This window comes from Pinus tabuliformis, chromosome J, assembly GCF_031772625.1.
Source record: "Pinus tabuliformis cultivar Carrire ecotype Pingquan chromosome J, CPIR1, whole genome shotgun sequence".
Classification (NCBI taxonomy): Eukaryota; Viridiplantae; Streptophyta; class Pinopsida; order Pinales; family Pinaceae; genus Pinus; species Pinus tabuliformis.
Window position 1 is genome coordinate 868,688,984 of NC_142295.1, and position 144,179 is coordinate 868,833,162.

A 144,179-nucleotide genomic window follows, 5' to 3' on the forward strand; every position below is an offset into this window, starting at 1 on the left:
TGGGAGGTGCTAATGTTGTACTAGGAGTCCAATGGCTACAATCCTTGGGTACAATAGCTTTTAATTTTCAAGAACTTTTCATCAAATTTTCTACGGAAGGAAAGGAAGTTGAATTAAGGGGTATTGCAGGGAAATTAGGAAAGATAATCAGCTCTAATGGTATGACAAAGCTTCTAAAAAAGGAGCAAAGAGGTGTAATTGCACAATTATGTTCGCTAGATGTTTCCACATCAGAATCATCTATTTCTCCAGATCTCCAAAAAGTCCTGGACAATCATTCCAAGGTATTTGAGACTCCCAAAGGTCTCCCACCTATGCGTAATCATGATCATGCTATTCATCTGATTCCAGGAAGTGTTCCTCCAAACATCAGGTCGTACAGATATCCCTATGTCCAAAAGAGTGAAATTGAACGTATGGTTGCAGAAATGCTAGAGGCTAGTATAATTCAACCGAGTCAAAGTTCTTTCTCTGCTCCAGTAGTATTGGTGCACAAGAAGGATGGATCATGGCGCATGTGTCCGGATTATAGGGAGCTCAACAAGCCCACTATTAAAGATAAGTTCCCCATTCCTGTCATTGATGAATTACTGGATGAATTGCACGGATCAATTTACTTCACCAAGTTGGATCTTCGTTCAGGATATCATCAAATCAGAATGAAGACTGAAGACATTCTGAAAACAACATTTAGGACTCATGAGGGTCATTATGAATTTTTGGTCATGCCTTTTGGCCTTACCAATGCACCTTCAACATTTCAAGGTTTGATGAATTCAATTTTCAAACCATTCCTTAGAAAATTTGTGTTAGTATTTTTTGATGATATACTAATCTACAGCAAGTCTTGGAAGAATCATGTTGAACATGTTGACAGGGTGCTACAACTATTGGAGGAGAAACAATTATATGCAAAAAGATCCAAATGTTTCTTTGGAGTCCAGGAGGTGGAATATCTGGGTCATATTGTATCTCATGAAGGAGTTAAGGTAGACCCTAGCAAAATTAAAGCCATTAAGGAATGGAAAATCCCCACATCCATAAAGCATCTGCGAGGATTTCTCGGGTTGACAGGGTATTATCACAAGTTTGTTAAGAATTATGGGAGAATAGCAGCACCTCTAACAACATTATTGAAGAAAGATGCATTTTCATGGACTCCGGAAGCAACAAAGGCCTTTGAACATCTTAAAGAGGCAATGTTCCAAGCACCGGTCTTAGCTACACCGGACTTCACAAAAACCTTTATTGTGGAATGTGATGCTTCAGGAAATGGAATTGGTGCTGTTCTAATGCAAGATGAAAGACCCATTGCTTTTGAAAGTCGACCAATCAAGGGAAAGTTTTTAAGCAAAGCTATTTATGAGAAGGAAATGTTGGCAATACTCCATGCACTTAAGAAATGGCAACCCTACCTAATGGGAAGACACTTCAAGGTAAAAACGGATCATGACAGCCTTAAATACTTTTTAGAACAAAGAATATCCTCTAAAGAGCAACAAAAGTGGGTCACAAAGATGTTGGGTTATGACTTTGAAATCATCTACAAAAAAGGGAAGCAAAATGTGGTGGCAGATGCACTCTCAAGAAAGGATGATGATGTGGAAGCATTGTTGAGTGCCATTTCTATTATCCAACCAGATTGGATAAACGAAGCAAGGGAGGAATGGAAGAATGACGAAGAAGTGTGGGCACTTATTCGAAAGTTACAACAAGATTCCAGTACGTCTGATACATTTAGCTGGCAAAATGATTCGTTATGGTACAAAGATCGCTTATACCTCTATAAGAATTCCCAACTAAAACAAAATATTCTTATGGAATTGCACACTTCTCCCTTAGGAGGGCACTCAGGATTTTTAAAAACTTACCACAGGGTTAAGAAGGAATTTTTTTGGGATGGCCTTAAATCAGATATTCAAAAGTTTGTGGCGGAATGTTTGGTTTGCCAACAAAATAAAGTTGAAACAATTAAGACACCAGGTCTATTACAACCTTTATCCATTCCAAGCCAACGTTGGGAGGAGGTTTCAATGGATTTTATCACAGGTTTACCCAAGTCTGAGGGAAAGAGTGTCATCATGGTGGTAGTTGACAGACTTACCAAGTATGCACACTTTTGTGCATTATCACATCCATTTAAAGCCAGTACGGTTTTTACTGCATTTATGGAAACAATTCAAAAGCTACATGGAAACCCAAAGATTATTGTAAGTGACAGAGATCCCATTTTCACTGGAAATTTTTGGACATAATTATTTTCTTGTCTTGGTACTCAGTTAGCTCATATCTCATCTTATCGTCCTCAATCTGATGGGCAAAATGAGATAGTAAACAAATGTTTGGAAGGATATCTTCGTTGCTTTGTATCTGAGAAACAGACACAATGGGTTAAATGGTTGCCTCTGGCTGAATGGTGGTATAACACTTCCTTCCATACAGCAACAAAAATGACCCCATTTATGGAACTTTATGGGTATCAACCACCATCCATCACATCATATTTAAGAGAAAATTCTAAGGTTCAGGCAGTGGAACATCACATCAAACATCAACAACAAGTCCTCCAACTCTTAAAGGATAACCTCGTGTTGGCACAGAATAGAATGAAACAACAGGCAGATCAACATCGCAGCGAAAGAAGTTTTGATGTAGGTGATTGGGTATTCCTACGGCTACAACCATATAAGCAAATGTCCCTCAAGCAAGCTAAGAAGGATAATAAATTATCACCAAAGTATTATGGTCCGTATAGGTGTTTCAAAATATTGGTACTATGGCATACAAATTGGAGCTTCCTGCAGCTTCTCGATTGCACCCAATTTTCCATGTTTCATGTTTAAAGAAGGTTATATGCGACAAGTTCCTAGTTCAAACAATATTGCCAAAACTTGACGAGGAAGGAAAAATTATATTGGAACCGGAAGCAGTCACAGAAACAAGAACTCGACAGCTACGAAATCAATCAATTTCAGAGTATCTTATCAAGTGGAAGAACTTATCCGCTGAAGATTCCACATGGGAGGATGAGAATTTTATGCAGAGGTATCCAGAACTACTCAAGCGTTGAGGACAACACTTATTTGAAGGAGAGGGGCATGTTGGGTCCCTATAATACTAGTGATTACCCCATTACTATTATAGTTATACCCCTTATTAATATTGTTGTGCCCCTATTGCCCCCATATTGTTATTATTGTGCCCCATAGAATCCCTCTATTGTTATTTTTGTGGCTTTATATTATCATTGTTAGGTCAGCTGGATTATATTGTGACTCCTTAGACTCCTATATATAGAAAGGAGGTTTTGTCATTTGAATCATCCAAGAATTGTTCATTTATGTAATGTGAAGGAGGTTGCCCCCTCGAAGAGGCTGAATTCTAAGGCGTTGATCTATATTTTCTATCTTTTCTTGCGCTGGTTTCATAACAGTGGAAATACATCAAGATTACACAAAGCTTTAGCTTTCACAGCTAACCAGCTCTCAGTACAATCCTCCTAGTTGCTCACAGGCTAACAAGGCTTCTCACAAACCTTCTCCTTTGCCCTCCAAGCCTCCTATTTCCTTGCTCAGTTTCTCCTGGGTGATCCTACTGTTACCAAGTGTAACACTGATCTCACACCCTGTAAAACTGCGCAATCCTCAAGGAACCTTGTTCCTTCTACATGGATGAGTTTCCTTTATAGGAAAATTCCTCCAACTGATAGTACACTGTCCCTGCCTTTAATCTCAACTTGGTCTTTCTCTGAATATACATGCATGAGTTATTCATGAGATAATCTTCAGTTATCTGGAGTACACTAGTTTGATGCATGCATGCATTAACTAACTGAACTCACAATTAGTTCCTCAAACTGTTTGGAACTAATTTAATTGGACTTAACTCAGTTAACTGAGCTAACTAATTACAACTCAAATACAACTCATCCTTATCTCCTTAATTAAGGGATAATATCCTTAATTTAAGGGATAACTGTTGCATGGCTTCACAAAGACTTCTAGCTTGAATTTCTCCAACTAATTAATCCAAGATGAATTAATTAATTATTTTTCAAGCAGTTGGTGAGGCTAAATTCGAATTTTAATTCACAATTCTAATTCAAGGACAAACTAAAATTGGAATATACTAAATGCTATTTTAGTATTTCTATTTTTAGCATTTTTTGTTGTTATTTTCAACAATCTTAATACGAACCACCAGTCCCTATCCAACACATATAGGTAAAAAAACACCTCATTGCAGTTTTTTGGGAAAACATAAGGCTCCCTGGCTTCATGTCACATCTTTCTCATCTTTTCTAGAGTTGATAGATATTAGCCTACTATTGTGATGTTCCTTTACATTATTCCGATCAAAGTTGTCCCACCACTTGCACCTAAAAACAACACATTAGAACGAAGAGAAGCCCACTTGAATGATCTCTTGTATCTTTCCAATGTAACCTAACATCCCCCGCAATAAGTTTTGATCATAGTAGCCGGCACGACTAGATTGGTCAAACTCGACTTCCACTCCACAGTCTTGTGTCATGCATCCATCATCGACATCCTTCGTGTGAAAATGATGTCCATATGCCCACTTAGATGGGAACAGAAGCACCTATAAAAAGTGAAAAAATAACTTTGTCATATGTCTAATAAGTTGAACATAGTTATACATGTGTGTGTGTGTTACAATTAAAAGGTGCAATATGAAGTTAAAAATGTACAGAAATATATTATAATTACCGAGTTGTTGCACCCAATCCCTATGTTTAGCGCACAGGTAATGACCAAATGCACCGTATTTCTCTATGGCGTGATCAACAACCCAACTGTTATGGCATTTCATTGGCATATTTTCTTTTAAATGATTAGGATAAGGCACACTTCTACCATTCAACCCTTAGAATTATTTCCCGCCACTATTCTAGTTCCTCCTCTTTTGTTCATACAACGCGATCCACGATTGTGTCGCTTCCATATTGTAAAAAATGAATTTGTTAATGGATTCAATTTATGAGTTCGTTGATGAAATCAAACCAACATATATAGTACTTATGAGATCAAAACATGCATTAATATGATGTTCAATGTGAATAGTTACTGTATAGAAAACTGATAAATGGCAAGCTACTTACTCTTTATCATGTGCCTCTTTCCATTCGTTTCGAGAAGCCCCCCTTCTCTTTTGCCTTCACCCTTTCGTCATCCCAAATCATCGCACCTGGTGTGTTATCGATCTGCTTGATGTATTGATTGGCATAATAGAAAGACTCATATGATATATACCTCTCTGCCATAGACCCCTCAAGTTTTACCCTTTGTCGAACAAAACCTTTCAATTTCTTCATGTACCTTTCTTAGAAGAACATCCAACGACAAGAAACCACCCCAACTAATTCGACCTCATCTACTAGGTAAATTAGAAGATGAACCTGCAAGTCCATGAAATTTGTTGGCAATTCCTTCTCAACCATACAAACAATATCAACTATCTCTTGATGCCACCGTATGAATCTCCTTTGATGTGATCCAACGTACAAATGCAGATAATTTAGTTATGGCAGGTCGCGAGTCTTGGGGGAAGCCATGGTTCACACACCCACGCATGAGCAAACGATAATGACAATGCACAGTAAGTAGTACATTATACAGAAAATAATTATAAAATATCCCATTACATAAAAATAACAAAATGATATTCAAGTCATGTTTTTAAAATACATACTCTTAAAAGGTTCAAATGGTCTTCCACAGTGAAGCAACATCGTAGTGAAGACCCATATAAAGAAGGCACCCTCACACTCATTATATCTTCATTTTCTAAACAAAGACCATCTTTCTTTAAAATCCATGGGACGTCACCTTCTTTGAAAGACCAAGAGGGACCAGGCTGTCCTCTAGTTTCTTGTCTTGGCCAATGTCTCTTTTTGGTTTTTGAAGAAACAATATCTCTCATAACAACCAATGTGTCACTTTTTTTGATGATATGTTCCTCCATAAAGAAGATGAAACATTTTTAAATATATGCATGGGATCTAGTAAGTGGGCAACCTTAAGATGCTCCCAATATGGGTGCTCATAAAAGACAAATTTATTTTTCATCCCAATGGGAAATTTCTCAACATAGGTGTCGAAGAATTTAGGATCATCGAACATAGGCTCCCAATTTAAATGTAACATTTATGCAAACTCCTCCTTTTCTCTCTCATATGCTCTAAGCCATTATGTGGGTGTCATTATCGCAGGCCTTTGGGTTCTCTTTGGTCTACCATTGAAAACGAATGTTGCTCTTCTGTAAGGGAATTCTTCTAGGAGGAATACCCTGGTGCAGTAATACACTAGCTTTCGTAGGTGCTCAGACCACCTAGCCTTTAGAGAAGGTCCACAACATTTACATCCATGATACCCTTTTGTTACAAGACCTACAAAATTGTTGTATATATCAGAACAAATTGCACCAATGCATTTAAATAATAACAACACCAGGGCATTGAAAATAATCCCCTTATCGGTTTCCAGCATCTCAAAAAATATAAAATTTGTTATAATATCGGTGCTCTTGTACAAAAATGCATCGATGCATTCAAATTAAAACAACACTGCTACACACCTATTTCCGGGATTTAGATAATAAAAACAAATTCTACCATGTCGGTGTTTTTATAATAATTACAACAATGATGCATTTAAATACAAACCACATTGTTGTGTTAAAATATTAATCGCACCATTTCGCGATTAAAAAAATGTATCATGTCAGTGCATTGAAAAAATTTGGCGCCTCAACAATGTTGGTGCACTTTTCTTGTAAACACACCGATGTTCTTTACTATTGAACACTCCAAAAAAAAAAACATGATTTTTTTATTTTTCTTGAAAAAAAAAAGGGAGCGAGAATTGATTTTTCGAAATCCAATTTCATAAAATCTTTTAAATAGTAAAAAATTATTCACTATTTCATTATTTTTTCCAAAATTTCAAGGGAGTGGTTTGCAAGAGAGAGATACCAGGAGCATTGTGTAGCAGCAACATACTTTGGAGCAACATAACTATTCAAAAGATAACAAACTGAAAGGTGTGGTGATTCACTCAAAACCTTGCATAATAAAAAAAATTAAATTTTATTGTTTATTTTACTAATATTTTTTTTTACAATTTCTATTAGAATTTAATGAAAATAGAGATCTTTTGCTAGAGAGATATACTTAGAGCACTATGGAGCAACAAAATATTTTGGAACTGCAAAAAATACTAGATTATGAAAAGTATGGTGATTCACTCAAAAACCCTGCATGACAAAAAATTTAAAATTTAATGTTGATTTTACCATTAATTTTTTTTACAATTTCTATTAGATTTATGCACAATTCAGAAATAATAATAATATAATAAATTTAAAAACCTTGTATAATAAAAAAATTACTATTGATTTTACTAGTAAAATTTTTTATGATCTCTGTTTCTATTTAAATTTAATTAAAAATTAAAAAAAAATCAATACTTATCTTAAACCCTTGCTTCTTCTTGCTTATGTGACTGCAAAATTTCACCTTAGAGTTTAACTCCCTCTACCACTTCACAATTAGGGTTTTTCATTTTAGACATTTTAGATTTAATGAGCTTGTGGACTTAATATATATAGGGCATTTGACATGTAAAGTAGGGGGATCACTTATTGAATTAGATCCAAACCCTGTCGCGCTTGTCTATTTAAAAAAACAGATATATATTTCACGGTGCGCTAATGTAATATAACGCACGAGTGCACCGTGTGTAATACAACGTACCAATATATTATAACGTTGCTGGTTTTGTCCAGTTTGTTCATCGGTGCTCCCGATGTAATATAATGCACCAGTGCACCTCTTCCAAGTAGCATCGTTAAGTCATGGCAATGCATTTATTGTTACAAATCACACAATTATAAATTAAAATTATTTAAAAAAATATATTTGTTGCTCACGGTACCGAACAATTAAATGCCCAGTGCGTTTAGTAATGAAATAAACGCATCGGTTACTATAACTCTTTTTGGCTTAAAATTATTTGATTTATGTATAAAATATATTTAATGGGTTCTGTATTGAATTATACATTTTGTATATTGATAAAAAAAATGTTTGAGAATGTGTCAAGTGACAAAAATATTGAACGACACAATGATAGCACATTGAAAAAAGCATAGAAGACAAGTTCTTTATAAATTCTTTACAAAATTAATATGTTTGAACTATACGTAAGTTTAACTAATATGTATTGGTTAGTGTGTCATGTAGAGCCACAAAATGAAGAACGTTGATAAGATTATTTATAATCTAAGTGCATGATCTGATATTGATCCAAGACAATTAATAAGGTATTACAGACTCATGTGCATGGATGTACCTATGTTATTTTATGCAACGGATCGATAAGATTGCGAAATACACAGGCAATGAAACAGTTAAAGAAAACATAATAGGCAAACATATAAACACAACAAGTTTAATAAGGAGTTCACCCAATACTCCTGGGCTATGTCTCTCGGTCCAGCGTTCATTGGTGGCCTCTATATTATGGTTTCAAAGCAGAGTTTTTACAATAGTGAGTTTAATTTGAGTCTCACTCAACAAATACAAATCAGTAAGACTGTACTTGGATTCCCCAAGTCTTTGGAGTACACAGACTCTCCTCACTAAACTCTTGACCTTTATTGGTCATAGTAGTATGAGCCCAATCTGAGACATGACAGGCATTACAGAGGAGTGCGCTTGAACCTCTCAAGCATTCTCTAGAGTACACAGACTCTCTGACTCTCTCTGTCTCTGTCTTAAATCTGGCTCGATGCTGCCTTTGCTTCTGTAGGTCATCTCAGCTTCTTCTCTCTGCTTTCAGCTCACTACCTAATTCTCTCTTACTTGCTTCTCTCTCTGTCTATTTGTGGCTTTTAAGCCAATCTGCTTCCTGACTGTTCGTTTCCGCTTCCCGGCTTTCTGGTTCCCCTACCTCTATCTGTTTGAATCCCTCTGTCCTGCGTAATCAGTCATTTATAATGCCTCACAAGGAGGTGGCCACCTATTTCATAACGCCTGAGTGTAAATTCTATTGGACACATTTGAAACGATTTTTTTATTTTTTTTTTTTTTTTTTTTTTTTTTCGTTAACTCCAAGAATGCCCGCAAAACACGACTTTCTTCCAATGCATCGTCCATCTTGGACTTCAAATCCTATGTGGCCTCGCTTCATAACCTTGTCAAATCTAATCATCCATCGAAACACATCTCCGCCATTGATCTTGGAGCCCCAGATATGACGGTCATTGTTCATATCGGGCGGCTAAATAACATGATGTTTACCTATCCGATGTAAGCGGTTCTCTCTCTCTTCCCCTGGACGCATGGCACTCGCTGTATGGCATCGGGTAGAACTCGGTTGAAACTGCTTACTACTCAAAGCCCCTCCGATATTCTGTCGGTTTTGTGGAATCCCGCTCCGACGGAACCGAAACAATATTTTCCACATTTTATAATTATTTCGGGTCCGGGTGCTCAGGGTTTCTCTTCACTGAGAGGTTTGCCCTCCGTTGCTTGAATTTGTCCTTGCATTTGCTGGTTGGTGTCAGCGCGTGTTACCATGGTTTATCATTTTGCGTGCTAGATCGACGGCCCTCGTTGATCCGCGCTAATCCCCATTGCAACTGTTTGAGGATATGAAAACTTAGAGAGTGTTCTAGGATCCATTTTGGATCATGCCTTCCCACTGAAAAAGCTTTTGGACCACCAAAAGTTGATTTTTAAGCATCAATCAAGTGAGGATATAGATTCCTCACTTGCCTAATTTCTTTCCATCTTGCACTGCTTGGTTTTGAACCTTTGAGTCCAATCCTGAGGTACTCAACATCCCCTCTGCGCGTAGTTCTCACCTTCTTGTCTAGAATTGTGTCTTCCTACAATTCATTGAGATATTCAGGCAACAAATCATCAATAGAAGGCAATTGACTCTGCTCTTCGGGATCTTCAATCAATGAAGGTTCAAACAGTCTCAGGCTTTCTGCATTAACTACTGAATAGATGTGCATGTAAGCTGGCAAATCAAGGCGAAAAGCATTCTCACTAATTTTCTCAAGTATCTTGAAAGGTCCATACCTTATCGGCTTCATCTTGTGTCTTTGCTAATATAAAACCAGACTTGATCACCAACTTGGAAACTATGCTCAATCTGATGCTTATCATGCCTTGCCTTGTACTTGGGATGGATCTTTTCCAGCTGTTCCTGTACTCCCTCGTGAATCACTTGGATTTGTTCAATGAACTTGGTTGCCTTGTCCCCATCACTGTGTCCAAGAACCGCTATGTCTTTACCAAAGACAAAATCCAAGGGAGACCTTGGTGTGAAACCAAAACAGGTCTCAAAAGGAGATCTCTGTGTAGAAGAATGTTTAGCTCGGTTGTAAGCATGTTGCACATAACACAAATGTTCATCCCAAAGCTTGGGGTGCTTGCTGCAATAACCTCTGAGCAATTGGATCACTATCCTGTTGACCACCTCTCTTTGGCCATCTGTTTGTGGATGAAAGGTTGTGCTCTTCTTCAATCTGGTGTCTATCAATTCCCACATACTAGACCAAAATTTCCCAACAAATCAGGAATCTCATTCAGATACAATGGAAGTGGGTAATCCAAAATGAACCCAGACATGTTGAAAGAACAACTTTGTTGTTTGTTCGGCTGTAATCTGTTTCTTACAAGGTATTAAAGTACACATTTTACTGAACCTATCCACAATAACATATAAATAGTCATGATCTTTTCTAGATTTAGGCAATCCCCCAACAAAGTCCATGGAAATACTTTCCCAAGGATGAGAAGGAATTGGTAGTGGAGTGTACAAGCCTAGTTTTCTATTGCTAGGCTTGCTTTTAGCACACATGGTACACCCTCTTATATATCTAGAAACTATCTCATTCATTTTTGGCCAATAACAAAATCTTTGCAGCTGTGCAACTGTTTTACTTACACCAAAATGACCTGATATTAGAGAAGTGTGTGCTTCTCGAATTATCTTTACTCTTTCGGTTTGAGGAATGCATAACTTTCCCAAATGATACAAGAGTTGGTCCTTAACATGATAATCCAATTCTTCTACTTGTTTGCCATGACTTAAAGTTGCATATACATCTTTGAAATCTATATCTTGAGCATATTGTTCAATGTAGCTTTCATGCAATACTGAATTATGCTTAAGTATAGTAGACGCATTTACGATTGGTCTGGACAACATATCTGCAACTTTATTGTGTATGCCCTTTTTATATCTGATGACAAGATGAAACTGTTATAGAAAACCCATCCACCTATAGTGTCTTGATTGCTGCAACTTAATTTGTGAGTGTAAATATTGAAGTGGTTGACGATCAGTATGTATAACTATCTCTTTGCCCATTAGATAATTTTTCCACTTTTTCACACTTTGTACTATTGCATACAATTCTTTATCATATGTGGGATAATTAACTACTGCAGAATTAAATGTCTCAGAATGATAACATATGGGTTTACCATGCTGCATCAACACTGCTCCCATGGCATAATCACTGACATCCGTTCTAATCTCAAAGGGTCTTTGAAGATCGGGCAGTGCTAGTACTGGTGCTATACTAATCTTTTCTTTCAAGGTGTCGAAGGCTTTTTGTTATTTGCCTCCCCACTGAAACACCTTGTTCAAACCTATTAAAGCATGTAAGGGAGCTACAATCAAGGAAAAGTTAGAAATAAACTTTCTCCAATACTATGTTGCTCCTAGGAAGCTTCTAACTTCTGTAGCAGATTTGGGTTTAGGTAAGTTTACAATGGCTGCAACCTTAGAGGGATCTATCTTCAATTCACCACCCCCTAAAATATGACCCAAATAATTCAAAGATGTTTTGCCAAATTCACATTTTGATAGCTTAACATAAAGATTTTATCTTTTCAAAACATCTAAAGTCTGCTTTACATGCTTCAAATGTTCTTCCCATGTTTTACTAAATACAAGAATGTCATCTAGATATACAATGACAAAATCATCAATAAAAGGCCTGAGTACATCATTCCTTACTCTCATGAAAGTAGCAAGAGCATTAGTTAAGCCAAAAGGCATAACCAACCACTCATACAATCCCTGCTTTGTTTTGAAAGCAGTCTTCCATGCATCTTGTTCTGCAACTCTGACCTGATGGTAGCCACTATGCAAGTCCAACTTGGAAAAGTAAACAACTTCTTTCAACTGATCTAATAGATCATCTATGCGAGGAAGGGGATAATGATTTTTTATCGTTATCTTATTCAGTGCTCGGTAATCAATGCACATTCTCCATGAGCCATCTTTCTTTCTCACCAAGACAATTGGAGACCCACATGGTGATGTGCTAGGTCTTATGAACCCTTTCTCGAGCAGCTCCTATACCTACTTCTTGATTTCTGCATTCTCTAAAGCAGACAACCTGTACATTCCGATGTTAGGCAATGGAGCATCTTGCCGCAAATTAATATCATGTACTATTTCATTTTTGGGTGGAAGACCTTTAGGTTCTTGAAATAGCATATCATATTCTGAACAACTTTTTCTAAATCGGCTTACTATTTAGCATTATAGTCTTCAAATACATTGGTTTTATCAGGTTTCTTTTCCTTTACAACCATCAGTAAAAATTGTTTGCATGAATTTACAATTCTTTTCATCTACCCTGAGTTTATGGGAGTATAATTATTCTTGATTTTATGAGCTCTTGCAATATATTCGATTCCATCTTTAACGAGTTGATACTTGTTTTCAGCTCTATAGAAAATGGCTTTTCTATCATACAAATAAGGACTTCCTAAAACAATTCCACGTATATCAAAGGGAACAATATCTAACTCAACCTCATCTATAAATGCTGACCCAAAAGAAAACCTAAGTTTACATTGTCTAGTCACTTGTAGATTTGCTTTGTCACATAACCAACCCAATGGATATGTCTTCTTGTGAGGTGTGGTTAGTAATCCCAGTTTCTTTACAATTGCCTCAGAAATTAAGTTTACTTGTGAGCCACTATCAAACAAAGTTTCAATCTTTTGATGCTTGGAAATAACTCTAATATGAAAAAGCTCATGTCTTTTCCTCTCATTTTCTTCATTATTAGTAGATTGTGCAGAATTACTAGTAGATGCTTCATAATCTTTACCTTTTATACTTGTGGCTGTGATTGTTGTTTCATCCCCTGAGTCTAACGCCAAATCCTTTTGAATAGCTGCAGCAGTCTTCTTCTTTTTGCCATCGAACTTCTTGGGTTTCAGCTCCGGATGCAAAATCCGGTAGTGTTCATCATCATGCCCATCCTTCTTGCAGTGAGTGCACGAAGCTTTGGTCTTTTGTACAACATTTGTCTTCCTTTCTTTCCATTTCTGCTTTCTCTTTTCCTTGTTCTTGCTTGCAATGGCTTTTGATGATCCCCCAACTTCTGGGTTCACATTCTTGCCTCTAGCCTCTAGATGTGTAGCCTGAACAGACACCTCATTTATGCTAGTAGGATTAAACATGAGAATGGTGTGCTTTAAATAGCTGTGTAGATCACTTATATACTTCAGCAGAGTTTCAAGTGACTCTAAAGAAATGCCCAGAATCAAAGCTCTTTTTCTAAATTCTTGGGTGTAGCTTTGTACACTTTGCCCTTTTAATTGGCGAAGAGTTTTCCAACTCATCATAGCTTGCTGCATATAAGCTAGTGGATAGAATTGTTTTTTAATGGCAGAAACAAATTCATTCCAGGTAGAAAGAATTTTACCATGCTTCTTCAAATCAGCTTGTGTCCTACCTTCCCACCATACTAGGGCAGTGCCTCCAAGGCATAGGCTAGCCAGCTGAATCTTTCTCCTTTCTGAATTGATGTTCTGCACTCTGCAATATACATCAATCTGTCTAATCCAGTTATCTAGCTTTTCTGCATTCAATTCTCCGTCATAAACTGGCAAATCAAACTTCACATCTAATTTAATCAAAGAAGGTTTCTTCTTTTTCTTTTCAGGGCTTTCTTTATGTGAAGAAGATGATGATGGAGGAGATGGTGGAGAGGGCTTCTCTTCTTTTCCTTTGCCTTCTGGGTGGGCAACTAGAAGAGGTTCTTCTACTCCTTTATCTTGTTTGGAGGTTGATGACTCTTCACCTCTACCTCTCTTAAATTCTCTATACATTTCTTCTACCATGGCTCTCATGGTCATGAAACTGTCCATGAACTGGGAGTCTGATTCCAAAGGACTTTCTTCTGCCATTTTCCTCCTAGGATAAACTCTTCAAATTTCTGGGTTAGCTTCAACCAACTCTCCTTCTCCTAATTTAAGCTTTGTCCTAGTTAGCATTCAACAAAAAAAAGAATCCAGCACACGCTTGTCTAACCTTAACAACCTAGAGCTTTGATACCACTTGATCTGATATTGATCCAAGACAATTAATAAGGTATTACAGACTCATGTGCATGGATGTGCCTATGTTATTTTATGCAACGGATCGATAAGATTGCGAAATACACAGGCAATGAAGCAGTTAAAGAAAACATAACAGGCAAACATATAAATACAACAAGTTTAATAAGGAGTTCACCCAATACTCCTGGGCTACGTCTCTCGGTCCAGCCTTAAGTGGTGGCCTCTCTATTATGGTTTCAAAGCAGAGTTTTTACAACAGTGAGCTCAATTTGAGTATCACTCAACATATACAAATCAATAAGATTGTACGTGGATTCCCCAAGTCTCTGAGTACACAGACTCTCCTCACTGAACTCTTGACCTCTATTGGTCACAGTAGTATGAGCCCAATATGAGACTTATACATGACAGGCATTACAGAGGAGTGTGCTTGAACCTCTCAATCCTTCTCTAGAGTACAAAGACTCTCTAACTCTCCCTGTCTCTGTCTTAACTCTGGCTCGATGCTGCCTTTGCTTCTGTAGGTCAGCGACTTCTTCTCTCTGCTTTCGGCTTATTGCCTACTGCTCTCTTACTTGCTTCTCTCTCTGTCAGTTTGTGGCTTTTAAGCCAATCTACTTCCTAACTATTTGTTTCTGTTTCCCGACTTTCTGGTTCCCCTACCTCTGTCTGTTTGAATCCCTCTGTCTTGCGTAATTAGTCACTGTATAACGCCTCATAGGGAGGTGGCCACCTATTTCATAATGGATGAGTGTTAGTTCTCTTGGACATATTTGAAACGATCATTTTTTCCATTAACTCCAAGAATGTCCGCGAAACATGACCTTTTGCCAATGCATCGTCCATCTCGTGTAGATATTTTGAATAATATGACACTTATTCACAGAGATTATCCCGATTATACACTATTGCGGAATACATGCACAATACATAATCTCCTCTACGTTGATCATCAATTTAGCAGCATTAAAAACAATGAAACATCAATCGCATGCGCACATTAACACAGTATGTAACCCGGGGAAAGCATACAGCTGAAAACCCCACACTATCTATATATTATAATGATAGAGAACATGTAACAATACATAGTACAATACTCCTCACAAGTACTCAGTACTATCTCCACCTGTTACACACAAACTAGCTCAGATCTGATGCCTCAAATCTCCTCCACTGTTTTCCTGCCTCCACTGCGCAATCCTGCAAGGGAATCAATCACTCTGTGAAATTGAATTCCTTTGGTTATACTACGCAAGCCTCATACGCAATCTCCATCCATGCATGTGCAAATCTCATGCACAACTATAGTCACAACTGATAGCAATCTCAACCTCTAACACCTGTCTCCACTGAACTATACATGCACTGAGTTAACTGATGTATTCTTCAGTTGCTTTATGAGTTAATAATTAGTGAATTAATTAATATTTAATTCACACAACTCATCAATAGTGTATTCTTTAGTTAGACTAAAATACAACTAGTTCAACCAAGTCAAACTGAACACAACTCCATCAACTCCACAATCAACTCCACCGAAACTCAACCACATGAGTTCTAACTAAAGTCCTGCATGCAATAGCTCAACTGACCCACAAAGAAAGCGTATTTCCTTTTGACAATTGCATGTGCCACATCTGTAGCTCAAACTGAAGTGCTCCAAGAGGATAAGATAATGTTTATAGTCCAATTATTATTATGAGACAATAATATTCGACTGTTCTATTTTTAGCCTGGCAGTCTAAAAATAGAAACCGCCCATATGTCTAAAAATAGAAGTCCATCTATTTTTACCAACATGACCAATCATCCACAAATAGCATCCTGCAACTCATAGACCCTGATCCATATGTCTAAAAATAGACATAGTCTAAAAATAGACTTTGCACCAAAAATAGCATGCGGGCCCACTTAGTGAAGGCGACTTCTTTCCACTAAGCTCCATCATCTTGTTGCATTCTCAACATCTCGGACTTCAAATCCTATGTGATCTCGCTTGATAACCTTGTCAAATCCAGTCATCTATCGGAACGCGTCTCCGGCGTTGATATGGGGGCCCCAGATCTGATGATCATCGTTCATATCGGGTGGCTAAATAACATGATGTTTACCCATCTGATGTGAGCGGTTCTCTCTCTTCCTTGGGACGCGTGGCACTCATTGTATGGCATCGGGCGGAACTCGTTTGAAACCGCTTACCGCTTGAAGCCCCTCCAATATTCTGCCGGTTTTGTGGAATCCCACTCTGACGGAACCGAAACAATATTTTCTGCATTTTACAATTATTTCGGGTCCGGTGCTCAGGGCTTCTTGTCTCTAATTGCATATCGGAAACTACCTGTTGCTTGAATTTGTCCCTACATTTGCTGGTTGGTGTCAGCATGTGTTACCATGGTTCGTCGTTTTGTGCACTAGGTCGACGACCCTCGTTGATCCGCGTTGTTCCCCATTGCAACTGTCTGAGGATTCCCTCCGATAGCTTGATCCTTATAAGACTTTGAATCTTTGGCATGATTTTTAAAGAGTTCATGAAAACTTAGAGAGTGTTCTAGGATCCATTTTGGATCAATGCATAAGAGCTTAAAAGTCTAATAGAAAAAATGTAGAAAGATTAATGAGGTGAGTAAAAAAATACTATTCAAGATGAGGTTTTTTTGTTTTGTTTTGTTTTTTTTTTAATAATATACTTAAGAATATCATATAACACGTTTCAAACAATTTATTAATTCATATATGTTTAATGTTCTACAGAAAGCAACAACAAATGAAAAGATCAATGTTGTTCTAAGAAATGAAAAATTATAAACATGTAGATGACAATGAATTGGTCCTTAGCTCATTCAGAGTGTTGCCAAAGGTTAGTGAAAAGGGGAATTTTTTTTACAAAACTATGAGAAATCTAGTGGAACAAACGCATAGACATAATTTCTACTTACAATACAAAAGTCAATCCAATGATTCCAAGAACCAAATTATATTTAAACTAAAAGAAGCGTTTCCAAATCAATCGTCAATGAGACATGTTAGACTTGCAATAGCAAAAACATACAACAACAAAAAATAATCATTCAAAAGGTGATATTGCAATTAAAATTATTTTCTAGAATTATATGTATATATTACTACAAATCATTCATTTATTAATATCATTTTTATTTGTGTAGAGTTTTCTTCCAGGATTATCGCATCCATAATAGTTTGAATGCGATAATCCCATAAGAAAACTCTGCACATAATACAAATCGTAGAAGCCACAAAACAATAACATCAATTTTATTATATTTAATTTTCATATATCAATATAAAAATAATTTATTATTTTGTGAGGAAGATTATGAAAATCCCAAATGATCAACGAGTTGATATGTGAAACATGTGAGTAGGAATGTCCAAAAAGTGTACAAGGAGATGGTCAAAGAAATGAACATAATTGCATCGCACGAGGAGTCATCTCAACAGCAACGTGCTTCAAATGTATGTAATCATGATTGACTTTGTACATATAAAAAATAATAATTTAGCATTAAAGATTAATTTTCAATTATTTTATTGCAGAAAGCAAAACAAATGGAACTCATTCAAAACATAAAACAGGACGACAAGGAAGAAAAGAGTTGATATCAAAGTTTGTGAGTAATTATTAATAGTTGTTTATAACAACTCAAGGTTTCAATTTTGTATATTTTAAGTTGTTTTACAACAACCATCCTTGAATGTCTTCGAATAGGTGCTAACATAAAAAGAAGAATTATCAAAAGAATTGATTGACATGTCATTAAATATGGATTGTGAGTATATGTTGGCATATCAAAAATTAATTGTAGAATTTGTAAGCATCCATGTTGTTTTACTTCTTTGAGTTTATAAATAATAGAACCAAAAAATTCCTTTACATTTTTTAAAACACGCAAGAAACAAAATATGGAACTATGCCAGCGGAAGACTTGTTGCAACAAGACATGAGACTTGGTTTTGAAACCCTGTGTACAATTTATGAGTCACTTCTTGCCATGGGACATTGATATTCGATTTACATTGATGTATATTATTTATTTCAATTTTCATTATTCTCACCAATGTAGATACACTCGTTACACTTTATTTTTACGTTTGCAGTGGGAGCAAGATCAAGAAGACGAAAACAATCGATACAATCAACAAAAGATTCATCTAAATAACCCATCTCATGGAAGTAGCTCGAGCAGTGACAACAGTTCAAGTGAAGAATGATGATCTATTTGGATATCAACACAACTTGTTGTATTCTTTGAAATAATTGTCTGCGAGAATCAAACATTTTGTTTAATGTAATGGACATAGTGTCCCAATTGAAAGACAAGGGGTTACCAATAACAATTTCATTTTGTATAACAAAAACCTCTTATTGATATATAATAAAATACATTTTAAGTTATACTATTATGTTATCCAATGTCGCTATGAAATGTTACACCATTGATTAAATATATGGATGATTAAATATTATAATGAGGAGATGTGGAATGTGATAATATAACTAATTAATCCAAACATCATATACAAATGTACTAATCAAATTTTAATTTATATGAATATTGTTATAAGATATATGTTGTTTTTTTATGAATAACAGATTTAAAAAATTACAATAATCACAGTCACAGGTCGATGTTTAAAAAATAAAATAAAATCTCATACAAAAAACGGTGCGGCCATAACATAAAAAAACATCAGCGCATTATGTTATATAAAAGCGCAGTGACATCACCTTTTTTGCATGACAGGTGCCTTTTTCAGAAAATGACATCACCGAGGCGTTTAGTTCTTCAAGCACCGGTATTGTTTGCAATTAACGCCCCTGTGCTTTGTAATTCTTAACGCACCAGTGCTTTCATAGAACTAATGTCCCGATCCTACAAAATATTATTTCTAGCCCCAGTGCATTATTAAAACTAATAACACTGGTCCTTTTATATCCTTAGCGCACTAGTGCATTTATACAAAAAATACACATCGACGATATGAGTTTAAATAAAAGCACCGAGACTGCAATATTTTTTTGCATGCCCTGATGTTGTTCCTTAAGAGAACGCCCTGGGGCATTTTTTGATATATAAGCACCATGGCAATATACATTTTAGGCACTGATGTTCTTTACATTCAACGCCTCTGTGCTTTTAGTTATGTATGTAGTTCCAATGCTTTTATATATGTAGCGAACCAGTGTTACTTGTTCCATGAAGCACACTGCCAAAAAAACATACACTATAACCTCCGACTGCCCAAAATTTTTCAGTTGTGATGAAGTTCCGTTGTAATCTTTGCTAAAACATCCACTATCACAAACATATGTTTTAGTAGATGATTTTTTGACAATTTTTGTCAATTTTATAACACTAAAAACCCCTATTATGACATCTGCTAAAAGGTATTTTCCTTGTAGTGTCCTCAACTCCCCTCCAAAGGAAATTTCTTTATATTTCTCTTAATTTTTGGAGGACCCCTTAGGGGGATAGTAAAATAGATAGCATATACATAGGGATGGCCTGCAACACTGCTTTTGTCAACACTAATCTAATTGTAAAATTCAGGGCTTTAAAAGTCCACTTGTAAACCTTGTGTTGCAACTTTTATATTAGGGTTTCCCAAGTTGATTTTTTACAAGGTTTATTTGTCAAAGGTATTCCCAGATAAATTGATGGCAATGATTTCCTTTGGAATCATAAAATATTTGTGAGATTCCTCTGCACAACGATGTGAGTGTTAAAAAAGAAAATCATTGACTTTGAGTGGTTAACCTCCATACCTAAAGCTATGGCGAAGTCATCTAAGATCTATTTGTATGCCTTAGCTTCTTTGACAATAGGAACACCATTGAGCATGGTATCATCGATTAACAGTTGGTGGGTGGTTGGCTTACATTATGGGTGAGGTTGTAACCCCTTGATCCCACCAACAATGATCTATGCTTTAATGGTTCTGCTGAGTCCCTCCATTGCCATAACAAAGAGAAAAGGAGATAGCAGGTCTCCCTGCCTCACGCGTCTTGTGGGGGAGAAGGGTTTAACTCGGGTCCCATTAAACATAATCGAGAAGCTGGGAGTAGTGACCAATGACATGATCCATCAGATCCAATGTTGATTAAAACCAAAAGCTTGCAGCATGTGCTCCAAATATTGCCAACTCATTTTTTCGTAGGTTTTAGCTATGCCCAATTGCATTACTATTCCTGCTTTTTTTTGAGGGGATTTGAGGGAGAGGATGATTTCGAGAGCTTGGATTACATTATTCGGGATTTTCTCCCCTCCACAAACCCCCCGCCTATTCTTCCGCAACCTGAATAAACAACAAAGGCTTCAACCAATTTTCTATAACTTTAGAGATGATCTTATATATTACATTATAGAGAGCAATGTGACAATATCGGTCTAGGGAGTTTGCTTCTTTCTCTTTTGGGATCAGAGTAATGAGGGTGGAATTCAAGGCCTTAAGAACAATTGTTGATCTATGAGAGTCTTCCGCTACTTCATATATATCTCGGCTAACAATATCCCAACAAACTTTAAAGAAATCCACAGTAAAACCATTTAGACCATGCGCCTTACCATTTGGCATATCCTGCTCCACCTCCTCTAGAGATATGGGTCTCACAAGATTGGAATTTTGCTCCTCAGTGATCATCCTTGGGACATTCTTCAAGATTTTATAAATATCGATTGATCTGTCTCCTTGGGGTTTGGTTGCTATTTCCTGAAAATGTTGAACCAGGATCGTCTCGATCTCCTGATGATTATGGCAAATGTTCCCTCCCTTATCCTTTAATTTTAGGATTCTGTTATGGTTCCTATTAGATAATGTGGTTTTGTGGAAGAATTTAGTATTCCTTTTTCCTTCACGAAGCCACTAAACCCTAGATTTTTGTTTCCATAAATTTTCCTCCTGTCTGCATCTCTCTTCCCATTCTCGCTAGAGGGAGTGCTTCAGTTCTTTCTTTTCATTGTTATATCCCTCCTCAACTACAAATATTTGAAGCTCCTCAATTCTATTTTCTAATTCCTTTTTGGATTGGAAGTTATTTCCAAACTCATGCTATTCCACAATTTGATCTCACCTTTGACTTGTTTTAGTTTGTGTTGTAGTTTAAACATTTTAGAGCCTCTAACTTCTCCCACCTCTTGCCACCAATGTTTCATCTTGTCCCCAAAGTTAGGATGATCCAACCAAAATCCCTCGAACCTGAAGGGTCTATTTTTTATGTTCCCATAATTTGGGCATCCAACAGGACATGCCAGTGATAAGATCCACCATAGTGCAGGATATTGGCTTCTAGAGTGATTCCTTGGAGGATTATTTCCTCTGAAACTAAAAATCTATCCAGGTGAGAGGCCACTAGATATCCCCCCCCCCTGCCCTCCTTTGTTGTTATAGGTATACATCCCATTTGTTGCTTCTATGTCTACCAACTTCGTGTTATCGATCAAATTCTGGAAACTCTCTCGGTTGCGATATAGTTTCCTTGTTCCTACTTTTTTCCTCCAGGTTGAGGATCATGTTAAAATCCCTTGCCAATATCCTTTTGCGAGCGAGTTCCTTTTTCGGAGATCCTCCAAAGATTGGATGAAGTTGAGCTTCTCATCAATCCTTTGGGGGCCATACACATTTGTACATAGTATTGGATCTGGAGAAACAATAAATTGCATAACTATAGAAAGGGAGTGCCTAGTGGATTAAGAGGAGATAAGTTGTACCTTCTTAGGGTTCCACAGGGTTAAGATACCCCTACAACATTTCGAGCTTCAATATCTACATAGTCATATCTATCCCAAAATTTCCAACCACTTATTTTTAGACTTTCGACTAGACACTTAGTCTCTTGAATGAAAATGATATCTGAGTTTTCTTTTTTCATCTTATCTTTAAGGATTCTTTGTTTTCTTGGGCTATTCAAGCCTCTTATATTCCATGTTAAAACTTTCATTGTAGCGAGGGGGGGGATGAGTTAGGGTTCCAAGATTTTATCTTACTTGAGTTTATCAATAAGGCGCCGAGCTCCTGGAGAGCAACACTATTAGATTTCCTTCCTCTTTTCCTGCAAACTTGCTTGGGGGTCTGGATGTTTTGGGTGCTCAGTACTTTGACACACAAACCTTTTGTTTCTCCATGCGATCTCTTGGTTCCCCTCAGTCTAGTTTCTTCCCGAGTGAGGAATAGATATTATACCCGATCTATTTGTTCTCTGGGGATCGTTTCCATTCCTTGCTCCTTCTAATGTTCTAACATATGTGGCATATCTAATTCTTCTCATTCCACAATCTCCTTTAGATCTGGATCTTTTGTCCCTTCCTCGCTTGGATTCATATCCAAGTCCTCGTCCGACTGTTGAGACTGAGTTAGGTTATCTAGATCACCATCCTTCACTTGGGGCTGATATGGTTTCCTCGGGATTTCTGCATTGGTTGGAGGATCTTGCATCACTATTTCATAGTCCTTTGGTTCCTGAGATTTTCCAATCTCTATTTCCTCCTGTAGTGTTTCATTAGACAGAACATCACAATGGTTCTTAGATTCCTTGTTTTCCCCAGAAGGCTTCCGTTGTTGTTTCCTTCCTGTTTTATCCTTTGCACCCACTTTTGTGAAACCCTCAGAGTCCTTGTCTAAACGAGCTCTTGGTTGCTCTATCTTGACATTGAGAGGCATTCTTTGAAGAGACGTCCGTGTTCATGGCATAGTCTACATTAGAAAGTAATTTGCTCATAGCCAATACTCTGCAACTATACTTCATCATGGAATTCCAGAGTTACCGCCTATGTGAGAGCACCCGATACATCCATTTCAACACAGATCCAGGCATACATAGTGTATTTACCCTGTTGGGTCGCCTCCATTAGCTTCAGAAATCATTCTAGCTAGTTCCCGATAACTTATAGAGTTGTCGGCAGTTAGTGACCTAGAGGCAAAGAATATAACCTTATCCACACTGGAACAAAGGTAAAGGTTTCTTGCTCTGGTGTAAAGTTTTCCTTCCAGGGTAGCATGTATAGCCTCGTTGAGGAGAGGAAGTATGGTTCTCCCTTAAAGACTCTATCTCCGTCTTCCAGGATAGCAAATACAACCGTAAAGAATCCTTTGGAACCTAGATGGAGGTCAACTTCCCCTTTGGGTTTCCAGACGTACTGGATCCAGGGTCGTAACACTTTCTCATTGAGCCAAATCCCCATAAATTTGTAGATCAACGCATATGTTTTCATATGGTCTTTAAGGTCTTGGGTCTTATGGATCTATGATCACCACCCTAGGATTTTTTATTTTTTTATTTTTTTGTCTTAGGCTTACAGGTTCCATTTCAGCTTGACATTGCAAGACCTGGTCCTTTCTCTGAAGAGCCTTCTTCGTCAATTGCTTTGGAATTTGCACTAGTTGACTCGACATCCTTCGCTGACCCCGCCCTATTATTTCCTTGTACAATATCCCCTGTCCTGTCAGAATGGACCCGAAACCCACATGAAATTCCCTTTCCTGTGTCAACAAAGACATTGTGATAGGGAGGAGCAAAGCTTCCTCCCCCCTATTGGTGCCATGTAGACTCAAAACTTTGCAAACTTTGGATTTCCCGCCTTCTTCCGCTTCAATCACCGAAACCCAAACACACCACTTTATTTTAATTAATTAAAAAAACAATAAATTATAAAAGAAAATCAAATAATAACAAATATCCCACTATTGCACATATAGCTACATGTATAGTCTCGATTAAATCCCGCTCAACTTTCTCGCTTATTCCACGGAATTTTAAAATGCAACTATAAAGTGTAGTAGCCAGTACGAAGATTACACTGATTGTAATCGTTTTAATGAGGTAACTGAAACGCCATCGAAAGAACTCTCGAAGCGTTCCCTCCCGCCAATTGATTCAAATGACATTAAAAGAACCTCGGCTTGAACATATTCGATTTTACCCAAATAAAATTATCTACAGCAGCAACAGACATTGGAGCACAACCACATTAGCAGCAAGCCACTGAAAAGCTAGGCATTGCAATGCAGGACCCATCGTCCATATTCTGCAACCAGCTTCGCAGCTTCTGCGATCATGTTCAGTCAATGTGCAACGATCTCAAGGCTTCCATGCAGCGTCCCCCAATTCCATTCGGTAGCGTAATTATTCTCATTCATCATTTATCAGCTCGATTGAATTCATTCATTCATTCTCACCTACTCGTTCTTATACTGTTTCAGGTTCATCATTAAATTCATCCCTGGAGGGATTGAACCGTCGTTTACAATCAACAAATCAGCAAGTAGAAGCCCTGGAGTCGATGACCATCGATACGATCTCCTTTCAGGAGCTTCTTGGCCACTGCAACCAGATCTACAAACAGAACGAGGCTGCCGTTGCCGTTCTTGAAGATCGGCTCAAAGAATATGGCTACGAACCTGGTAAGGTCACTGCTATAGGGTTTATGATAATCTCATGCATTTTCTTGTCAAAACCCATGGAAATGTGTAAACAAAAACCAGTAGTCTATTATTGTTTTATGTCCTTGGGCTTTACACTGTTCTCTACATTTTACAGAAATACTGTGAAATATATAATCGTGTGTGCAAGTTATTAATTGGGCAGGATAAAGCCCATATCTTTCAGTTTTCTTAATTTTTTTAATTTCCTCGAGGGATTGCACTGCTAAGATCGAACTTTCTTCAGTTTATGCTCAGATCAGAAAGGTATCTATTTCGCCAAATTGCTTGGAATTTGCACCTGGTTTCATTGCCCAATGCATTTAAAACTTATGCCACGTCAATGTGGCACACTGCAACAAGAATTGAATCCTAACGATCCATTGGCAAAATTGCATATGCAATCAATAATTTACTCTTTGGGTATTGCTGAAACTCAATAATCTTTTTAGCCTCATTTTTTTTGGAAGTGCTTTAAGGAACATGCGCCGAGGGACTGCACCTGAAATGGCAGGCTTCCTTTGTCTTAGGTGCAAGGTCCGAGGAGAATCTATTCCATCAAAAAATGCCTAGGACTTGCACCTAGCCTCATTTGTTTGAAACTTTTGCCATGCGGGTGGTGCAGGCCACAGTGAGAACAGAACCTTGGTGGACGACTTGTGAACCAATGTCTATTGTGAATTCTTAGAATTTTATGATTATGGGTTTAGAACATTGTCTACATCCCGTAGAATACCATAAATGTTTATACAACTAGATTGGCTAAAACCCACAGTTTCATAGGATTTTATGGTTCTGGGCGCTTGCTGCTGTATGCATTTGGTGTTGCATTTTGAAGTTCAGTTCTACTTACATGAATGGGTAAGTTCAAACCTGAATTTTATTAGGATTTTATGTTTGCGAATTTACAATAATCTATGCATTTACATCTCATTTTGAAATCCATCACTGTATATGTAATTGGGAATCTCTTGCCATCAGGGGAAAATGACAGTGGTGATGAGCCTTCACCTTCCGACTTAAGCAGTCCAAGAGCAGATAAAGTTTCAGAGCTAGATTCGTTTTTGAATAATTCCCTTTCTATTCAGACCACCTCTCAAGCATTCAATTACAGTACAGGAGCAGGAACTGCATCTTTTTTCTGTTCTACACCAGTATCTGTGAGGGATTGCAGCAGAAATGTTCTTCAAGATGATTTCATGTATCCTTTATTATTAGATCTACATTATTTAGATTTAATGCTCCGTGTAATGGATTTAAACTTCTAGGTTTCTTACTAGTTTTTGGTTTTAGTTCTAATAGCATTGGCTGAGGATATAGTTGTCTAAATCAATCATGTTGTATTTTTTTTTGTAAGTCTAAATGTTTCTATTAATTCAGGAAAAGACTACATCGTTGGGTACATCTTTGCAAAATTCTTCTTGCTTCACTCCCACCGTGTTTTTTTGGCTAGGAGAAAGAAATCATAACACATGTCAAAATCCCAATACAACCGAAACATGAAAGGAGCAAGAGGCCAATATGACCAGTAAACCGATAACACCAAGAAACAACTGATTATCATCTAGGATTGGAGAAGTGAATGGGAGCAGGATCCTTAGGTACATTACCAAGTGAGGAAGGGTGGGTTGAATGAACAACAAACATGAGTTTCCATGTGTGCCAGACAAGCTTCCACTCGTTCTTGTTTTTCCATAAGTCATTTTTGCCTCCAAACCAATGTTTTAAAACCCCGACTCGGGTTCGAAACCGACCGAAGTTCAACTTTGACTCCGACTCGGTCGGTTTGATTTGAATGACTCGATTGTTGTAAAAAATACATTAAATTTTTATTTTTTTATGAAAAACATAATTTTAAAGATTTTTATTAATGTTTCCAAACACAAAGCATTAGAATGTAGAGAGAAGACAACATATGATCAAAGTAGGCTCATGAATATATCCATTATATCAAAATGGCACCTAGTGCAATGTCCAATACATACATGATATAGAGATCAAAACAAAAACACATAACCAAGGAGGCTCTAAATGGCCTCTACAACAAAAGTAAACTGTAAAACATCACTAGTCACCAGTACTATTGGCTACTGCTAGAGAAGCCAACATCATCTGGCTTAGATTCAGAGTCAGATAGGGAAACCCATCGCTCCTCCTCATCACCATCTCCAATTGCAACTGTAGAAGTAGTAGCACTAGTAGGCACAGTAGCTGCACGCTGATATAGACGAGATATGGGCTTTCGTTGTGCCTGGGTAGAGGAAGTGCCTGCAATTGGAGGACTTGGGGTTGGGGTTGGGCCTGGTACAAGTGGATCTGCATTCAACTGAACATTATGTTTAGCAACAACTTCAACAAATGCCTCTATCTGCAAATCCAAATCAATACCAATATCCTTGTTAGAATCAAACTCTAGTGGACGACTCTCCACTATCCAATCTGATGCTGGATCAATATCTTCCAACATAATGGGATCTGTATCTGGTCTTTTTTTCAACAATTGGTTGTGTCTTAGTCGGAGGTTGTATTGGACATAGACTAGATCATTTAACCGTTTTCGTTCCAAACAGTTTCTCTTCTTCGCGTGAATCCTCTCAAAGACAGACTAATTGTGCTCTCACCCAGTAGCACTGCAAGTTTGACTCAAAATATGGATTGCAAACTTTTGCAATTGAGGGCAATGGTTACCAAATGCCTCCCACCATTGTGCTACAAAAAACATAGTTGTGTAATGAGTTAGCTCAAAAAATTATATCCAACTTTCAAAGTATAAACAATTTAACAAAACAAGAATTTGAAAATTGAAATTGTTTGTTTACCTGGCTCATCTGCTTTCCTTGTAATCCTTGCTAGGTTCTTGCCAAAGATACCTGTGGCTCTGCTTAAACAAGTGATTTGTATCTCCAGCTGATCACTCTCCTTAGGGACCATGCGGTCAATGCAGTCAATCAATCCATCTCTAACATCCCTAGTCAAAGCTTTTGCCTACAGAGCTTTATAATGATACCTTGGGTTCAGAAAAAACCTAGCTGCATGTATATGCCGATGGAGTTGATTGTTCCATCTTTCATCAATGATCGCCCAAATGGGCCCATACTTAGCCACTCTATCCTTGTATATTGCCTTTATTTGCTCCTTTGCTTGATCCATAGTTTCATAAATGAACCCCATCCACCAACTGCAACACCTTAACTAGTGGCTCAACAACCTTCACAATCTCTGCTGCCTTTTTCCAAAATATTTCTTCATTAACTTTCTTTTCAAATCTTTGCCATCCTATTTGGGAGACCATTGGCATTCATTCCATTCATCACGGGAAAACACTCTTTGCAAGTTTCTATGTTGGGAAAGCATAGATTGCAATGTCAAAAAATGAGTTGCACATCTAGTGATGGCAGGCCTAATAATATCCCCACCTCCCGTGTGTTTCCTCATCAGGCTCAAAATCCATGAGTGATTGTAGATATATTTTGTTATGCTTTTGGCATACTCTACAGTGTTCTTGACCCAATCTATTTTGCCAATATCCTCAAGCATGAGGTCTATTCAATGTGCAACACATGGGGTCTAAAAGATGGTTTGGTGTTTTTCCTCTAACATTTTACTAGCAAGAACATAGTTAGAGGCATTATCTGTGATGATTTGAACAACATTAGCCACCCCCACCTCTTCAACAACCTCATCCAAAAGCTGAAACAACAAGTGTGCATATTTCACCCTATCAGATGCATCAACTGATTTTAGAAACATGGTTCCCTGTGGGCAAAAGATAAGAAAGTTTATGATGGTACGGTTCCTTTGATCAGTCCATCCATCTGACATGATGGTACATCCTGTTTTTGCCCATGAGCTTTTGAAATCTTTCAAATATTCATCAATGGAGGAAACTTCTTTTTGCAAAAGAGATCCCCTTAACTCATGCATAGTAGGGCCTTTGAAGCCCTTTCCAACAACAAATATGGCATCAAACATAGGTTCATAATATGGTGAACGAGAAGCATTGAAGGGGATATCAGAATCATACCACCATCTAGCTATGTAATCACATGCAGTCTCTCTCAATTCTTTCTTCCAATGGTCATCTAAAGTGGGCTACATATGACTTCTACTAGCTTGAGGACCATGTGCATCTGATGGAGAGGAGGGTGTGAAATAACTTTTGATATCACCCCTCTTTTTCATTTTACCCTTACCCTTTTCTTGAATAGACTCCAAAGAGGGAGGAACATAGTGAAAGGGGTTGGATGCATCAATGCAAGGGATAGATGAAGAGCCCTCATAATCAAAATTGGGGTTGGCAGCGATCATTTGTTGTATACTCCTCTTCCTCCCAATTTCAGCCTCTATTTCTTTTTGCGTAGCTTTTTCTTGCTCAAACTTCTCAAAGTTATCTAGCAACTCCTTCCTAATCTCCCCAATTTGTGCTGATGGTGCTTCACATGGACTAATTTGGTCTCTAATAGTAGCCAAGTGTTGTTTCAGCCTATGAATGCCCCCTCCACCCTCAATTTTTCTATGACAAAATTTGTAATGCATTTGATTATCAATCATTTTAGCATATGCCCAAGTAGCATCTTTCACCCTAGGAGCCATTTTCTGATATTTGGACTTGGAAATGAAAGGAAAAAATCTGAAAAAAAAAATCATTGCTCCAATGTTCATTTCTTTTACAAAAAAGACACTTTTCGATTTCCAAATTTGAACAAAAAAAAAGCAAAAACAGATTTTAGAAGTGAAAAAAAATACCTCTAGGCACAAACCGCCTCCTCAATGCTGCTCCAATGGCAACCCAAGAAGCTCCTCACTGTTGCTCCAATGATTGCCCAAGACTCCTCACTACTGCTCCAAAAACAAACCCCACAAAAACTCTTCACAAATTCTCACACAAATGCAATGAGATAGCTTTGAAGAAATGTGAGGGGGTTGGGTAGCTTTTATAGCCTTGGGAGAGGTAAACAGACTTCAAAATAACCCAAAACCCAATTAGAATCAAGTTAGGGGTCTGTTTTCCCCCCAAAAAAGGTTGGCTAGGTGTGTTTGGGCGTGGCTGGTTGAATTGACCATTTAACTCAGGCTCGGCTGAGCTGGCTGATTTGTTACCGAATCAGGTGAGTCGGTGACCGGCTCGGCCGGTTCGGTAACAAATTGGCCACCGGGCCGTTTTTTCTGCCGAGTCGGACCGGCTGGGGGTTTGGCTCGGTCGATTTGGAGCCGGCTCTATTTTAAAAACGTTGCTCCAAACTAGGGTATCCACACTATCCATCATTCTCCATTGATGAGTATGCAACACATTCTTGAATTTTATGACAATGTTCATATTCTCATGTCAATCATCACTAAGCCGCTCCAGGAGGGTAATTACTTGCGCTATCTGCTCCTTGAAATGGTCCAAAGGAGGCAACAACTCAACAGAACCCGAAAATGCCTCGTGGTTGGGGTCCACGTCTTCCCCAAGGCCACATTCCCTGCCAGCGTTGTTGTCTAGCTAGCCCCGCCGACTCACTCCTCTCCTCATGCAACCTCTCTAGCAGAGCATGGCTTGCTTCCCAAGAGAGAAGCTTGGCCAAAGCTCTGTCCCCCAGAACCATGACACACAACACCTCCAAACACCACAACAGATAAATGAAACCAATCAATTGGTCCAACACTCCCAAGAAAACCCCTTCCCACTCTGTCCCAGAAGAGGCTAAAGGGGCTCAACAACATATTCTAATGAATGATTCAGGGTGGGTTGAGAGCTTCGCGCGGTGGAATTACCCCACACCACCTCCTCTAGCCTCCACACCATAGTCCTCACACCACCACCACCCACCCAACTACTACCTGCCAGAACTTCGGTCGAGGACCAGTCTGCTAAGACAATGCCACCACCACTACCTAGATTTGAATTGAAGAAAAACAATAATAAGGAATGTGTTGAAGAATGTAACTAGTGTCAGTCTTCATAATTGTACATGAGTCATAATGAAATGTATTTATCAAAAGAAAGAAAAAGAATTTTTATTATTAAATAAATTGACTTATTAAAGCATGGGTTTCATGCTTGGGTCAATTGCTTTTAGGTCAAAGCTTCCATTGAAGGCTTCTAGGGTTTATGTCAAGTGTCCTTGTCCATGTCATATTGTAAAGAACCCTTCTTGGGATTTATTTGTCAAAGAAGAATTTTATTTTATTGTAAAATAGGTCAATTAGGCCTCCTCCACCAAGACGGCCTCAAGAAAGGACAAGTCAACCTCAACAAGGGAATTTGACCTCACAAACTCATTATATATTGCATTAACTCGACTCATTTGGTAGCACATCTCTCACAAGTTCGAATTGCAGTAGCTGGGAGTAGAAAAAGTGCAGAGTTCAAGAAGGAAGCTGGAATCGAATTTTTTGGGTTTCTCTCTTTCTCTCATGTGCAATGAAATTTTGCAACTACATTGAAGCTGCGTCAAAGATGTGAAGTTACATCAAGGTCGAGGTTGTGAAGCTACTAGGTTGAAGCTACTGAGGTTGCTAGATCGAAACTGTAGTCCTAAAGCTAGGTCGAAGTTTTGAAGCTGGGGTTTAGAATTCTGGGTTGAGGCTGCATTTGAGAAGTTGGCACTTGGTAACTTTGGAGGAGATCATCTATTAGAAGGAAGAGTTGACTTGGTGGAGGAGGGAGGTCTTTTGGCTTAAGGTCTTGGTCTATCTCATTTGAATTACTGAAGGAAGATTTCTTGATTGGGTTTTCCCCTATATAGGGGTTTTGCCCTGGTTTTGCGCCTACATATGGTCTCCTTGATCTTCATGTTTTGGTTTCGGTAATTGCTTGATGAACTAAGATAAAAGAACATAAGAAAGATAATAATAACTCAAAGAAATCACAAGTAATTATCAACAAGAGAAAATCTTTCTGCCTTTTCGATTTTCCAACATGGTATCAAAGCTAAGGTGAAGAAGAAGGAAAAAGGCAACCTGAAGATCTATTGAAGAAAAGAAGATTGAAGGAAGGTCATCAAGGAAAAGGACTATATAAGAAGAATCTACTATCTACAAGAACTATGTCTAACTCAATGAAGGGAGAAAACAAACTAGAAGGAGCCTCCAACTACAGGGCTTGGAAAAAGAGGATAGATCTCATCCTTGAAAAGAACAAAGTTTTGGATCTTGTTCTAGGAAGAATCAAGAAGCCTACAGATGAAGTAGAGAAATTGAGATCTTGGCAATGAACCTAATAGTGGATGGAGTAAAGGGCAACCTCATTCCATACATATCCAACATAGATTCCGCCCAAGAAATGTATGAAGCTCTATCCAAATTATTCACAATCAAGAAAATTGGTCAAATAGCAAGCCTCAAGAATGAATTAAGAACTATCAAGATGACGAAAGATGATATTGTGGCAAGCAATAGATGAAATTGTACCAGAAAAGGAGCTTGTAGTTGCTGCTCTTTTAGGTCTATTGAAATCTTGGAGTGCATTTGCGTCAGGAATTAATAGTTGGAAGGATACTCCAACATTAGAACAAATGTGGAATGCATGTAGTCAAGAAGAAGCCAGAATATCGTTAGTAAACAACAAGGAGGATGAAGAAGAGAACATCTCAAATGCTTATTCTGCTCATCACAAGAAGAAGGAAACCTTCAAGAAGTTCAAAAGACCAAAGAAGAAAGTAGACCTATCAAAGATTGAATGCTACAATTGTCATAAGATGGGTCATTATAAAAATCTATGTCCGGAGAATCCAAGGAATAAAAGGAGAGATAGGGATCAAGCAAATATTGCCGATGAAGCACCACCTAAGAAGAGCAAGACTGAAGAATCAGAAGACAAGGACTTATACTACTAAGTCCTCTCTCTCTTATCCCTCTTAGTCTTTTGTTTAAGTTTTGAATTGTTTTCCTTTATGTTTTGATTTCTAGAACTTGTAGGTCTAACATGTCTTGTTAGAACACCTTTTATCTTGATAAGTTGTAGGTTTCCCTCAAGTTTGGATTAAGAGGGAGCCTCCACCATTTTACCAAAATATAAGTATTTTGTTCTTTGTTGTTCATAGTTTCATGTTTGGTTTCTTTCTCACATCAAGATTTGTTTGCATTATATTATAACAACTTTCTATGTTTTCTGTGGTAGGAAAGATTGCAAAATACACAATGGTTATGAAGGAGACTTCAAAGGACAAATTTGAAGCATGGAAGAAGTTCTGTTGCAAAGGAAGTTCCTCAAGAATTGATGTCCTACAAGGTTTGTTAAGGAACAACTCGAGGTATGTCTCAGACTATAAGCTTTGCTATAAAGTTCTCTTCATACAAAAGGTACAACTATTCGTCTTTTTAAATTTGCTTTACATTACTGACATCATTATGTCTAGGTTTTGAATCATAAAGATTATTGTTAGTGTGATTAACCATTAGATTGAATCTACCCTCATTATATTATCGTTCTTGTGGAACCCTAAAAACGTTCATTGTAAAACCCTAATCTAAGGGTATGTCGATGCTAATATTGAGACCCTAGTCTACTTAGGGTTGTTGATGAAATCTATAATTCCTATTCTTTTGATGTTTTGGTATTGTTATAGAAACCCTAACCCTTTAGGGTTTGTTGTTAATGTCTATGTTATGTATTGAAACCCTAAATCTTTAGGGTTTATAAGCAAAATCCTTGTACTAGCTAAAATGAGGTCCTAGGAATGAATCTCTAGGTGTATGATTGAAACCCTAGCCTAGAGAAAATTTGTTGTATTTCTAACTTTGATGCTTGTGTCTTGGGTTTACCTAGTAGACATTGATGATAAATGTTAGTACATGAATATGAGTATGCTAACCTAATTATTGATGCTCATGTTTGTGAACTCTAGGGTTTGTAACAAAGCCCTAGTAGAGATTGATATTCTAGGATATGATGATATTGTTTTCCGATATGATTTAGTTTTGATATTAAAACCTATGGTTTGCAACAAACCCTAGTAGAGTCTAACATTGTTGAAACCTTAGATACATGGTAGGATTGTTATTAACTACTAATATCTAAGGCTTTGTGTCTTGAAGATGGAATCTAGGTAGAGTCTGTCATCTATCTTCGAAAATAATATTGAGGCCCTAGATATAATGAGACTGATATCTTGATTGAATTGCTTTAAGTTTTGATGATGTAGTCTAGAAGTTGAGTATGTAACTTTTGTTGATTATAAACTTAACTAAGTTTAGGTAATTGATGTCTAAAGTATTTGATTATTTGATGCTTTCATTATATTGATATAACTTTGATATAGTTAACTTCATGCCTCTGTATATGTATTTGGTTGCACTTGCTATTGAAGATTTCCAGGTACATAATCTTCAAGATATTCTTAAGTTGAAGATGATAATGATGAGCATGAATATGATCAAGATAACCTTGATGTTGTAAAAAGGAATGAAGCCATCATAGATTCTTCGATGTTGATCTCCCTAGGTTAAGAGGAAGCATGGTTAGTAAAAAAGAGTACATCTCCCCAATTAAGAGGGATGGCATATTACGATAGTCATGATAAATTGAAGAAGAAATTGAAGAATGAATGGAAGTACTACAATGTATTGAGGATGTCTTGTTGGTGCTGAAGAAATGAAAGAAGAAAAGCTTCCAAGTAGTCATTAGGTCGATTGAGGACATCAAAGGTTTGTGTTTACTTATATATTTATATTTGAAAGTTTACTGTTGATTGGGTTTGTGTTTGAACAGGTAAATCTCTCCATACGGAAGGATGAACACTCGGGAAGCATGCTTGGACAAATGGATATATCTAGTTTATTAGGGAGAGATGAAGCATTTAATAGTGGATGCTTGGGAGGACATCGGACCGGCCTATGTGTTGATGTCTAGATCCCGAAGAGGGAGGGTGGCCTTGGTCTTGGAGCTCCGACCTTGGATATGCACCTAGATACTTGGGTTGATGGTTAGTTAGTAAGCCTAATGGTACCTAGAGTGGCTGAAAGCTTTAGTCCATCTTAGTCCCACCCGGATAGATTATCTTGGTTAGGAATCTAGTCTGCAGCATTGAGTGTGCTAGAACTCTTCGTGGTTCATTTTGGAGATCTTCCATGTACCTCTAGAGTCTATAGATATAAGTAATTATGAATACCTCCCTAGTTAAGAGAGTGTTGAAGAATGTAACTAGTGTGGGTCTTCATAATTGTACATGAGTCATAATGAAATGTATTTATCAAAAGAAAGAAAAATAAATTTTATTATTAAATAAATTGACTTATTAAAGCATGGGTTTCATGCCTGGATCAATTGTTTTCAGGTCAAAGCCTCCATTGAAGGCTTCTAGGGTTTTTGTCAACTGTCCTTGTCCATGTCATATTGTAAACAACCCTTCTTGGGATTTATTTGTCAAAGAATAAATTTATTTTATTGTAAAATAGGTCAATTAGGCCTCCTCCACCAAGTCGACCTCAAGAAAGGACAAGTCGGCCTCAACAAGGGAATTCGACCTTACAAACTCACTATATATTGGAGAAACTCGACTCATTTGGTAGCACATCTCTCACAAATTTGAATTGCAGTTGCTAGGAGCAGAAAAAGTGCGAAGTTCAAGAAGGAAGTTGGAATCGAAGTTTTTGGGTCTCTCTCTCTCTCATGTGCAACGAAATTCTGAAGCTACATTGAAGCTGTGAAGCTGCATCAAGGTCAAAGCTGTGAAGCTGCTAGCCTAAAGCTACTGAAGTTGCTAGATCAAAACTATAGTCCTAAAGCTACTGAAGTTGCTAGATCAAAACTGTAGTCCTAAAGCTGGGTCGAAGTTCTAAAGCTGGGGGTTGAAATTCTGGGTTGAAGTTGCATTTGAGAACCTGGCACTTGGTAACTTCGGAAGAGATCATCTATCATAAGGAAGAGCTGGCTTGGTGGAGGAGGAAGGTCTTTTGGTTTAGGTTCTTAGTCTGTCTCATTTGAATTACTGAAGGAAGAGTTCTTGACTGGGTTTTCCCCTATATAGAGGTTTTGCCCTGGCTGTGTGCCTACATCTGGTTTCCTTGATCTTTGTGTTTTGGTTTTGGTAATTGCTTGATGAACTAAGATAAAAGAAGAACATAAGAAAGATAATAATAACTCAAAGAAATCACAAGTAATTATCAACAAGAGAAAATCTTTCTGCTTTTTCAATTTTCCAATAGAATGTTCTTGTAGAGTTACCTCGATGCTAGCGAGAAAGTCCCAACACCCAAAGTGTGCACGCACCACCGAGTTGCCAAGGTTGTCACATGATCACTGACTAGTGAAGCGTGCTGAAGAAACTCACTTGTGGGTTGCTATCTCGGGATCCCAAATGTTGACCATCTGTGCTAGCATCTCTCCCCCTCCGCCACTCTAGAGCATGTCACCAGTTGCCCCCACAAAGACATACCAGCTATTGCTTCTCAAACTTGCCACCACGAATACTACGTCAATACATCGAGTTCTGGCTCTAAGCCATCTTGTACCAGACTGCAGAGCCTTCCACTAGCTAACAAAATCACCATAGCACAAGGATGCTAGGCTCTCCATCAAAACTAAAGCCAACATTAAATAGACCGACGTATTCACACTCTGCGCATATGCCTTCACACACTTCTACATGCGAGGTAGGTGCCTTGACACCAACTCGTTAAATGCCATCGAGCCCATATGGGTGGCTGGCGTCCAACGCCTCCCCCGTACTTCTAGGTTTGCTCACACCCCCATTGGGGTATCATGTTGTAAAAATTCAAATATTCTTTTTGATTTGTTTTAAAGCTATTAATTTACATTTCCTCGCATCCATTGAATTCCTTCCTATAAACTGTTCAGAACTTCAGGCTTGTTTCTTTATGTGCATTCCTCTCTGTATTGTATCTTGTTAGTTGCAAGATCTCTTCTTAAAGTAGCCTGTGGTAATCAATTATCGAACAACTTAGGAGTCCAGAACTTCTTTGAATTATACCCTTCTTATTGGGAGTAAAATCTTAGCCAACACCTTCTTTCCAAGGGCAAAATATCCACAACCTCTTCATGATCAAATGCTCTTGAAATTATACGAATTTGGCATCTTGTTGGAACTGCGTTATGACGGACTACTGTTCTTTTGGTATTGAAAATAAGTTCCCTTGAACCTCAAGCACTGATACTTTACTATACACTGTATACAGTATTTAGCATAGTAGCAACATTGAATACTAATTCAATTACAATTTGATATGGAAAAGATATGTAACGAAGAAATCCAGTGTGGCTCTAATGTGGAAGTATACATCTCATAGATATGGATATATGCATTTTATTTCAAATTTTAGAAGAATTTCAGCTTCAAGAACACAAGTCAGAAAAAATATTGTTTGAAAATTGTTGCCATTACTTTATATTTATAGGTGTTTTAAAGAAAATTGTTAATTTTCTTAGGTTTTTGGGTTGTTTGTTTTTTGGGTTTATGAGTCAAAAGGTATTCACTCAAAAATATTAGGACTATTATCAAAGACAATCAGAAGTAAGGTGACTGTACATTATCTGTACAGAATGGATAATTCACTGAATTTTGTATTATCGCCAAATATCCATACAGCAAAGACTAATACGGTCGAATCTTGCTACAATGGCATTTAGTTCTAACTTCTTATACCAACAAAATTGATATTTTAGTGAAAGTTATGTCAGGCATGCCCACATACATCTATATCTATATATTTTTTGAGTGTTTAAAATAAGTTTTCATTTAATTACTGCTTTTGTCAACCTTTAAAGTTTACTATGTTCACTATACCTCTTTCAGTTCTGAAATGATACGTTTCAACTTTCACGTGTTTGCAAAACTAACATTTTTGATTGAAGACTTGAAAGGATTTCTGACGGAAGAAAATGTAATCCAGCATAGCCGCAAACAGTTATATAGTAAATTTAGACATTATTTGAATCCTTAACATCCTTAGGTTTGAGGATTCTGTAAGCTTACAGGACCTTGGTCTTTCCGATGCATGCCTGGCCACTTTGGCTGGTGAAGGTTTGTGATTGATTTCTCATTTTCCCTCTCTTTTACCTGCTGGAGATTTCATTTTCTCAATTTTGAGCACTTATCTCATTCATTTATGTGCTCTACAGCCAACAAAGGAAATTATAGTTCTGAGTTTCCTCCTCCTCCGTCAATGCTGTCAAGGTATACAGACTTGTGTAATGTTCAATCGAATACATAGGAATGTTGTATTGGCATTCTTTGTACTCATAATAGACAAAATAAAGCATTGCATTATTTTTGAATCCCATTTTTCTATGCATACAGTCACAAGAGCAAATATCAAGATAAGGAGCTGCCTTCTGATCACCTGAATTTCCCGGATTTCCTGTCCAAATCACATTCTTCAAGTAATACCTGCCAGAACTCTCAAGTTATTAGAATTCTGGGTATCCTTTTAGGTGTTTGCTGAAATTATTTTGACAGAAGCTCACTTTGAACCTAATATTCAATTACTCCATAGCAACTGGGCTGCCATTTGGCATGACAATTGGCTGAGACCATGATACGGATTTTGGTAGCAGAGGATTTACAAGAAGTGGAGACAACTAGAGAAGGAACTGCTGGAGATTCTATATTACCAGTTAGCAAAGCTGAATATGACAAAATGCCATCATGGTTAAGGGATCTGGCATCGTGGGAGGTAAGAATTATTTACTATTTATTCCTGTTACTTCATTCAAGGTCAAGATTGCCCTTCTGTAATTCTCTTCACATGCACTCCTTTCTTCTTCTCTAGTACCAGAAAAATGAACCGCTAAAACCCATGCTCAATTGTTTTTGTTTGTTGCTTCTGTTTTAATTTTTAAGTTCTCTCTAAATATTTCCTTTTGTAAGTTTATAAGGAAAATAGTGATCGTCATGGTATGTGTCTGCAAATTTTCTCCACACTTTTTTGTAAGAACCAAGTAGGTTACATCACTGAAAACTAGTTAACTAGCCTAGTTGCTTCTAGTATTTCAGTCCTGGTTTTGGGAATTATGACCAATATACATCATCCACAAAGCATCCTTACAACTGTAACATAAGTCATTTAACGGTTTAACCTACATACAATAAATCTTGTGGCAAAGGTGGCCAGCAAGCTTTCCATTAAAACTTGCAAGCTACCTTTTTCTGTGCTAATGGAAATTTCCCCATTAACCATTCCTTCTCTAATCACCATAACAAAAGCACATCACTATCTAGATAAGACCTGTTTATATGATGGTTTGACATTATCATGGTTCATTCCCGAATACTTATATATTTTTTAGTTTGTAAGAGTACATTATCTCATAGATAAAACTATTTGTTTCATATTGTAACATAACTATTTAATATCTTTTACATGCCTGAGTATTTTCTGGAAGCTAGTTGTCCAATCTTCAAAGTAACTCATCAGACAGGTGATTCAAGATTGAGGATTGAGTGACTAATTAGGAAACAAAATGTTACATTGAAACCCAAGGTAACCTAATATTTTTTTTTTGACAAGTATGATTAAGTATTTCATTAATTCTGCACCCAGAATGCAGCAAGAAGCCCGGGAAGTGTTTATATTCTGTACAAAGATGCCAGATCTTCAGTAGAGGTTTTGAAGGTAGTTTCAAAAATTACTTCTGCTTTACTACCCTGATTATACTGATACATGATGCAGAAATTACAACAGCTATAAACTCTACAAAATTGGCCAAAAACTAGTACACGTTTGCAAAGAGTAAACATAGAATAACCTGGAGGGTCAATGGACATCTTATCAGAGGGTCCATCTGGTGCGCTACTTGCTGTGCTGCAATCCACATCCACGTTTCTCTGGGCTTGCATGCCAGTAAATTTGCGATGAAACCAGTCCATTTCCTCTTCGAGCAGGTTTACCTTGGATTGAAGCTTTTGAATTTTTTCATTGAGGAATAGGATGTGTGCAGACTGTTGATATATCTGCTGCTTGAGATTATTGATCTCATCTTTGCCACCAATAGGAGGATGAGAGCAGAGATGACTTTGATTCGGACACCTAGAGCTTGAGGAAGATGCACCCTTATTCTCCATGGCAGACAGAGATTCTGATTGGATAGAGAGAATCCACGCTGAGGCAGGCCCAACTCTGAAGTCAATTGAGAGATAGACTGCAGGGAATTTATTTGCAGAGGTGACCGGGTGAGCATGCTTCAGAGAGGCAAATTTGCAAAGGCTGAAATGAGGAGAGGCTCTGCAAAAGAGACAAGAAACAACGTGGCTGAGGACCCAAAGGGATGGGGACCTCCGGAGAAAATACAGTTGCACGGGAGTGGAAATTAATAAAGAGGCCCTGCAGAAGACCACTTTTAACAAAGTGAGAGATTTTGATAGATCCTCCGGGATACTGCTCTAAAATATAACCAGCTGCTCCTGCTATGAAAACTGCCAAATTGTCATCCTAATCAAAACTCTGACCTTGCAGCGCCTTTGAGGGAGGTCAATTTATGCCCTCAGCATCAATTCTTCCAGACAGAGAGGGTCCTTGCATAAACTCTGACCTTGCGTCCTTCTTGTGATCAGGAGACTACCAGACCAAGAGGAGCACTTGGTTTCACCGGTGAAACTGGAGCAATTTCACCCCAAACCAACAAATTTATCCCTGGTGAGAATGTTCTCGAATTCTTGAACCGTCTGTAGCCAATAGGACATATACTTTCCTTCCATGAATGCTGCACAAGGTCCTGGATCTTCCCACGCTTAAGGAAACCTGTCTATCCACATCAGCTTGAATTGCTCTGTCCGAACTCCATCAAAATGAAGGCAGAGACGTGGGGAGAAATCCAGATCGGCCTTGGATCAGTCCTTTCCACATGGATTTCATATGGGGGTGCCTGTTTGATCTTTCATCCATCTGCCACCTTACCTTGCATGACGTGATCTCTACGCCAGCAGAGAGCCTCATAGTCATTGAAGAGAGAGACGCGAAATGATGGAAGATCTAAGAGGAGCTTATATTGCATTGCACCATTTAGTCATTAAACATTATTTCATCCAACCCATTAAGAAGGGAGGGCCTTGTATACATGTGAAGGATTATCATGGGATAACTTTCCATCTTAATGAGCCATTCACTTCCCACTGCCCTGCTTCAAGCTGACAAGCCCTGTTAGCTAAGTGTCGGCATCCTTGTTTTGACCTCTGAGGATATGAAAATAAAATATATTTGAGAAGGACTCCAACATGGTTCTGACTCTGCAAAGGAGGAGGGAGAGTTGGTTATTTGCCGGAATATATCCTTTGAGAAGGTGCTGGATGGTGATAAGAGAGTCCCCAATGATTACAATTGAGGAAACATCCCGATTCTTGGCTAACTGGAGGCCACAGTATAGTCCATACATTTCCATAAGGTTTTTCGATTTGAGACCAAGCCCCCAAACGTACTTTTTTTCCTGTATTCCTTCGGGATTTAGAAGAATCCCGCCCCCTCCTGCCACCCCTAGGTAGCCTAAAAATTAAAGCAGGGATGGAATTAAATTTATTTATCTGATTTATGAAATTAGATCGATCTCTCATGAGCTCCATAGTGAAATAGTGTGTTGTACAATTCTTAAAATGCTGTGGGATGAAAGAATTTGTCATCTTTCTAATACTAAGAAGGTGGATGATAAAAAGCACTCAGAATGTCCTGTGTATGCCTACATTAGATCTAAATGTCAAAATGTTTGTTACAATACTGACCCTCCTAAATTTTTAGATCATCAACACTATGGAGATTTGGGAAAGCTTCTCATCAAGCTTTTCGAACATTGAAACAAAATTCTAAAGCAAACCAAGTAATTCTTTACATTATTTTATTTATTTATTTATTTTTCTTCAGGTCTGATAGGCTAAAGTTTGTCTCATTTGACATCGGCAATCATCATCATCATCAAATGATTTTTTTTTATAGAGAGTAGTTGAAAGCAAAGGATGACTCAAAATTCAAGTGTCATGAGTAATGTGGCTGAGTGATGGCTGCATAAAGGCCAAATTACTTGCATAAGTAAAATCTTGATGATATTGATAGGTTGCAATGGTATTTCGTTTCTAAATATACCTACGTAGTTGTATAGAACTTATCCAATGATTTTGACTATTAGTCATGTGAAAGGTGTGTAAAAGTATAAATATTTGCTCAAGCTTATTGGATTTTTTTTGTTTTTTGTTTTTTTGGTGTTGTTTGTTGCAAAGTAGGGACTATCAAAACATATTCTTTTGGCAGTGTAGAGTTGCTTGGATTTGGAAGTATTGAGAATTATAGCTTTGATAAGAATTTCTGCAAAGGTTCAGTGTAAATGTGCAAGAAATAGTTTGAGATATTGTTGAAAAGTAATTCACCTTAGCAAAAGAAGTGAAAGCCTTATATTTAGCAATCGAGTCTAAAATTGTATCTCATGCATGACTTAGATGAAGAGTAATCTTAAAAACTGATTCTCCACTAACAGTGTCAAGACAGGGCAAGGTAGAGGCTTTCCAGACATGACTAGTTGAGCAGATTGAGTGATAGAGAGAGGGAGAAAGCACAGGCAGCCAAGAAAGAGGCAATTTCAGGCAACACACAATCTCATATAGTGTATGGAACAGTTCTGTACAGCTGCATGGAAGTCCTTATTGTTGTATATAGTAATATACATCATCGTACATATCTATATAGTTGTACGGAATTCGTACAATAGCTTTGTGAAGTTTGTATAATAGAGAATTGCTGTTTCTATTTTTTTAGCAGTTGTACTTCTCAAACAGCTTGTAAAAGCTCAAGTTTGGGATGATCTTGGTAGCCATGTAGTATTGTTTTTAGGGTAGCACGTGGAGGTTTCCTTGTAAGTTTTTTGAATGAATGAAAAACTGATTTAAAGGAATTATTACCTGTGTGTGTGTGAGAAATCAATTTTTATGCTTCCACTATATAATTTCTAGCTATTATGTGACTCCTGATTAGTCTTCTTAGTTGGCTGGCCGGTAAGGAGCGGCAGAGGGCACGTCCTCTGGGGGAGGCCGCTTCGCAAGGCACTGATTTGTTTTCCGGGGAGGCAAGTTCCCACTGATTCATATTCCGGGGGAGCAGTTTGAAATTTAATTTTAGCATTAATTAAATTCAACAATGTACTTGTTTGATTGAGATCACAAGGAAATCAGCGATGTAAGGTTTGAAATTTTAACATGGTATGAGAGCTTGATCTTTGATTGAGATTCTCAGGGATTTGCAACAATAAATCTATAGCAGGGAAGGAGGACCAACAATACGAGAATTTTGAAGTTTTATTTTCTGATTTGGGAGTTTGTGCAGTAGATCTCAGAGATGGGATCATCTAGCCGCAGGTTTGAGCATAGATTGGATACTCCCTCAATTTTTTTAGCATGGAAGGTGAGGGTGAAACTCTTACTAAAAGAGAATGATCTCTAGGATATTGTTCAGCATGTCATGACTCTGCCTACAGATTGACATTAGTCAGCAGCTTGCAATATAAAGGAAGCGAAGGCCAGGTAGATGATCTTTGATGTCATTAAGGACCATTTATCCTTCATGTATTCGAGAAGAATATGACAAAGGAGATGTTCAATGCCTTGGTTAGTCTTTTCCAATGTCAAAACATAAAAGGAAGATGGGATTGCAGAACAAATTTAGATCCATAGTGATGACCAAATTAGACACATACACTAGTTACCTCGTGAAGATCACACAGAATGATCAGCTTGCAATTGTTGGGAAGAAGGTTGCAGATGCAGAGTTATGAATGTGGCATTGAATGGTTTCTCAACTTCATGGGAACCATTTGTCAAAGGTATTGCGATCAGTAAATCCTTTTCGATTTTGAAAGCCGTCAAGATGACTATATCTAGGAGGAGACTAAGATGGAGTCAAAGGTCAACAAGGAGGATGGTGATGACAAACTAGCTCTATTTGGTTAGTCAAATAAGGGTAAAAAGAAAGGACTAGTAAGGGTAAAGGAAACAGTGAGGAGTCAACCTCATAGTCAGAAAAGGAAGATTGTAGTAAAATCAATTGCTTTGTTTGTATTTAGCGTGGTCATTATGCATCATAGTGTCTAAAGAAGGAGGATAAAGGGAATCAACAATAAAAGGAGGTAGCAATTTGTGTAGGAATTCGATGAACGAGTTTGTTTCCAAGTTTGAGGAGGATATCTTGATGTTATTTTGTCTTTCTACCTATGAAACCAGATTTGTTGATTTTTTGCCAAGTGTCAGAATCCTACGAATCGGATTCGATTTGCCCTAATTTGAATCCGATTTTTGTGCCACGACGTGTCCTAATGGGACACGATCGAATCTGAATCGTGTCCCGTTAGGACACATCGTATCATGAAAACCGGATTCAAATCCGGCAAAAAGGAACCCGCGAGCCAATAAAAGGGCGCATTTCTAATTTTCTTTACCATTTTGTTTCATTCCTTTTGCAAATAGTGAGATGTGGGTTTGCTGTTAGAAGTTTGAAGCAAGGAACCAAGGTTTTGGAGCGCTTTCAATGAGATTCAAGCACCAGGTAAGTGCATTTCCTCTCTATTTTGTTTCATTTGTATTACAGCAGTTTGTATATGCATTTCTTTTACAAATTTGTGCATGTTTTGTTTATTTTTTTTTACAGTATTCATAGCTCAATCAAGGGCAGCAGGTAGGGGGCAAAGGAAGGGGAAGAATGTCCTCATTGGAGATGCCCCTCCTCCCTCAATATCATTAGAGTCTGCTGCAAGTAATGTTGAGAGAAGACTTCCTCCTAAAAGTAACATTGAGAAATATCCCTTATGGAAATATGTCACAAGAGAGGATGGGCCAAGCAGCGAGGGGAAGGGAGGAGGCAATGTGCATTGGAGATGCATCTTTTGCCATAGTACTTTCACAAGCACATATTTTCGTGTGAAAGGCCATTTGTTGGCTTTACCAGGTTGTGCAGTTGGAGCTTGTGCACAATTTCCTTTACAAAAGAAGAAAGAAATGGAAAAAGAGTTCATCGTTGGTATGGCAAATGTGGCTGCAAAATCAAGAAAAACCAAGAATGATGACCCCCTTCCATTTATGAGGAAAGGCACCACAAAATTTCCATTTGGGAGTTTTATTGGGGGACAAGCAACGAAAAGAAAGGCAATTTCACTTGGTCCAATGGACAAGATTTTTCAAAAAGTGAAACGGGAAGAGCTTGATCTCACCATTGTCTTTTTTTTTTTTCTATCAAAACTTCATATCCTTTAATGTTGCACTCTCACCTCTATTTATTGAGATGTGCCGAGCTCTAACTCACGGGTCTCCATGGTATGTGCCTCTTGGTTCAAAGAAGCTTAGAATCACATTGTTGATGAAGGCAAAAAATGAGGTGCAAAAAATGCTTGAGCCTATTAAAGCATCATGGCCAACATCTGGGGTTAGCATTGTTTCTGATGGATGGACAGATCCAGCACGAAACCCACTCATCAACTTCATGGTGTCTTCCTTGAATGGTCCAATTTTCTTGAAAGCAGTGGATACACTTGGAGGATACAAGGATGCACAATTTATGGGTGAGTTGTTTATTAAAGTTATTGAAGATGTAGGTGTTGATTCTTGTGTGCAAATCATTATAGATAATGCACCTATTTGCAAGGCTGCTGGCATGATTGTGGAAGCTAAATATCCACAAATGTTTTGGACACCTTGCATTGTCCATTCGTTGAACTTAGCATTGGAATCCATTGCTTCTGATGTGATTCGGATTGGTAACATTATTGAGGATGCACAACATATCTGTAACTTTGTGCAAAATCATACAAATGCCCTCACTATCTACAAGGAGTACAACAATCTATCATTGTTGAGGATTGTTGATACACGGTTTGCCTCTTCATTCATCATGTTGAAGAGGTTGAGGGAGGTCAAGACCGCTCTTGGGGCCATGGTTATTTATGAGTTTTGGTCTTTTTGGAGAAGGAGAGATCAACTAGCCTCTAAAAGAGTGAAGGACAATGCTAGATGATGCTTGGTGGGAGAGGGTAGATTTAATTATTCAGATCATGGGCCTTATCATTTCTTTGCTTCGATTCGCAGATACAGACAAACCCATCCTAGGAGAGGTTTATGAGGGATGGGATTCCATGATTGAGTCTGTGAGGAGCATTATTCTACAGAGTGAGTGCCTTGAATATGAGACATCACCAGAGGCCTTCTGTGGTACTATACAGGATATTCTTGTCAGCAGATGGGACAAGAATTGCTCACTCATTGAACCCAAAATACTACAGCCATGAGTGGCTGAATGGTGGACCTTCCCGCAGATTCCCTCCTCACATGGATGGTGAAATCTCACAGGGGAGGAAAGATGCATTCAGGCAGGTTTTCCAGGATAGAGCATTGCTTGATGAGGTGGAGGATGCCTTTGCAAAATTTTCCACTGGCACTGGTCAATTTGCAGGATATGATGTGATTAGAGACAGGGGGGCTAAGAAGCCCTATTCTTGGTGGGCAAATCATGGGGCAACAAGCCCTCCTCTTCAACAGTTAGCCATGAGGCTCCTCTCTCAGGTGATTTCATCCTCTTGTTGCGAGAGGAATTGGAGCACATATGGGAATTTGTATAGTGTTAAGAAGAGCAGGCTTGAGTAGTCCAGGGTAGAGACAATGGTGTATGTGCACACCAACCTTCGTCTTATTTACAGGCAGAGGGAAGAGTGGTTGAAGGGAAAGACAAAGATGTGGGATGTCTTTCTTGATGATATGGGTCTGGACAACAGTGTTGAGTTGGCATCCGCCAACATGGATCTCAATGATCCAGTGCTAGAGCCTGTTAGATTTAATGACGATGATATTGTAGAGGGGTCATCCTCCCCACCAGCAGATGTAGGGGCGGCTATGGATACAGGGGAGGAGGAGGATGCAGAGGAGAGCAGTGGTGACCATGATGATGAGGACAATGATGCTGATTCTGATGATGACTATGAGGATTGATGACTCATGATTCATGGGCTACCTACTGCCTTGAGGCTTGTATACCTGTAGTTGTTTTGTATTTTCTATTTCTATTTGCCATTGGCGTTGCACTACCTATGTAACACATTTTGATTTGATGGTTTAATGAGAAAACTATCACTGTCAGTGTCTTTATCTTACTATCTTGTCTTTCTCCTATTGGATCATTGATGAATTGAATATGTATTATGATTTATCATTTATGAATTTAGAATTTATGATTCATTGATTTATCATTTATGTGACATGTATTTGAATTTTGTATGTACTATGCATACTATAATGTTACTAACTTACTTTGTAAACAATAAAACTTACATCTAGATGAAGATCTTTGCTTGAAATCAATGAATTTGTATCATTAATGAGAATTTGTGTAAGAAATATCTATTTTTTAATATATATATATATATATTTTATAAAATAATATATAACGAATCCTACATGTCCTGTTTCGGGGGGTCAACGTGTCCGAATCCGACACTCAAATCCCAGTATCCTATGAAACTCGAATCCTCGTGTGAGGGATGTGTGGTATGTGGATAGTGGGGCATCTCAACATATGACATTAGCCCGACTTAGGAGTACAACTTGAGCTTGGTGATGATGCCAAGTGCGCATAGCAGGATCTGGTACTATTCCCTTCTATCTTGAGTCAAGTAATACTTTAGATTTTGATAATGTCCTATTTGTTATAAGTCTCAAGAAGAGTTTGCTTTTAGTTTTAGTTATGGAGGATAAGGGCTTTGCAATGGAGTTCAAGAACCAACAACTCATTAAGCCAAAGGATTATTGCCTCGATACCTTAGGTAATAGGGGTTAGAGAACGTAATTTGTAGAGGTTGTGAGGTGAACCTATTTGAGCCTTGGTGCATACTAGGGGCAATTTTGTAAGTTGTGGCACAAGAGGATTGGGCACCTACATCACAAGATATTGCCTAATCATAGGGAGTCATAGGTCTTCCAGAGTTCAGTATTGGGCAACATGGTGTATGTAGAGAGTGCATGCTCGACAATGCCAAAGTTGCTTTCCCAAGCAACAAGGATAGGTCCAAGGGGATTCTAGACCTAGTGATAGAGGATGAGGAGCAGGAAGCTCCAAAGGTTGAGCTAGGGTCACTAGTGATTTCCGGGGTAGTAAAACAACCTTTAGGTGAAGAGGGGGAGACAAGAAGCCCTTCTACTTCTCTCAGGAGGCTTAAATGGTTCACTTAAAAATTGAGGGGCATACTGGAGTATGCTCTTGAGATATCTTGGAGATTGTAAAGTGGTAGGTAGTGTAATAGGATAGAAAGAGCACCTTAAGGTGCTACTTTAACATACGGTTTGTTGTCGCACAAAATGTCTAGGCTCTGCGATAACGGGTCAAATCGGCGCTGTCACCTTGATTCCCAATCTCTCCATAAAAGTTGTCTCCTAACAACAAACTAAGGGGGGTAGACCCTATGGAAATGGATGGAAGAAGGACTAGCTGGGAACCAACCAATCCAGGAGACACAATTAAGTGACCAAATACTCGTTTTAGATTAAGCAAGATTTTTAAAGAATTAGATTAGACTTAGACGATTGATACCCATGCCTTATGGAGTCAATTGCCCATTGAGTAAATTTAGGACAAGTATTGGATGGGTAACTGTTGCTTGGATGAAAAACTAACTCATATGACATGCAGTTCCTAAAACTAACGTGAAATGCAGGATCTTGGTTAATTTTAATTATATGCCTATTTAAGTATGTCCTTTGATCTTTGTTTGTATTGAGCCTAAACTTTACAGCGAATGACAAAGAGAAGTCAAGGTGAAGCACATGAGTGTGTGATTAACAATCCCTCTCCTTGAAATCTAACGTATCCGGTGCCTCCGGTGCTGCAGAGGCTGTGGCTCTGACGACTGTGGTTGAGACTTTCAACCAAGCTTATTAAATGCAAGATTAACTTAGAATGCCAAATGCAAGGAGGATTTAGAAGATGTTTTAGAAAGCAAGATGTTAAAGATTCAAAGCACTTAGATTACGATTTATTCTGAGTTAAATGCTAAGTACTTAAGCGAAAATTTAATGAAAAATCCCAATTATGCAGATGCTCAAAATACTCAATTTCAAGAACCAAAAGATATACAATTTTCCACAAGTCCACGATAGAGTATTCAATAAAAATGTTGATCACAATTACTTGAAAATTCTCAAAACTAATTATTCAAGAAATATCCAATAACTCAAGTAAATAGGCCAAACTTAGAGTTAATTTCCTTCTTAGACAGTGAGCGATCTCAATAATTATCAAGCATTAAAACCAATGATCACAAAACTTAGCTGAAGCATGCAAATAATGAAAGCCTAAGCACTTAAATTTCAATGATTTAATATTCAAGATAACAATGAAATTTAGATGCTAATTAATGCCAAAACACCTCTTCAAATAATTCTGGAACTTATTAATTTTTCTAATGTCTCAAATCCAGAAAAATATATTTTCTCCTATAGTCAAACTCAGAAATTTTAGAAATAATATTGCCTTGACTATATAAGAATTTTGAAATTTTCCCACAAAATTTTAAATATTAAAGGCCCCAAAAACCTTATCACAAAAAAAATAAAAAAAAACACTTCTTAAAATTTTTGTTACACTTTTATTAATTTTTTTAAAGTTTAATGTGATAATGATTATAAAGAAAATTAATTTTTTTGAAGGGCCAATGATAAACAATTTTTAATGTGGCAAGTGTTTATGAAAACATTAAATTTGTTTATTTAAAAGGCCAAAGGTCACTTAAAAAAATTAAATCAAAATGTGATATGTTGGGAGGTCGACTTTATACCTACGCGAGGAAGAGGAGCTCAGATTTCGAAGAGATAAAGGGAGTTGCGAACTGGGAGGATAGGGATGCGAGGGGCTCACGTAGAGAGGAGATGGAAGTTGGGGAGCCGCGAGAGAGGATTAGGGAGGAGCTAACAACGAGGGGAAGAGTGAGGAACGAAGAGGAGATAGACACACAGGGCTGAGGGAACGCGACGGAGGGATGACTGCATGCATAGGGAGAAGATTAGGGCCGCAGAGGGGGCTGTGAGAAAGGGAGAAGATAAGGGTTGCAGAGGGAGCTGTGAGTAGGGGAGAAGATTAGGGCTGTGGGGTAGAGGAGCGAGGAGGTAGCAGCGATGAGAAGAGGGTTTTGAAGTGCAATGAAGCAGAGAGCTGAGCTGCGGCAGGCAAACGAAGAAGAGGGAGATTGCTTAGAAAGAAGCTGAGAAAGCTAAGGGTTGTTAAAAAAAATATTTTTTTTTTTGGCCCAAAATCAATTTCCGAAATTGATTTTATTTTGCTTTAAATTGCTCTCGGAATTCACTATGAAAAACTTCAGATCTGGATCTTCAAATGAATGATTTCGTCGTATTTTATCCTTGCAAACAAAAAATTGAAGCTAGATCTTGCTTTCTAGGGCTTAGATGTGCCTCAAAATCCCAAAATTTCCTTGACAATCTTCAGATCTGAACATGCGCAAAACAAAAATAAAACCCCAGATCCCACATATATACAAAAATTAAATTGAAAACCCAAATCCCAAGCTAGAAAATAAAATTTAAAATTTCTAAAGATTTATACAATTAAATTTATAGATCTATCAGATCTGAGGAGTATGAGTCCAACTCCGCTCTCAGATCTGAAGATTTATGCTCTTTTTAGCTAGATCTAACTATTTAGCACAAACTATTGAAGATAAATGATATATATATTTTTAAATTTAGGTACTAGCCTAGAAAATCTCTGTAGGAAGAAATTTGTTCGATAATCTTAGGATTCTAATTAGGAAGGCTCTTCAGATTTTATGTCTTGGGAGTCAGTTGGTCCAACCGAGGATTTCCTCAAACGCCTAATTTCTGAATACGAATGCTTTTTGCACACTTGGAATTGTTAAATCAACAAAGATACAAAATAGCGATTAAATTTTCAAAGATTAGAGATACCTGCTAATCAAATTAAATTATAATGCTACTTTGAACCCAATAACCTAAGCAATATACCTATGCAATAGATTATTCTATGAAAGCTATTAACCATCAACTTATCAAATAAGATTAACAGAATATTAAGAACGATATTACCATAAACTTCGGAGAGGAGCATTGCCATCAAATAAAACCCCAAAGACTTTGCGTTGTATTATTCTAGAAAAGAAAAAGATTACAAGAGAGCTTCAAAAGCTAGTACATGATTCAATGATTAGATCTGTTGATGTGACAAATGACGTCCAATTTATAGATTAATTTCCCAACGGCTAGTTGGCTTGATCCCCATTAAAGTAATCTCGATTGTTGAAAATGATTTAATTATATTTTAATCTCCTCTGTCGAAATTATTTTATTTTTGAGGAAATTCGAAATTCGCGAATCCGACGAATAAGACACGATTCGTGTCCGAAAATCGGGACACGTCATGTTCGATCAAGACACGATCGAATATAGATTGTGTTCGAATTTTCAGACATGAATCAGAAAAACAGTGACCCGCGTGGCATTAAAAAGCGACTTCCTCCTTTTATTTTTTCACATTCACTTGTTTACTTTGTCGTGGGTTTGTTGTGGGTGTATGGGAGCAAGGAGCAAAGGGTGTGGGAGCATTTTCAAGGAGATTCAAGCAACATGTAAGTGCATCTTCTCTCTATTTTTTGCATTTTTATTACAACAGTTTGCATATGCATTTATTTTGCAAATTTGTGCATTTTTTGTTTATTTTTTTTACAACATTCATGGCTCAATCAAGGGCAGTAGGAAGGGGCAAAGGAAGGGGAAGACTGCCCCCATTGGAGATGCCCCTCCTCTCCCAATTTCATCAGAGTTTGCTTCAAGTATTCCCTTTATTGCAAGTAATGTTGAGGGAAGAATTCCTTCTCAATGTAACATTGACAAGTATCCCTTGTGGAAATATGTCACAAGAGAGCAAGGGCCACCCAACAAAGTGGAGGGAGGAGGCAATGTGAGTTGGAAATGCGACTATTGCCACAATAATTTCAGGAGCACATATTTCTGTGTGAAAGGTCATTTGTTGGCTTTACCACATTGTGGAATTGGAGCTTGTGCAAATGTGCCTTTACCAAAGAGGAAAGAAATGTTAAGAGAGTCCAATGTTGGTATGGCAAATGTGGCTCTAAAATAAAAAAAACCAAGAATGATGACCCCCTTCCATTCTTGAGGAAAAGCAACAACAAATTCCCATTTGAGAGTTTTGGTGGGGGACAAACAAAGGCAATTTCACTTGGTCCAATGGACAAGATTTTTTAGAAGGAGAAACAAGAAGAGCTTGATCTCACCATTGCCTTTTTTTTAAATCAAAACTTCATATCCTTTAATGTTGCACGCTCACCTCTATTTATTGGGATGTGCCGAGCTCTAACTCAAGGGGCTCCATCAGGGTATGTGCCTCCTGGGTCAGAGAAGCTTAGAACTACATTGTTGACGAAAGCAAAAAAAGAGGCAGAAAAAATGCTTGAGCCTATTAAAGCATCATGGCCAACATCTGGGGTTAGCATTGTTTTTGATGGATGGACAAATCCAACACGACACCCACTCATTCACTTCATGGTGTCATCCTTGAATGGTCCAGTTTTCTTGAAAGCAATGGATGCACTTGGGCAATACAAGGATGCACAATATATGGTGAGTTGTTTATTAAAGTTATTGAAAATGTAGGTGTTGGTTCTTGTGTGCAAATCATTACAGATAATGCACCTGTTTGCAAGGCTGTTGGCATGATTGTTGAAGCTAAATATCCACAAGTGTTTTGGACATCTTGCATTGTCCATTCCATTCATTGAACTTAGAACTGAAATCCATTGCTTCTGATGTGCTTTGGATTGGTAACATTATCGAGGATGCACGACATATCTGTAACTTTGTACAAAATTATATAAATGCCCTCACTATCTACAAGGAGTACACCAATCTATCATTGTTGAAGATTGCGAATACATGGTTTGCTTCTTCATTCATCATGTTGAGGAGGTTGAGGGAGGTCAAGACCGCTCTTGGGGCCATGGTTATTTCAAAGTTTTGGTCTTTTTGGAGAAAGATAGATCACGTAGCCTCTAAAAGAGTGAAGGACACAGTGTTAGATGATGCTTGGTGGGAGAGGGTAGATCTACTTATTCAGATCATGGACCCTATCATCTTTGCTTGAATTTGCAGATATAGACCAACCTATCCTAGGAGAGGTTTATGAGGGATGTGATTCCATGATTGAGTGCCTCGAGTATGAGACATCATCGGAGGCCTTCTTCACCTCTATACAGGATATTCTTGTCAGCGGATGGGACAAGAATTGCACACCTTTACATTGTTTGGCTCACTCATTGAACCCAAAATATTACAACCATGAGTGGATGAATGGTGGACCTTTTCGCAGATTCCCTCCTCACATGGATGGTGAAATCTCACAGGGGAGGAAAGATGCATTCAGACGGGTTTTTCGGAATAGAGCATCCCTTGATGAGGTGGAGGATGCCTTTGCAGAGTTTTCCACTAGCACTGGTCGATTTGTAGGATATGATCTGATTAGAGGCATGGGGGCCTAAGAAGCCCTATTTTTGGTGTGCAAATCATGGGGCAACAAGCCCTCCTCTACAACAGTTAGCCATGAGGCTCCTCTCTCAGGTGACTTCATCTTCTTGTTGCAAGAGCAATTGGAGCACATATGGGAGTTTTTATAGTGTCAAGAAGAGCAGGCTTGAGTAGTCTAGCGCAGAGACAATGGTGTATGTGCACACCAACCTTCGTCTTATTTACAGGCAAAGGGATGAGTGGTTGAAGGAAAAGACAAATATGTGGGATGTCTTTCTTGATGATATGGGTCTGGACAACAGTGTTGAGTTGGCATTGGCCAACTTGGATCTCAATGATCCAGTGCTAGAGCCTGTCGTATTTGATGATGGTGATACTGTAGAGGGGTCATCCTCCACACTAGCAGATGCAGAGATGACTTTGGATACAGAGGAGGAGAATGCAGCAGAGGAGAGCAGTGGTGACCATGATAATCAGGACAACGATGCTATGACGATTGATGAGTCATGAGTCATGAGTCATGAGCTACCTATTGCCTTGAAGCTTGTATACTTGTAGTTGTTTTGTATTTGCTATTTCTATTTGCCATTGGCATTGCACTACCTATGTAACACTTTTTGATTTTGATAACTTAATGAAAAAACTACAATAGCTTTCCCTTTTTATCTTGTCTTTCTCCTATTGGATCATTGTTGAATTGAATATCTATTATGATTTATCATTTATGTCACAATTGTATTTGTATGCATAATGTTAATTTGTAAATCTTATATCTAGATGGAGATCTAATTTTTTATATATATACATACATACATACATAGATATATATATATATGTGTGTGTGTGTGTGTGTGTGTGTGTGTCTAGATATATATACATTAAATAAAATAATATATAACAGATCCTAATGTGTCTTGTTCCGGGGGGTCAACGTGTCTGTATCTAACACTCGAATCACTGTATTCGTCGAATCCTGAATCCTCGTGTCAGGTGACTTGGACCAAAACATTGAAAGATCAAACATGTGAATGGCATATGTTGAAACTTCATTCATCACTTGGTTGACTCCTATAGTGGGATGCTCATCATGTAGAAGAAAGTCGAAGAAGTGCCAAGATTTGTTTGTATTGCTTCAAGCTTCTTCAATCCACATATCGATAAGATTAATATATTGACATTTTTGATTGTCTGCATAGGACTATTTATCATTGTTGTTTGGTAATTCAATAAGCAAGGAGGGCTTAGGTGGTAGCTATAACTGGATCTTGCATAAGGATCACTGCCGTCTTTCGCTGCCCTTGGTCTTAAATACACACAAATGATGAAAAGTTGACAATTAAAAAATATATTGGAAACGATTTGTTGTTGCCTAAAGTGTACACCTGAGGTGCAATGCTCAAAGTAGGGGTTGTCACTCTGATCCCTACTCATTCCGTTTAGACTCTTTCCTAGCTAAGTCAAGCGGGGTAGTCGATCGCTGGAGGAAAACTTGTTGAAGCAACAAGTCTAGGAGATCTAAGGGCAAGGCAATTATTATTAGTGTAACTCAATTATGATTAAAGCAAGTGTGAATGTTTATGAGCAATGTGTTTTAAGATGGATTCAATTAGGATAAATGAGGCAAATATAAGATAAATGTGATAAACAAGTGCCTTAAATGATCAAATGGAATTAAGAAATACTTGCACAACAATGATGAATATATCAAGTTACCATTTAAATAGATGCTGCAAAGATGGATGTTAGTGTAAGAGACCAAGATAACTGGAAATATGAGCATCCGAAAAATTAAAAATAATTGCAAGAAAGAAACTTATGTTTCCAAGTAATTGTGATATTCAAAGTACAACAAGCTTGCAATTACAAAGCTAAGCTTACAATTCCAATTATCAAATGATCAAATGCAAGTTGATATGAAAGATATAATCTAATGTGAGATGCAAGATCTTGGTTAATTTTAGTTACATGCCTAAATCTATGTGAGATTCTTCTCCTCAATTGCTTTGAAGCAAGTCTAACCCAAGGTTGTAGAAAGAAGTCCAGTGGAAGGATGCTAAGGCGTCATTAACGATACCTACCTTGGAGTTCTAACGACCCATGTTCTTCGTTCTTACAAGGGATTGCCTGCTAGAGAATTGCAAGGTCACTTGTTTTAACTACTGAGCAAGTGTCTAGCATCACAAATTGGATGAAGAAGGGGTTCCTAGCTTTCTATTAACAAAGCTTATGCTTGGAGGTAAATTTTAGGAAATGCAAGGCTAATTGTAGGATGCAAATGGAATTGCTTCAAGAGAAACAATGATATAAATATGATTCAAGAAATAATTTGCCAATATGCTTATAAACAAGATATGAAATAAATGTTTAAGTGCAAGATTATTAACTTATGACAATTGTTGATGAAGCAACAAGAGTTTCTCAATGAAACAATGACAGTTAGAGAAGATCTCAAAATAACTATAGTGTTCTTAAAGGTATCCTTCACTTAGACAATTGAGATAAGTAAAAGATTATTTAGCTAAACAACACTAATTAAATGAGATTGCTAATGAGAAAAGAGAATCACTACTTAAATCACTCAATTACATCCAAGTAAAACAAGACCAAGTAGCGATTCTAAAAAATGCAAGTTAGGACATTGGATTAGGTTGCTTCAATTAAACACTGATAGCTAAATGCTTTAATGTGAGCAATGTTAAATGATTTGCACTTGCAACACAAGATAGATCACTGAAGCATTACGAGATCATATATCTTTAGTTATGTTACTTGTTTAGAATGCTTTCACTTTATGAAATAACATTTAGGAACTAGTGAATTCGAAGAGTATTTTAAGCGTAATAACTCGAGATAACAAAGATTATGTAAGAAGCAAACTTTGATAGTTACATCTTTCTAACCATGCAAGTGAATTTCTAAACTAATGAAACATCAAAAAAGAGTTAGTATCTCTGAAAAGACTTTCCAGAACGACAAACAATCAATCACCAATGGTTGCTCTTGAAACTATCAAAAAGGCATAATCTAAAGCGCAAGAAATAAACAGTGAATGCACTAGATCTCTAAAAACACTCTCGGCCTAGACAAATCAGTGAAGGAAATAAGGCTATAAGAGTTGTATGAACAAGTGTAATATATGTGTGATGAGTTTAATCATTTCAAACTATTTGTGTTCAGTTTTAAATTTTGAAACCCTTATTTAAGTATGCGCTTTTGATGAAGAGGGTTTAGAACTCTTACGGGTTCACGGCTAGGGAGGATTAGGCCTCATAAGCTCGCGACTTTCCCTTGAGAAACAATATGTGTTAGTGTGATGCAAAAAAGAGCAAACCCTTACCACAAATCAACGATGAAACTTCTTCGAAAGATGAAAAATACCTTGTAACCAAAATGAAGTTAGTTCTCAAGCGAATGAGGTTAGAAGCAGACCAATAAACCCTTGCAGCCAAATTGTATGAAGCTATTCCTAGACAACACTTTTTACATCAAATATTACATGAAAATCCCATACGAAAGGGGAAATTTTACAATTAAAACATGACATCTAGACATGTTAAAATTGGAAACTAGGGCCAAAATCCATGTGGGTCTTCTTATTTATGGTAGCTGATATTTTTCTTGGAATACTCTCGTTGAGAGGTGTAGGATTGTTCTAAAGATCATCCGATTTCGTCATGTATTCAGGGAGATATGAATTTATTTGTGTTATACGACAATTTGTCAAGGTCGACCAACAACAAAATTGCCCCCATCTATCCTCAATGTTTTACTATAAAAAGAGGTGGCTTGCAAGTCATTTGATACACAACTCTTGTGATCTCTTCCTCTCCACTTGTCTTTGGGTTTTGGTGGGAGGAGAGATCTTAAGATGATACGCTGCCGTAAAAGGTGATGCCCTAGATGCTGTCATGGGAAAGAAGGATCTATGCAGCCCTAAAGATGATGCCCTAGCTCTTAACGCTGGCATGGAGATGAAGACCTAACACAGTTGTAAAGACAGACTCTACACTGCCCTAATATGAAAGTCCTAATGCAGTCAATGGAGTAACCTTAACGCTGTCGTGGAGGAGTCTAAGGAAGGTCTCTACGTTGTCCTAAAGGAGAACCTTCTATGCAGCAAGGAGGAGCTTTAAGGAAGCCTTTATATGCTGCCATAGAATCTTCCGAAAGAGCCCTAGCCGTAGTCCTCTTCTCACACAGTTAGATGGAGTCCTATACCCTAGCTGCAGATAAGAATGAGGGCTCTTCACTGTCAAGGAAAGAGCTCCATATTTGCTGTCCTAAGGTGGCCCTAATATGTAGCTAAGAGGAGTTTTATACTTAGCCAGTATAGGCCCTAGATGAAGGCCCTAATCTGCAGCTACAGAGCTGCCTTAGTTGCTATTTATCTAGCCCTTAATCCGCAGTCAAGAGACCTTAGACGCAGCAGCAAGAAGGGGTCTTATATTGTATGCTTCAATGAAGTAATGAAGTCGCTGGTATATCTTGAAAAGCTGAATAACATATGTAAATCAATAAGCACTGACAACTAGTGATATTGCTGTTCATTGTCCATATGCTTATCTTGCTGCTGAGCTAGGCCAAAGGCCATAACTAGTAGCAAAGGTTTTCAAGGGTTGTCTAAGGGCTACATTAAGCTAGTGTAGTAAGCAGTCCTATAATGCTGCGTTCATTGAAGCACTGTATGAAGGCCAAATGGACTGTGGGATGTATTGCAGTATGCATATAGTGATGATGTAGGTGACAACGTGATGATGGATGCAGCATGATGTAAGTGAATCATGATGGGTGCAGCATAATGATAAGTGCAACGTGGTGATAATGAATGCAACACATTGTTGAGTGCAGCATGGTGATAATGAATGCAGCACACTGTTGAGTGCAGCATGGTGATAATGAATGCAGCACACTGTTGAGTGCAGCATGGTGATAATGAATGCAGCGCATTGTTGAGTGCAACATGGTGATAATGAATGCAACACACTGTTGAGTGCAACATGGTTGATGCAACACATTGTTGGGTGCAGCATGGTGATGATGGTTGCAACATGGTGATGATGGTTGCAGCATGGTGCAACACAGTGATGATGGACATGGTATGATGGGTGCAACACAGTGATGATGGACATGGTATGATGGGTGCAACACAGTGATGGGTGCAACACAGTAATGGGTATAGCATGGTTCAGATTTGCTACCTCATGTGTCACCTTCTTAGAGAAGATCTCTGCTCTTATTTTGACAAGTCAAAATGCTGACTTCTGATGTATATGTACTATCTTTCTCTGCTGAACTATTGAAGAATATAAGAAGAATTGATCAAGGGTTTGGAGTTTGTCCTTGGTTGGCACCACATCTTGTGTCCTCTTGTCTTGGCTTGTTTTCTGTGATTTATGTTTATGTTTTATCTGCATTTTACTATCATGCTAAATGTGATTGCTAATCTGGAATTGATATTGAGCTAATATGGAAAATTGAAGTAAATTTTCTCTCAGCATAGAACATACCCAAAATTAACAAGACAACCAAATTTCGCGACACATGACTCATGATCTAGTATGATAAAAATACATGGACTCGATAACACTAGGACTACACCTGAGACCTTAACATCGAGCCCCACTCTATCTTTGGGGTATGTGTGGGATAAAAACTCTGCCAATCATTTGGGTTAGAAAACGCGAATAATTGGCGGAGGGTAAAAAACTCCCTAGAGTGAAACTCTTTAGCAAGGCATCTTAAGCTTACCTAGATGTTTTTATATGGCATCATAGTCATACTAGAATTATTTTTACAATGATGGCCCACATGGCTGCAGAATTTGGATTACAATGATAATCTAGAAGCTGCACGATGAAGATGATCTTGAAAATTTTTATCCACTAATATGTACTTTGCTTCTTGGGGTAGTTGACACATATGTGGTCAAAATCTAGCTCTACTTGGGGACACATTGCTTTAGTGAAGAAATGTGAGAATCCAAAATCTGCATCCAAGAAACAAAGTAAATCAAATAGATATCCATTAAAATACAAATCATAATTGTCATGTAATATCAATTGTTGGAATAAAAAGCTTCTATTCTAACAATACAAAATTGAAATCTAAATCTAGTAAAGATAAAAATATAAATGCTGAAATGAAACCTATTCTAATGACAAAAATGAAATCTAATCTATGAGAACAAGGTTAGAAATACAATACAGGAGATGCCCAATGGCATTAGTTGTCTTCAATGAAGTCCATCTTGAGCATCTACCGACTTTCAGGTAGATCAATGGGTTGTTTGTCTGATTTGCCATGTCCAATTTTGAGCGTCTTAGGACTCTGACTTATCCGAACATCATGTTGTTCCCGACCATCAAATGTAACAAACTTCTTCCTTTTTCAATTTTTCATTTTATTTTTTGTTTTTGGAAGGTTGTGACGTTGATGATGATGCGATTGATGTATAACTTTCCACCTGACCTTGAAAATGCTCAGATTCAAAATTTGATGTCTTCAAGACTTTGATGACATGCCTTCTTTTTCTTGATTCTTCTCTCACGAGGATGATGGATAAGTCTTGCAAGCATTAAGATTGTGATCAATCTCTTGACTTTCCTTAGTTTCCCCTATAAACATGCCACTTTCAATTAACTATTTCTCAATGGGATAAGGGACCTCTTTATGATATTGCTTTGGCAGATGTGGAGGGTCATGATTAGTTGAAATTTCTTTATTCTTTTTGATTCATCATCTCGCCTAAGCTGGAATTTTTGAGTCTGTAATTTTTTCATTTCTTCCAGCTTATTCTCAATGGTGCTCATTTGATTAGAATGCTTATCCTCTATGTCATTGATTTCCTTTGCACGCTGTTCTTCTATAGCCAACAACCTGTTTTGAAGAGTGATCTGATTAGCTTCCATGGAACTCATTTCTTTGGCACGATTAGACATTAATTTCACTTGATTAAGTTCCATGTTATGGATCACTTGTGTGTAGTTCATTTCCATGTTCTTAATGAGTTGAGCCTGATTAACCTCCATATTCTTAATTACTCGCGCTTGATTCAATTGCTTATCTTTAACCATTTGAGTTAACTACTTGATAAGATCATTTTCAGGCTCTTTAGTTTCCCTTACTTCAACTTTCTCTCTTATCTTCGTATTTATCATCAAATGCATCAATGGTTGATTGGAAAGAATCAAAAGTGTTATCAGGGAACTCAATAAACCAATCTAAAGCATTATCACTTAGGGTAAGAACAAAAAGCTACATCTTCACATCCTCATAGTCGGTATATGGGCGATACTTGTTGATACAAAGGTTGACATTTTGAAGGTGGGCCTTGACACTAATGGCTTTGTCACCTTGGAAAGGGGGCAACTCGCCGATGGCTATGCTGACTTTAGGTGGAAAATCATGTGGAGCTCTCTGAAAGTAATAAAATCACAAGGAGCAAACAAGTCCATGATAATGTCTTGCTCACTTGACCATGAAAGAGCAAATGAATATTAGAGAGAGCCCCCTTTCCAAGTTTAGCAAGAAGTCTACAAGAAGAAAGCTTCATGCAAAAAATAAAAAAAGTGGAGTCGCCACTTGAATAGGAATCTAACTATAAAATCCAAAATGCAAGAACCAAAATGTTATTCGGAAAACGACACCTGAAAATGTTGTCGCCTAAAGTGTACAACTAAGGCGCAACGCTCAAAGTAGGGGTTGTCACTCTGATCCCTATTCACTCTGTTTAGACTCTCTCCTAGCTAAGTCGAGGGGGGTAGTCCCTAAGGATGAATGATTGGGGAAAACTTGTTGAAGGAACAAGTCCAAGAGATCTAACGGCAAGGTAATTATTATTAGTGTAACTCGATTATGATTAAAGCAAGTGTGAATGTTTATGAGCAATGTGTTTTAAGATGGATTCAATTAGGATAAATGAGGCAAATATAAGATAAATGTGATAGACCAGTGCGTTAAATGCTCAAATGGAATTAAGGAATACTTGCACAATAATGATGAATATGTCAAGTTACCAGATAAACAAATGTTGCAAAGATGGATGTTAGTACAAGAGACCAAGATAACTGGAAATATGAGCATTAGACAAATTAAGAACAATTGCAATAAAAAAACTTATGTTTCCAAGTAATTGTGATATTCAAAGTACAACAAACTTGCAATTACAAGGTTAAGCTCACAATTCCAATTATCAAATGATCAAATGCAAGATGATATGCAAAATCTAATCTAATGTGAGATGCAAGATCTTGGTTATTTTTAGTTAAATGCCTAAATCGACGTGAGATCCTTCTCCTCAATTGTTTTGAAGCAATTCTCACCCAAGGTTGTAGAAAAAAGTTTAGGGGAAGGATGATAAGGCCTCATCAACGATACCTACCTTGGAGTTCTAACGACCCAAGTGCCTCCATTCCCACAAGGGATTGCCCGCAAGAGAACTGCAAGGTCACTTGTTTTAGCAGTTGAGCAAGGGTCAAGCGTTGCAAATTGGATGATAAAGGGGTTTCTAACTTTCTATCAACCAAGTTTATGCTTGGAGGTAAATTTTAGGAAATGCAAGGCTAATTGTAGGATGCAAATGGAATTGCTTCAAGAGAAACAATGATATAAATATGCTTCAAGGAATAATTTGGCAATATGCTTATAACCAAGATATGAAATAAATGTTTAAGCACAAGATTATTACCTTATGACAATTGTTGATGAAGCAACAAGAGATTCTCAATGAAACAATGACAATTAGAGAATATCTCAAAATACCTATAGTGTTCCTAAAGATATCCTTCACTAATACAATTGAGATCAGTAAAATATTATTTAGCTAAACAACACTAAATGAGATTTCTAATGAGAAAAGAAAATCACTACTTAAATCACTCAATTACATCTAAGTAAAACAGGACCAGATAGTGATTTTAAAGAATGCAATTTAGGAAATTGGGTTAGGTTGCTTCAATTTAACACTTATAGCCAAATGCTTCAAAGTGAGCAATATTCAATTATTTGCACTTGCAACACAAGATAGATCACTGAAGCATTACAAAATCATATATCTTTAGTTATGTTACTTGTTTAGAGTGCTTTCATTTTATGAAATAGTGTTTAGGAACCAGTGAATTCTAAGAGTATTTCAAGCGCAATAACACAAGATAACAGTGTTAACATTGATTATGTAAGAAGCAAACTTTGACAGCTATATCTAGCTAACAATGCAAGTGAATTTCTAAACTAATGAAAGATCAAACAACAGTTAGTTTCTCTGAAAAGACTTTCCAGAATGACAAGCAATCAATCACTTATGATTGCTCTTCAAACCATCAAAATGGCATAATCTAAAGCACAAGAAATATACAGTGAATGCACTAGATATCTGAAAACTCTCTCGACCTAGACAAATCAATGAAGGAAATAAAGTTATAAGAGTTGAATGAACAAGTGTAATATATGTGTGATGAGTTTAATCATTTCAAGCTCTTTGTGTCCAATTTTAAATTTTGAAACCCTTATTTAAATATGTGTTTCAGATCTAGAGTGTTTAAAACTCTTAAAGGTTCACGGCTAGGTAGGATTAGGACTCCTAACCCTCGACTTTCCCTTGAGAAGCAATATGTATCAATGTGATACAAAAAATAGCAAACCCTTACCACAAATCGATGATGAAACTTTTCAAAAGACTGTGCAACCACAATGATGTTAGTCATGAAGCGAATGAGGTTAGAAGCAACAATAAATCCTTGCTGCCAAATTGTATGAAGCTATTATGCCATGCGACCAAGGACTAGAGGCACTCTCCAAATGATGTAATCCCTGCAATAATGGATGGAGGCATGTAAAACTGAAAATATTAGTCTACAACAAGATGAAACCCTCAAAAAGGCCTGCGAATAAGGAATAAAGGCTTAATTAGGCCCGCGATTGAGTGAAACAGGCTACACAAGCTTGCGGCAGAGGGTAACAACCCTTTAAGGCTTGCGGCCAGGGCAAGAAGACATGATCAGGATTGTGGCTAGGAAAAATGAGGCCAAATAAACATGCAAAAAATAAAACTAAGCCACCAAGTGATGAAACTACGCCTACAAAACCCACCCAAGTTAGATTTTGGCAAGGAAATTATGTAAAAAAATTGTAGAAATTATTTGCAACTTTTTTATGTGTCAAATCCTTGAAGAAACTCTAAATTTGCAATGGTATCAGCCCTCTAGGGCTTGTGGCCTCCTAAAAAAAATTTGTGTTTGATATTAAGAGGCAAGATTTGATGGATCAAAACCTTGAGAGGCTAGAACAAGCCTCAAACCCATTGTGGCTTTACCAGATTTGCTAGACGACCTTCATTAAACGAAATAGTATACCCAAACCTTAGCCGTCTAGTCTAGATGAGGGCTAAAGCTCTCAAGATTTTCATCCCTTCCTTTGACCTAGATTAGTAGCACTTGCAAAAATGAGTTCAAAGGAAGAAACCCACACGACTATATATATACAAAAGGAAAATGCATTGTATACAAAGGTTAGAGGGAAATCATTTACAAGAAATAATTTACAAATTTAATATACAAATTATCTACAATATTCACAATAAATTTATTAGCTCTAATCAATAGATCTATCTTTTATTGCACAAAAGAATGAAGATGAGATGAATTTTATGAATAGGTGATCTTGGTAGAGTAAAGGACAATAAACCCCCTTCATTGATGTTCTTGTGATGAGCATTTGAGAGTCCTACTATGGGTTCTTAGTTGCTATGGGCCGAGGAGATGAAGATCCAAACAAGGATTACTCCAAATGCTCGACTCGAGTACTTAGCTTATTCAAACAAGAATTTCCGCAAGTCCTTGATTACTCATTAGAAAATATTTTCTATGCAACTTTGAAAGATTTTGTTAGTTTCAATAGGGATGGGTTAGCACAACAAAAAGTAACTCTAGTGTCCAAGTAAGGATCCACTAGATTTGCCTAATCAAATGTGCTTCCCAATCCAAATGTAGGAGCAAACAAGCTACAACAAATCCAGATGGCTATAGAAATAACAAATTATAAGTTATAACCCAATAGAAATTTAAATACAGATCATTAAAATAAATTTACCAAAGCAAGCTAAAGAAATACACACATGGCTTTGCCCCAAAGACTTCGATTTTATTGATCAAAAAAATATTGCAGAATTCCACAACCAATTACACCATCCAAAGATGTCTCAATGAGGAGCCTTATGCTTCCTTATTTTAGAAAATAGAGAGATCTAGATCCCCCTCCAAGTGGAAAAAGACCAGGTCTAAAGAAGTGCACGAATATGACTTGATATTGGAAAATAATGACTATTTGATGCTTGATCCATGCCAAAATTAAATACTGCTCGTTGATATGGAAGAGAAAATTCGAATTTGTTGATGAAGGTTGTTGACTGCTAAAGTGTACCTGAATTCTTTTTGAAGACTTCATGCTCGAGGATGTGACAGAGGCTTCATGTACCATCAAAGTTCACTATATAATTAGAGTTTTTTAACTCTATTTCTTCTTCTCATCTTCTTCTCATGTTGTACTCAGATTCCATAAGCCCTGTGGGGATGACCGATGATGTAAAGTGATGCTAGTGTGATGAGTTGAATCATCTAACAGACCTAGGTAACTTGGGACCTTGTCATCAAATGAGTTTACTTTGGGAGGTTTTTTTCACTTGGTTAATTATTAGGTGCTTACGGGAACTTAATAATTATTGAGTTTTTTCCTGCAAGCATAACTCCAAAGCTGGAGTGTGGCTTGATGGTGAGGCCTTGGGTGAGTTCTAGTGTCTAAAGTCATTGTATATTACCATACTAGATCAATTGTAAAATTTCGTGGAATTCGATTAGGTCCAAGGGTCAATTTTATTTTTTATTATTATTTATTTATTTATTTTTTATTTTTATTAATTATTATTTATTTATTTATTTATATTTTATTTTATTTTATATTTATTATTTATTTATTTATTCCTTTTTTTTTTTTAATTTTAATTTAATTAATTAATTAATTTTATTTATTTATTTATATTTATATTTATATTTATTTATTTATTTATATTTATATTTTTTTTTTTTTTTTTTTTTTTTTTTCGCAGAGCAGAAATTTGAATAAAATCTAAATATAAAATGTAATAAGTGATGTCTAGAGAAGTTGTATGGGGTGTGTGTTCAAAATCAGTGTTGGCAATATCACTGATATTTGCAAATATCGCGATATTTCGGGGAGACGAGATATCGCTGAGGAAATATCGTGATATTTTGTCTCCTTGAAAATATCGCGATAATTCCGAAATATCGGCGATATCTCAGGAAAATACCATGCTACGACGCAAAATATCGGCCAGGCATAGAAAAAAATTGCCGCCGCGGCTAGAAAAGGCTGATTTTGTTTTTTTTCATTCATTTTCATTTTTGATTGCTAGAGAAGGAAGGGGAGAGCTATGTGCTTGTTGCCAAGGAGGATTCGAGTGTTGAATAGCCATTATCGCCGCCAACAACGAAGATTTTGTTGATCTAAGATTGAAGAACAGTGAGACAATTTCATTTCTTCCATTAATAGGTATGTTCAAATAAACCCCTATGTTAATGAATTTTTTGATAGTTTTAGGATTATTCTTGCTTTCTTATTTGCCTACAAATATTTTTCTTGTTTTTTTTCCATTTGCTATGATTTTCATGCCCATGAGCAAATGCAAGGGTTTTCTCCATATTTGGACAACAAACTCCATTTTTTTTTAACTTTCAAATGCACCCTCTTATTGTCATTTATGGTTTTTCGTTGAATTCACATTGCAAATAATGTAGCAAAAATATTATTTTGTAAAATGAGGTGGTTATTACTTATTAATTCCAATTTTTTTTGTTGCCCTAGGTTTGAGTTAGCTCACTACAAAATTCAAATATGCCAAAAGCCTTGGACCCATTTTGGGAGTATGGGGAGCCTGATGGTGGGACAAATTGGGCATATCTTACATGCAAATTGTGTGGGACCAGGATGATAGGAGGGGTTACACGATTGAAATACCATCTGGCTAGACTCACTGGACATGATGTTGGGATTTGTACAGTTTCTAGTCCGGAGCTTATACAAAAAGCTCTTGAGGCAATTGATGAAAAAGACAGAAAGAAGGAAGAGACAGAAAGAAACAAGGTTGAACGTGCAAGTAGATCTTTCGGGATATCTTCTCCTGATTTTGATGCTGAGGGTAGTGGGAGGGGCTCCACAACATCACCTGCTACTGCTAGTGCGAGGTCATCATTTTTTGTTCCACGAACAGGACATGGATCACAACTTGGCATAAAATCACTTGTTAAAAAAAGGAGAAGCAAGAAGCAGATAGAGTCATGGGGAGGTGTCTTTTCTGGAGCGACTTACCTCTCAACATCACCAAAACCAATCCATTTTGGCAGCCAATGTGTGATGCTATTGCTGTTGTGGGCCCAGGGTACAAAAGTGCTACATATGAGGAGTTGCGGGGGACATTTCTTCAAGCAGAAAAGCAGGACATCAACTCTAGATTGGAGGAGTTGAAAAAAACATGGGAAGTTACTGGATGCATAGTGATGCCTGATGGTTGGGCAGATAGGAAGGGTAGGACCCTTCTAAATTTCTTGGTACATTGTCCTAAAGGTACCATGTTTATTAAATCAGTGGATGCATCAGAACATATCAAAGATGCAGCAATGATATGTGAGTTGTTAGATGGGTTCATTCGAGAGATTGGTGTGCAGAATGTGGTGCAAGTCATAACAGACAATGCAACTAATTATGTGTCTGCTGGCAAGATGCTTATGGAGAGGCATCACACATTGTTTTAGACTCCGTGTGTAGCACATTGTCTCGATTTGCTGCTTGAGGATATGGGGAAACTCTCCATCAAGGAGGTGGTTGATATGGCTAGGAGCGTCCCCATGTTTATTTATAACCATGCTTTTGTTCTTAGCCTCATGAGGAAGTTTACTAGAAACAAGGAGTTGCGACATCCTGTGATCACACGTTTTGCCACAAACTTTATTACTCTTCAGTCTTTGCTTCGATGTCAGTTTGAGTTGAAGCAAATGTTTGTGTTTGATGACTGGCGTAATTGTAGATACAACAGGAGACAGGATGAGAAATCCATTGCAAAAATGGTGTACTTTGAGACGTTTTGGCATGGTGTAGAAGAAGCATGCTCAATTAGTAAAGGTTCTCAGATTGGTAGATGGGGAGAAGCCTACAATGGCTTATTTGTATGAGGCCATGGATAGGGCAAAGGAGGCCATTCGTTCTTATTATGCAGACAAGGGTTCTGTTGGCCTCGATGGGCATATGATGTTATGGGATGTGATTGATAGTCGATGGACAGGGATGCTTCATTGACCCATTCATGCAACAACACTCTTCCTCAACCCCACATTTTCATACAAATGCGGCTTTGATTTTGATGGCGAGGTGATGGAAGGGCTCCATTCCTGTATTCATAGGATGGTACTTGATCTTGAGCTTCGTAGCAAAATCAATTGCGAGATACAGTTTTATCGGGATTGTGTTGGTCTATTTGGTTTTGATGATGCTATTAGGGAAAGGACCCTCTTCATGCCACATAAGTGACAAGTCATCAGTCATTAGAAATTTTCAATTTCCTTACTTATAATTCTATTTTTTTAAAATTCAATTATGTAACTTTTAATTGAAAGTTTAATTATGTTTTAAGTTTTTGAATTTTTTATTTCTTTATTCTGTTGTAGATATTTGGTGGCGAAAGCTATGGTACAAGGGCACCAAATTTGCAGAAATTGGCCATAAGAATCTTGAGTCAAACATGTAGCTCTTCAGGGTGTGAGCGCAATTGGAGTGTATTTGAGAAAATACATGCAAAAAAGCGCAACATGTATAACTTTGAGCTCCAACCTTCAGTTGAGCAATTACACTTATTGTAATTAAAAATTTTTAATTTATGACCTTCAAGTGTTAAGAGTCAAGAGTCAAGACTCATTGGTTTTTTTGACACTCTTACAGGTTGGAGTTCGCACGCCTCAATGGTTTAGTGTATGTGCATTACAACATCCGACTTCGAGTGAGACAAATAGAAGCACCAATGGATCCATATGCCATTCCCTAGACAATATTGATGTATTGTCTTAGTGGAGGGTGGAGTTTGAGGAGCCCATCTTAGAGGAGTCACCTTCATGGTTAGAGCTAGATGATCCATTAGAACAGGGGCAACAAGAGGAGGACTCAGAGGAGGAGGAGCAGTCGGAGGAGGAGTAGGAGGAGGAGGACACTGTGGGAGCATCAACATCAACACCATCTGCTATAGATATATGAGAGCATAGCTCCATACCTAGCACTCATTATTTGACATTAGGTGTAGAGGCAAGGCCAGGGCGTTCTACTACTAGGAGCAGGCCTGGCAAACAACCCATCATGTTTTCTCGTAAAAGGGGGAGAGGGCAGTGATTTCAGATAGATAGCTAATAGTTTGATTTGTTTTGCTACATATAACTCATGATGATTAGATACTTTTATATATGTGATGTTATTTTGTATTGGTTTTCGACATTTGAGTCTTTGATTGGACAATTATTAGGGATCAACAAGATTTGGTATCGCCTTTGATGTATCATTTCTATTTGACATCATATATATCAGTGCTTGCTTCATATTTATGTGCCAATGTGTTTATTTCATGTTGTTATTGCTTTATATGTTTAAAAATCTGAAAAAAATGAATATATTATGCATTTTTTTAAGCTTGCCGATATTGCCAATAAGATGTTTTTTGGACCCTCGCCGGTATTTTGCCGATAGCGATATTTTCAACACTGCTCAAAATTACAACTCTCACCATCAACTTTCTACTATGACACACTTTGAGGGGTAAAATATAAGTTCTAGATTCTCAAAACCCATTTTTCCTAAGTTTTGTGGAAAATGTGACAATAAATTAGCCCAACAATTAAATAAATGTCTACACATGCCCAAATGATGTGAAAATGAGGTGGAAATTCATTTAAAGGTCAAAGTTGAGTTACCAAGTGATGTGGACTCCACATGATCCACAAATCAAGCAAATTGATTTTTTTGTGGAGAAGACAACGAGCTCCAGTGACAAGATCCACGATTTGAGGAAGTTAACTTGAGTTTCAAGGAGCTATCATGAGTTGACTCGAGATTGGATTAAAGTTTACTTGAGTGAGGTGGAGAGTGGTCTCCTACCACTCCACTCCACTCTCCCACATGTCCTCTCATCTAATTCGAGTTCCCTCATCAAGGATTACGTGGGCCTCTATGGAAGAAATCAAGTTGCCACTTGGGAAATTCAAATTTGCATGAAAGAGCATTATGATTGTTACCTATTTGTCTTGGGATTGTCAACATTTGCCTTGGGATTGGCTCCCAAGCTTCTATATAATAGAGATATGGGCTTTCACACATGAATGATTGTTACTAGCTATTGTGCTTGCGGAAACGCTGTTGCCTTGTACACTTTCAGAAATATCAATAAAAACTTTGGGGTTTCATTCATGAGATGTTCCTCCTTTTGGAGTGTGATGAATTGTTGATCACTGGTATAATTCCTTTTACTCATGCTTTGATATAATTTGTTTGCATATGCCCTTGAAGATTTTGTTAATGTAGTGCTATCTTGCATTGACATTTGATTTAGAAGTATGCTCTAGGTATAAAATGATCTAGTTGGTTTCAAATAAATCTCTAGAGTTTCTTATCATTGTGTATTGCTTAATCTATATGGGAACTAAGTCTTGATTGAAGTTTTGTAGAGGAAACATTTTGTTGAGATCAAAGAATCAAGTGTGAGGGGAAGACTTTGGACTCTGGAGAGACCAACCCACTCTTGATACATTCTCAAAGGAGCTTTCATTTGTTCTATAAGCCTTCATAGTCTTATCTTACAAAGTTGTTTTTTAGGGGTTTCGGGACATAGCTTGTACACAAGCCAAATACTTTTAAATTTAAATCACTTTTATTAAACATAATGCTACAAGTGCTTTCATTTGCTATTTCAAGAGCTTGATAATGTCCAAGCAAAGAGGAGAGTTTACTCATACTCTTTAGCTTGCCTCTTGTAAATTAGATCTTGTATATACATTTTCTTGACTAATTCTCCATTAATATTTGACTTTTTTTGTAGCCTTTGGTTTCAAGTGTTTCCTAACTCATGTTGTGGTAGCTTGAATGGATTTTCACTTGAACATCTCACAAATTGCTTGTAGGACCTTAGCACATATTTGGGGCTGCATTTTAAGGAGGCCGTGATCATTTGGAGTCTCTCATTTTCTGCAAGGCCGAGTTCATTTGAGAGCTGCACATAAAGCTAGGTCATGGGCCTCTTAAGGCTGATTTTCCCCTTGTAATTTTCAGATTTCGAGGATGTTTTATTAGCTACTTTGGTTGGAAAATTTTCACATTGTACAAAAAGGAGAATCTAGCTCCTATAGTTTCGATTTTGTAAAAGTTTCTCTAGATGGATTAGCAGATGTGGTTCTCCCTGGTTGAGAGGGAGTGTTAAAATTGGCAACTAGGGCTAAACTCCATATGGGTCATCTTATTTATGGCAGCCGATATTTTTCTTGGATTCCTCTCGTCGAGAGGTGTAGGATTGATCTAAAGATCATCCGATTCCGACAAGTATCCATGGGGATATGAATTTATTTGTGTTATGGGACAATTCGTCAACGTCGGCCAACAGCCAAATAACCCCCACTTGTGCACAACGTTTTAGTATAAAAGGAGGTGGCTTGATAATCAATTTATACACACACTTCACTCTTGATTTCTCTCCACTTGTTTTGGGTTTTAGTGGCAAGAGGAATCTAAGAGGATGAAGCCCTAAATGAAGGTCTAGAAGGAGACCCTATACGCAGCAAAATAAGGATGCCCTAGCCGCTGTCATTATGAAGCCTAGCCATAGTTGAAAGCAAGATCTAGTAGCAGTCTTGTGAAGGTTTGGCCGCAGTTCAAAGGATACATTTGGCAGCAGTCTAAGAGGCCTTATACGCTGGAAAAGGAAGACTCCATTCCCCAGCAAGGAGACCCTATACGCAACAAAGAGGGATGCCCTATTCGCAGTCAAAAGAGGCTCCTTAGCCGCAACAAAAGCAAGATCATTGAAGGGAGATCTATCCACCGTTTAGGGGAGCTTCTATACGCAGCAAGATCCGTTTTCATGAGGAGGCCTTAAAGGAGCCCTTGCCGCAGATCTAGAAGACCTAGCCGCAACAAAGAGAAGAGCCCTAGCTGCAACAGAAGGAACCCTATGACAACGTGAAGAATGAATGTGTTTGGGTGCTGGCATGTGCTGTTAGTTAGGCAGAGTTTATGAGAAGACAACACTGCTGTTTGGGATGGTTTGGATGCCGCAACTGTGTTAGGGAGATAGGTAAAAGTGTTGGGCTTGAAACTACCTCAAAGGGGCAGCATGGAGGGCAGCATCTCATTGGAGGACAACTGCAGTCATTAGGAGCAATTCTGGGCCAGTTTTGATGGGCTGTTAGGGACTATGGTTAGTACCCTAACCAGTCCCAGAATTGCAACATTTCAACAAGTTCAAGTGTTGACATTTCTATAGGTTAAATGTTGTTGCTTTAATGATGATTGGACACTATCTAGGATACGTTTGCTACAAGGGATGCTATGTGCTAGGCCGCAGACCATAGCACCATAGTTAGGGCTGCTAAGGGCAGTCAAGGGTGTGCAACACAAGTGTATCAAGATGCAACACAAGGAGATGCAACATGATGGGCACAGTAAGGTACAGTTTGAAGATGCAACACAAGGAGGTGCAGCATGATGATATGGTGCAGTAGTATGATGTGTGCAGCATGATGATGAAGAGTAGCATGTTGGGTACAACATGATGAGGTACAACTCAGCAGTAGTGCAGCATGGTGCAGCTTAGTGATGATGGACATGGTATGATGGTGCAACATGGTGCAACACTGTGATAGGTATAGCAAGGTGATGGAGTCACCTGAGTCCATATCAGCTACCTCATGAGACATCTTCTTAGAGAAGATCTATGCTCTTATCTTGTCAAGTCAAAGTGTTGACTTTTGTACTATCTCTCTCTCTCTGTTGAACTATTGAAGAACATATAAAAAAATTGATCAAGGGTTTCCCCACATTGGGGTTTGTCCTTGGCTAGCGCCACATCTTCTGTCCTCTTGTCTTGGCTTGTTTTTTGCTATTTATGTTTATGTTCTATCTGCATTTTACTATCATGCTAAATGTGATTGCTAATCTGAAATTGATATTGAGCTAATATGGAAAATTGAAGTAAATTTGCTATCAGCATAGAACATACCTAAAATTAACATGGTATTAGAGTAAGGTGAAGACAAAGACCAAGCAAGAGTGAAAGAGCAATCATGGAAGACAGTTGGAAAGGACAAAGGGCTCAATGGGTTCCTCATCCCTCTTCAAATTCACCAAGGGTGAAGTCAAAGTAGAGAATATTATCCGAGTGGCGCAGCGGAAGCATCTGATGTCCTACCTAAAGATTGCTTCAATGGGAAGTTTGGATCCAAGGGTGGAAGGAAAGGCAGATGCCTTGCTTGCAATAAGTTCGATCATTATGTGAAGGAGTGTTTGACTGGTAGGGACACATCACTGGATGATGATAACAATCATTCCAGGGACATCTTCAAGGATCAAAGGAATGCCAAGATCCACGACAAAGGAAAAAGGAATGAAGGTCATAAGGAAATGGCCAACTCTTCAAAGAAAGCAAGGAACCCCAGGTATGAAGAATCAAATGTTGTTGGCCCTCTCCTCTAGGGTCTTTGGGAGTTTGGCTTATTGATTGTAGTGCTTCAAGGCACTTCATCGGATAGAAGGGTGCTCTCTCTAATTTGGTAGAGATGTAAACAATCGTGGGATTATACTTGGAGTCAATGCCACCTATCTCGGAAAAAGTGTAGGGAATGTTACCCCTCAATTGAATGAGGGTAACTCGATTCATTTACAAGAATCTATTTTATGTACCTGATCGCAAGAAGAACCTGGTGTCCATTTCGACAATGGAAGTCAAAGGTTTCAAGGTGGCATTCATTGATGGAAAGGTACGTGTTTGAAAATAGAATTTTCAAAGATGCTTTTATCCCTGAGTTCAGGATTGGCAATTTGTATCAAGTTGCACGAAGTCCATTGGGGACCATGTTAGCTGACACATCCGGAGGTCTGCTTATTATGGGGCCCTACTCGAAGTGAGTTAGATGGCGACAGGGATGCCTGAATTCAAGAAGAGCATGAAGGTACATGTCTGAGATGTATCGAAGGAAAATCTTACAAGGGGACCATTCCCCTCATGTAGCAGGTCCATAGGTTTGGAACAACCCGAGGGGTTTGAGATTCATGATTGGGAATCTCATGTATGCAGGTGGAAGAAAACCCTTTATGGCTTGAGGCAAAAATGCACTCGGGGTTTGATATGAGAGGATTGATAGCTGTCTGATGAAGCTGAGATTCACTAGGAGTGAAGTTGATCCAAACCATTGCTTGAAGGTTGTGGATGATAGACCTCTCATACTGGCACCTTATGATGACGACCTCTTCCTGATAGGTGCAAACCTTCTCATTTGCAAAAGTAGGAGGGAGTTGGATTCCGGATTTGCAATGGTAAACTGCAAGCTCGTGACTACCTCGAGGGAGCTTAACTTTCAGAAGTTATGTGGTAGTGATGCCGAACTTGATTTGGGAAATGCCTCTGAGTTTCATAAACTCATTCTAGCATTGATGTTCTTGGTGAACTCCCGTCCGGATATATGTTTTGCAGTTAGCATGTTGAGCTCATATATGGTTGAGCCTCACTAGATTGGTGCCAAGAATCTTTTGAGATATCTTCGGGGCACAATCTCTCATGGATTGAGATACACTGCTAGAAATGTGAAGCTGCATGATTATTCGAATGCTGACTGGGCAGGCAGTGTGGAGGATCGCAAGAGCACTTCTAAGTGCTGGTTCTCTTTAGGTTTTGCTACGATATACTGGATGAGCAGGAAGCAGAAGACGATTGCTTTGAGCACCGCCGTGACCGAATACATAGCTACGAGTATGATCTCGTGTGAAGCTGCCTGGTTGAGGAAGCTCTTCAGTGAGCTATTTGGACACATGATGGATACCACCACGATCTTCTGTGACAATTAGAGGGGGATTCGTTGTTGGGGAATCCCGTATTCTATGATCACCAAGCATATAGACATTAGGTAACACCTTATCTGTGATATGGTACATCGATGAGCAAGAAGGCTCCATCGCATTGGGACTGATGTGTAGGTCGCCGACATTTTGTCGAAGCCTCTGGGAAAGGTCAAATTCGTGACTTTTCGAGAACGACTAGGAGTCGTGGAGAGATTCTCTCCTAAGGGACATTGAGCTCTGGGAGCTCCGGGGGGCTTGGGGGTACATCGTGGAGTGATGAGCAACCATAGGGTGAGTGGTCTAGCCTTCCCCTAGTGGTTTGCTATGTAGGCAGGATGAGTGGTTCATCTTTCTCCTGCCGAGACACAGTCATAGGGTGAGTGGTTCAGCCTTCCCCTAGTGATTTGCTGTGTACAGGGTGAGTGGTTTAGCCTTACCCTGGGATACCCCTTGCGACATGCAGGCAGGATGAGTGGTTCATCCTTCTCCTGCTGAGACATCCTACCCATGCAGTTTGGGACTCAGGGGAAGTACCTATCATCTGGCCAATGAGTAGGGAAATGAGGATAGGGACCATAATAGTACCGATGGACGCATCGTGTTACTACCGTACTCCTTATGCTAGGATGATATTGATGTGGGATTAGCGAAATTGACTTCGGGTCAGTATGAGTGGTTTAGCCTTCCCCTGGGATACCCCTTGCGACATGTAGGCATGATGAGTGGTTCATCCTTCTCCTGCCGAGACACAGTCATAGGGTGAGTGGTTCAACCTTCCCCTAGTGATTTGCTGTGTACAGGGTGAGTGGTTTAGCCTTACCCTGGGATACCCCTTGCGACATGCAGGCAGGATGAGTGGTTCATCCTTCTCCTGCTGAGACATCCTACCCATGCAGTTTGGGACTCAGGGGAAGTACCTATCATCTGGCCAATGAGTAGGGAAATGAGGATAGGGACCATAATAGTACCGATGGACGCATCGTGTTACTACCGTACTCCTTATGCTAGGATGATATTGATGTGGGATCAACGAAATTGACTTCGGGTCAGTATGAGTGGTTTAAGACACTCTCTTTTGATATTGATCTGGATCATGAAACTGACTAAGGGTCAGTATGAGTGGTTTAAGACACTCTCTCTTGACATTGATCTGGGATCAATGAAACTGACTTCGGGTCAGTATAAATGGTTTAAGACACTCTCTTTTGATATTGATTTGGGATCAATGAAACTGACTTCGCGTAAGTATGAGTGGTTTGAGACACTCTCTCGTGATATTGATATGGGATCAATGAAATTGACTTCGGGTCAGTAAGAGTGATATAACTCACTCTCTTTTGGAACTGATCTGGGATCAGTAAGAGCGGTATGACACACTCTCTTCATATGGGACTGACTTCGGGTCAGTAGAGAATGGTATGAGACATTCTCGATCAATTCTTCTTCTTCATGGTTCAGTAGAGAAGAGCAGAGAAAAGCAGTGCAGGGCACTGATGGCAGAGATAGTACAGTTTGGCAGATGGATTAGCAAATGGAGTTTTCCCTGGTTGGGAGGGAGTGTTAAAATTGGAAACTAGGGCCAAACTCCATGTGGGTCATCTTATTTATGGCAGCTGATATTTTTCTTGGATTCCTCTCGTCAAGAGGTGTAGGATTGGTCTAAAGATCATCCGATTCCGAAAAGTATTCATGGAGATATGAATTTATTTGTGTTATGGGACAATTCGTCAAGGTCGGCCAACAACCAAATAACCCCCACTTGTGCTCAACGTTTTAGTATAAAAGGAGGTGGCTTGATAGTCATTTAGACACACACTTCACTCTTGATTTCTCTCCACTTGTTTTGGGTTTTAGTGGCAAGAGAAATCTAAGAGGATGAAGCCCTAAACGAAGGTCTAGAAGGAGACCCTATACGCAGCAAAAGAAGGATGCCCTAGCCGCTATCATTATGAAGCCTAGCCGCAATTGAAAGCAAGATCTAGTAGCAGTCTTGTGAAGGTTTGGCCGCAGTTCAAAGGAGACATCTGGTAGCAGTCTAGGAGGCCTTATACGCTGGAAAAGGAAGACTCCATTCAGCAGCAAGGAGACCCTATACGCAGCAAAGAGGGATGCCCTAACCGCAATCAAAAGAGGCTCCTTAGCCGCAGGAAAAGCAAGATCATTCAAGGGAGATCTATCCACCGTTTAGGGGAGCTTCTATACGTGGCAAGGTCCGCTGTCATGAGGAGGCCTTAAAGGAGCCCTACCATAGATCTAGAAGCCCTAGCTGCAACAAAGAGAAGAGCCCTAGCCGCAGCAGAAGGAACCCTATGACAACGTGAAGAATGAATGTGTTTAGGTTCTGGCATGTGCTGTTAGTTAGGCAGAGTTTATGAGAAGAAAACACTACTGTTTGGGATGGTTTGGATGCCGCAGCTGTGTTAGGGAGATAGGTAAAAACATTGGGCTTGAAACTACCTCAAAGGAACAACATGGAGGGCAACATCTCATTGGAGGACAACCGCAGTCATTAGGAGCAATTCTAGGCTAGTTTTGATGGGCTGTTAGGGATTGTGGTTAGTACCCTAACCAGTCCTAGAATTGCAACATTGCAGCAAGTTCAAGTGTTGACATTTCTATAGGTTAAATGTTTTTGCTCTAATGATGATTGGACACTATCTGGGATACGTTTGCTACAAGGGATGTTGTGTGCTAGGCCGCAAACCATAGCACCATAGCTAGGGCCGCTAAGGGCAGTCAAGGGTGTGCAACACAAGTTTATCAAGATGCAACACAAGGAGATGCAACATGATGGGCACAGTAAGGCACAGTTTGAAGATGCAGTACAAGGAGGTGCAACATCATGATATGGTGCAACAGTGTGATGTGTGCAACATGATAATGAAGAGAAACATGTTGGGTACAACATGATGAGGTACAGGTCAACAGTGGTGCAGCATGGTGCAACTCAGTGATGGTGGACATGGTATGATGGTGCAACACTGTGATAGGTATAGCATGGTGATGGAGTCACCTGAGTCCATACCAGCTACCTCATGAGACATCTTTTTAGAGAAGATCTATGAGTTTCAGGTGGAGTACTTGAGGGAGAGGAAGAATCAAGATCAATAAGAGGCACAAAACTGGAAGGAGTAACAGGAATAGGAGTAATAGGTGGTATTGGTAAATTCAGGGTAACATGAGATTCTACAAACTCAGGTGGGGAAGAGACTTCATGAAATTGAACATCCCTTCTGATTATGACACTTTGATTAGAAGGATCAAACAACCTGTAAGCCTTGGAATTCTCATCATAACCAATGAAGATACACTTGTGAGATTTGGGTTCTAACTTTTTCCGTTTTTCATCAGGAATATGAGCCCAACATTCACAACCAAACACCTTAAAATTACTAATATTCGGTTTACGTCCATTCCATTTTTCCTCAGGGGTAACATGCTTAACAACTTTAGTAGGAACTCTATTTAAAATAAAATTAGCACAACAGATGGCTTCAGCCCAAAATTTCTTATGCAGTCCTTTAGAATAAAGCATACATCTAGCCATTTCAACTAAAGTTCTGTTTTTCCTTTCAGCAACACCATTTTGTTGAGGTGTGTAAGGAACAATATTTTGATGTTGAATACCATGTTTAGATAAATATGCATCAAATTATTGCTTAACAAATCCCCCCCCATTATCAGATCGCAAGGTTTTAATACTCTTACCAGATGCATTTTCAACCATGGATTTAAATTCTTGAAATTTTACAAATGTTTCACTTTTATTTTTCAAAAAATAAATCCAAGATTCTCTACTAAAGTCATCAATAAATGTAAGAAAATAAACTGGATGAGATATTGAAGGAACTTCAAGAGGACCACATATATCACTATGAATTAATTGCAAAGGTTACCTTTATCAAACATTTCTATCTAATGTTTTCCAAGAACATATCCTTCACAAACACCAATAGTAGAAGAAATATTAGGCAAACCATGAACCATTTTAGTTAGCATTTGCATTTTACCATAATTCAAGTGACCCAATCTTCCTTGCCATAATTGACTTAGTTTACCAGCATGAGCAACATAGGAATAAAAGGGTTGTCTCTTAGTTGAATTAAAACCAACAAATTTATATAAACCAGTTGTAGCTTGTATGATCAATAGGACCATAAGAGACTATGTAATTTTGGTTGATATCTTTAAGAACATATTTATCAGGCCAAGCTTCAAATTTAAAACCTTTCTGACATGCATGATAAATAGAAAGTAAGTTGATGGGTATGTTTTGAACATGAAAAACATCTTCCAATTGACCATTAGCAACATTAATATTACTAGAATCAATTACGGAACATTGCTTACCATCACCAAGCCTAGGAGAGGCTGCCCACACAAAGCCGCAGTCAATGGAGGCAATACGCTGGTCAACGCAGGCCTAAATCACCCCAAACAAGATTGTTGTACCTTCCTGCGTCCTTGCTTCCCTAACTGCGTCCTCTTTTCCCACGTGAGAGCTGTGTCCTCCTTCCTTCGTATACCCAATAGACAAGGAGAGAGGAGAGATGTGTGGATGAGATGAGTGAGCTAATGCCTCAAGGTCTCTTCTATTTATATGCCACGTAGGGGTTGAGCTGGGGGTGTGCAACACAATTTTACTTGTTGGCTGACCTTGACAAATTGTCAAGAAATACAAATAAATTCATATCTCCATGAATACATGTCGGAATCGGATGATCGTTAGATCAATCCTACACTTCTCGACGAGAGGAATCCAAGAAAAATATCAGCTGCCACAAATATGATGACCCACATGGGGTTTGGCCCTAGTTGCCAATTTTAACACTCCCTCTCAACTAGGGAGAACTTCATATGCTAATCCATTTGACTCTCGGTACTATCTCTACCATCAAAGGCACTGCTCGGCTTTGCTGAACTATGAAGAAGAAGAAATGATCGAGAATGTATCATATGATCCTCTACTGACCCGAAGTCTGTCCCAAATAAAAGAGAGTGCCCAATAGCGCTCTTACTGACCCGAAGTCATTCCCAATGAAGAGAGTGTGTCATACTACTCTTACTGAGCCTAGATTAGTTGCAAAAGAGAGTGAGTTATATCACTCTTACTGACCCGAAGTCAGTTCCAATTGATCCCAAATCAATGTCATCCTAGCATAGGGACTACGATAGATAAACGATGCGTCCATCGGTACAACTATGGTCCCTATCCTCATTTCCCTACTCATTGGCCAGATGAGAGGTACTTCCCATGAGTCCCAGATTGCATGGGTAGGATGTCTCAGTAGGAGAAGGATGAACCACTCATCATGTTTACATGTCGCCATGGGGTATCACAGGGGAAGGGTGAACCATTCACCTTGTACACAACGCACCACTAGGGGAGGGTGAGTCACCCTATGGTCGCTCATCGCTCCAAGAAGTACCCCAAGCCCCCCAGAGCTCCTAGAGCTCAATGTATGCATCATACAAGACCCTCATAAGAGGGTCTCTCAATGACTCCTAGTCGTTCTCGGAAAGTCAAGAATTTGACCTTTCCCAGGGGCTTCGTCAGAATGTTGACGACCTGCTCATCTGTCCCAATATGATGGAGCCTTATTGCTCCTCGTTGTACCATATCCTTGATAAAGTGGCACCTGATATCGATATGCTAGGAGCGATCAAGAAATACGAGATTCTTTGATAAACAAATCCCACTCTGGTTGTCGCAGAGGATCACGGTAGTATCCAGCGTGTGTCCAAATAGCTCACTGAAGAGCTTGCTCAACCAGACAGCCTTACAAGAGGTCATACTCGCACCAATATACTCTGCCTCAACGGTGCTCAAAGCCACCGACTTCTGCTTCTTGCTCATCTAGGAGATTGAGGCAGAACCCTAAGAGAAACAACACCCGGAAGTGATCTTTCAGTCCACCACATTGCCTGCCCAATCAGCGTCAGAATATCCATGTAGCCTCACATCTCCGACAATGGATCTCAACCCATGAATGATTGTGCCTTGAAGATATCTTAGAAGATTCTTGGCACCAATTAATGTGAGTGATGAGGCTCAACCATATATTGGCTCAACGTGTCGACTGCAAAACATATATTTGGACGGGAGTTCACCAAGAACATCAATGCTCCTATGAGTTGACGAAACTCATAGGAGCATTTCCCAAAGTAGGTCCGAGAGCACTACCACATAACTTCTTAAAGTTAAGCTCCATCGGGGTAGTCATGGGCTTGCAGTCCACCATACTGAATCTCTCCAATATCTTCACCACGTATTTTTCTTGAGATAGGAAAATCTCTCCTGGCTTCTACCAAACCTCAAACCCTAGGAAATAGTGCATCAGTCCTAAGTCCTTCATCTCAAATTCGAAAGCCAACTCCCTCTTACATTTGTGAATGAGAGGGTCAGCACCTGTCAGGAAGAGGTCGTCAACATACAACACCAGTATGAGAGGCTTATCATCCTCAACCTTAAAGTGAAGGTTTGGATCAGCTTCACTCCTAGTGAATCCTAGCTTCATCAAGTAGCTATCGATCCTCTCATACCAAGCTCGGGGTGCTTGCTTTAGCCCATAGAGAGCTTTATTCAACCTGCATAGGTGAGATTCCCGATTATGAATCTCAAACCCCTCGGGTTGTTCCACATAGACTTCTTCTTTAATCGAACCATGCAAGAATGCAATCTTGACATCCATCTGATGTAGGTTCCATCCTTGCGAAGCAGCAAGGGCTATGATCGAGTAGATAGTGGTGTACCGGGCAACAGGCGCAAATATCTTATCATAATCTACACCTTCCTTTTGAGAGAAACCTCAAGCCACAAAGCGAGCCTTATACTTTTCAGCACTCCCATCGACTCCATGCTTTATTTTGTAAAGCCACTTCGAGCTGACACTTGTTTTGTCCTGGGGTCTGGGGACCACATCCCAGACATCATTCTTCATGATGGACTCATATTCCTCATTCATAGCATCTTTCCATACTTGATGCTTCATGGCTTCTTCGAACTATGAAGGCTCATTTTGAATGATGGTGCTTATAATGGTCAAGTATCCCTGATACCTGGTTGGCTTCTTACTTTCACGGAAAGTCCCTTTGGGGGCAATATGTCCTTCGGCATCATCAAGTGTCCCCCTAAGCCATGAGGGCCTCTTCCTAGAATAGGAATACTCTTGCGGAGGGGGATCAATAGGATCCATAGGTTCTTCCACATCGGGCATCGTCTGATCTTCCTTCTCATTCGACTTCGTGGTGTCAGCTTCTTTGTCTTTCCTTAGAATAGGAAGATTGTCAACCTTTGCTAAGAGCCATATCTTCATCAAAGGTGACACCATGACTTTTTTAGACTTCCCTTTGACCAACCACATAGATTCTATAGCCCTTAAAATTTTTGCTATAGCCCACGAAGATTCCCTTCTTTCCAGATGCACCCAATTTGTTTCTTTGCTCTTTCGGCACATGGAAATATATGGGACTTCCAAAAATTCTAAAATGAGAGACATCAGGTTTCTTACCAGTGAACATCTCTTTGGGGGTCTTGGAATCCAATGCTTGATGAGGGCATCGGTTTTGAACATATATGGTGGTATTTGCAGCTTTGGCCCATAGAAACTTCAGAAGCTTTTGATCATGGAGCATGGAACGAACAGCTTCCATAATCGTACGATTCTTCCTTTCTGCCACACCATTCTGCTCAGGAGTGTATGGTGTTGTGGTCTCCCTCTTAATGCCAACTTCCTTACAAAAGTCATGGAACTCATTAGATTCATACTCGGTCCCATTATCAGTCCTTAAGATCTTGATGCTCTTCTCGGTTTGATTCCCGATCAAGGCTTTGAAGTGACAGAACAATAGAACACTTCATCCTTCTTTTTCAAGAAGTATATCCAAGTCTTGCGAGAATAATCATCTGTAAAAGTGAGATAATATAGATTTCCTCCCAAAGAGTTCAGAGGCATCATACTAGATATGTCAGAGTGAACCAACTGCAAAATGTCAGAGGTCTTGCTATGGCTAGAGGGGAATGGTCCCCTTTTGAGATTTCCTTCGGCACATCCCGGACATACACCTTCATGCTCTATTTTGAACTTGGGCATCCTTGTCACCATTTGTCTCACATCGGTTAGAGCCTAATAATGAAGGTAGGCAAACCACCGGTGCCATAGTTCAGACTGGAGAGATGTGTCGCAAGACATGACTCCCAACGGGCTTCCTCCCACTTGATATAAAGAGTCAACTTGAAACCCAAGAGTGTTAAAATTCTTTTTCCATACACGTACCTTGCCATTGATGAAGACCAACTTGTAGCCTTTGTCTTCCATTGTCGAAATGGATATCGGGTTCTTCTTGAGATCAGGTACATGTAGGACTTCTTGCAAATGAATTATGTTACCTTGATTTAATTGAAGAGTAACATTCCTTACACCCTTTACGTGATAGGTGGAATTGTTTCCAAGAATAATATCCAAGCTTGTCTCCTTCTCTATCAGATTAGAGAGAGCTTCCTTGTAACCAATGAAGTGCCTCGAGGCACCCTATCAATAAGCCAATCGCCCAACGAGTCCAGAGGAGAGGTAGTGGAGAGGGCCGATATCAGATAATATTCATCTCGCTTATTGTTAACAACATTTGATTCATACTTGGAATTCCTTGCTTTCTTGGAGGGTTGACCACTTCCTTGATTTCTGACATTCCTCTTTCCTTTGCCATTGAACCTGCCATTCCTTTGATTGTGGTTGGAGTTGCCACCAGACGCTTGTCAATAGAGTCCCAGATGATCTTCGCTTTGACTTCACCCTTAGTGTACTTCTTCCTTGTAGCAGTCGATGCATTTGATGAAGGCTCCGTAATTCTGTCTCTCACATAATCCAACACTTCCTGCTCTACCAATGTCAGATCAAGAGACATCTTCCATCTGTGATAGTCAGACTTCTCACGGAGATTGTCTTCGATGGGGAAGTGTGATGAGGAACCCATGAAGCCTTTTGACTTTTTCCAATTGTCTTCGGTGATTGCTCTTGCTCTTGCTTGGGCTTTGTCTTCACCTCAGCTCTGATACCATGTTAAATTATGGTATGTTCTATGCTTAAGAGTAATTTACTTCATTTCTTCTTATTAGCCCAATGTCAATTTCTAGTCTAGCAATCACATTAACATGAAAGTAAAATGCTGATAGAACATAAATGAAAACAACAGAAGACAAGCCAAGACAAGAGACACATGAAGTGGTGCTAGCCAGAGACAAACCCCAATGCGGGGAAACCCTTTGATCAATTCTTCTATATTCTTCAATAATTCAGCAGAGAGAGAGAGAGAGAGATAGTACAACATCATAAATTTGTGATTTACAACAACAGTAATGAAACCCTTGAACAATAATAGCAAGGGTGATCAATCAGCTCCAAAATGTGCCCAAGACAATCTAGGAGAACTCGGTCTCCAACAACGGAGAAAGAAGCCCAAAACAGTCAATGTAATATGGTCAAAACAATAGTCAATGTTACAACATACTGCAGCTAGCCCTAACCAGTCAATGCTGTCCCAAATGAGCTCTCCAAGAAGTCAATGCAGGCTGTCCCTAGCTTAGGAGAGGCTGCCCACAGAAAGCCACAGTCAATGGAGACAATACGCTCGTCAATGCAAGCCTAAATCACCCCAAACAAGATTGCTGTACCTTCTTGCGTCTTTGCTGTCCTCACTGCGTCCTCTCACAATGATGCGCTAACTGCGTCCTCTTTTCCCACGTGAGAGCTACGTCCTCCTTCCTTCGTATACCCAAGAGACAAGGAGAGAGGAGAGATGTGTGGATGAGATTAGTGAGCTAATGCCTCAAGGTCTCTTCTATTTATATGCCATGTAGGGGTTGAGCTGGGGCGTGCAACACAATTTTACTTGTTGGTCGACCTTGACAAATTGTCAAGAAATACAAATAAATTCATATCTCCATGAATACATGTCGGAATTGGATGATCGTTAGATCAATCCTACACCTGTCGACGAGAGGAATCCAAGAAAAATATCAGCTGCCATAAATAAGATGACCCACGTGGAGTTTGGCCCTAGTTTCCAATTTGAACACTCTCACATATTAAATGTGGGATAATATAATTTTTGAAAATAACACCTCTTTATATAATAAATGGATACAATAGTATACTATGCCATAATAAATATGGGATATAATGTATTACTCTTTTACAGAAGATTGTGGAGAACTTCCAACATAATACAAAGAAATTATTACCTTCCAAGGTATATAATATATTCCAACATAATATATGTGTGATGAGTTTAATCATTTCAAGTTGTTTGTGTTTAGTTTTAAATTTTGAATCCCTAATTTAATTAAGTGCTTCAGATGTAGAGGGTTGAGAACTCTTAAAGGCTCACGGCTAGGGATGATTAGGCTAGCTAAGCTTGCAGCTTGCCCTTGAGAAACAATATGTATTAGTGTGATGCAAAAAAGAGGAAACTGTTACCACAAATTGATCATGAAACTTCTTCAAAAGATGAAAAAGACCCTGCAACCAAAATGATGTTAGTCTTGAAATGAATTAGGTTAGAAGCAGACAAATAAACCTCTGCGGCCAAATTGTATGAAGTTATTATGCCCTGCGGCCAAGACTAGAGGCACTCTCCAAATGATGTGATTAAAGAACAAGTTGATAAACCCTGCAACGATGGACAAAGGCTTGTAAAACTCAATATTAGTCTCTAAGAAGATGAAACCGTCACAAAGGCCTGCGACTAAGGAAGAAAGGCCTAATTAGGCACGTGGATGAGTGAAATAGGGTTACACATGCATGCAACAGAGGGAAACAACCATTTTAAGGCTTGCGACTAGGGCAAGAAGACCTGATCAAGCTTGTGACCAGGGCAAGAAAACCTGATCAGGCCTGCGACTAGGCAAAATGAGGCCAAATAAGCCATCAAAAAATGAAAGTCAGCCACCAAGTGATGAAACTACCCCTGCGAAACACACCCAAGTTAGATTTTGGCATGAAAATTTAGTAAAAAAATTGTAGAAATTATTTGCACATTTTTTGTGTCAAATCCTTGAAGAAATTCTAAATTTGCAATGGGATTAGCCATCTAGGGCTTGCGACGTCCTAAACAAATTTGCGTTTGAGATGAAGAGGCAAGATTTGATGGATCAAACCCTTGAGAGGCTAGAACAAGCCTCAAATCCTTTGTGTCTTTGCAAATTTGCTAGACGACCTTCACAAAACAAAATAATATACCAAACCCTAGCCGTCTAGGCTAGGTGAGGGCTAAAGCCCTCAAGATTTTTGGCCCTTCCTTTGGTCTAGATCAGTAGGACCTGCAAAAATGAGTTCAAAGGAAGAAACCCACATGATTATATATATACAAAAGGAAAAGGAAATATATACAAGGGTTAGAGGGAAATCATTTACAAATTTAATATACAAATTATCTACATTATTCACAATAAATTTATTAGCTCTAATTAGCGGATCTATCTTTTATTGCACAAAGTATTGAAGATGAGATGAATTTTATAAATAGGTGATCTTGGTAGAGTAAAAGTCAAGAAACCCCTTTCACAGATGTTCTTATGATAAGCATTTGGGAGTCCCACTATGGGTTCTTAGTTGCTATGGGCCGAGGAGATGAAGATCCAAACCAAGATTACCCCAAATGCTCGACTTGAGTACTTAGCTAATTCAAACAAGAATTTGCCCAAGTCCTTGATACTTGATCAGAAAAGATTTTCTACACAACTTCGAAAGATTTTGTTAGTTTCAATAGGGATGGGTTAGCACAACAAAAATAAAGTCTAGTGTCCAAGCAAGTATCCACTAGATCCACCTAATCAGAGATGCTTTCCAATCCAAATGTAGGATCAAACAAGCTACAACAAATCCAACTGGCTATAGAAATAACAGATTAAAACCAAGTAGAAATTTAAATATAGATCATTAAAATAAATTTACCTTAACAAGCGTCAAGTCCCACTAGCACAACCGGTTGAGGATGGGCCTCGTCAGCAAGGTGACCCAGGGTCAATCATCACGGGGGGTGGTTGTGCCTTGTGCTAGGGGGAGGAGATATGTTAAAAAATCCAGTCAATTAAGGGCTGGTGTGGCGCAGGCCTGATACTATTAGAATAATGCTATTTTAGTGTTCTTCTGCTTTCTCCAACTTCTGTGATACCCATGGCATCAAACGCTAGTTAACTACACCCTACACTCCTCAACAGAACAATGTTGTCGAATGTCGCAACCATACGGTTGTTGAAATGGCTCGTTCCATGTTACAACACAGGAGTGTTCCAAACAAATTTTGGGTTGAAGTAGTGTTTACTGCTGTCTATCTTCTTAACTGATCACTTACTCAGGCTGTTAAGGGGAAGACTCCAGAAGAGGTTTGGTCTGGTCGTAAACCTAAGATTAGTCACCTCAAAGTGTTTGGCTCGGTTGCATATGTTTGGATTCCAGCTGCTAAGTGCTCTAAGTTGGATTCCAAAAGCCAGAAACTCATGATGACATGGTACAATGATCACCACAAGGCCTATAGGCTGATAGATTTAGACATTGATTGTCTTATCTTCAGTTGGGACGTAGTATTTGATGAAGACAGAGGGTTATTTCAGTCTCCTCCTTCTGAGCAGTGTTCTGAGGATCAACCTCACAGTGTTCTTCTTTCGTTAGGTCCACCTGATGGGAGGGATGATGCAACATCAGTATTTGATGATGCACTATCTGAGTTCCCTTCGGAAAATAATCCTCCTCTCGCTGCTTCTGTTATTCCTGAGCCTTCTCCACCTACTCCAGGTATTGGTTCTTCTACTCTCTGGCCTAAATGGTGGGCTAAAACTTTTGGTGATCTTCGGGATAATGAGCTTCTTGAAGGTATAACTTCCAGAAATAAGAGCAAACAACAACCTACAGTAAATTTTGCTCTTATGGCTAACCTACACAGTGTTTTTGAGCCTCAAAGCTATTCAGAGGCTAAGGGTATACCTGAGTGGGAATAGGTTATGGACGCTGAATTCCAGAGTCTTCAGAAGAATCACACTTGGACCCTTTTTGATCTTCCTGCAGGGAAGAAGCCCATTAGCTGCAAATGGGTGTATAAAGTGAAATACAAACCTGACGGAACCCTAGACAAGTATAAGGCTCGCCTTGTTGCTCGAGGGTTCTCGCAGAAGGAAGGCATAGACTATGAGGAGACCTTTGCTCCTACAACCAAGATGAGTACCATACGGCTCGTCCTTGCCTTAGCAGCTCAGTTCAGTTGGAAAGTCCATCAGATGGATGTAAAGAGTGCTTTTTTGAATGGTGACTTACAGGAAGAAGTCTACATGACACAACCTCCAGGATTCAAGGTTGCCAGTCAAGAACAAAAAGTCTGTAGATTAGTCAAAGCACTCTATGGTCTGAAACAAGCCCCTCGAGCTTGGTACATGAAAATTGATAAGTACCTAACAGATCATGGCTTTCAGCGAAGTCCATCTGATGCAAACTTGTATATCAAACATACTAGTGATGATATTCTGTTTGTGGTTGTCTATGTGGATGATCTTATCATTACTGGTAGTTCAGCATCTTTGATCCATGGGATCAAACAGGATTTGTGCAGCACGTTTGATATGACAGATTTGGGACTTCTTCATTACTATTTAGGGGTTGAAGTCTGGCAGATTGAGAACAACATCTTTCTCTCTCAGTCCAAGTATGCCAGAAGTCTTGTGGACAGGTTTAAAATGCAGGATTGCAAACCTGCCACGACTCATATGGAACCAGGGCTCAAACTTTCAGTTCACTCATCCTCACCACTTGTGGATGAATCTTTATTCAGGCAATTAGTGGGCAGCCTCATCTACCTTACTGCCACTAGACCTGATATCAGTTTTGTAGTGAGCTACATTTCTCGCTTCATGTCAGCTCCTAGGGCTGATCATTGGATAGCAGCGAAGCGTGTGCTGTGTTATGTGAGTGGCACTCTTGATTATGGACTTCTGTGCACTCGGAGTTGAGATCCTACACTCAGTGGTTACACAGATTCTGACTGGGCAGGTTCAGTTGATGACCGTAAATCTACAGCTGGGTATGTGTTTAGTCTGGGATTTGGTGCTGTCACATGGACTAGTAAGAAGCAATAGGCAGTGGCTCTCTCCTTGACAGAAGCAGAGTATCGGGGAGCAGTTAAGGCATCTTGTGAGGCAGTTTGGCTTCGACGTATGCTTGCGGATATGCATGTTTCCCAGGTAGGTCCTACTCCCTTGTTCTGTGATAATCAAGGAGTGCTCAAACTCACCAAGAATCCAGTCTTCCATGAACGAACAAAGCATGTGGAAACCCATTGTCACTACATTCGACAACTTGTTGAAGACGGATCCATTCAGTTGCTAAATGTTCCCACAACGGAGCAGCCAATAGACATCTTCACCAAGCCCTTGGTCTTGATAAGTTTGTAAAATTCAGAGGGTCTATAAGTGTTGTAAATAGATTGAGCATTAAGGGAGGGTATTAGAATAATGCTATTTTAGTGTTTAATGCTCATTTATGTAGATAAGATCGTCTGTGATCTTATTAGTAGTTTCTTATTAGAAACTTGCTGTTTCTATTTTCTTAGTAGAAACTTGCTATTTCTGTAAGTACTTTTGTATTATTTATTGAGCTTCATTGCTCATTGTAAATCAATTCAATTCATTCATTGATTAGATACGATCTCCGGGTGACTTTGACGGCCTAGATGCGCCTGGGTCGCGGGTACTCAAGCCGCAGGTCAAGCCTGGAGGATTACAAACAACTTGACAAAAGAAAAGGTTACCATAAAAAGCTAAAGGCATACACACATAGCTTTGCCCCAAAGACTTTGATTTTATTGATCAAAAAAATATTAAAGAGCTTCCACAACCAATTACACCATCCAAAGTTGTCTAAATGAGGAGCCTTAGGCTTCCTTATATAGAAAATAGAGAGATCTAGACCCCCCTTCCAAGTGGAAAATGACTAGGTCTAAAGTAGTGCACAAATTTGACTTGATCCCGGAAAATAATGGCTAGTTGATGTTTGATCCATGCCAAAATTAAATCTTGTCCCTTGATCTAGAAGTGAAAATTCGAATTTGTTGATGAAGGCCTTGATCTCGGTCTAGAAAATATTTTTTCCAATATTTTTTTCTTTAAAATTACTCCTTGAATTAACCACCATGGTCCAAAGGTTTGATTTTCCTTAAAAAATCAATTTTTCCCTTTGATAGAGGGCCTCAAAAATATTTTTCATTTTCTTTTCTCGAAATTCCTCATTTATTTTAACCACCTGGACCCAAAAATTCAATTTTCTTTGAGAAATTATTTTTCATGGTCCAAGGAATTTTTGTGGGATATTTCTGCTTTGGAATTTTCAATTGAGTCTTTCAAATTAAATCTTCCTTGGGAAAGTCAATTTCCTCTGAAAATTCTTTTTTCCACTTGGAGAGAAGTTTTATTTTCTCTCATTTTTATTTTTTGACCATTTTTTGGCTAATTTTTTGCCATTTTTTGCTAGCATATAAATTAAATGACTCTAGATGGAATTAGGCACATATTTCACACTCAAAGTGAGTTTAAATTATATTTAGGTGATGATGTCTAATTATGATCAATCATCCACCTAAAATATTCCTAGACAACACTTTTATGACCTCGAGACACAACCAAATTTTGCATTACATGACAGACGATCTAGTATGATAAAAATACATAGACTCGATAACACTAGGACTACACTTGAGACCTTATCATCGAGCCCCATTCTAGCTTTGGGGTATGTGTGGGAGAAAAACTCTGTCAATTATTTAGGTTAGAAAACACGAATAATTGGCGGAGGGTAAAAATCTTCCTAGAGTGAAACTCTTTAGCAAGGCATCTTAGGCTTACCTAGATGTTTTTACATGGCTTCATAGTCATACTAGAATCATTTTTACATTAATGGCCCACAAGGTTGCAAAATTTGGATTACAATGATAATCTGGAAGCTACATGATGAAGATGATCTTGAAATTTTTTGTCCACTGATATGTACTCTGCTTCTTGGGGTATTTGACACATATGTGGTCAACACCACCCTTATATCTAGTTGGTTTGATAAGGGAAGTTACGAGTTTATGAAATATGTTTGAAGTTGAGTGTGATGCGTCTTGCCCATTATTGTAATGGTCATGTCCTCCTTGCAAATGTATCTTTGTAGACTTGATAATGACTCGCCAAGGCTATCCACCATTGAAAAGTCTCCTTTGTAGCTCGAATGTAGAAGTTTGCTTTTTGTGCTTGTACATATGTTTTCTCTTGTATGAGTTGATATGGTTGCTCATAATCAATGGGGTAACTTGTGTTAGAGAATCTAGGGCAAATTAGTGTTGTGATGATTCTCTGAGACTTGATAACAATTTGTGAAGTCTTTTTACTTTTCTTGTTAGCTTCTTCTTCTTCTTATTAGTGCATATATGTGTGCTTCATCAAACTGCTATCAAAACAAAATAACAAGAATACAGAATTTGGCTCTCTGCCAGGGACAAACCCTCTCCACTCTTGAGAGGAAAACCCTTTGTAACATTTCTCTTCTTGAAGCTTCTTATTTGAGCAATTGCCAAACCCTAAACCCTTGACTAGGATATCCTCCAAGCATCAGTCAAATCCTTCCTCTTTCTGTATTGTCACTTTCGGCACATCTTCTGGCACTTCTTCTAGCACTTTGTCTTCTAGGTTAGGAAACCCTAGACTATTAGGGCTTCTTTTCTTCGTTATAGATAGAGGCTCCTTTGTTTTCCTTTGGATACCTTATAGGTCTAGGTATACATCTGAATGAAGATATTCATGCTGCTTCCTTAAACTGCTGCCAAACTCTTCCTGCACCTTGCACCTGTCACTGTTTCTAACCCTAGAAACAATCTTATCTTCTTTGATCTTGATATTTCTTCCTTTGTATATGAGGGCTTCTCCTTCGCTTGTAGGGAGAGGCCCAATAGACCTTGTTTGCACCCAAAACAGTAAGATATATTGACTTGTCCTTTTCTGTTGCTATGGCCGCAGTCAAACCTTCCTTGACCTCGCACGTGTGGCTGTAACATCTTCAGAAATGACCTCCTTCCCTTCGCTGTTTTGTCTCCTTGACTTTGTTGTCCTTGTTACCCTTTTTCTGCATTGTCTTCGTCTCTTTTAGCCCTCCTCTTGTATGCGGATTTCAGAGTGAAGTTCTTGTCCTTTTGAGGAGTGGACAACGTCTATAAATAGAGGTCTATCCTTCCTCTTCAATCCAACATGACTGTACTTAAGGCCGACTTACAGTTTTGCTCTATAATTTAATTTTACCCATTGTTTTGCTGCTTGTAGACTTCGTTGCCGCTAGGAAAGGATTTGACCATGCTTGGAGGTGTTCCCATTACCTTGTATGATGACTTACATCATGTAACATGCCCTCAAAGGGTCTTGTCATAATTACATCTTGACTTTGACTCTCTAGAAGCACTTCAAAATGTGCTTGACCTATTTTCAATGAGCAAGAAACTCATTGACAAATAATACAAAAATATTTCTCTTTTCTTGAATAAGTACAAATATCAAAATTACATTTATGAAGACCTAGCCTAGTTACATTTCCTTCAACAACTTGGTTGCTTATGTGGCCAAAGTTTTGTAATTTGGCATCCTTAGTGTTTGTGCCATAGGATCACCTCCTAAGGGAAAATAACTCAAGCCCCATTTACATCGGTCAACCATAAGGAATGCATCCATAGATCGAGGTTCTTTGTGCCCCCATCCTCTTTAATAATAGGCTTATTTATTGAATCATGCTCCTACAAGTCTCTAATAGATGTATCATGAAGATCAATTGCTCTGAAAGGGAAGTAACTGATTGAACCAATGTTTTCATCTAAAGGGTGGTTAGGTTCTTTAATTACCATGATATGAGGGATATGTTGTTGAATGTCGGATTAATTGACCTTATCCCCAACAACGATGCAAAAAAATGTTACCAATTTGATTAAGGGGGTTGCTAAGGTCTTAGCAATCAGCTGGATGGGCATGTTACCATAAAATATAGCAGGCCTTGAAGAGGGAAACCCCACAAGGCCAAGAGCTAGACTAGGTGACAACAATGGGACAATGCCGCCCCTGACACCTCAACCAATGTCCCTTGCTCTTTACAGACTTTCATCAATGAGAGGAGTCTTGGTAGGATGATAATCACCTTTTGATAGATATTCTAGGGTTTATGGTGCTAGGTGATAATGTAGGACCTCTCAAGGGAAGCTCTATGTGATAATATGACACTTCTAAAGGTTCTTTGCTCCCTCTAAGAGACCTAGAAAAGACTTGCGTAAGATCTATGCTTTCTTGAATAATTGTGGACAAAGGTACTCCCAAGATCAAGGCAAGGAGGAGAAAGTGCTTCTTATGATTTACTTCACCAAGTATTAAGCTCATACAACCCTCAAAGAAGTCACCAAGTTAATGAAATACAAGCTAGGGTTTCCCTCTTACGACACACTTAGGGCAAGAGATTGTATAGATGAATACCAATTGTATGCTTTCCAAACTTTGAGATCTTCTAGATAAGACCCTAAGCTTGATGCCTATTCTCATGGAATCCTCCAATTCACTCTAATGTAATTCGCTCTATGCCCTAGCCTAGCTATCGTAGTTTTGGGGGACTGAAATTTAGAAGAGAAAATTTATGGAGAAGATTTGAGTTTGATCACCAAAGGCTTGGACCAATGCCTTGTCCTTTGGGCATATGGAGTCCTAGATGCTTTAGATTAGCCAAAATTTTCCTTAAGGAGGTCGAGAATTAATACCCTAGGTACCAACCCTCAATAATTACCCACTTAAGAATTATGGAGTTTCATGGAAAAAACATTATTTTACCACTAGGAACATTCATCACATGTTATATCATGAGTAACATATGCAATTATCAACCAAATAACTTTTCAAAATTTATCTTCACAAATTGAGGCACAACATAGCATTAATCTAGTTGCAACAATTCCATACATTCGACATTATTTCAAGAGCAAAACTTCAACAAAAGGCGCTTACAAGAGAACATGCGATATATTCATCCACGATCCAAGAGATAGTTCCAAAGAAGATAAAAAGTCAGCTCCAAATATCAAAATGCATCTAAGATACTCCGATAGCCAATCTAAGAACAAGTGCGAATTTGCCAAAGAGGCCGAAATTCCAAAGTGATGATGATGATCAATATAAATGAAGTTATGTTCTATTTATATGTGTCTCACTAAGTCGACTTATGCCTACTAGCCCCATAACATTATAAAAATGGGCAAGATACATCCCTTTGTCACAAGCTGACTGAGTAGCTTTACAAAATTATGAATTAGCCACCCAAATGCCAGTTGAAATGATGATGTCATCCTGATGTAGGGCCTTTGGAAGGCCACGTTGAGTCCTCTTTGTGCCAAAATGTGTGAGAGGGCTCCATAAATCTTGAACTAGGGGATGGCCCCTAACTCTCCATGTAAATCATCATGTGGGGCCCCAATTTGTGTTTGGGGCACAAAAACTGGTCTCATGGGTCTCTTGATGATAGAATAGCCTGTAATGCTCTAATACTAAGGGCTCTGACGATGGTGCTTGCCCTTGCATGTCTCTAGGGGTGAGACAAACATCCTCCGGGCCTTGGATCATCTGCCACACCATGTGGTAAATGCTAAGTTGACTAGGGCACAAAGGTCCAAGTGCATCATCTCGCGAATAATGTGGGGCTATGTGTAGACTGCTAAGGGTGCTAAAGGTGCCCATGGCATGAAATGATGCTTTGCACATGATGGGAGTCCCATGGCTCTCTACGCTTCACGTGGTAAATGCTCCAATACTAAGGGCTTTGATGATGGTGCTTGCCCTCGCATGTCTCAAGGGGTGAGACAAACCTCCTTTGGGCCTTGGATCAACTGCCACACCACGTGGTAAATGCTAAGTCGACTAGGGCACACTGGTCCAAGTGCATCATCTTGTGAATAATATGGGGCAATGAGTAGACTGTTGAGGGTGCTAAAGGTGCCCATGGCATGAAATGATGCTCTGCACATGATGGGAGTCCCATGGCTCTCTACGCTTCACGTGGGGGTGTCAAATATGGCCCTTTGGTGGACTTGGGCCCCAATTAAGTTGTCCAACCCATGATGAAACCACCTGCCAATCACATATAATGTCTAGTGCTACATGCGCACCACCACAATAACCCATTAGTGCATTTAAGTGAACTAAGCTTCTTAATCAAGGGCACATTGAGACTTCATATTAGGCTTCCCTTCCAAATTTGGGGCTTTAATCTAGTAATAATGTTACCTACCTAGGTAGGAGTGGTTAATAATTAAGTGTTCCCAACCCCTAAGGGGAAATATAGGTCCCTGGTACATCCTTCAATTGATAGGTGGCGTATGAATGATGATGAAATGGATGGGGTCACAAGGGTCTTAGGTCCAAACGCCATGGCTACAAGGATAACAGTAATGAGGGATGTCAACATATTGGGTGTATAGATGTAGGAGAGAGCATTCGTGTTACATGTGTTGCCCCAACCTTTGTTTTTCCACCCCTTTTTATTTGTCTTTTGCCTTTTTTTTTATTTTTTATTTTTCTTTGTATTATTGCTCAGGGCTTCGAGAGATTAGAGCATGCTGTGTAGGATGTGAAGCAGTTATTACCCCCTTAACGTAGGGTTGTTCATTGCCTACCAAAGGTTAGGACGTGCATGGGTTCCTTAATAATGTGGGGGCACTCATGGGGCCCTAGGAACCAGGGTGATGGCCATGATAAAGGGTAGAGCTCATGTTTGGCTTTTGCCCATGTGTTAATTAATGTCCCAACCATCTTTTGAATTTTATAATATTCTTTTTCTTTTGTTTCTTGCTTGTGGCCATGATATGCTTTTAAATTTCTTTTAGCTACATCAACCTCTGGGGCAACATTTCCAGGCTCGACCCAGATATGTGGGCAAGGGGAGGGGGAGTGCTAGTGCCTTGTGGACCAAGTGGTCATGAGGACCCAGAGAAGGAAAATGATGAAATAGGGTTTGTAATGTGAGGGCAAGAGTGAAAAGTATGGAATGGCAAAATGGGAATACACTACCAAAGGCGGGGTTTCCCAAGTAGTGCCCTTCCTAAAACCATAGGTCAATAGGATTAGCTCCCCATTTAAGGTGAGGGAACAAAGCCATGGTCAAAGGCCTTCTTTCTTTTCAGTCACCCCATAATCCATGCCCAAGATGCCCAAGAAAAACAAGCATAAGCACCCGATTGCACAATGAAAAACATACCTTTTGGGTTGGATTCCCAGCTTCTAACATATGCTCTCGACAAGTGGGCGAGGGGACATATGATTGATGCCGGGAGCAGAGATCAAATGGCACAACATATCAGCTACATTAGTGGCTGTCAGGGGTTGCTGGCTGTTGGCTGAAGAGATAACTGGGAGAACTATTCTCCTATGGGGTCACCCACTTTTGGTGGGTAATAGGGCACACACAAGGCAGGGGTCCATTGTCACCTCAACCTAAGTCCCCACTGTTTAGGCCCAACAACCTCCTAAATGGCCAAGGGAGGAGTCCCTTAAATAATCCCAAATAATTCCAAACAAGATTAGTGCCTTATATGGGGTCACTTGAAGTGTAGGTGTTAATTTCCCGAAACTGCTTAGCTGTAAAAGATGTTATTGTGAAACAAAAAACTAAATAATGATTTTAGTGGCACCAAAGCATAAAATATATGGCATGTGACTTATGGATTTTAGTCTATAGAAAATAATCTAACCAAATATGCAATTAGTTTTCAATTAGGGCTTCTAGTTAGAGAGTTACAGGTTAAAACAACTTGGTGTCTTGTGTAGCAAGCTGTAAAGTCTACAAAAAAACACGGACAACAATCTATTTAGCCTATAACAACCACCCTACAAGTGTGTAAGCACTCCTAGATTGCAAGTCTGGGGTTGGAGATGTATGAAGGTCAATATTGAGGCTTTTGTGGCCTCCCATCAACCTAAAATGGTTGAAAAAAGTAATTTCCAATGACTTGGAAATTACTTTCAGAATTCTAGGTGAAACTTGCTAGGGTAAATTCACCTAGAAATATCCATATTTAGATTTATGCTTTAAATGTGGCTGAAAATTATCTAAAATTCAAGGAAATGCAGAATTTATTTACACTAGAGTAAATGAAAGAGGTTTGGTGATATAATAACTCATTTGTATGGCTGAAACCTCTCTTGTATTGCAGATACAATTTGTTACAGAAAGAAATTCTTCAGATCTGTAAGATAAATCAGCTAGATGCAAGTGTAAAATATAATTGACATGATACTTGTATCTATTTTTGGTTTGATTTAACAAGTTGTGCAATTTTCCACAAGGAAATGCTTGCTAACTAAGATAAATAATTAAAAAGTAGCAAGCTAATTTTACTTAAACTAATTGAAAAAAAAAGGCTTTATAATTTTAATAAGAAGTGGTTGACGTGTTGTAGTTGTGCCTTTGCTTACCTAACTCTTGTTGGAGCGTGAAATTGACACCCTCTTAAGTTGATATAGCTTGCTAAAATCAAATGAGTAGGTTTGCTCTTGAATAGAAATCGCCCCCACTATTGACTTGTAATCTTCACATTGAAGGTCAAGGAAGGATGAAATAGCCTATCTGACCTCGTAGGCTATATTCTTGATAAAGGGGTAAAGACCCTATTTTTCCCAATTTGGGGCAAAAGTTGGGTTGACTAGGGCAAAGGAACCCAAAACTAGGGTTGAATCCACAACCTCTTACATCTTGAAGCCCATGGAGGAATCTATAAATAGAGAGGAGTTGAGATCAAATCGTCAACCTGTTGTGGAGCAATTCATTTGTTTTCTTAAGCTTTACTCTAAGGGTTTTAAGGCTCCTTTTCTCCAATCAATTTTGGTGGTGAAGGATTCCACCATAGTTGATAAACTTATTTTCGCTTTTTTCTATCTTCTACTTGTTCTGGCTCAAGATTGTTGAAGGAAGTTTTTTGGTTTGATACAATGGGGAAAATAGAGAACAACTATAGTCACACATCATCCATAATGAACACAAGAATATCAGTTTCAAACGAGTGATCCTAACATTTTTGCTATAATTTTTTTATGAAGTTTCAAATGATGAAATTTTGATCATACTGTAGAGATATATTTGGGTACATTTGATAAAAATTTCAAATTTTGGTTCATTATACTCTTGGAGATATACCTTATAGAAGTTAGTATTTGTGGATGGTCTTGAAACTGTTTTCAAATGAGTGACCTTGGAATTTCCCTATAACTTTTTCTTTGGGATATTTAGATTGTGAAATTTTTAGAGATCTGAGGAGACATATCAAGGTAGCTCAAGTAAAAATTTCAAATTTAGATTTAAAAAATTGGACACATGGCATGTTTTTACAACTTTGCTCTTGGGAAGAGATCAAAAACCAACAATCTTTGGGGAAGTTACCATAACTTGGCACATCAAATTTTGGTTAGACCTGTGGAATTGTAGAGAAGACATATCATAGTACTATGGGCCAAAATTTTAGATTTAAAAGGGTGCAAATTTTAAAGATATATCAGGACAACCATCTAGATAGTCTATGAATTAGGGTTTTGAAAGGCATGTAACTTACAATTGTCATAACTTTTGATTGGAAGATATATTTTTCGATGATTCAAAATTTGTGATAAAGAGGAAATAGAGGAGTATTATTATTTACTCACATGGCTCTTAAGGGTGCTTCAAAAGTTACTTCCCAGTTAAACCTCTAGAAACCTCATCCATGACTCATGAAGGAATGGAAGAAACGTTGTAGTGTGTATCCAAGTTGAAGAGTCAAGGAATAAATGAATAAGAAGATGAAATAGTTGGAACAAAATATGGATGGAATGAAACAAAATATCAAAGAAGCTGTAAATGAGAGGCTCCTTGAAATTGATAATGTGTTTGAAGGAACTAATGAAAAGAAGGTAGTATTCAAATTGAACAACTTGCCAATAATAAGATTTTTTCAAGTGGATTTAACTCCAGTTGTGGAGCAACTCATGGATGGTTTATGTAATGTCCCCTATGGATTGATTGCCCATGGGAGGACAGAGTAGCCTATCCAAATCCCATAGGCTATAGTCATTGATAAAGGGGAAAACTCGATTATCCAATGTTTGGTGCAACATTGGGTAAATTTTAGGGTAGCTGGGGCAAAAATCCCAAATTGGGGGTTGCACTTACAACCCCTCACATTTGAGAAAACCCCATGAGGAAACCTATAAATAAAGGAGAGTTGAAATCACTTTTCATCATCGATTTGGATTGGAATCTCTCTGATTTTCTTGAGCCTATGGCTCTAAGGGTTTTAGGACCCCTTCTTGATTAGTTTTCGTGGAGGTGATCCCACCCTACCTAGACACCCTTATTTCGTGTTGTGGCACAACAACACTGGAGCATCTCTAGTCTGGTTTGGAGGACTATCTAATTATTAATCTATCTAAGAAGAATTTGTGTTAGCACTCCTAAAGACTTAAGTCTGTTACCGAGACCTTTTTGTGAAAGTCTGCTGAAAACAACATTTGGAAGTATACAAGTTCTTACTATTGGTTACAACATGTCTTTCCTAGATCCCCATTTGAGTATGTTATCAAGATCGAGATTAATCGTCATTGTTTAAGGTCCAACGAAGTAATTTGAAGCTCTAATCCCATCTGAGAAATTTTGGGCCGTAGGGCTGCAGGCCAATATTCTAGTGGCGACAGAGGTGTTTCAGGGTATGGATTGAGTGCTAGATTGCTCCTTGAAGCGGTTTGAAGACAATTTAAGGAAGCAACCTGTGAACTAAAGAAGTAGCGATATAGAATGCCATTGTTATTCCTCAGATAGCCAGTGCAATAAAGGTTTTTTCCTTCACAGTGGAAGCTTGGAACAAGGGTAACTGAACTGATAAACCGAGTTAGATATTTAGTTTAGTAGCTACAACATTGAGCTAGTTTCAATTAGAATTTTCATCTATTGAATTTTATATTGAAATGAGAGTGTATTGGTGGATTTTTTGCTGAAGTGGATCTACTGTTCTTGGCACAGTCAACCTTAACTCATTGTGATTGTTGAAGTGTCATATCTTTGTTGGATATCTTATTATGTTGTTCAAATGAATGGATGTATGTACACTATTATTGTTATATATATATATATATATATATATATATATATATATTGAATAAACCCTAGCTAGAATAGAAACCCTAAGGGCAAAAATATCCCCTTGGAGTATTACAGTTTCCTAAGGAAGTGAACCTTCTTGAGGTTGAATTAAAAAAGTTTGATGGAACAAAGGTCTTTACTTGGGTCCACCAATTGGAGCAATATTTTGAATTGCATATTATTATGGATGATAAGCAAAGGATTCACATAACAACTTTGAACATTGTGATAAAAACCAGTGTTCCACAAGGACACGTCCCCTAGGGTGGGTTGCATGCATCCCATGCTTCTCACACACCTAGGATGGTGGGACGTCTGGGGAAATGTTTCCCCAATGTGGGGGATGTGTTTCCCCAAAAGGGGTGCTTGTGGACGCCCCCCCCAAAAAGGGCTAGGCTTCCCCTCTTAATTTTGCTAGAAAACAATAATTTATGAGCGGGGAAGCTTAATATTCAACCCGTGGGCCCTACTAATGCCATGTAATTAATGGTAATGTTAAATTTCTAAAGTAAAAGTGACATTCTCCTTTATCTTTCATTTTCATCCTTTTACTTAAATTTTTAATGTTACCATTAATTGACTAAGAATGTTTGAGAGTGCTTCTGACCTCATTGGATTTCGTATGGAGAAAGTAGAATTTTAGATCCCACTCAAAATTTCATTAGGCTTAACAATTTTCAGGGTTTTAGGATTGTGGGGATTGCAATGTTTCCATTGAATTCTATCATGTATAAGGGTTTGAAAGTAGCATTTAATCAAGAGCACCAAGCCCACAAGCACACCTTTTGAGGGGGACATGCTCCCCTCAATTTTGTCTAGTAACCGTTGAAACTATTTTTTTTGAAATAAAAAAACAAAAAATAAAAAATAAAATTAAAACTAAAAAGAAAAATACATAACAAATATCAAAACCTAAACTAATTGCAATCCCTGACTCACCATTCAACTAATCAAGCTTACCTCTACTTGGATTACCTTGTGACACTATTTGGCTTACCTGTTAACTGTTGCCTCATCTCCCTTGTGGCACTGCAATGTTCATTGTCCATTTTTAATTTTAAGTTTTAACTTTCGAGTCTTGACTCTAGATATGGATGACCTTAGATTGATTCTTTGACTTGTCATTATTTACTATTTTTGAGTTATAGTTATATCAATTTACTATTCTAGTATTTAGACTTCAATATCTACTTTAGTCTATTTTTCTTAATACTAATTAGATTCTAGAATGATGAATGATGAATTAAAATTTTACATTAGTTTGGAATTTGGAATGATATATATATATATATATATATATATATATATACAACTTGACGTCCCCTTTCCCCCCCTAAATTTCTCGAAAATTTAAGGGCACTCCGGCACACCCCTGTGTGTCTCCTTGCACCCGCGTCCCCTTATCTCAATGTCTTGGTGGAACATTGATAAAAACATAATTATATGTGTGTGTACCTTGACATCCCCCCTAAATTTCCCTAAATTTGAGGGCACTCTGACACATCCCCCTTGTGCATCTCCCCACACCCGTGTCCCCTTGTCTCGGAGTCTTGGTGGAACATTGATAAAAACCCTAACAATGGTATCAATGGGTAGTTAAAAGGAAGCCTATTCTTATCATTATACTTGGGGTTTATTTACAAAAGACTTAGAACCACATAAGGAAAAACTTGGGAACATGACTACTTTAGTTAATTGATAAGAATAAGGCAGTTTGGTGGTATTGAAGATTATAATTCAGAATTTCATGTTTTGGTCAGAAGGTTGGATAATATAAGTGATGAACATTTGTTGGAATTTTACATGGGTTGACTAGAAGAAGTCATTAAACATGATCTTTTCCTAAAACATTAGAAAATGTTTTGGAAGCTATGCAATTTTCTTGTCATATTCAAGCCAAGAACAAGGCTACACACAAATTTGCCATGGGAGCATACACAGAAAATGAAGATTGTTTTGGGGTTCATAAGAAAACCATACCTCAACCTACTCAAATATCATAGACGGAGATGGAGGAAAGAAGAGCAAAAGGACTATGCTTTGGTTGTAACAACAAATGATCAAAAGGGCATAAATGTCAAGAAACAAAATTGTTCACCTTGGAAAATAATGACAAAGAGAAAATGGAGGCATCTACACAAAGAAATGCGTAAGAAATGAGCATGAAATAGAGATGGAAATTGCACACTTCATTGATTTAAATAGGCGTGAGATATTTGTTCATGCGTTGGTAGATTTGTCAAATCCTCAAACCCTAAAGAGCGTTGGTTACATTGAGAAGCAAAGAATCATAGTGCTTATTGACTCAGGTAGTACCCATAACTTCATTGTAAAAGATTAGCATAGCACCTCAATTGTTTTGTATATCTAGTGACAAATCACCAAGTTTTATTTGCCAATGGAGGGAGTATTGATTGTGTGCGAAAATGGGACAACATTAAATTGAATATGGGAGAATATCATTTGGAAAGTGCAAGGTATGCCATTCAAATTGGAGGTGTAGCCTTTTGATGCACATTGACTATCTTTTTAATGGGTAAGAGCTAGTCCATAACTTTCTGATTGTAACATTGTCTTCTTACTTCTCCCTATGCTGACCTTCTAAATGCCAAAGGTTGAATAGCTCTATCTAGTTGTGGCTCATGTTATGTTATTTTGTAATCATCCTGTCTTCTCTCTTGAATTGGCCTTTAGTGAATTCTACAAGGTTGGAATTGAAATTTTTCTCATGGCCTCTTATGAAAAACTATGACTTCTCTTGGATAAGGGCCATCCATGACTCTCCTTTTACCATAAATTTTATGGTGATTTTTGACTTATCCAACTTTTGATCTTCTGGGATATTGACTTCCCCACCTTCTTGATCTGGTGTCATTTTCTCATCATGTTTAGTTTCCCTTAGCTTTTTTTCCCCTTGGAAAAATCGTATTTTTCATTAATAGGAAAATTACATGCTGTAGATGCTGAATGCATATGCAAAAGATATGGCTGTGTGCCAGTTCAAAATTTTGAGGTCCCAAAATATGTTCTCCATGGAGGGACACAATTTTTTAAATAGTACTGCATAATTGACATGAAGATAAAACATACTCTACGCAGAGAGTATTCCTAAAAACATGTACTGCTATATATATACATGGTTCAAATCAACAAAAATAAGAGAGACTTGATTTTCATAAGTTCAGACTCCTATTGAGCCTATTCTCCATGATCCATATACGACCGGTGGTAGTACTGGAAATGTTCCGCTCCCTGTTGCTCCTTTATCATCCAGATGTTGCGTGGCCTGATCGCTGTCGCTTTGGAAAGTTGGTCAGCGGTGGAGTTTCGTTCCTTGTAGATGTGATGACAAACGAAATTGTCAAAATATGTGATGCATCTATGAATTTCAGACAAAATATGTCCCAATGTGAATGTGTGACAGGTCGTGGTTTTGTTAATCCAGTCACAGACAATTTTGGAATCACCAAAGATTTGTAAATTATGACAATATTTTTCTATAGAAAATTTGATGAGGTAGTATGCCGTGGAGAGTTCAACAAAGTTATTGGTGCCATTTCCAAGTCCCATTTGAATGTGATAATAATGGTTTTCCGAAATGTGTAGTATAGCCCCGCCACCACATCCTGTATGTTGTGCGGAGCCATCAAAGAATGCCCAAGGCTTTGAGTGATCAATGGATTCAGGAATGATATTCCTGGGAGGTGTGGTTGCCGAGTCCTCAGGGAGAGAGTTGTAGTTTGCTATAATTCTGGCTGAGATGGAAGTTTAATGAGGGGCGGTGTCTCGGAAGATGTAGCGATTTCTAGCTATCCAGATTTCCCAACAGATGAGAACAGGAAGATTTCTGGTCTTGAGCAATGTGGTAAACGACCACCAATTTGCCCAAGCCTCCTTGGTAGTTTATCCCCCCCAAATAATACGCAGGTGGAAGTGGGTAAGGGTGGAGGTCCAAAGGTCAATAGTGATGGAACAGGAGAGAAATAAATGATCCAGGGATTCAGAATTGTTCTTGTAGAAACAACACCAAAATGGGCCATACTGCCCTCTTTTTATCAAGTTTTCACCTGTCGGCACCTTGTTTTTTAGAATAGACCACAAGAGTAGTCTAGTACGGGGAGGTGCTTTGAGTTTCCACATTTCCTTCCACCATGTTTCAATGTGCTGAGGCTTGTGGTTATTTGCCAATAGTAGGTACCCCTCTTTTGGAGAGTACCGACCATTCTTAGCAATGACCCATATGATCTCATCTTCCCCTTCTCTAGGCTGAATGTGGGATTCTTGTAGAGCAGAAGTGTAGGTGTGCCAAGCTTGGTGCCATTGACGGGGGAGGAGCAAGTTGTGGGCTGTCTTCCATGCTTGATGGAGGAAGGACGATCGCTTTGGATCCACTGCATGAATTAAATGTGTGATTCCTTTCTCGATGAGGATTTGGAGTAAGTCTAGGGGAAGCTGATGAGCATTTCCGCATCCTATCCATGGGTATTGGCCAATTTGGACAGATTCCCCATCAGATATTCTCCAGGTTAGACCATCCCGTATAAGGGGCAACGCGTTCAAGACTGCTTTCCAGATATTAGAGATCCTCGATTTGTTCTAGCTAGGCAATCTCAGCGACTCCAAAGGCCTAAGTGGGGCGATATATTTGGCAACAACAATTTTGGTCCATATGTTGGTGGAGGTAAGTAGATGCCACCCTAGCTTGGCCGCTAGTGCAGAGGAAAAGTCCTCCAATTTTTTGATGCCCCACCTGCCCCATTTCTTGGGTATAGATTCCCATCTAGCCCAAGAAAATATTCTCCCAGATTGATTGCCATTCCAAAGGAATCTGCTGCAGAGGTTCTGTATACGATTGAGAATACCTCTAGGTATCCATGCAAGGGACATCCAGTAAACCAGGGTGGCCTCAAGAACTGCTTTGATGAGCACCAACCGGTCGGCTTTGAAGAGATGTTTGTGGTACCAAATATTGAGTCTTTTCTCTAGCTTGGTAATCAGCCATATCCAGTATGCAATCTTATATCCAAGCGGTTTCAATCTATATCCCAAATATCTAAGGCCTCCGTCTATCTGATTCAGAGAGAAGGGAAACCTTTGTAAAGCAAAGTTTATTTCATGGGGTGAGCATTCAGACACTGTTATAGAGGATTTAGAGTTGTTGATGGCCATGCCTGTAGCTGTGTTGAAGAGATTGATGGTGTTCTGGATGGTAGTGAGGTCACCAATTCCTCCGTGTAGAAACATAAGAACATCATCCACAAAGAGGAGGTGAGTTATAGTACAATTCTTCGATAGTATGATACCAGAGAGTCTACCTTTGTGATGCATGTCCTTGATGAGTCTACTAAGGCCTTCCATGACAAGGAGAAAGAGTAGGGGCGATAGGGGGCATTCTTGCCTGAGGCCCCTTTCAGAACCGAAGAAGGGTGAGGCTGCCCCATTGACCAGTGCACTATAAGATACATTGGTGATGCAACACATGATCCATTTAATAAATCCAACAGAAAAGCCTAAATGGGTAAGGAGCATTCTGAGGTATAACCAGCTTACCCTGTCGAAAGCTTTGGAAAGATCAGCTTTGAGGATCATACCTTTGATCTTTTGAGATTGAATGGAGTGCAACACCTCCTGAGCTGATCCGATGGCTTCGTGAATCTGTCTATCTTTATGAGAGCAAATTGTTCAGGAGATAAGTGGGCAGATAGGATGGGGCGGATGCGATTGGCTATGATTTTAGATATGATTTTATATAGGCAGTTGCAGAGGGAGATGGGACGGAAGTCATTATAGGATGAGGGGTTGTCAGTCTTGGGAATGAGTGCTATGAAGGTGGAGTTTATGGCCCCGTGCATGCGTCTGGACTTCCTGCACTCCTCAATGACCTTGAGTAGGTCATTCCCTAGAACCTCAAAGAAAGCCAGGTAGAATTCGACTGACCAGCCATCAGGACCAGGGCTCTTATCCCTTTTGAACCATTTTAGTGTGGCCTCAAGCTCCCCCATTGTAACTTCGATATTAAGTTGCTCGGCTTCCTCCCTATCAATGAACCAAGGGAACAGTTGCACTACTCTGATGACTTCAGCAAGGGTAGCATTAGGGTGGTTCTGGAAGACCTGCTTAAAGTGTGAGGTGGCCAAAGATTTTAGATTCCCTTAGCTTATTAACAGCACAGTCAAATATTGTGTAAAGGTAGGATACTGTCACTCTTTTTTGTAGATTATGTAGAGAGTGAAGTCCGTACCCAATTATTCTTGGGATTTTTAAATACATGTCAGCCTGGTCATTGGAAGCTGTTACATTAAAACATGTCAGTTTGTCTAACTGGTGGGTCCAGGGGAAGGCAGCTTTCTTTCTGACAGGTTGGCCAATTGTCCGACCATATCGGTGGCTAAAAACAGGGAAAGAAATTCTAACTGGGAAACACTTCTGCAGTGAAAATTGTTGCCTGCAACTTGCTTGTTTCTCTTTCCTCTGAACTGTCAATCAAGATAGACGAATTTGAAATTGCCCCAATATGGGCTAATAAATCCAAAGCTATGAATTTCAAGCATCTGCTGAAGCAGTGTTACGGCTCTATTTGTTGTTTCACATTTTCATGGGCAACTAATAGGCATGGAGTTATGTTTCTGCCCAGAATCTTTTCAGCTCAAAATCAATTGAAGGATGGACTGTAAAAAGTTCCGATTTTGTAGAGCTGCTTTTCAAATATGGACTCCTAAAAATAGAAAATTTCACTGAAACAGTGTTCAGTTTTTTACTTTGGTTGACAATTAGACAAATTTATTCAAACTTGATGCCAAGCTGCAGAAACCCACTGCCAAGATACAAGAACCACTGAGCTGCATAGGATGAGGATGAACTTGAAACTTTGAATTGATAGGTAAAGTGACTGTACTGCTGCAGCTTGGATTTTGGTGAGATTTACTATTTTGATAGAGTTTGTTGGATTTGAAAATGTTGACCGAGGCCCCCAAAAGTCCATCCATTTAAACCTGTTTCAGCTCAAAATGATTAAATGGCACTATTTACCCAGGGGCTCTTTACTTCTGCATTGTGGAGTAAGTTTGGTGAGTTGTATTATCCATATTTATTGCTTTGTACAACATCTATAACATATTGTTTATGATGATGTGGGGAATTGTAATAGCAATGAGTTAGAATCTCACATTTTGTAATACCACCAATTAGCACAGTTTTTTTGGTATTGTTTCATGATCACAGGGGTTCAAGTCTGGTGCACTCGGCCTGTCCTCGAAACAGGTCATTTCAGAGACTGGACCTGGATAGATCCAAATTGACCTTGATGACTTGGTTTGACCTGGTCAGACCTGACTTGGACATACCCACCAAGTCTCAATCAGACTTGACTGGGTTTGATTGGTTAACCTAGGTCAGACCAATGTTTTAAAAACCGGAACCGGTGACTAGACCGGTCCACCTAATGAACTAGGTTTCGTACCGGAACCAGTCGAACCGGGACTGGTCAGGTCTAAACGAACCGGTTTAAAAAATACATTAAATCAAAATTCTAATGAAAAAAAACTATTTTTAAGATTTAAAACCATGATTCCAAGCCAATAGAAACAAAATATGCAAGGTTTGCTCATCTATATACCATGTAAAGGTGAATATATCAAAATGGCATCGAGTGCAATACATATCTGCAACAAAATACATAATCAATGAAGCTCTAAATGGCCTCTAGAGTCCAAAAACAATGCTCTAAGCTATGGGGTCACTGAACTACTACAAGTCTACATATCAGTGATCAACAACATGATCACTCCTCATCATGATCAAACTCATCACCACTACTAGACAAGAGATCATCAACATGAGCTACATAAATAATATGCCTCCGAGTTTGAGGACTCCTAAAACTCCTCTACAACTTTAGTAGTAGCAAAAATAGACATCAAAACTACAAATCACTGATCAACATGGTCACTCATGAAACTCATCATTGATTCAACGCTACTAGAAATACATAAACATCATCAACAAGAGATACATGAACTTCATCTAACTCGAAGTCTTCAGACTTGGATTGCTCAACCTTATAACATGATAGAAATTGAAAAGGTTTAACATGCCTAACCAATGATTTTGGTTTGAGCGAAGGGTTCATCTCCTCAGCCTAATAATGTGGTAGAAAAAGATTAGCATGCCTAACTAGCTGTTTTCCTTTGAGTGAAGGGTGCATTCTTGTTAAGGCCATGGTAGAGGAGTTCAACAATCAGTACCACCAACATCAACAAAGTTCAACAATCAATGCCACCACGATCAAGGTTCTTAAAGGGCTTCATGCTTTTGATCAAATGCCAATCTCATACCCTCGCACATGATAGAATCAAATGGAAACATTGCAAACTCCCAAATCATGAAATCCTGAAAACCATTAAGTCTGCTGAATTTTGAGTGAAATCTAAAATTCTAGTTTCTCCATATGAAATCCAACGAAGTCGAAACCACTCTCAAACATCCCGAGTCATTTCATGGTAATGTTAAAAATTCAAGTAAAATGATGAAAATGAAAATTAAAGAAAATGTCATTTTTACTTTAAGAATTTAATATTACCATTAATTGCCAACATTGTTAGGGTTGAGATGTGTTAGGAAAATGAGAGGGTAAGCATGTTTTTCTTGGAGGGACTATTTTTGGAGGAAAACAACCCCAAATTTCCCTCAAACCAGCTTCAAAACTCACAAAAATGCATTTTGTGGGGGTTATAGTTGCCCTGGCAATAAACCGGCCGGTTTAGGACAAAACCGGCCGGTTTGACCACAAACCGGCCGGTTTTGTCCTAAACCGGCCGGTTAGGGCAAATAAAAAGGCGAAATGAGGAGGTAAACGAGGTTTTTAAGCCGGTTTAACCTGGTGGGCTTGCTAACCGGCCGGTTTGACCGGTTACCAGTTCAGACCAACCGGTTTTTAAAACACTGGGTCAGACAATGATCCCATGTTATGGAAGGGAAAAAATGCTCTACTTTTTCACTTTTCTTCAAGTGTGTTTTTGAGCAGCACCTTGCACTAGGGTTTTGGGAAGATATTGTTCCAATATCTGGTTAGATTGATGAGCATGGTGTTGAGGCCCCTGAGGCATTATCTTACGCGTTATCTTCAGTGGAGGAATTGATTTGGTTGGACCAAATGTTGAATCGGGGTAAGGGCAAGGAAGGCCTTCTGTTAGCCCTCAATATTGGGTTCATATATGTATTATTTATTGTGTCATTTAGGTCTAGCTGATGAAGTCCTCATGCCATTGTTTCAGTTAATGAACTATTGTAATGAGCTGTTTGTGTTGTAATAAACCAAAATAATTTTCCTATTTCTACATGATTTGAGAGAGATCATGGAGTTTATTGTATGCAATCACATGGATACTATCTCTCAGATCAGAATATTGAGTTTGAATTTACAAGCATTGTTCTATATTCTCTGCAAGTTTTCTATATTCTTTTTTTTATTACGTATATCCAGCTTCTATGGTGTAATTTATGATCTTACTGATATCCAACTAAAATTTATTTATATCCTTGGATTTTGTTAAGAATCTAGTTTCTATTATCTGAAATTAAGCCTCAGTTTGACCCTAGGCAAAGGATGTGTCCAATGAAGATGTGTATTGTGGCGGAAGTGATGTTCATAGCGTCAAGGATATTCATCCCACTATTTTTGGACAAGTGTTTTGTTTGGTAGCAACTTCAAAACTCTATGAGGATTTGTCATTGGCTTGTTTCTTTAAGTGCACTCAAAGATCCATATCTTTTTGCATGCAGCCATTTCTGTAGTGAATAGATTATATGACGGTAAACATTGTTTGAATTACGTTGTAACTTTTCACCTTTTTTAATGACAGTAGTATTTACTTTGTTATTGGTTTGTTTCTTTAAGCGCACAAAAATGTCCATATCTCTTTACATGCAACGATGTCTGTTGTAAAGAGATTGCTGGATTATATGCTGGTAAACATTGTGAAATTACGTTGTAACTGTTTCACTTTTTTTAATGACAGTAGTATTTACTTTTCTCTGATATGGTTTTTATTTTGTTTTGTTTTTAACCCCGTAATGGCTTTTTATTTGCAGGACTTGGATGACGTCATTGGAAAAATAAATGGCTTATTATCGAACAGAACCACTCAAGATAGCAGCAAAGGTGCAGAAATGTTTGGACAAGATGATCTGGAACCTCTTGGCTTAGGTACTTAGAAATATTTTGATTGCCATGTTTTTCTTTCAAAGAAAACCTGGTGGGCAGGGATGCTTCTCCACATTGATGGATGGCATCCCAGTAAGTCTGTCCATCTGTCCATGTAGACTAGCACTATCACTTAAGGAAATTCAAACTGGGCACCCGCTGCCAAATGCCCAACAACATTGGCAACAACCGGTTTGGCTAACTTGTTACACTTTCATTCCCATGATATATATTGTGTGCTAAACAGTAATTTCTTCTGAGTCAGCTTAATATGTGATCAGCTTATTGTTTGGATTTTACAGGACCAAAGGCCAGGGCTTACTTGCTTCTTCTCGTGCGCATGAACCGTTTGACTCTTGAACATCAGGCTGGTGTAACCATGTATCGACTGAATTCAAAATAGAGACAGTAATTCCACCCAAGTAATCGTGTATATTAGATACCTTTCTCTTAATATTCTTTTATTTTTTTTTCTAATTTTTTTTTAAGTGCTTCAAAAAAAGTATGCTCCATAGAGCGGGTTCTGCATTGCAAATAGCGGACTAACCTAGGCTTAATTGCCATGTCAGAGGGATATATATTCTGTCAAAATCCCCAGAACTTGCATGTCCTTTTGAAACTCATGTGGACAATAATTCAAGTACGAAAAAAGAACCTATTTGTTATCAGGAATTGATTATTAAGAGACCTTTATGGGATTTTATTCCTGGTAAAAATAACATCCTTGATCTGGTTGACTTTCTCGTCAACTTGGAATATCATTATTTCAAAACGGTAAATTATTTGGATTGTCGTGATATATATTTTTTTATTAAACATGGCAGATTTATTTTTATTTTTATTTAGATTTTTATCTTTATATTTTTGTTGTATTTGGATGGTCGTGATATATAGTTTTTTATTAAACATGGCAGATTACTTTTAATTTTAATTTAGATTTTTATCTTTATATCACCTTTTTAAATTTCAAATATTAATTACAATATATCTTTAAATTTATATTTACCTTTTCATATTTACCCAATACAATTATGAAATTATATTACAATTTATCAAATAACAAATGGCATGTAACAAGTGGCATGGTATAGATTTGGATTTATAAAGTGAATGGTTGATGCATTCTCCTCTCCTAACTGTTCTTATGAAGCATTCATTGTTCATGGCTCTTATGCTATTCAACAGCTCATTTTTTTATTTGAGCTGTACCTGCTATGCTACCGTATATTTTTATATGGTATGAATGTGGTTCATGTTTGGGTTGTGATTATAAAATTTATTTTCTGTTCGCTCCTGTATTTTTAACAACTAAGTTTTTCATAAGTTCAGTTCATAGTGAAAATAATTTTTTAATTTATAAATTTTTTCTAAACTTTATTTTGAAAGATTGAGGGTAGAAGTACAAGAATAATGTTTTAATTGATAGTTTTCTTAAGCACAAGAATAATATTTAAAAAAAAATACTGGAATATCTTTGTCCAAATTGTTTCCAATGAAATCCCTATATTTTTGAAATCGTCTTATTCTTGGAACACTGACTTTAATTGTATTTTGCAATCATCGATTTTCAATGTTTTTTTTCAAAAAGATATTAAAAGATTTAAAACAGAAAATTTATAATATATATATGGAAGTTAGACACTTTGCATTACGTTAAATGAGAAACCCTATTGGTATGTCTTGAGGTTGCTAAGACCTTGTCCAACTAGAACATCCTGTAAATAGAAACTTGTAAAAATAGGTTGGTTGTGCCAAATCTTGACATACGTCAACATGAAAAGACAAAAAATCCTACAAGTGCTGCAAGCAAAAACCAGTTAGTCATAACAACTATCAGGTAGTCTCTAAGTATCTGCACTGGCTGGTCACTACCCTCATCAGAGGAGAAAATGTTGGCTAATCTTTTGGTTAGAAAGTTTAACTTGTGGCCTATATTGTCAATTTTTTCTTCTAGCTTTGCCAATATGATGGAAGTCTCTTGTCAGGTACTCTTGTAGCTCCCTATGTTGCATGCAATATTCAAATGATATTTAAGGTTGTGTTGGCTTCATGCCATGATTGATGAAGTGACAAGAGTGCCAAGTATAGTGGGAGCCACAACCCCCTTTCATATGTGCTCTCATATCAAGCGGGGTGGGCACTGCCCTCCCCATGGGCTTAAAATACATGTTATTATTTTATATAAAATTCCATAAATATATTTAGATTACATTTTGAATTTGATTTTTGATTTTTAATTCTTTAAAATTTCTAGGAAACTGATAATTAACATGGAAAAGAAGTGAAATAACTCACTTAAAAACTGTTTTTTTTTTCAAGTGTGTGGTAGATAGTTTAAAATGAAAAGATTTATAATTTTGTCATTTATTTTACAAATGTAATTTAGCATTACTAGAATTAAATGTATTGTTAATATTTTTCTATTCGTTTGAGTTTACGTTTCTTTCATTTGGATCTATTGAGTATCAAAATGTCAATTTTCCTCCCTTTCGAATGTTTGACTTTAGCATTTCACACATTATGAAGTACTCATATTTGTAATTGAATGTTTTTTTCAGGATAGAGTAGTGTAAGTTAATGTATTGTAGCCATGAGTGGGAAAGTATCCCCAATGAGTATATATATATATATATATATATCCAAAGCAACACTTCATCGGTTATAATTTCGTCTAGTTAAGTGATTGTTGGCCAATAAAAATTGCCACCTCACTCTTATTTTATGTGTTTGTAAATAATTAATTTGTTTTAGTATAAGTAGATTTTGATATTCAATCATTTAATGTATGAATTTTACAATTTGTAAAATATTTTACGAAGAGGCAAATAAAGCTTCAATTGTCTTAATATTTTGTTCACCAAATATTTTGCTTTGTCTTTTGTGGACAAAAGATATAGAGTGCAAAGTGTTATGCTAAAATCAATCCTTAGAAGACACATTCACATGGTATATATGCTTTTTTGAAACGAAACCTTTGTAGGGAAACTATTGGGCATATTCTTGCATTCACATATGGCGCCTAATGCAAACTTGCTGGCATTGAGTATGGTGCCTAATTCGATATGAGCATTGAATGAGACACGTAACAAAGGCAACGAGAATGAGGCATTGGCCTTGAGACCTCCTACATGAAGCTCAAAGCACTCAAACCACATGAGCTAGCCAATTGATTTTCATGCCATAGATATGTGCATGTGCATGTATGTGTCTCTAAATTTGTTTTCACATATGAATTTCTCGCATTATGCAAAATCCATTTAAGAGAAACAAATAACGCTTCAAAGACTTCAATTTTTTTGATATTTGTTTTGTGTTCTCTATTCACAAAAGATATAGAGTGCAAATATGTTTTATGTGGTTTGAGTATTTTAAAGTATGTTTTTCCAATTCATTTTTTGACAATAGATCCTTTACATATTTGTTTCTAAATTTATTTATTTTTTACATTGTTATTATGTTAAATAGAACAATAGTGCAATATCCAAAAACATGTTTGGACTTTACCTTAAAAGCTCATTACAATGACATTATCAAATATATACTCCATGATACGTGAGATTTTTCTCTTTATTAATTTGTGTGTTTTGTGATTTAGGTCATTTTGTCCCATCATGTTTCAAGTTATTTTAATTTGAGTTTAGTATTACATCCCCATAATTAATTTGTAGCCCATTCTTAAAATTTGAGCTTCTTAAAAAGATTCATTATAACCACTTGACATTTGTAAAAGTATGGTTTGACCAATTTATTTTTTAACAACGAATTCTTTAAATATTTATCTCTATAATTATTTATTTTTTACTTGGTTATGTTAAATACAACAATGCAATAACCAAGAACATGTTTGGGACTTAACTTAAAACTCATTATGATAAGATTATCAAATACACTCTCCATGACATATACACTCTCCATGACATATAGGCTTTAAAAACTCATTATGATAGCATTATCAAATACACACTCCATGACATATGGGCTATAAACACTCATTATGATAGCATTATCAAATACACACTCCATGACATATGGGATTTTGCTCTATATTAATGTGTTTTGTGATTTAGGTCATTTTGTCCCATTATATTTTAGGTTATTTTACACTGGGTTTAATATCAAATTTGTATAACCAATTGTACCCCATTCTTGGAATTTGAACTTTAAAAAAAATCACCATAACAACTTGATGTTTATAAAAGTATTATTTGGTTAATTTGTTTTTTAAAAATGGATTTTTTAAATATTTGTTTCTATATATATATATTTTTTTGTTATGTTAAATAGAACAATTGAATAACCAAGAACATGTTTGGGCTTTACCTTAAAAGCTCATTACAATAACATTATCAAATATACCTTCTATGACACATGAGCTTTTGCTATTTACTAGTTTGTATGTTTTGCGAATTAGATAATTTTGCCTTATCATATTTTAAGTTATTTTAGTTTGGGTTTAGTATCAATTCCCCATAACTAATTTGTATGCCATTCTTGAAATTTGGATGGCACTAATTAGAAAAGGCAACCATCAATTAAGTTGATGGTCCTTGAAAGAATGATAAAGTCAATATTGAGGATGTAAACTAGGCTTATATAGAACGATTATCTTTATTTTCAATGGACTAAGTTTTAGCGGTGTCCTAGTTTATCTACAGCGTGTAAAGCAAATTGTGTATTTTTCTTTTAAATTTACCTTTAAAATGTCTTGAAAAACCAATAAAAATATTTTAACATATCTAATGAAAAATAAAAGTACTAGAATGTATTATTGAGATATGGGAAGTGCATGTATTCCTTAGGTAATGAAAGATCAATACATTTTTTTTGGAAAAGACAAAGTGGTGAATGATACTGAGATTCTTGAATGAAGTAGAATTCAATAGGTTTAATTAGTTTTTTTTTTTGTTGGAAAAGGCAAAGTGGTGAATGATACTGAGATTCTTGAACGAAGTGGAATTTAATAGGTTTAATTAGCTATTGTTATTGTACATTTATTCCCTTATTTTTATTATTGATAGATAACTCAATTCTTAGCTCATTAAGTCTCGTGATGTTGATAGAGAATCAGGTAGGACGATCATCATATTGTAACAAATAATATTATTATTCCACAAATAGATTTGTTTGAGTAAGATGGCATTGATGAGGAAGAGGACCACAAGTTTGTACCAAAGGTATAAAATAAGGTAAGGTTGTTGATCATGATGGTATTTTATAATACCCTATTGTAGGACAAGCTATGTATGGCATATGGAATAATAAATTAATCATGTACTTTATACGTAAAATTCCACCTATCATGAAAATAATGGGTTCATGATCATTGGTATTTACATCCTTGGATTATTGCAACTAATTGAAATATGTTGAGGGTATTCTCTTTTATTTATGATGCCTCATTTCTTGCTTGTGGGCCATCATTTTGTAGAAATGTAATGATGGTGTGCTAGAATTAGAAGGTTGAGGGACAAACATAATGGGAATAGCCTCACTAAAGTAATATTGGCATTAGAAGCTAATGTCTTCAACATAGAGATACAAATGCAAGCAAGTCAATATAGGTGTACTTGAGGATATTACCAAAAAAAAATGAAAACCAAATTAAATTGGATCATTGAATGAGATAGATGCATTAAATTATTCTATTGCTATTGAGCTTTTCAAGGAAGCCAATGAGAATTATAATGTAGTTATGAATGAATTCTTCCAAGTGACCCAAGTTAATTATCTCTTGAGGATGAAGAAGATAACGATCTTTGTTTTTCCATGGAGGGTATCAAAATTGCACTTAACAATGTCCTAGGTGTTAAATCCCCAAGAATAGAAGGTCTAGCTTGTGAGCTTTTATAAAACAACATAAGAGTTTACAATCCCATGTTGCTTAAGTAGTTAATGAAGTCTTGAGTCAACAACTTATGCATAATGATTAATTGATTAAATTCCAAGTTCACCCTTAAGAGTCATGATATATAGTTGATCTTTGATTAAAAACTTTCCACTATGTTAATGGTGGAATGAACCCCAAATAACAACATATGAATAAATAATAGAATATGGAATATCTCCTTTTGATTAGGGGAATCCCTAGATAGTAAGGTCTCGTTTGAAGTAGGAAAATACTCCAAAAATTTAGCTTAAATCCATGACACACCTATTGATTTGATTTATTTTGCATTAACTTATTGATATTGTTCTGTTTTTCCAATGTGTGTGTCATTGATGGACCATGTTCCTACCCCATCTTAAGTTAATCTTTCCCTAAATAAAGGGTGATGTTGAATGTTTTATTTGGAATTCTTTATTATTTCCATTTTTGTGTGTGTAAGTTGAGAGCATTTTCATTCCTTCAAAAGTTTGGATATAGGAAAATTGTTGAAGCTTCATCTTATGATTAGTATCGTTAGCTAATCCTATTTGAGCTAGTTGAATAAGAAAAACAATGAACACTTCCATATTACAACTTACACATTAACCTAGAGTACCATTGATGAATCACAAAGGGCTCCTACTCAACTAGTTAGTGTGGTGTCAATATGACTACTATGTGTTGTTCTAGACTCCCTAGAATTGTTTGCTAGGATTTTGGTAGTCCTATTCCAAGGTTCATTAGTCTTGTTTTTGTTTGTGGTAATTATATTATAGCTTTATCTTAAACCATTTGAGATTTTAATAGTGATATTATTTCTAGTAGTGGTGTTATGGCTGTTAATAATGTTGCACTAGCCTCAGATAGTTCTATCTCTATTTCCATAAACATGTTCAAGATTTTGGCATTCATGGCCATTAAGCATTGTTGGTACTCCCTTGTCCCTAGTTCCTAAGTCATCTTCTAATGCCATTGTTTAAACCATTTGATATGATACCATTAGCTAAACAAAAGGTTGGAATACTAGGCAAGTAACTCATTGGGAAGATAACCTTTATGCCATTGAAATGCTTGTTATTTATTTCCCTATATCTAATTGAGATATCCATTTTTATTTTATAGTGTCCAAAACCTTATCAATAGATGGGACAACTTTGTTAAGTAAACATGATTCATGGCTTCCCATATTTGAGGAATGAAAACTTAAATTAGAAGAATAACCGATCACCAAACTTACCTTGCATTTTGTTGTTGATCCTTGCTTCCTTCCAAAATCTTGTGGCATAGGAAGTCAGAAAATTAGCCATTGAAATTTGGTATCCTCAATCCATGTCTCTAGCCTAAAATCATACTATTATAGACCATAATATTTGTGCCCATGGATAACTATTTGAATTACGGGTTATCCATTTCCTTGTTGAACACAAGTTGGGTTGTTCAAATTTTTTGCTAACATATAATTAGTTACAACCTCTTGGCACCAAAAATATTAATTGGTTAAGCACTAATGCATCTCATTCTTGCCTAAATTTTACATCTTCATGACACAAATATGAACTCAAATAATGTCATGAAAAGACCAAAAAAAGCATTGAAACAACAACAAATCTTTAAATCCACATAAACCAATGCTTTGAATGGAAAACTCATAAATGAAAACAACACATGAAGAGAATAATGAAACCTCATCCAAGAAATATACAACATGAATGTAATGGAAAATAAAATAGAATTTTGTAACGACATTCATTACCTTTTCAATAATACAGCTGAAGGATTATAGTACTATCGAAGATGGAATACGATGACTTGTTTCAAGTGGTCATGTTGTCACACTATATGTTTATACACTTCACATGTATGAATATATAACCCCAATCATTACATCCTACCTCATCTAGTCAAACTTGACAAGGAGAAATTAGTTAAAAACTTTAACTACTAATATTGGACATTAAATAGAGTGTCTCACATACAAAGTAATATTTACCAAGCAATACAATATACCTATGTCTATAATATATATCACACCATTCTTCCATTAAAGGAATTTTTCATCAGGTGATATAATTTTTCATAACCTTGCATTGATGAAAAATAGAAGATGTCATGTCCCAATTGTAAGGAATCTAAATAGGGTTTTAAGGGGATATCTCTCATGTGGCACCCTGATCTTGCATGGAATCTCGTTCAATGTAGAAATTTTGGAAATATACCCAATTTATAATTTCTAACTGTATTCTATGAGGCTAGAAATTTGCATCATAGAATTTCCAACCTTTTGTGTTGAAACTATCTTCTTCAACAACCTTGCAAGAAACTTCAAAATTTCCCAACAATACTAAATCTAGGAAAAACTCAAGAATGCAAACATTATAAATAATTCAAGCACAAATAATTTTTGTATCCCTCAGGGCAATATCTATCTCAATACATATGAAAACAACCTCAATTACAATGGAATTATAACAACAAATTAGACTTCAAATTTTAATTAAGAATGTTAAAACAAGACATTGCTCAACTTCATTTTCCTAATAAAACAACATATTAAAGCAACCACGAAACTTGCTTAATACATGAGAGAAATCAATTTTGAAAATAAAAAATGCATTTAGAAATTTAGTATAGAAATGGTACACTTCATATTATCACAACGATGGAGATAAAGTGCAATAACTTAGTTCAACCCAACTTGGTACTTCAAGTCCTTTTTACTGATAACTTAGTACAACAAGCCCTTTAATCTCAACGAAATATGAGACTCTTCAAATCATCCCAACCCTTATCTAGGATTTTCAGACTCATTGAAAACCCTAACCAACAATACAAAGGCCAAGCAAGGCATCCCACCAAGTTATACAAGCCAACCCTTGGAAGATTCCAAACAAGGCACCATCACACAACTTATTACATCGTAAGAAGTCCCACTTACACACACAAACTATAAAGGAGATTCACACACTTGCATCCCACGAGCTACAATTCTCAAAGATTACATCTCACTAGCCAAGGCACCCCATTGCTAGCATGCCATAGGCATTAATCCTTGTTACAAGAGTAATATATGACCTTCGAATATTCTCCAAACAACTGTCATGAAATTTTTTATTAATCTCTAAGATACAAAGTAGTTGTTTATAACAAAGACACTCTTTTACCTTTATATAGACTAAGGTGAGGGAGGACAACAATAAAACATAGACTAAGACCATAAACAATTCTAGGCTAACTCAATAAAGGAAAACCTCAGATCGAGAGCTCCTCATGGAAAGGTGTACATATGTTGCACTAGGGCCTGTTACATCTCTAAGGTGGTGCTCCCTCCTATCAGAGGTTCATTAAATAAACCATTCCTCCTCAAATTATGTTTATGGTCTCTATATAATCCTAAAACCAAACACCTAACACCTTCATTTGAAGTGGTTAATCCAAATGCACCAAGCACCCATCCTCCTAAAAAATTACATTATTATAGAAGAGGCCAAATATGACACATGGAAACTACCACATCAAGAAGTGTGCCTCCCTAGAATTGATACCAATGCAACCATACAACCAATTCGAGCTATCCAATTAAGTCAAAATTAAGCAAATGGGTTAAGAGACCACTAGTCCATCACATCTCATGAAGGGCTCTCCTAGCTAGGCGAAGAATCTTTCTAAGTAATAAAAATCTAACAATCCCTCTTTGCAAGGAAGGTGTATTATCCAACATTAGTCTTTCTCCAATGTACCACACCTATAATTGAAAAAAAACCAAGTGTGGAATCAATCACTAATCCAACCAAACGCTCTAGAACTATCTTATAAATGTCACTCTCTGTCATGTCATCTTGCAATTCCTACCATGCATAAACCTCCTTAAGAATGGAAGGCTCACCACACTTCCCATAGTCATGCACAAATACTATATCAATAAATAGATCATAAAGGAAACTTTTCGACACACTTCTAGAAAAAGTATATGGATTTTCTAGGCTATAATTTTTAATTATGCATTGTTGATCTTCAAATGCAACTATATATTGCAAATCTACGATGAAAGAAACTGGAAGAATATTTTTCCAAAGTGACAAACAAAAAATCATTCAACCTAAGAACATCACTTGAATGCATTTAAAATGGATCCTAAGATGTTCACATGAATAATGGCATCATCGCCCAATTCCACTTGAATTCCTCCTCTTGCTCTCAAAATTTGTTGTATATCTTCTTGTCATGAGTCATATGTCTCAATGATTGAATGTTCACATACCATATCCAACATTGGATAGAGTGTTGGTTCAAAGAAAAGAGACCATGAAGAGGGCGGTCTGAAAATTGTACTCTAATGTGTCCAATATAACTACAATCTCTACACTCCATGTAAATTGTTTCTACTATTTTTTGGTCTCCCCTTTCCTCTTATCTAGAGATTCCTTGTCATAGTTCCCTTTTTGTTGACACTCGAAACATTTAACATGACTATAACCATTTTCCACTTAGTTTTAAGAGGAAAAAAATCTATTATACCCTTCCTTTGTACTTCTTTCTTCGCTTCCTTCCTCATCCTCCCAATAAGGGCAAGGTCTTGTACTTCAAAATCTCTATCCTATTTTCTTTTTTTAAAAAGTCATCTCAAAGGTTCTTAAAGGTGGACAATTTCTTATGAGCATAAATACGTTAAAAAAGGTTCCATGTTGTAGAAAATCCATTTAGTGTAGTGTGAAACAACTCCCCATCTTCAAGATTCACCCCTATGGGAACCAACTAATCTCTCAAAATTGTCATAGTAACTAAGCATAATATCTGTGTCAATATTGTGCATGGTAGAGAGGTTATTTCTCATGTACTGATCTAGGTGGATAATTGTGGCCACCCACATATTCCACTTGGACCCCCAACACTATTTCCTTTTAGTTTCCTATTTTCCAACATAGTTTACTATTTTGGCACTTTTCTATTTTTGGGTCCAGAACTTCGAGAGCTGTTTTGAGGCCCTAAATGGCGTTTTTTAGGGAACGGGAAAACATGAGCCTTTAAAATAATTTTGTAGTTGAAATTTGTTGTCCTTGGATAATCCTTTCTAACGGGCTATCGTGTGCGCCAAACGAAGATTATATGCCAAAGTTATGACCCCGGGAAGTTGACGATCCAACTAACCCCATCAGGGCCCATACCTTTTGGCGCTTTATCTTCTAAGGTTATTTTTTCCAATATTTACAGATTCTCACTATTTCTTCATGATAAAATGCCTCTAAGCCTTATTGTAACACAATTAAGAAGGCATGTAGCCATCACATATCTTCTCAAAATAGATAAGTTACCATCGCCTGAGCTAGTTTGTTTCCATTCTGCATGTAAACAATTTTTAGCATTTGCTATTTATTAATTGAAGTTTTGTTTCATTGTATCTCTGTGTTTTTTTTTTTAATTTTTATTTCATTTCATTGATCCTCAAATAAATGGTTACTCTCTAATACAAATATATCAACGAATCATACATCTGTCTAACTATCTTCTTCTATACAATGTGAGGGATCAAATAGTCCTTCATTGTATTAAGAATGGTTCAATTTTTCTTGGCCACTTTGTAATTTATCAACTAAGCATGATTGGTATGGAAATTAACCTTGTTCTCAACAAACACCCAAAGCTTAACCTCTGCCAACAACACATGTAGTCTACACTTCCAAGTCGTAAATTTGGATGTGCCTTATAAGTTATCACACTCTCTAAGATTGGGAGTATTCATCCCATAAATCCTCCACCCCCCACATTCATCACCCAAATCATGTGAAATCGTTACTCTAATTATTAGAGAAACTAGTGCATGAACCTAACAAACCCTTCTATGGCACACACACTTATCCGCGGGATGGATGAAATTTTAATGCAAATAGGATTTCACAATCGGTAAAATGTTCAATTCCTTTTCTCACATGAAATAATTTTCATCATAACAGCTCTAATAGCATTTAAAAAATCTACTCAGTTTAAAATTTCCACCTCAGGTTATGAGTCCAGAGATGTACTTCATTGAGTTTTCATCATTAATGTTGAAACCAATTTCTTTAATAGAATTGTAAGAAACTTAAAATCCACCCAACACTACTAAAGAAACTGAAGAATGTCGAAACCACAAAGAATTCAAGCATAGATCTTTATTGGTCCTCAAAGACAGACCTTTATCAATATACAAATATGGAGATTACTTCAATTATAATGGTTATATAACAACAATAAGTAATATCTATAATTTTTATTAAGCATGTTAAAACAACGCAACATTCAACCTCATTGTCCTAACAAATTAACATACTTAAACAACAATGAATCTTGTCCAATACATGAGAAAAATATATGCATTCACAAATTTAGGACAACGATGGTACACTTATATTACCACATTAATGAATATAAAGTACAATGCCTCAATTTATCCCAATTGGGTACAAGTCCTTTCAGCTCACCTCAAGCAAGAACTCTTCAATGAATCCAAAACTCTAGATAGTGCATCTATTATCACTACAAACCCTAGCCAACAATAGAAGGCCAAGCAAGGAATCATGCTAAATATTTAGAAACAAATCCTTGGATGATTCCAATTATATCATTATATAATTTCTCATCAATATTGATGCTTCTAGAATGGAAGAGTTGGAGGGAATAATCTCATAGGAGCAATTTTATTGGCGGGAGACAATTTGGAGAATTGGGGTTTGAAACTTTTAAGGGAAATTTCTAGGCCTTAGATAAATGTATTTATGGGTGCAAAAGTTTCATGCTTGAGTGTGGGACCTCTTGAAACTATTATAAACTAAAATACCTTTCCGAAAATGCAAGAATCACATCAATTAGAGTTCATATGAAAAAATTATGCCTCTCGCAAGTTGATCTACCATGTTTGACCACCATGGTATGAGTGGATGCGATGTCAGTATTTGTTATTCATATATATTGGGATATCCATGTGTGGAATATGAATAAAAATCTAGAACGGTCAAATTTGTAACTCTAGTTGAGAGTTGAAGGAGTCAAACTTGACCCCTTGTTGGCTATTGGGTTATGTTATAACTAGGCCACTAGGAGGAAAAGGGGTTCCGTTCTATTCGATTGTATCTTGTTCCATAGTAGCGTTGAGCAATTGGTAGTGGGAGTGAGACATCAAAACAAAGAGGGTTTAGTGTTATATAGTAGCCTAATAGGCCACGTGTGTTAGGTAACTCCATGAATAGTGCCTTCTCTTTTATACTTGCATTATTTCCATACTAGAAAAAAGAGAGTAGAACAGTATCACTTTCCAGCTCAATTTTCTCTAGTAAGGTTTCCCAAAGCATATCTTGTGTTCATTATGGTTGGTGTGTGACTTTATTTTTTTTTTTTGTTTTTCACCTTTTATCTATTTCATGGATAAGTAGAAAATTAGTATTTAGCAAATATGGAATCTAAAGGAATTTAGTCTTCATAGCAGAGACTTAAATTGATTTTAGTAGATTTATTGTGAGAAACTATCTTGTGGAATATCTACCAAAGTTTATTTATCATATTGGTACTATGTTAGGTTTCGTTAGGGAATTTTGTGGGATGTTGCAACGGATCCACGAAGTGGTATAAGCAAAAAGTCACATAATCTTAACCATGGTTGATGAGTCTATTCATCATAACCATGATCCAACAGAGGAGTCAAGGAAGGAACCTGAGAAAAAGTAGTCGAATTTGAGTTCCTTATCCATTCATAGTCCCCAATCAAGATGAAAGTGAAGGTCAACATAAAGCCTTATTAAGGTGAGTTGATGCCTTAAAATTCAATAATTGGTTGTGGAAATTAGAACTATATTTTAATGTTCGCCCACATAGATTAGGAACATATATGTTGAAGGTAGATGGTCATGCCCTAACCTGGTGGGAAATCCATATGGAGATACTTAAGATGGAGGATGATCCCCTAATAACTAAGCAGGAGGAATTTAAAACCCTCATACATTTCTAATTCTATGCTATCAGGTATGTATAGGACTAATGGACCCAATTGTAGTACTTGAGGTAGAGATAGAGGCAGAATGTACAAGAGTACACCACTAAATTCAGGAAGATGGCCATCATGCTAAGTATATCTCACAAGATCCTATATGTACTAGTTAAGTATCTAGGGGGTCTACACAACCATCTAGGAAAGTAGGTGATGTTATTCAAGCCAATAAAAATGGACGAGGCTTTTGTATAGGCACAATACCTGGAAAACATGGGCCAAAAGAGAGGGTTGTCAATTGGATCAAAGAAAAAGGAGCACCAAGAAGTTTTCGAGGAAGGTAAGAAGAGTAAAAAAGTGGAAGGATAAGAAGACAAATAATGCAAATCAATGCAAGGATGCTAACAATCATTGCAATATTAATGGTCAAACTAAGGAGAAGTGCTAGAAACTACATCTGGAGATGAACCCAGAGAATTAGCAAAAGGATGGGAAGAAAAATATTTTCATGCCATAGATTTAAGAAATTAGGTGGAAAACAACTCTATTGTGAATGATGTTGGTTTCTTAATTGTTTCGATGACTAAAGAACTATCAAGAAGACATTCGCTAAGGACTTAGTCCTCCTGCTTTAGGTTAACTGGTTGACCTCTCTTGTTACTAGCCTCAAGGGGTATTTCCTGTATTTATAACTCAAGAATATTCCATTGTAGCTTTATGATTTGACCAGATTAATAGTAACGCGTGAAAAGGGTATAAACTTTTAATATTCCAAGTGTAATAAACTAATACGTGCAATAGGACCTCAAACTATATATAAACATTAAAGGGAAGTTCCATGGATATCGTATCAAAGAATAAACACAACTATTACATACAAAGAATAAAAATAACTTTAAACGACAAATAAAATCTACTAAAGATTATGTTGTGTAATTAATTACTTACTAGAGATGAGGAATGAAATATACAATATCAAATATTGTTACCTCATGAATTAATCTCAATGATAAGTATAATGAATTCCAACTCTCCAACAAATGATATCAGACAATTAGTAAACTCATAACAGGCTAAAACAACAAACCTTTGATCTAGGTGGATACTAGTGGCCACTCGCCTATTCCACTTGGACCCCCACCATTGTTTCTTTCAGTTTTTCAGTTTCCTTAATTGTAGCCAATTTACTATTTTTGGCAGTTTTTCGAGTCTTGAACTTTCAGAGCCGTTTTGAGGCCCTAAACGACATTTTTTTTTGGAAAACAGGAAAATGTAATTCTTTAACTAAAATTTGTAGTCGAAGTTTATAGTCCTCGTATAGATATTTTTAACGAGGTATCATAAGTGTCAAACAAATATCGTATGCCAAAGTTACAACCCCGAGAAGTTGATGTACCAATCTACCCCAATAAGGCCCATAGTTTTGGCACTTCATCTCCTAGGGTTAAGTTTTTGGATTGGGTTTTCCATTGTTTCTCAATAATAGATAGGCCTTCCAGCCTCATTGTAACACAATTCAGAGGCATGTAGCCGCCACATCTCTTCTCAGAGATAAGCTATCATTGCTCGAGCTAGTTTATTTCCATTGTGTATGTAATCATATAACAGTTCTTTTATATTAATGAAATGAAGTGTTATTTCTGCTGCATCTTTGTATTTATGGTTATATTTGTATTCTGTTGCTTTCTTGTTTAAGTTTTTATTAGTGGTATCAAAGTAGTCTGATCTTTCTCTGTTTTTCTTTGCATGTCCCCCCAACGAGGTTAGGGTAAAGGAGTTAGGGCTCGAATTGGTTGAACCTTTGCAAGACCAGCCTCATAAACCCCGATGGACTCCCATGGCAGAAGAAAAGAAAGATGAGGGAACAAGAGATCCTTTCAAAATATTGCTCGAAGAATCCCTTGAGCGACAGAGGAACTCGATGATGGACAACTTCGCTTGGATCCTTCAGCGACTACCCACAGGCGACACATATTCTTCTAGCAGCCACTCTGGAAGCACCACTCCATTTAAGGTACAAGTTAAATTTGATGTCCCCATATTTAAAGGTCAGATATATGCAAATGCCGTAAATAAATGGTTAAATCTACTAGAAAGATACATTTCGGTTCATGATTTTTCCAATCGGGAAAATATTTTTTTTGCATTCCTCAAAGCCCCCCATGTCAAGGACTAGTGGGAAACCTACAGTGAGAAGAGGGACAAGAGTGCACCCTCACTATTTTCAGTTGCACCCACTTGGAATTCTTTTTGGGATGCCATCAAGGAAGGGTATTACCCTATCGGGAGATTGATGAAAAATACATAAAGTGGACCACACTGCGGCATGGTAGGGACCAAGATGTGCCAGAGTTCATAAATATTTTTCATACCCTTCACACGAAGTTGGGTATCAAGGATTCTGAGTGAAATTTGGTACTAAAGTACCACGACTATCTACACAAGTACATCCAGGACAAGATGGATTTCCTGGACATCTCCTAGCTCGAAACTGCCTATCGATATGCTATCAAGATCGAGTAGAAATTTAAAGAAAAGAAGCGAAACTTTGGATCTGTGAAGACGAAGCAAGGGAAAGGCGCCCCCAAACCGCAGAACAAAGGAAAAAGCCAAGCTGCGGTGACCCAAGACAACTTGCTGAAGATGCAAATGAAGAAAAACACCAAGAAGGCAAAGAAGGACACGGGAAAATGGTGTGAGTTCCATAAAAGCCCCACTCAAAACACAAGTGAGTGTTGGGCTAATAAGTCACTAGTCGCCGAGCTAAAGGCTTCCGAATTAGATGTGTGTTTCGACTCTGAGTCAGAACCCGACAACGAGAATAACAAAGGGAAGAAGATTATTGACATGATCAACATCAGGTGCCACACAAATTTCAGGTGGGCGACAAAGTTTGGTTGCATTTGCAGAAAGAATGCCATATTGGAGCCCATTGGAAGCTCATACCACTTCGATATGGGCCCTACACCATTACCAAGGCTGCAGGAGAAAATAATTTTGAGCTCAACATTCCCCCATTCCTTGGCCTACACCCAATTTTCAATGTGGATCGCCTTCGACCATACTTTCCACCATTATGGGACACATCAGGCATTGCAGAAAAACTCACACCAACAGAGTTAAACCCAAACTGCATGGAACATGCCACAACTGATCGAATCATGGACACACATATCAAGAACACTCGCCAACAAAAGGTCCAAATGTATTGGGTTGTCAAACATGGTCAACTCTTGCAGCAATGCAGGTGGCTCACGAGGGACCAAGTTTAGCAGAAGTTTCCCCATCTCATGGAGGCACTCAATGCAATGGGGACCATTGGTTCCTAAGGGGGGAGGACTGATCCAGGTGGATATTGGTGGCAACCCCCCTATTCCACTTGGACCCTCACCATTTTTTCTTTCATTTTTTTCAATTTCCTTAATTGTAGTACAATTTACTATTTTTGATAGTTTTTTGGATCCTGAACATTCAGAGCCGTTTTGAGGCCCTAAATGAAGTTTTTTGGAAGATGGGAAAACATGAGTCTTTACTTGACATTTTCATTCAAAAGTTATAGTCCTTAAATATATATATATATATATATATATATATATATATATATATATATATATATATATATATATATATATATATATATATATATATCTATCTATCTATATATATATATATATCTATCTATATATATATATATATATATATATATATATATAAGGGATCGTGCACGTCAAATGGAGATCACATGCCAAAGTTACGACCCCGGGAAGTTGATGTACCAATTTACCCCAATAGGGCCCATAGTTTTGGCTCTTCATCTCTTAGGGTTATGTTTTTGAATGTTTAGGATTTTCCATTGTTTCTAAATAATAAATAGGTCTTCGAGCCTCATTGCAACACAGTTCAGAGGCATGTAGCCGCCACATCTCTTCTCAGAGATAAGCTACCATTGCTCGAGCTAGTTTATTTTCATTCTGTATGTAAGCATATTTAAATTCTTTGATATTAATGAAATGAAGTGTTATTTCTATCACATCTCTTTAATTATGGTTATATCCATATTTTTTGCATTCCTATTTAAGTTTGGATCAACCTTGATCACGTCATATCAGACATTACAACACAACCACACAAAATAAGTTAGATAAATAAATGCTACTAAAGTAATCTACACAACGCCTTATAACAAGCCAAAATGTTAGGAACCTAAGCTTATTTGAAAAAGAGTTTTCTTATATGAAGTACCAAAGCAATATGATACCAAGGGAAAACAAACCATATATAATAACAATGGCCCTTAAAAATATCATTCAAGTCGATAATAATAAGCTATTGTTCTTATTTAACAATGATTGAATAGAGACAAAACAAAGAACATGAAAAACGACATACGCGTGAACCACACTAATTAAAGATTATGGAACATGAGATCAGGTCAATGAAACAAGTGCAATCAAACCTTTTGTTTAATAATAAGTATCTTTACCACAAAAAAAATCACCCCCTTAAAATGAGAAACAAGGTCATTTATACAAAATAAAGTTAATTGTTTTTAAGTAACTATCTTCAAACTAAAAGTAAATGTTTAGTTAAATAAAACTAACAAAGCTATCTCCTTCAGAGATTTTTTTCCTTTAGTGGATTGCTTAGTTGCTTTGGTCGACTTATTCGATGTGGCGGTCGGTGATACACCCTGGGAATCATGTGTATTTTTCTTCTTTGCATTAGGAAAAATAATAATGATGACGACTTATTTCACCCATTCTTAAAAATCTTACACTATATATTGTAGTGGATGAACCATTTGTGGAGTTGAGGTAGTTCGTTCTAGAACAACTTGTAGATTTAGATGTTTCTTCACTCTAGCAATTTGGTCCCATTTTGCTGGTGATAACCCCAACAATTTCTTAAATTTGGAGATAATAAAAATTAAATGAGACTTTAGTTGGTAAAGTGTAAGAGGCAGGCCCTGTATCAATTTAACTAATATTGTTGATATGTTAAAGTCTTTGCACATAATTGATCACTAATGGTGTAGAGATATCCCCTTCACTGACAACTGAAAGACATCTTAGGTCTTGCTAGGTTATTTTCAATTTCTCTTGGAAGTCTTTGTCCAAAATCAACCAATCTCCATTTCCTCATAAAGAAGGAATACCGAATCTTTCTAGATAGTTCCTTTCCATTCTAAAATCATTAATGGCCTTCACGGATTTTTGAAACTCATCTTGCATTTCTAGGAGGAATTTATGCTCCTCTTTGACCATAGCAAGAGAGAAAATACATTCATCTCTAGGGCACAATCTCATATCTTTAATTTTTCTTCTTCTAGAGATCCAAAAATTCTATGAGTTGATCAACTTCTTTCAATTTCTCCTTGAGTAGATGGGTGAGATTTTTGATCTCAATATTAGAATTTTTTATTATTGCCTTCTCACAAACTGATAAAACATTAACATATGGATTGACTTATGAAATATTCTAGTTGACCTGTTCCCATATTTTCTCTTTATCTTCCATCAGAACTTATTTACTAGTTAAAGTAATCTTTATAATTTCTCAGAGTGATTGAATCTCCTCTTGTTTTTGTTCAAGGACATTTTGTATTTCTTCAATGGTCTCTACCTTTATTTCTACTTGACATGACCACCATATTTCAACCTGTTACCTTTCATATTCTAGCTCTTTAATTCTTTGCTCTAGCTATGAGGTCTTAATTTCATACAACCTTAATTTATCTGAATCCTTTGCTCTTGTTGTAGTCTACTTCATAGCATTATCTATGGTAGTTTCATATTCTTCAATTGTATGAATGTGTTTCTTCTCCTTTTCTTCAAATTCTTTGTTAAGTGTCTTTGTCCTTTCCTCCTATTTATTGATTTGAATATCCTTCATATCAAGGGAATTTTTCATTCCTCACAATTTAATCTTGATTTCTTGTTGGAAATGAAACAAGAAAATCCTAATTTAATTTTGTCCTTGAATTAAATTAGGAATAAAATTGTAATTCCACATCACATGACAACTTGTATTAGTTAACTAAGTTAATTTGACTTAGTTGGCTTAGTTAATTCAAGTTAAGGGTCTAACTTGAGTCATGTAGAGTGTCTCCTACATTATCAGAGGCTTGGTTGAGTTTATTTTGAGTTGTAATTAATTAATTCAGTTTACTGAGTTAAAGTGAGTTAAACTAGTTCCAATTGTTAACTGATGATTCACTCATAAATAAATCATGCATGTTAGAATTGAAATTTACACAATTGAGATTGGAGTTTAGGGACAAGGTACTATCAATTTTATAATCATTTGTATTGTATTGGTGGTGCATGCAGTCAGAGGAAGTCCTATGGTGTACTACACAATTCATTTGAGGAATTTATCTAATTAATAGGGGGCTAATTCCCAAGGAAACAACATAAGGAAATAGGGACTTGGGCAAGCGATAAATTGGTTAAGTATTGGTCTGGGATTGTCTAGGAAGCAATGAGACAGATAGAGATAATGGAGAGGTTTCTCGGGCTTGAGAAAACCATTGTAATCTTCTCATATTTTTTGACTAATGCAATATATAGATAGCAGGGGTTTTTAGTTGTGGCTTTCCCCAGGAAATCATTGTGTAATGTATTGATTGAATTCTTTCTCTTGTATGCTTTGTTATTTTGTGATTGTTTAATTATTTTCTCTAATGATTAGAGTAGATTCATGTCTATTGTTTTCATAATTTACAATTAGCAATTTGAATCTACAAGAAATTTCCACATGGTATCGTAGCATAAATTACTCTAGAAGAGGAGAATACACGTTTTTCTTTTGCAGGTGAAATCGAATTTGCAGTATCATACTTCAGAGCCAACAGGATGTCATTCTACGGATTGAGACTTGAATATGCCCTTGAGGGTAGTTCAAACTTTATTGCTTGGAAGGACATGATTGAGGCAGTGTTGGAAGAACATAGGCTTAAGGAATTCATAGACAAAGATATTCCCAAGCCTCCAACAACCGATGCTTAAGATATGGTAGAGTGGAAAAAATGTGTTGCAAAGGAGAGAATGATTATCCTAGAAGGATTCGAGATCATATTGTCTCGAACCTCCATGGTAAGGAGACTCCATATGCAATGTGGAAGGCCTTGACATCTGTTTCAGAATAACAATGACCATAGGAAGTTGGCACTGAAGGAAGAGCTCCAAAAAATCAAGATGGAAAAGGGATATGTAATACCAAAGTACTTGACCAAGTTCACCCAATGCCAGGATGAGCTTGGAAGTGTCGGTGTTACAGTTGTTGAAGATGATCTGGTCAACCTAACACTTCTAGGCCTTCCCAAGAGCTGGCACAACTACCATGACTCAGTAAATGGGAGGGATAATTTACTAGAGTGGTAGCGTTTGTGGTCCGACTTGGTGCAAGAAGGGATTCGGCGCAACACCAGAGATGGATCCTCATCCAAGCATGACGATGATGATAATTATGCCTTAGTTGGAAAAGAAAAGAAAGGGAAAGGGAACTCATCTCATTCCAAATCGGATTCCATTCAGGGTGGAAAGAATAAGGACTTGTCAAAGATTAAATGTTTTCACTGTCATGAGTTGGGAAATTATGCTACGAAGTGTCTGCACAAGAAGACCGTTAAGAAGCCCTCAAGAGGAGAGGTAGGTGAAGCTCTTGCTTCACAATTTGAGTTGGATTTCACCCTCATCATTTTCATGGTGACATCGATGATGGGAAGTGTGTGATATCTGGATAGAGGAGCCTAATTCCATATGACTAGAAACAAAGAATTGTTTAGTAACTTAGAGTAGAAGGACCTCTAGATGAACATTAAAATGGGAGATGATGGAAGGTATAGCGTGACCAACATCAGTACTATTACTTTTCAGAGGGAGTCTTGGTTCTCCTCCCAAATTAAAAGATATCATGTATGTTACAGGTTTGAAGAAGAATTTGGTTTCAGTTTCTATGTTAGAGGATGGTGGCTACGATGTGGTATTTAGCAAGGGAAAGGATTTACTTCATCACATAGCCTCAGGACACGTGAAGCGGATTAGGGTTTGGGTGAAGAACCTCTACAAAATGGGTGTAGAAGACTCTACTACTTTGAGCATAAAAGTAGAGAAGGTGCGAGCCGAGACATTCGAGGAGTTGTGGCATAGAATATTGGGTCACTTGCACCACAGAGCTTTGAAGATCATGCAGTAGATTTCTATAGGACTTCCCAAGGGTACACTAGAGTAGAGAGACACATACAAAGGGTGTACAATGGGGAAGTACCCCAAAGCTACCTTTCATGATAAGGACAGTCGAGTGCAAATGATCCTTGAAAGAGTTCACTCAGATGTGTGTGGATTGTTCTTGACAGCCTCAAAGGCCAAGCACAGGAATTATGTAATATTTGTAGATGATTTCTCACGTAAATGTTGTATTTTATTCTTGCAGAAGAAAGGTCATACGTTCGCTAAATTTTGTGAATTTAAAGCACTTGTTGAGAAAGACACATGCAGGAAAGTTAAAGCTCTCATGAGCAATAACGGTGGAGAAAATGTGTCGAATGGATTCAATAACTTATGTGCATCAGAAGGAATTCGACGAGAGTTAATAGCACCCCATAACACACATCAAAATGGGGTGGCTGAAAGGAAGAACATAAGTATTGTGGGAGATGAACAAACAATGTTACGTGATCACGACATATTGTTGTACTTGTGGGTTGAAGTATGCAAGACAACTGTATATATGCAGAACAGGGGTCCTCATCAGATTCTTGGGATGGTACACCAGAAGAAGTTTTTTCACGTAAGAAACCAGATGTGGCACACTTCAGGATCTTTGGTTCATCAGTTTAATTTCATGTTACCAAGGATGCAAGGAAAACGCTAGAACCAACAACTGAGGTGGGAATATTTGTGGGGTACAATGATACACCTCACAACTATCGGGTGTACCTACTATCTCACATGATGAAAATGGTTTGTAGAGATGTGAAGTTCGATGAAGAGAAGGCCATGATATGTTACCTTGAGAGGAAGATTTAAATACATGGATAAGAGGAGATTTTAACTCCAAAGGAACAACCTCGGGATGATGTGGACCAGGCTATCCATCTGCTCATTATGAAACATTAATTCATATTTTAGAATAGTATCCCCTTGACCTCCGAAGTCCATGACATCTTTAGGTTGTGTGTGGACCCAAACATTACCACATGAAGATGAGAATAGAGTGGAAGCACCCACTCATGAAGATACTTCCAAAGATGGAGGAAGTGCACCAGAGAGGCTGAAAAATTGATGCATGATGCTAGAAAGAATGTGGGAGCACCCACATCACAGTGCAGGCAGAGGATGTCACCAGATCGGTACAGTGGATACATGGCTCTGATGAGAGGGAGTGTAGAGATTGAGCCATCCTCTTTTGAGGAAGCAGTGCAACAACCAATATGTGTCGATGCCATGGTAGAGGAGTATGACTCCATTATTATAAAAATTTATTGGGAAGTGGTCCCAAGGCCCGCAAACAAGTCAATGGTGAGTTCCATATGACTTTACAAGGTAAATCAAGCAACATATGGGAGTGTGGAGAAACACAAGGCCAACTTTGTGGCCAGAGGGTTCTTTTAGGTGGAGGGTATTGATTACGAGGAGACCTTTTCTCCATTTGCAAGGTACTCTTCAATCAGATCTATTCTAGCACTTTCAGTGTAGATGGGATGGAAGATACATCAAATGGATGTGAAGAAAAGATTCCTCATTGGTGTGATTGAGGAAGAGGTGTACATTGAGCAACCGAAAGGATTTGAGACCTTCAACAGAGAGTCGCATGTGTCCAAACTCAAGCGATTGTTGTATGGATTGAAACAAGCACACCGTTCTTGGTACATTAGGATTGACAACTATTTCACCGGGTTGGGCTTCACCAAAATTGAAGCAGATGCAAACATTTACCATATTATAGTTGAAGGTGAATTTTTGATTATAGTATTATATGTCAATGATTTAATTCTAGCAGGTGATGAGAGGTTGGTAAATCTTGCAAAGAGGATCTTGCAAGAGAATTCGAGATGAAGGACCTATGGCTCATGCATTATTTCATTGGTATGGAAGTATGGAAAGGAGATGAGGAACTGTTTGTCTCTCAGGGAAAGTATGCCAATGAGATACTAAAGAAGTTCCACATGGAGAGCAATAAACCCATGGAGACTCATCTAGCAGGAAATTGGAGGAAGGAAGATGCTACTTCAGGTGAAGTAGTGGAGGCTACTATTTACAGGCAGCTTGGGGGTTCAATTATGTATTTGGTGAAAACACGACCGGGCATATGTTTTGCAGTTAACCAACTTAGTCAAGAAATAGTTAAGCCAAACAAACTCTATTGGAAGGAAACTAAACATGTGTTGAGATACCTCAGACGCACCACTCAATTTGGTCTTTGGTACATACAGATAGAGGGAGTGTAATTGCAAGGATTCACATATGCAGATTGGGCAGGGAGTCCATCCGACAAGAAGAGAACATTAGGGGAATATTCAGTATTGGTTCAACAATAGTTTCTTGGTACAACATGAAGTAGAGATCAGTTGCACTCATTTCAACATAAGCATACTACATGACTACTAGTCAAGTAGCTTGTGAGGCTATCTAGATGAGGAAGATCATTGTTAGGTTATTTGATCAACAAATTGATCCTATAGTGATTTACTATGACAATCAGAGTTGTATCAAACTATTTGAGAATCCAATTTTTCATGATCGTTCCAAGCATATTGACATCTGGTATCACCATCTACGAGATTATGTGCAAAGGAGAATCATGTTGTTGGAGTACATTCCTACAGAAGAACATGATGCAAATATTTTGACAAAGGCATTGTCAAGAAGCAAATTCAAGTTTCATAGAGGGGGGATCAAGATAGGAGATAATCCCTTTCTTTTTGAGAGGGAGTGTTGAAAATGCAACAAGAAAATGCTAATTTAATTTTGTCTTTGAATTAAATTAGGAATAAAATTGTAATTCCACATCGCATGAAAACTTGTATTAGTTAACTGAGTTAATTTGACTTAGTTGGCTCAATTAATTTGAGTTGAGTGTCTAACTTGAGTCATGGATAGTGTCTCCTACACTATAGGAGCCGTGGTTGAGTTTATTTTGAGTTGTAATTAATTAATTCAGTTTAACTGAGTTAAAGTCTGTTAAACTAGTTCCAACTGTTGGAGGAACTAGTGGGAGGTCTTGTAGAGTGGTGTTGCTTGCAATGATCAGCCAGTTAACTGATGATTCACTCATAAATAACTCATGCATGTCAAATCTGAGAGTTACCCAATTGAGATTGGAGTTCAGGGACAATGTACTATCAGTTGTATAATCATCTAAATTGTACAGGTGGTGCATGCAGTCAGAGGAAGGCCTATGATGGATTGTGTAATTCCTTTGAGGAATTTCCCTAATTAATAGGGGGCTAATTCCCAAGGAAATAGTGCAAGGAAATAGGGACTTGGGAAAGTGATAAATTGGTTAAGTATTGGCCTGGGATTTTCTAGGAAGCAGTGAAACAAATAGAGATAGTGCAGAGGTTGCTCGGGCTTGAGAAAAGCATTGTAATCTTCTCATATTTTCTTACTAATGCAATATACAGATAGCATGGGTTTTTAGCTGTGGCTTTCCCCAGGAAATCATTGTGTAATGTGTTGATTGAATTCTTTCTCTTGTATGCTTCGTGCTTTTGAGATCATTTAATTGTTTTCACTGACGAGTAGAGTAGATTCAAGTATATTTTTTTAGTAAATTACAATTAGCAGTTTGAATCTACAAGACATTTCTACATTTCTTCCTTATTTGTAAAATCCTCCATTAAAATAGTTGCATCATAGTCATGTATCTTAACAACTAACTTTAGGCTTTTTATTTCTCATCTTTTTCTTATAATAATCTTCCGACAGTTCTCCCATCCTTTGGTAGTCCTGATTTTGTTATTATCTTGTCGTCTAGCTCCTTGATCTGGTTGGATGTACTTCTCAATGCCACTATTGCATTTTTAAGTTGCTCTGTGACCTTAGTGATCATGGATTGCAACTTCCTATTACTATCAGTTAAGTCTAGAAACCTCCTGGCAACATCCTCTCCGGTTTGTTTATGCCAATTGATCATATTAGAATTGGTTAGTTTACTAAAGTTGATAGCCAAAGAACTTGCAATGGAATTGAACACTCTTTTATTATCATATGTCTTTGGTTTTATTACAATGATATTGAACATATTGTTCTCAAAATTGGTTGAGGAAATGAATCAGGGACCTGAAGTAGGAGTCATTTTCCCAAGTCCAATATCCTCCACCATTTGTGCTTCCTATGGTAATGACATCAGTTCCTTCCCAATATTTTCTACAACCTTCTCTTTGATAAAATTGTTCTTGACTAATAACACCTATTCACCTGAATCTTTCATTTGTGAATCTTCAAGTGTTTGTTGAATTTCTCTATATAATTATTCTGTACTTCTCTAAGAGGATTTGACTTCGTCTTCCTCATCTTTCCTTGTCTTTATTTTACATCATATTTCTTGCAGATGCAATTCATCTATCATTCTCTTTAGGGTGTTATCTACTAGTATAGCCATAGATTTATTAATCTCCAGATATTGATCCTGAACAATTTCCAAAATACCATCTTTTATCAACTCTACCTCTGTTGGAATTCCATTGTTTTCCTACCCCTAGGGAACCTGCATGTTTGTCTAATATTTGTTATTATGAGGGAAGGGAAAAACATTAATTAATTGTTCAATCTCTATTTTGGGCTCATGAATGCAATATAACAAACCAACTTATTTCCTTATTTTAGGAATAATACCACATGGATCATATTTTAAACAAACATCTCGTACTAAACCAAAGGATAACCATTCTCTTTCAATTATATCAATTGATGTTTAATGTCTAGCGATCAAAGAGAAAACTCCATAAGTAAAACTGAAATGTGCCTTTTTATTTTTATAAACAAAACGAATTTTTTTACATAAAGCCTTTGTCTTAGCACCTCGTTTGAAAAATTTGGGGAGTAATAAATTTTGGGAGACGATATGGCTTCCTCTAAAAAATATAGATTATAATTACTGAATAATTGGGAAAGAGGAACTAAACTCCAATGCTATCATATTTAGTTAACCATAAAATCCTATCCCCTTATGATATTTTATTTGGGGCTCCCCACAACAATTTTACCCGAAGGTAAAAAGAGAAACAATCAATATCGAATAAAATTTCCATGGGCCTATCCTAGATATAAAGTTCTGATCCAATTGTTAACATCATTTTCCCTCCATTCCTTATCCTGATTTCCTTCTATTAATCATGTAGAGATAAAATATGCATGGTAATTAAAACAAACCAAGTGTACTAAGCAAGTTCAATGTTTGCGAACTTTGAAGGACCGACTATGCTGAGGTCCAAAACTACACTTCGAGCTAAGTACATGGGGAAATTGATGGTAAATTCACTTGGGTTTGAAATTATCAACTTGAGGGTCATAAACATAGTCTTGTTCATTACTAAATCATATGTGAGACCAAAAATTACTACCAGAAGGGGCGTCATTGTTTGAAAAAATTGTTTTAGTGAATTGGTGGGCATAGGTAATTCTACCTTTGAACTTTCAGCGGGAACTCTAAGTAAATTTTGAAAAAAATAGAGCTTTCATCTTTGACCTAGGTCATTAAGTCTTCATCATGTTTTATATCAGTAATATCTACACCATTGCCAAGAAAATTTAGTATTTTAGCAATTGTCACATTAGACACTTCCAGGAAAACTTTATTAATTACAGGAAAAACAATATTTCTAGTTTGGGAGTCGAAAAAATCATCGAAAGGTAAAATGGATTCTGGGTGAAGAGGTTGGTAGGTAGGGTGTCCATTAGGACTCCTAATTTATTTATATATTTTTCTTTTTGAAAATTCTCAGTGGATGAACTGAGGTTTTTCTTCAGGTTAAGAATATTCATCTTTCACAACATGGTATCCCTAATCCGAGCGAGGTCATTAATAAATACCTCCTTGGATGATTCTTCTGACATTCTTACAATTAACCCGATGAATTACTCTAGAAACAAATAATTTCACATATTAACATCTTTGGGGTACTTACCTAGACTTTTACAACGTAGTAGGTTGAACTTCTAGTCTCAGTTCATGCAATATGTGTAGAAATTAGGCTGTATATTTACAACTACTCAAAGTTTTAATCAAGATCACAAGGCACAAACCTACACTACTACTTCGTGGACATTAATTAATAATTTAGAATAAAATTCTTAGACATAACAATGTAAACTTTGAAATGGGAACTATAAACTCAAAACGGGAACTCTGGCAAAAAAACCCCGAAAAAACATCAAAAACAGTGTTAAAAACGAAAAATGTGTATACTGGAACGATGGTCTTTTTTTTAGGGTCAATTTTGAACATGTTTTAAAATTGGCAGTGAAAACGAAATTTTCGTGCAAAAAACACCTTGAAAACGAAAAGTGTTGGTACTGGAACAATGGGATTTTTTAGGGTCAATTTTCAACATTTTTAAAAAATGCTAGTAAAACCGAATTTTTGTGTGCAAAAAAACGGCTGTTTATGAGGAAAAAAACACACTAATGTTTTTGGTAGAATAACATTTTTCTTTCCTAAGTATAAATTCAACATGTTTTTGTAATGACCATAAAGATAAAATAATGGGATTTTAAATACATTAAAATTCTATTAGTTTTCATCCATCTTGTTAAACATATAATAACATCACACTAAGGATTGCTAAAATTCTAATTATTTTCAACCATAACATTAAAGATACAAAAAAAATTGGAATTTTTTCAACCATAAAATTAAAAAACCATGACATTATGAACAAATTACATGACTAAATTAATCAAAGTGTCATTATTTGTATATTGAATGAAACATACGTTATATCTCTAATTTAATGTTGCATTGTAGATATTCTAAATAATAAAAATCATCATAATTAAGACATAATCCAACAACATAAAAATGACTCATAACTTCTGATTTAACACCATATGGAAATCAAAATTTTTATTTCAAGATATGATGCAAACATCGGTTATATAAACTGTCTTAGACAATTATTCAAAATCACTCATATTTTCTTGCATACCATCAAAATTCACATCTTCAGATGAATGACTGGATGCAGACGAAGATGTTCCATATTCTTCTCTTTCATCAACTAGTGCCCCATCTGACTCCACATGCATGCCCACCATTTCAGGTTTCAAAATTCTTCTGGATTTACGACTGGTTTCAGCAGACTCCCATCTTAGCACTGTTCCTTTTGGTAACAACCTTTTTAGAATCTCTATTATCTTGAAGCGAAGAGTTCCTCTCTTTGTTAAATTGAAGTCATAAACAAGTATGTCAACATCGTCTAATTTTAAGAGGTCTGTGCAGCGGAGATTTATATTTGTACCCTTTCGTTTTCTATTTCTGCCATTTTTTTTGTTAACTACCATATTTGGCTTATACACACCATTGAATGGGTGTGTATTTGTGGCATACCAATGTACTTCAACACCTGTAAGATCCTCATTTTCTGTAAACACCTTTATAACCTTAGCAACCCAGAATGGATAGCCATTGGGATCTCCATCTGCTAGCACTGTGATCATGCAACGCTCCTTAATATCTTGTACTGAACCCCTGTAAAGGTCTTCTATGGCTTCACGTTGTGCACGAGATCTTCTGGAACCAATATACATCTCTTTTTCCTCTGCTTGTGAAGAATTAATAATACCTTGAGATTGTTTCTGTTCAACAATGTTTATTTCTCATGTTCATTTAACACATTTTGTGGCCAAATAAATGGATTTTTCAAAGGTATATCTTCATTTGTTGTTGTTGAAATGATATCACTTTGATTTTTGAAAAATGACCCCCATCAAACTGAATCAACAATGTCAAAGTACTCATATGTATATCTAATACATTTTTTAATTTTTCTAGGTAATCAGAATAATTTATATATCTATTCTGTCTACGTCCATTATGAACTTCACCAACTGATTGTAATAACAATATTTTTGATGCAAATATTGGATGATCTGGAGTGAACTTCAAAAATTCCAAACCTGATGACGGTGCCCATTCTGCAGTAGTTGAATACTTCTTGCCCCATATTGGTGTTTTCCCATCAATTTTTTTGATACGAAATTGATGTTGGAAGCTAATGTCATTAAGTTGTTCAATGCATTTCTCCTCACCATGCAATCCCAGGATAAACCTTCGCATGTCAACAGTTTCCTCCAACACATCAAAAGTAGGCTCTGGCATGTATGATTTCTTAGTACATTCAATTAATGATGGCAAGCTCCCAACTTCCTTCCTCCTCAATGTGACTGAAAAATGACTGAACATCTAATAAATATGGTCATGAGTGTGCCGAAAAAGAAGGAAACCAACCTTTACCTTCTAAAAAATTCTCAATTCAACAAGCATGTTTAGATATCCAAAAACAACCTGATTTTTGTTTTCACAGCAAGTGTTGTCCAATTGTAGATGCAAAACTTCAGGAAGATTACCAGACCAATGATAAAGGACATCATAAATTATGGTTATTGTTAGATTTGCATCATTATGAATATTTGGAGCTATGAAGTACACCATTGGCAACATTTTCCCATTGAAGACCATGCAATTGACCAAGTGATACTGAATGAAATTTTCCTCCTGTAAATTTTTGGGTGTGCGAACAAAATGTGGTAAAAGTGTTTTCTTCTGGTCCATACCACCAATTATCAAACACAAATGTTTATTCAAATTATCATAACACTTCTTTCGATGATTGTACAACTTTTTTGCTTTCACTTGTTTGTTGTTCACAATGCTCTTGAAGTTCTTTAACAATTAAATCTACACAACATAAAATAAAGCCATTAAGAAATACGTTTTCATAGTTAATGACTATACAATTTTAAAAGTTAAAGTTATGAATGCTTACCTCTTTATGACCCTTCAAATTTGTCCCTTTTTGATTTAAGAGAAGCACATGTACTGCAAATCCCCATCCTTGTCTTCTTAGGAATATGAACATTGTTGAATTCTTTCTTCCATACCTTCACAAAATATTGATATGTAGTAAACCGACCATGTCCCTCATCACCTTCTGCATATTCTTTGTATAAGTTGTAGATTTCTCGTCTTGAAAAATTATTTGGAATATGTATTGTCTCTCTATTTGGGATACACTCTCCATGCTTTGAAAAGAAATATTTCATCCATGACATTGCAGTATTTGATAATGGCCCAAATTGTCGTTTAGGACGTACTTCTGAATAAAATGTGGGATCCTTTTCCAAATTTTCTTGGATTCTCCAGAGACGAAAATTACCCATTGAGTGAAACATTTTGAAAGCCTTTCTATAGATAAATAAAGACCCAATATGATAATCATAACCTAACAATGTAGATTGCATGCAGCCAACTAAATATGAATTTTGCATGCATTTATTCATTTACAAATATCTCTTCCTTTTCTCTAATGCAAATTTGAAATCCATATGTTTCAAGCAATCTTTTTGACAACATTCACTTGAAATGAGAGTGCTGATAGAACTTCTTCTTGTAAGATATTCTACTCTACCCCTTGTATAACTAGAACATCTTGCATTGATAGAAAAAAGTCTGCTCCTACTCCTCGATATAATATTTCTTGGCAACATCTCCATCATTGGATCATCATTTGTATAAGCATTTTCATTATCATTATGAGGAATGTTATCCACACTATGATTAGCTGTGCTTTTCAAACATTGACTTGGAGGATATTCTTCATCTTCCCCTTCTTCAGTGCTACTGTCATAGTCCTTAGAATTGGGACTAAATGGAAAATTTGACTCGATGTTTATTAGATATTCTTCCTCATGTGCATTGTCATTGCTTCTCTCATAGTCCATAGAATTAGGACTACATCGAAAATGTGACTGTTTACTTACTGAAAATGCTACATCCTATCCTTTGTCACTGTTACTCTCATAGTCCTTAGGATTAGGACTAAGTGCTTCATCCTGTCCTTCATCACTATTGATCTCATAGTCCATAGGATTAGGACTAAGAGGACACCGTGACACTCCATTCTTTTGAAAATTTTCATCATGCTCTTCATCACTGCTGCTCTCATAGTCCATAGGATTAGGACTAAGTGGACACCTTGATACTCCATTCTTTTGAAATTCGTAATCATACTCTTCATCACTACTGCTCTCATAGTCCATTGATTAGGACTAAGAGGACATTGTGACACTCCATTCTTTTGAAATTTTTCATAATGCTCTTCATCACTGCTGTTCTCATAGTCCATAGGATTAGGACTAAGTGGACACCTTGACACTTCATTTTTTTGAAATCCTTCATCATGTTCTTCATCACTACTGCTTTCATAGTCCATAGGATTAGAACTAAGTGGACACTATGACACTCTATTCAGTTGAAATTATTCATCACTGTTGCTCTCATAGTCCATAGGATTAGGACTAAGAGGACACCGTGACACTCCATTATTTTGAAATTTTTTTATCATGCTCTTCATCACTGTTGCTCTCATAGTCCATAAGATTAAGACTAAGTGGACACCATGACACTGCATTCTTTTGAAATTCGTCATCATGCTCTTCATCACTGCTCCTGTCATAGTCCATAGGATTAGGACTAAGAAGACACCGAGACACTCCATTCTTTTGAAAATATTCATCATGCTCTTCATCACTGCTGCTCTCATAATCCTTAGGATTAGGACTAAGTGGACACCATGACACTCCATTCTTTTGAAATTTGTCATCATGCTCTTCATCACTGCTGCTCTCATAGTCCATAGGATTAGGACTAAGTGGACACCGTGACACTCCATTCTTTTGAAATTTGTCATCATGCTCTTCATCACTACTGCTCTCATAGTCCATAGGATTAGGACTAAGTGGACATCGTGACACTCCATTCTTTTGAAATTCATCATCATGCTCTTCATCATTGTTGCTCTCATAATCCTTAGGATTAGGACTAAGTGGAAACCACGAATATTTATTTATTTGAAATTATTCATCCCCTCTTTCATCAGTGCTGCTCTCATAGTTCTTAGGATTAGGACTAAGTGGAAGAATTGACTTTCTATTCATAGTGGAAGAATTTCTATTATATTCATCAATATGAATAGAGTTGTTACGCAACGAAGATGTTGATGCTTCACAAAGCAAAACTTCACTATTAGAAGAATCCATCCCTTTCAAATAGAAGAGGTTGAATGATACAAATGCAGACTCTCCTAATGATATTATATAGCTTAAATAATGAATTTTTCCCTCCAAAATTTTTCCGTCCAAAAATTTTTGCTAAATTTTTTCCCTCCAAAAATTTTCGCTAAAACTTTTCCCTCCAAAAATTTCGTTTCATGTATTTCCCTCCATTATTCTATTCTAAAATTTATTGAAAAATTATATATATATATATATATATATATATGAAATAAATCTTTAAATTTAAAATTGTAAACTAAAACTTTTACCTAAATTAATTTAATAGTTAACCTATATAATATTTACTAGACAATTGAATGTTTTTTTTTAATTTTTATAATACCTTCTAAAACAAATTAATCCCACATTCACCGTGCTATAAAACAATTCCATAATATTCGCTTTATCATAGTTTCCTATATCGCCATTAAAAAATTAACATGTTAAATTTTAAAAGAAACAAATTAATCCCACTTTAACCGTACGGTAAAACATTTCTGTAATTTCACCTATATAATAAATTTCATTATCACTATTACTCACATCGCATCAAGGTTTTCTGAGGTTCGTTAAAATAATTGGAGTGAATTTGTGGAGCAACTACATTGCTATCAACAACATATTCAACGGAGTATTCTCGCATTTGAAATGTTAGTTAATTTTTCTGCTTTGCAAATTTTAAAATTAAATAAGTTTAATGAAGTTTTTTTTTTTTTTTTTTTGAATTAAAAATTTTTATGGGCCAAATTTATCGACGACGTTCGCAGTGGGCATGGTGTGCCCGGTAATGCTCATGGTGGCCAAACGAGCCCGTAGGTTAGGGGCGGTGGGGCTGGCTACCCGACACCTCGCACCACCCCGGCGGCCCAACGGCCCATGGGGGTGGTAGGCCGATTTCGAGAATCACCCCACCACCCTCGCAGGTCGTTGGACCTCTGGGGTGGGGCGGACGGCTGTGGACAGTTCCTGCCCCACACTGACAGCCCAATGACCCGCAGGGGTGTTGGGGCGATTCCCAGAATTGCCCCACCACCCCCGCGGGCCGTTGGTTTGTTGGGGTGGGGTGGATAGTTGCGGACAGTCCTCGCCCCACCTCAACAGCCCAACGGCCCGTGAGGGTGGCGGGGTGATTCCTGGAATCGCCTTGCCACCCCTGCGGGCCGTTGGGCTACCGGGGTGGGGTAGAATCTGTCTGCAGTCCTCTGCCCCACCTCGGCGGCCCAACGGCCCGCGAGGGTGGCGA

General features: G+C 37.6%; 1 protein-coding gene across 2 annotated transcripts; it reads left to right on the plus strand.

Moving 5' to 3' along the window:
* Positions 1-24,165: 24,165 nt before the first annotated feature.
* Positions 24,166-110,303, plus strand: LOC149229439 (uncharacterized). 2 transcript variants are annotated; one of them, XM_089375828.1, is made up of 9 exons: positions 24,166-24,539; positions 24,626-24,826; positions 25,826-26,045; positions 37,739-37,809; positions 37,908-37,962; positions 38,086-38,168; positions 38,340-38,461; positions 109,728-109,842; positions 110,142-110,303. In XM_089375828.1, exons 1-9 carry the CDS (start codon positions 24,428-24,430, stop codon positions 110,240-110,242), a joined length of 1,080 nt encoding a protein of 359 aa, XP_089231954.1. In that variant the 5' UTR covers positions 24,166-24,427; the 3' UTR covers positions 110,243-110,303. The 2 variants fall into 2 exon arrangements, with proteins under 2 accessions (XP_089231954.1, XP_089231955.1); XM_089375829.1 differs by having other exon boundaries at positions 24,167-24,539; positions 38,343-38,461.
* Positions 110,304-144,179: the final 33,876 nt, after the last annotated feature.

Coding starts and splice junctions, on each gene's coding strand:
- LOC149229439 (XM_089375828.1), top strand. CDS start 24,428: ATGCAGGACCCATCGTCCATATTCTGCAACCAGCTTCGCAGCTTCTGC. Junction 24,540..24,625: donor GCGTCCCCCAATTCCATTCG/GTAGCGTAATTA, acceptor ATACTGTTTCAG/GTTCATCATTAAATTCATCC. Junction 109,843..110,141: donor TCTGGAACCTCTTGGCTTAG/GTACTTAGAAAT, acceptor TGGATTTTACAG/GACCAAAGGCCAGGGCTTAC.